This window comes from Pseudophryne corroboree, chromosome 2 (genome assembly GCF_028390025.1).
Source record: "Pseudophryne corroboree isolate aPseCor3 chromosome 2, aPseCor3.hap2, whole genome shotgun sequence".
Taxonomy (NCBI): Eukaryota; Metazoa; Chordata; class Amphibia; order Anura; family Myobatrachidae; genus Pseudophryne; species Pseudophryne corroboree.
Window position 1 is genome coordinate 922701796 of NC_086445.1, and position 121896 is coordinate 922823691.

Sequence of the window (121896 nt, forward strand, 5' to 3'; positions counted from 1 at the left end):
GGGCGCCCTGCTACCCCGGGTTTAGTGAGGTGAAATGGTGATACCACTCCCCAGTCAGCAGAAACAGAATTGGTGTGGAAGGGAGAGTAAAGAATGAATACCGCCCTTTGTGTTAATATATACATTTTATTCCTTGTCAATTTCTATGGAAAATGTCACCAATTCTAAAATAATGATTAAAATAAGAATTTACTTACCGATAATTCTATTTCTCGGAGTCCGTAGTGGATGCTGGGGTTCCTGAAAGGACCATGGGGGATAGCGGCTCCGCAGGAGACAGGGCACAAAAAAGTAAAGCTTTTACCAGATCAGGTGGTGTGCACTGGCTCCTCCCCCTATGACCCTCCTCCAGACTCCAGTTAGGTACTGTGCCCGGACGAGCGTACACAATAAGGGAGGCAATTTGAATCCCGGGTAAGACTCATACCAGCCACACCAATCACACCGTACAACTTGTGATCTAAACCCAGTTAACAGTATGATAACAGAAAGAGCCTCTTAAAGATGGCTCCTTAACAATATAACCCGAATTTGTTAACAATAACTATGTACAGTATTGCAGATAATCCGCACTTGGGATGGGCGCCCAGCATCCACTACGGACTCCGAGAAATAGAATTATCGGTAAGTAAATTCTTATTTTCTCTATCGTCCTAAGTGGATGCTGGGGTTCCTGAAAGGACCATGGGGATTATACCAAAGCTCCCAAACGGGCGGGAGAGTGCGGATGACTCTGCAGCACCGAATGAGAGAATTCCAAGTCCTCTTTTGCCAGGGTATCAAATTTGTAGAATTTTACAAACGTGTTTTCCCCCGACCACGTAGCTGCTCGACAGAATTGTAATGCCGAGACCCCTCGGGCAGCCGCCCAAGATGAGCCCACCTTCCTTGTGGAATGGGCCTTAACAGATTTAGGCTGTGGCAGGCCTGCCACAGAATGAGCAAGTTGAATTGTGTTACAAATCCAACGAGCAATCGTCTGCTTAGAAGCAGGGGCACCCAACTTGTTGGGTGCATATAGTATCAACAGCGAGTCAGATTTTCTGACTTCAGCCGTCCTTGAAATGTATATTTTTAAGGCTCTGACAACGTCCAACAACTTGGAGTCCTCCAAGTCGCCAGTGGCCGCAGGCACCACAATAGGTTGGCTCAGGTGAAACGCTGATACCACCTTAGGGAGAAAATGCGGACGAGTCCTCAGTTCTGCCCTATCCGAATGGAAGATTAGATAAGGGCTTTTATAAGATAAAGCCGCCAATTCAGATACTCTCCTGGCGGAAGCCAGGGCCAGTAACATAGTCACTTTCCATGTGAGATATTTAAAATCCACCTTTTTCAATGGTTCAAACCAATGGGATTTGAGGAAATCTAAAACTACATTTAGATCCCACGGTGCCACCGGAGGCACCACAGGAGGCTGTATATGCAGTACTCCTTTAACAAAAGTCTGTACCTCAGGAACTGAGGCCAATTCTTTTTGGAAGAATATTGACAGGGCCGAAATTTGAACCTTAATAGATCTCAATTTGAGACCCATAGACAATCCTGATTGTAGGAAATGTAGGAAACGACCCAGTTGAAATTCCTCCGTCGGAACACTCCGATCCTCGCACCACGCGACATATTTTCGCCAAATGCGGTGATAATGTTTCGCGGTGACTTCCTTCCTTGCCTTAATCAAGGTAGGAATGACTTCTTCTGGAATGCCTTTCCCTTTTAGGATCTGGCGTTCAACCGCCATGCCGTCAAACGCAGCCGCGGTAAGTCTTGAAAGAGACAGGGACCCTGTTGTAGCAGGTCCCTTCTCAGAAGTAGAGGGCACGGGTCGTCCGTGACCAACTCTTGAAGTTCCGGGTACCAAGTCCTTCTTGGCCAATCCGGAGCCACTAGTATTGTTCTTACTCCTCCTCACCGTATAATCTTCAATACCTTTGGTATGAGAGGCAGAGGAGGAAACACATATACTGATTTGTACACCCAAGGTGTTACCAGTGCGTCCACAGCTATTGCCTGTGGATCTCTTGACCTGGCGCAATACTTGTCCAGTTTCTTGTTGAGGCGAGACGCCATCATGTCTACCATTGGTCTTTCCCAACAGTTTATTAGCATGTGGAAGACTTCTGGATGAAGACCCCCCTCTCCCGGGTGAATATCGTGTCTGCTGAGGAAGTCTGCTTCCCAGTTGTCCACGCCCGGGAAGAACACTGCTGACAGTGCTATTACGTGATTCTCCGCCCAGCGAAGAATCTTGGCAGCTTCTGCCATTGCACTCCTGCTTCTTGTGCCGCCCTGTCTGTTTACATGGGCGACCGCCGTGATGTTGTCCGACTGAATCAACACCGGTTTTCCTTGCAGGAGTGGTTCCGCCTGGCTTAGAGCATTTTGGATTGCTCTTAGTACCAGAATGTTTATGTGAAGAGACTTTTCCAGGTTCGTCCATACCCCCTGGAAGTTTCTTCCTTGTGTGACTGCTCCCCAACCTCTCAGGCTGGCGTCCGTGGTCACCAGGATCAAATCCTGTATGCCGAATCTGCGGCCCTCCAATAGATGAGCCTTTTGCAACCACCACAGAAGATATACCCTTGTCCTTGGCGACAGGGTTATTCGCAGGTGCATCTGAGGATGCGACCCTGACCATTTGTCCAACAGATCCCTTTGGAAAATTCTTGCATGGAATCTGCCGAATGGAATTGCTTCGTAAAAAGCCACCATTTTTCCCAGGACTCTTGTGCATTGATGTACAGACACCTTTCCTGGTTTTAGGAGGTTCCTGACAGGTCGGATAACTCCTTGGCTTTTTCCTCGGGAAGAAAAACCTTTTTCTGAACCGTGTCCAGAATCATCCCTAGGAACAGCAGACGTATCGTCGGAAAACAGCTGCGATTCTTGGAATATTTAGAATCCAGTCGTGCCGTCGAAGAACTACTTTAGATAGTGCTCTTCCGACCTCCAACTGTTCTCTGGAACTTGCCCTTTTTAGGTCGTGCAAGTAAGGGATAATTTAGATGCCTTTTTTCTTTGAAGAAACATCTTTTCGGCCATTACCTTGGTAAAAAGGCCCGGGGTGCCGTGGATAATTCAAACGGCATCGTCTGAAACTGATATTGACAGTTCTGTACCACGAACCAGAGGTACCCTTGATGAGAAGGACAAAATTTGGACATGGAGGTAATCCTTGATGTCCAGGGACACCATATAGTCCCCTTTTTTCCGGTTCGCTATCACTGCTCTGAGTGACTTTATCTCGATTTGAACCTTTTATGTAAGTGTTCAAAACATTTTAGATTTAGACTATGTGTCACCAAGCCGTCTGGCTTCAGTACCACAATATAGTGTGGAAAAATAATACCCTTTTCCTTGTCGTAGGAGGGGTACTTTGATTATCACCTGCTGGATATACAGCTTGTGAATTGTTTCCAATGCTGCCTCCCTGTCGGAGGGAGCCGTTGGTAAAGCAGACTTCAGGAACCTGCGAGGAGAAGATGTCTCGACTCTCCAATCTTTACCCCTGGGATAATACTCGTACGATCTAGGGGTCAACTTGCGAGTGATCCCACTGCGCCCTGAGACTCTTGAGACTACCCCCCCACCTTGAGTCCGCTTGCACGGCCCCAGCGTCATGCTGAGGACTTGGCAGACGCGGTGGAGGGCTTCTTTTCCTGGGAAAGGGCTGCCTGCTGCAGTCTACTTCCCTTACCTCTATGTCTGGGCAGATATGACTGGCCTTTTGCCTGCATGCCCTCATGGGAAAGGAAAGATTGAGGCTGAAAAGACGGTGTCTTTTTTAGCTGAGATGTAACTTGGGGTAAAAAAGGTTGGATTTCCCAGCTGTTGCTGTGGTCCCCAGGTCCGATGGACCGACCCCCAAATAACTCCTTCCCTTTATACAGCAATACTTCCATCTGCCGTATGGGATCTGTATCACCTGACCACTGTCGTGTCCCTGACATCTTCTGGGAGATATGGACAACGCACTTATCTTGATGCCAGAGAGCAAATATCCCTCTGTGCATCTCACATACATATATATAGAATGCATCCTATTAAATGCTCTACATGAATAAAATATTTTCAGTCAGGGAATCCGACCAAGCCAACCCAGCACTGCATCTCCAGGCTGATGGCGATCGCTGGTCGCAGTATAACCACCGTATGTGTGTATATACTTTTTAGGATATTTTTCCAGCTTCCTATCAGCTGGCTCCTTGAGGGCGGCCGTATCTGGAGACGGTAACGCCACTTGATAAGCGTGTGAGCGCCTTATCACCCTAAGGGGTGTTTCCCAACGTACCCTAATTTCTGGCGGGAAAGGGTATAACGCCAATATTTGCTATCGGGGTAACCCTACGCATCATCACACACTTCATTTTATTTTATCTGATTCAGGAAAAACTACAGGTAGTTTTTTCCACTCCCACATAATACCCTTTCTTGTGGTACTTGTAGTATCAGAAACACGTAACACCTCCTTCATTGCCCTTAACGTGTGGCCCTAATGAGAAATACGTTTGTTTATTCACCGTCGACACTGTATTCAGTGTCCGTGTCTGTGTCTGTGTCGACCGACTGAGGTAAATGGGCGTTTTTTAAAACCCCTGACGGTGTTTCTGAGACGCCTGGACCGGTCCTAATAGATTGTCGGCCGTCTCATGTCGTCAACCGACCTTGCAGCGTGTTGACATTCTCACGTAATTCTCTAAATAAGCCATCCATTCCGGTGTCGACTCCCTAGAGAGTGACATCACCATTACAGGCAATTTCTCCGCCTCCTCACCAACATCGTCCTCATACATGTCGACACACACGTACCGACACACAGCACACACACCGGGAATGCTCTGACAGAGGACAGGACCCACTAGCCCTTTGGGGAGACAGAGGGAGAGTCTGCCAGCACACACCAAAAACGCTATAATTATATAGGGACAACCTTATATAAGTGTTTCTCCCTTATAGCATCTTTTATATATATACAATATCGCCAAAATCAGTGCCCCCCCTCTCTGTTTTAACCCTGTTTCTGTAGTGCAGTGCAGGGGAGAGCCTGGGAGCCTTCTCTCCAGCTTTTCTGTGAGAGAAAATGGCGCTGTGTGCTGAGGAGATAGGCCCCGCCCCTTTTACGGCGGGCTCGTCTCCCGCTATTTTTGAAGTTAGGCAGGGGTTAAATATCTCCATATAGCCTCTGTGGGCTATATGTGAGGTATTTTTTGCCTCTAATAAGGTTTTTATTTGCCTCTCAGAGCGCCCCCCCCAGCGCTCTGCACCCTCAGTGACTGTTGTGTGAAGTGTGCTGAGAGGAAAATGGCGCACAGCTGCAGTGCTGTGCGCTACCTTTATGAAGACTCAGGAGTCTTCAGCCGCCGATTTTGGACCTCTTCTCTCTTCAGCGTCTGCAAGGGGGCCGGCGGCGCGGCTCCGGTGACCATCCAGGCTGTACCTGTGATCGTCCCTCTGGAGCTAGTGTCCAGTAGCCAAGCAGCAAATCCACTCTGCACGCAGGTGAGTTCACTACTTCTCCCCTAAGTCCCTCGTTGCAGTGATCCTGTTGCCAGCAGGACTCACTGTAAAGTAAAAAACCTAAGCTAAACTTTCTCTAAGCAGCTCTTTAGGAGAGCCACCTAGATTGCACCCTTCTCGTTCGGGCACAAAATCTAACTGGAGTCTGGAGGAGGGTCATAGGGGGAGGAGCCAGTGCACACCACCTGATCTGGTAAAAGCTTTACTTTTTTGTGCCCTGTCTCCTGCGGAGCCGCTATCCCCCATGGTCCTTTCAGGAACCCCAGCATCCACTTAGGACGATAGAGAAATAAATTTAAATAAAATGAAAATAGTATAATTTGTCTTTTATTTGGTGCAGTGCAAAGCAAAATAATGCATCCACTCAGAGGTGGTATAGCACTAGTCAGAGCCATATCAAGGGGCTCTTTACAGGCATGGGGATTTCCAGTTGCTCAGAAACCTACCCACATGATCGCCAATACCCTTTTTAACTCCACTTTCAAGATAATTTATTTTCTGCCTGGTAGAGGAGATGGGGGTTGTCAGGCCTGGACTTATCAAAGCTGACTAGGTCCATCCATTAACAGCTGGCAGATTCACAGCAACCAATGAAATAAAGTCTGCATTGTGACCTTGATCTTATGGGCCTATGTGCATCTATGGGAATTGATGATGGGCTTGCCATCCTGGTGCTGTGGCTGCGGTGATTGGCCAAGACAGCCACCCTGACATTTTCTTTAAAACTGCAGAGAGATCAAAATCAGGCAAAAGTGGGAAAAATGACAGCAAGGAGATTAAAGAAGAACTACAGTAGGTGGGTGAAGAAGAGAAAGAAAACCACAATGGGCAGAAAAAAGTGAAAGTTGTTACAGAATAGAAAGCTAATAAAAAGAGAAATAATACTTTTTGTGACCGTCTGTACCAAGACCATCCCGGCACATGCACAGTGTGACTTAGTCACATGCACTCACCAGATAATTGCTCAACTGCAAAGAAATCAGTATTGCTTACATCTCTGAATCAGGCCCAGGGTTCAGCCCAGGGCAAAAAGAGAGCCCTATTGTCTCCCGTCAGCTCCCATACCTTATTAATGTTTATTTATATAGTGTACTATTCTGTTGTGCTATGTGGGTGGTCGCACAACACCATTTAGGTGGACGCACTGCACTGGAGATGATACAGGAATTTAATTAATGAGCCTGTCACTTTCTTTTGGAAGTGCCCCTGGCTCTCCAGCATGATGGAGCTACAAAGCACTACTGCTAGAACCTGTAGTTTGAAAATAGCTGAAGAGCTACAGGTTACACTGACAAATAGCCATGCATGTACTTAAAATGGAAATGACATAATATTCCTGGCAGGGCCATCTTAACGTATAGACACACTGTGCAGCTGCCCATGGCCCCACAATTCTACAGACCTTTGAGCAGGGACAGGTGGTGGTCACACAATCAGAGCAGCAAAGCAGCATTCTCTACCTTCTTCCAAGCCAGCAGCAAGACGGTGACTGGATGTCAGCATGCTGATTGGTGGATGGCTGGAACTATCCACCAATCAGAGTGCTGACAGCCATGCACTGTATGGAAGCATGTGGAGATATTGCGCATGACTCAGGAGGAGCATGTTATGATTTCTCTTTTCTGAAGGGGCCCCAGTCCATTACTTTGCCCAGGGCCTACAGTGCTGTTAAGACGGCCGGATTCCTGGTACCTAAGATCATCTTAAGAGAGATGTCCACTGCTACAAATTGGAAGCTAGCTAGTCCCTGCCTGTTGGTCAGTCTGCCGGTCTGCTTGATGATCCTGCATGTCTGCCACGTTCATATACAGGTGAAACTCAGAAAATTAGAATATCGCGCAAAAGTTTATTTATTTCAGTAATTCAACTTAAAAGGTGAAACTAATATATTATATAGACTCATTACATGCAAAGTGAGATATTTCAAGCCTTTATTTGTTATAATTTTGATAAATGTGGCTTATAGTTTAAGAAAAACCCAAATCCAAAATCTCAGAAAATTAGAATATTACATAAAATCAATAAAAAAAGGATTTTAAATACAGAAATGTCAGCCCTCTGAAAAGTATAATCATACATATGTACTCAGTACTTGGTTTGGGCCTCTTTTGCATGAAGTACTGCCTCAATGCGGCGTGGCATGGACTCTAGCAGCCTGTGGCACTGCTGAGGTGTTATGGAAGACCAGAATGCTTTAATAGTGGCCTTCAGCTCTTCTGCATTGTTCGGTCTCATGTCTCTCATCTTTCTCTTGGCAATTGCTCAGTGGTCCAAAGTCCTCTTTTCTGATGAGAGCAAATTTTGCATCTCATTTGGAAACCAAGGTCCCAGATTATGGAGGAAGAATGGAGAGGCACACAATCCAAGATGCTTGAAGTCTAGTGTGAAGTTTCCACAGTCTGTGTTGATTTGAGGAGCCATGTCATCTGCTGGTGTTGGTCCACTGTGCTTTATTAAGTCCAGAGTCAACGCAGCCGTCTACCAGGACATTTTAGGGCACTTCATGCTTCCTTCAGCAGACAAGCTTTATGGAGATGCTGACTTCATTTTCCAGCAGGACTTGGCACCTGCCCACACTCTCAAAAGTACCAAAACCTGGTTCAATGACCGTGAGATTACTGTACTGGATTGGCCAGCAAACTCGCCTGACCTGAACCCCATAGAGAATCTATGGGGCATTGCCAAGAGTAAAATGAGCGACATGAGACCGAACAATGCAGAAAAGCTGACGGCCGCTATTGAAGCATCCTGGTCTTCCATAACACCTCAGCAGTGCCACAGGCTGATAGAATCCATGCCACGCCGCATGGCGGCAGTAATTCATGCAAAAGGGGCCCAAACCAAGTACTGAGTACATATGCATGATTATACATTTCAGAGGGCCGACATTTCAGTATCTGTTTTAATCCTTTACCAAGCCTGTCCGAGTGACGCTGAACTTCTGCAACTTATCATTTGGGTCACGCTGATGGACCTATTGAGGGCACCACAGCAATTTACTTCAGTACGCACCTAGGAGTGCCGGGCCATTGTACTCTCTCTCTCTCTCTCTCTCTCTCTCTCTCTCTCTATTCTCTCTCTCTCTCTCTCTCTCTCTCTCTCTCTCTATATATATATATACATATATATATATATATATATATATATATATATATACACTGCTCAAAAAAATAAAGGGAACACTAAAATAACACATCCTAGATCTGAATGAATGAAATATTCTTATTAAATACTTTGTTCTTTACATAGTTGAATGTGCTGACAACAAAATCACACAAAAATTATCAATGGAAATCAAATTTATTAACCCATGGAGGTCTGGATTTGGAGTCACCCTCAAGATTAAAGTGGAAAAACACACTACAGGCTGATCCAACTTTGATGTAATGTCCTTAAAACAAGTCAAAATGAGGCTCAGTAGTGTCTGTGGCCTCCTCGTGCCTGTATGACCTTCCTACAACGCCTGGGCATGCTCCTGATGGTCTCCTGATGGATCTCCTCCCAGACCTGGACTAAAGCATCCGCCAACTCCTGGACAGTCTGTGGTGAAACGTGGCATTGGTGGATGGAGCGAGACATGATGTCCCAGATGTGCTCAATTGGATTCAGGTCTGGGGAACGGGAGGGCCAGTCCATAGCATCAATGCCTTCGTCTTGCAGGAACTGCTGACACACTCTAGCCACATGAGGTCTAGCATTGTCTTGCATTAGGAGGAACCCAGGGCCAACCGCACCAGCATATGGTCTCACAAGGGATCTGAGGATCTCATCTCGGTACCTAATGGCAGTCAGGCTACTTCTGGCGAGCACATGGAGGGCTGTGCGGCCCCCCAAAGAAATGCCACCCCACACCATTGCTGACCCACTGCCAAACCGGTCATGCTGGAGGATGTTGCAGGCAGCTGAACGTTCTCCTTGGCGTCTCCAGACTCTGTCACGTGTGTCACATGTGCTCAGTGAGAACCTGCTTTCATCTGTGAAGAGCACAGGGCGCCAGTGGCGAATTTGCCAATCTTGGTGTTCTCTGGCAAATGCCAAACGTCCTGCACAATGTTGGGCTGTAAGCACAACCCCCACCTGTGGGCGTCGGGCCCTCATACCACCCTCATGGAGTCTGTTTCTGATCGTTTAAGTAGACACATGCACATTTGTGGCTTGCTGGAGGTCATTTTGCAGGGCTCTGGCAGTGCTCCTCCTGTTCCTCCTTGCACAAAGGCGGAGGTAGCGGTCCTGCTGCTGGGTTGTTGCCCTCCTACGGCCTCCTCCACGTCTCCTGATGTACTGGCCTGTCTCCTAGTAGTGCCTCCATGCTCTGGACACTATGCTGACAGACACAGCAAACCTTCTTGCCACAGCTCGTATTGATGTGCCATCCTGGATGAGCTGCACTACCTGAGCCACTTGTGTGGGTTGTAGGGAGGTCATACAGGCACGTGGAGGCCACACACACAACTGAGCCTCATTTTGACTTGTTTTAAGGACATCACATCAAAGTTGGATCAGCCTGTAGTGTGTTTTTCCACTTTAATTTTGAGACCTCCATGGCTTAATAAATTTGATTTCCATTGATAATTTTTGTGTGATTTTGTTGTCAGCACATTCAACTATGTAAAGAACAAAGTATTTAATAAGAATATTTCATTCATTCAGATCTAGGATGTGTTATTTTAGTGTTCCCTTTATTTTTTTGAGCAGTGTATATAGATATACTATAAACACACTTTCATGAATGAAAAAAGGAACCAGCACTCACGTTTATGCAGCTTTTATTTTAAAAAACTCATATGGAGTTCATGAAAAGTACAGGGATCAGCGGCAACAGCATACCCTTCAACTGTAACGTTTTAGCCAGCCCAGTACACAGGGCTGTTTGTAGACAATTTGGCTCCCAGTGCAAGCATTAAAAATGCTTAGTATATAGTGATGTTTTCAAAGTGCCATCAATGCAGGTAATCAGTACATCCAAACAGTGTATCTGATGGCAATCCATCTGATGAGTAAACTTTACTACACTGTCCAATGCATTGTGTGTCTCCAATAGTGTGCGCAAAGTATCCCGTGGCCCTTGCCAAAACAGTAGGAGGTCGTCTATGTATCATCTATAGAATATCAATGACAATTTGATCGATGCATCAACATATAAAAAGAGACCTCCCAATATAGTACATAAAGGCATTCGCATACGAAGGGGCCACTGGAGACCCCATCGCAGACCCAGCCTTTTGTAGAAACATACGACCATTGAACAAAAAATAATTTCTAGTTAAAACTAGAGATGAGCGGGTTAGGTTCTCAGAGAAACGAACACTACTGAACTTTGCCTTCCGAGCCCGGATCCGAGTCCGACTCGGGTTTTCCCGCCTGACTCGGAAACCCGAATGCGGCAAAACGTCATCATCCCGCTGTCGGATTCTCGCGGGATTTGGATTCCATATAAGGAGCCGCGCGTCGCGGCCATTTTCACTCCAGTCTCGGAGAGTGTATAGAGAGGATGTGTCCTCAGTGTTCATTGTCTGTGTGTTAGGGTGGGAAAGTGGGGTGGCAAATGTTGTCCAGTCCAGTGTAGTCACTCAGTGTATTGTGCTGCATCAGTCCAGCCATTCACAGTGTTGGTGTTCTCTGCTGCCATATATCCAGTGTAGTTGTATAAAGTGGTGCTGTGTTGTGCAGACCAGTGGTAGTGTACTGTTTCATCAGTAATTCCAGTGACGATATATGCTGCTGCTATATGTCCACTGCTGCAGTATAATAATTATAACAACAATGTGTTGTGCTGCATCAGACCAGTGGTACTGTCCTGTGTCATCAGTAATTCCAGTGATGATATACGCTGCTGCTATATGTCCATGGCTAGTGGTTCAGCTTCACATGACGATGGAAGCCCTCATCCTCCCGCTAGAAAAATTAAAAGAGTTAAGCTAGAAAGAGCACAGAAAAGAACTGTGCGCTCTGAGATGGTATCACAAATCCCCAAGGAGAGTCCAAGTGTGTCGGCAGTTGAGATGCCTGACCTTCCCAACACTGGATGGGAAGAGGTGGCTCCTTCCACCATTTGCACGCCCCCTGCAAGTGCTGGAAGGAGCACCCACAGTCCAGTTCCTGATATTCAAATTGAAGATGTCGATGTTGAAGTACACCAGGATGAGGACATGGGTGTTGCTGGCGCTGAGGAGGAAGTTGACGATGTGGATTCTGATGGTGATGTGGTTTGTTTAAGTCAGGCACCGAGGGAGACACCTGTTGTCCTTGGGACGGAGAAACCCATTGTGATGCCTGGGCAAACTACCAAAAAAGCCACCTCTTCGGTGTGGAATTATTTCTCCACAAATCCGGACAACAGGTGTCAAGCCATCTGTTGCCTCTGTCAATCTGTAATAAGTAGGGGTAAGGATGTTAACCACTTAGGAACATCCTCCCTTATACGTCACCTGCTGCGCATTCATCAGAAGTCACTGTCAAGTTCAGAAACTTTGGGTACTGACACCTAAATCCCTTCTTCCTCCTGTACCCAAGCTCCTGCAAGCCACACCACCACATGTTGGTATGGCTGGGCGGCTTCAGGTCGGCACACCCTAACACTTTATTAACATCTTATGATTTTCCCTATCACTTTGTATATATTTTTGTATTATTTTAATCACACCACTTACATAGCACTTCTGTGCTTCTTATTAACCCTTATTAATTTTCACCTGTGTGCTGACCTGGGGTAGCCGACCTGTGCCGACATGATGGGGTCCTGCACCCCGGACCTAGAATTAGGGACCCCCAGTGATGGAGACGCCTTGGCGATCAGCCTGGGGGCTTAACCCTATATCTGCAGATATACGCAACTAAGATCTCCGTATTATATGATTATTATGTAGTAGTATTTTTCACTCAGTGTGCATTAGGGAACACAAATAGTTTTTTCTTACACAGAATTACCCCTATCTTTTAGCACATGAGTGACATCACAATCTGATTGAGCAGCTTGCCAATATATGTGCATCGTTCCTAGGCAGGCTACGCTATGTATCACCGCTTTCCATAAGAGGCACACAGCTGACAACCTCTTACGGAAACTGAGGAACATCATCGCAGAATGGCTTACCCCAATTGGACTCTCCTGAGGATTTTTGATATCGGACAACGCCACCAATATTGTGCATGCATTACATCTGCGCAAATTCCAGCATGTCCCATGTTTTGCACATAAACTTAATTTGGTGGTGCAGAATTTTTTGAAAAATGAGAGGGTTGTGCAGGAGATGCTGTCGGTCAACCGAAAAATTGTGGGCCACTTTTGGCATTCTGCCACTGCGTACCGAAGACTGGAGCGCCAGCAAACACTCCTGAACCTGCCCCGCCATCAACTGAAGCAAGAGGTGGTAACGAAGTGGAATTCAACACTCTATATGCTTCAGAGGGTGGAGGAGCAGCAAAAGGCCATTCAAGCCTATACATCCACCTACGATATAGGCAAAGAAGGGGTAATGCAGCGGACTCAAGCGCAGTGGAGAATGATTTCCGTCTTCTGCAAGGTTCTCCAACCCTTCAAACTTGCCACACGTGAAGTCAGTTCAGACACTGCCAGCTTGAGTCAGGTCATTCACCTCATCAGGCTTTTGCAGAAGCAGCTGGAGAAATTGAAGGAGGAGCTAAGACGGAGCGATTCCGCAAAGTATGTGGGACTTGTGGATGGAGCCCTTCATTCACTTTGCCAGGATTCAAGGGTGGTCAATCTGTTGAAATGAGAGCACTATATTTTGGCCACTGTGCTCGATCCTAGGTTTAAAGCCTACGTTGTATCTCTCTTTCCAGAAGACACAAGTGTGCAGAGGTGCAAAGACCTGCTGTTAGTAAATTGTCAACTCAAGCGGAACGTGACCTGTCAACAGCTCCTCCTTCAATTTCTCCCATCACTGGGGCTGCAAAGAAAAGGATAACATTTCCTAGCCCACCCGCTGGCGGTGATGCAGGGCAGTCAGGAGCGAAAGCTGACATCTGGTCCGGACTGAAGGACCTGCCAACGATTACTGACATGTCTACTGTCATTGCATATGATTCTGTCACCATTGAAAGAATGGTGGAGGATTATATGTGTGACAGCATCCAAGTAGGCATGTCAGACAGTCCATACGTATACTGGCAGAAAAAAGAGGCAATTTGGAGGCCCTTGCAGAAACTGGCTTTATTTTACCTAAGTTTCCGCCCCTCCAGTGTGTACTCCAAAAGAGTGTTTAGTGCAGCCGGTAACCTTGTCAGCGATCGGTGTAGGAGGTTACTTCAACTAAATGTGGAGAAGATGATGTTCATCAAAATGAATTATGAAGTCCTCCAGGAAGACCTTTACCAGCAATTGCCTACAGAAAGTACACAGGGACCTGTGATGGTGGATTCCAATGGGGACGAATTAATACTCAGTGAGGAGGATGTACAAAGGGGTGAGGAATCGGAGGATGATGATGAGGTGGACATCTTGCTCCTGTAGAGCCAGTTTGTGCAAGGAGACATTGATTGCTTCTTTTTTGGTGGGGGCCCAAACAAACCAATCATTTCAGCCACAGTCGTGTGGCAGACCCTGTCGCTGAAATGATTGGTTTGTTAAAGTGTGCATGTCCTATTTATACAACATAAGGATGGGTGGAAGGGTGGGTGGGAGGGCCCAAGGACAATTCCATCTTGCACCTCTTTTTCTTCTATGCATCATGTGCTGTTTGGGGACTAGTTTTTTTAAGTGCCATCCTGTCTGTAACTGCAGTGCCACTCCTAGATGGGCCAGGTGTTTGTGCCGCACACTTTTGTCGCTTAGCTTGGCCATCCAGCTACCTCATTGCACCTCTTTTTCTTCTTTGCATCATGTGCTGTTTGGGGACTAGTTTTTGAATAGTGCCATCTTGTCTGCAACTGCAGTGCCACTCCTAGATGGGCCAGGTGTTTGTGCCGCACACTTCTGTCGCTTAGCTTAGTCATACAGCCACCTCGGTGCAACTTTTAGGCCTAAAAACAATATTGTGAGGTGGGAGGTGTTCAGAATAGACTGGAAATGAGTGGAAATGATTGTTATTGAGGTTAATAATACTGTAGGAGCAAAATTACCCCCCACATTCTGTGATTTAAGCTGTTTTTATTGGGGTGGGTTCAAAAATCATCCAGATCCAAAACCAAAACACGAAAGGGTGGTTTTGACAAAACCAAGCCAAAACCAAAACATGAAAATGGAATTACAGCCAAAACATAAAACATGAAAAGTGCCCGCCGCACATCTCTATATTAAACAGCAAGTTAAATGAAATCCTCACTGTACCACTATATTATAGTGGCATCAGTACCAAATTCATTTAATAATCCATATAACAAATTTGTAAAGAATGGAACCTCATGTCCCTCCATAGTGAAACAGTGAGTGCATGTCATAATGCTAGAATAGCTAAATAAAGGGGCCTGGTAGGGACCAATCACAAAACACCAAAGGTGTAAAACCATGACAATACATATCACACATAATATAAGATATATATGTATAAGATACCCAAAATCAAGAAAAATAAGAAATATTAGAAAGACCTGCACATGGCACACATCATTTGTTGTGTGAGCATGACACAATAATGATTATAGTGACACCGCCGTTTGATAATCCGCGGTGGAACGCATACCCTTATACGCACTTCCGGTATTACTGGGAGTAAGGTAAACAGCTGATTCGGATGATGTTTGTTTATGAACTTATGCTGCTACATGTATGTATGTTTCTTGTGTCCTAAGTCCTATGGTAGTCAGTTATGAGTTCATGTCATGTATGTTAAGTGATTTGTGTATAGTTGATAGTACAATATAATATGTGACTTCCGGTAATTATGTAATTAACTAATTACTAGTGATGAGCGGGTTCGGATCCTCGGGATCCGAACCCGCCCGAACTTCACCTTTATTTACACGGGTCCGAGCGACTCGGATCCTCCCGCCTTGCTCGGTTAACCCGAGCGCGCCCGAACGTCATCATCCCGCTGTCGGATTCTCGCGAGATTCGGATTCTATATAAGGAGCCGCGCGTCGCCGCCATTTTCGCACGTGCATTGAGATTGATAGGGAGAGGACGTGGCTGGCGTCCTCTCCGTTATATTAGAAAAGAAAAGAGTAAACTGAGTGACTTACTTATAATTGTGGGGAGGATTGGGGACGGGGAGCAGCTGTTAGGGAGTACAGTGCAGGGTTTACCACCAGTGAGTTTAATCCTTTGTTTCTCTACATGAAAAAAACGCTCAACCATATCTGTACTCAGTGTGCTGCACTGCTGCATGATATATCTGTGGTGAGTGCACTGCTCAATCTGCCTAATTGTGGGGACTGGGGAGCAGTTATAGCAGGAGTACAGTGCACAGTTTTGCTGACAGTGACCACCAGTCCAGTATACGTTTGTCTGCCTGAAAAACACTCCTGTGGTGGTTTTTTTTTTCTTCATACTAGTTTAGCAGTCTGCTGACAGTGTCCACCAGGTCCATTATATACAGTATATTATTATATATATAAGCAGTACGGTAGGCCACGGCTGTACCTACCTCTGTGTCGTCAGTGCACTCGTCGTCCATAAGTAATATAATACTATACTATCCATCCATCTACATTGTATACCTGTGGTGGTTTTTTTTTCTTCATACTAGTTTAGCAGTCTGCTGACAGTGTCCACCAGGTCCGTTATATACAGTATATTATATATATAAGCAGTACGGTAGGCCACGGCTGTACCTACCTCTGTGTCGTCAGTGCACTCGTCGTCCATAAGTAATATAATACTATACTATCCATCCATCTACATTGTATACCTGTGGTGGTTTTTTTTTTTCTTCATACTAGTTTAGCAGTCTGCTGACAGTGTCCACCAGGTCCGTTATATACAGTATATTATATATATAAGCAGTACAGTAGGCCACGGCTGTACCTACCTCTGTGTCGTCAGTGCACTCGTCGTCCATAAGTAATATAATACTATACTATCCATCCATCTACATTGTATACCTGTGGTGGGTTTTTTTTTCTTCATACTAGTTTAGCAGTCTGCTGACAGTGTCCACCAGGTCCGTTATATACAGTATATTATATATATATAAGCAGTACGGTAGGCCACGGCTGTACCTACCTCTGTGTCGTCAGTGCACTCGTCGTCCATAAGTAATATAATACTATACTATCCATCCATCTACATTGTATACCTGTGGTGGTTTTTTTTTCCTTCATACTAGTTTAGCAGTCTGCTGACAGTGTCCACCAGGTCCGTTATATACAGTATATTATATATATATAAGCAGTACGGTAGGCCACGGCTGTACCTACCTCTGTGTCGTCAGTGCACTCGTCGTCCATAAGTAATATAATACTATACTATCCATCCATCTACATTGTATACCTGTGGTGTTTTTTTTTTTCTTCATACTAGTTTAGCAGTCTGCTGACAGTGTCCACCAGGTCCGTTATATACAGTATATTATATATATAAGCAGTACGGTAGGCCACGGCTGTACCTACCTCTGTGTCGTCAGTGCACTCGTCGTCCATAAGTAATATAATACTATACTATCCATCCATCTACATTGTATACCTGTGGTGGGTTTTTTTTTCTTCATACTAGTTTAGCAGTCTGCTGACAGTGTCCACCAGGTCCGTTATATACAGTATATTATATATATAAGCAGTTCGGTAGGCCACGGCTGTACCTACCTCTGTGTCGTCAGTGCACTCGTCGTCCATAAGTAATATAATACTATACTATCCATCCATCTACATTGTATACCTGTGGTGGGGTTTTTTTTTCTTCATACTAGTTTAGCAGTCTGCTGACAGTGTCCACCAGGTCCGTTATATACAGTATATTATATATATAAGCAGTACGGTAGGCCACGGCTGTACCTACCTCTGTGTCGTCAGTGCACTCGTCGTCCATAAGTAATAAAATACTATACTATCCATCCATCTACATTGTATACCTGTGGTGGTTTTTTTTTCCTTCATACTAGTTTAGCAGTCTGCTGACAGTGTCCACCAGGTCCGTTATATACAGTATATTATATATAAGCAGTACGGTAGGCCACGGCTGTACCTACCTCTGTGTCGTCAGTGCACTCGTCGTCCAAAGTAATATAATACTATACTATCCATCCATCTACATTGTATACCTGTGGTGGGTTTTTTTTCCTTCATACTAGTTTAGCAGTCTGCTGACAGTGTCCACCTGGTCCGTTATATACAGTATATTATATATAAGCAGTACGGTAGGCCACGGCTGTACCTACCTCTGTGTCGTCAGTGCACTCGTCGTCCATAAGTAATATAATACTATACTATCCATCCATCTACATTGTATACCTGTGGTGGTTTTTTTTTTTCTTTATACTAGTTTAGCAGTCTGCTGACAGTGTCCACCAGGTCCGCTATATACAGTATATTATATATATAAGCAGTACGGTAGGCCACGGCTCTACCTACCTCTGTGTCGTCAGTGCACTCGTCGTCCATAAGTAATATAATACTATACTATCCATCCATCTACATTGTATACCTGTGGTGGCTTTTAGTTGTGCGCAAAATATGGAGAACAAAAATGTGGAGGTTAAAAAAATAGGGAAAGATCAAGATCCACTTCCGCCTCGTGCTGAAGCTGCTGCCACTAGTCATGGCCGAGACGATGAAATGCCATCAACGTCGTCTGCCAAGGCCGATGCCCAATGTCATAGTACAGAGCATGTAAAATCCAAAACACAAAAGATCAGTAAAAAAATGACCCAAAAATCAAAATTAAAAGCGTCTGAGGAGAAGCGTAAACTTGCCAATATGCCATTTACGACACGGAGTGGCAAGGAACGGCTGAGGCCCTGGCCTATGTTCATGGCTAGTGGTTCAGCTTCACATGAGGATGGAAGCACTCATCCTCTCGCTAGAAAAAAGAAAAGACTTGCGGCAAAAGCACAGCAAAGAACTGTGCGTTCTTCGAAATCCCAAATCCCAAGGAGAGTCCAATTGTGTTGGTTGCGATGCCTGACCTTCCCAACACTGGACGGGAAGAGCTTGCGCCTTCCACCATTTGCACGCCCCCTGCAAGTGCTGGAAGGAGCACCCGCAGTCCAGTTCCTGATAGTAAAATTGAAGATGTCAGTGTTGAAGTACACCAGGATGAGGATATGGGTGTTGCTGGCGCTGGGGAGGAAATTGACAAGGAGGATTCTGATGGTGAGGTGGTTTGTTTAAGTCAGGCACCCGGGGAGACACCTGTTGTCCGTGGGAGGAATATGGCCATTGACATGCCTGGTCAAAATACAAAAAAAATCAGCTCTTCAGTGTGGAATTATTTCAACAGAAATGCGGACAACTGGTGTCAAGCCGTTTGTTGCCTTTGTCAAGCTGTAATAAGTAGGGGTAAGAACGTTAACCACCTCGGAACATCCTCCCTTATACGTCACCTGCAGCGCATTCATAATAAGTCAGTGACAAGTTCAAAAACTTTGGGCGACAGCGGAAGCAGTCCACTGACCAGTAAATCCCTTCCTCTTGTAACCAAGCTCGCGCAAACCACACCACCAACTCCCTCAGTGTCAATTTCCTCCTTACCCAGGAAAGCCAATAGTCCTGCAGGCCATGTCACTGGCAAGTCTGACGAGTCCTCTCCTGCCTGGGATTCCTCCGATGCATCCTTGAGTGTAACGCCTACTGCTGCTGGCGCTGCTGTTGTTGCTGCTGGGAGTCGATCGGCATCCCAAAGGGGAAGTCGGAAGACCACTTGCACTACTTCCAGTAAGCAATTGACTGTCCAACAGTCCTTTGCGAGGAAGATGAAATATCACAGCAGTCATTCTGTTGCAAAGCGGATAACTGAGGCCTTGACAACTATGTTGGTATTAGACGTGCGTCCAGTATCCGCCGTTAGTTCACAGGGAACTAGACAATTGCTTGAGGTAGTGTGCCCCCGTTACCAAATACCATCTAGGTTCCACTTCTCTAGGCAGGCGATACCGAGAATGTACACGGACGTCAGAAAAAGACTCACCAGTGTCCTAAAAAATGCAGTTGTACCCAATGTCCACTTAACCACGGACATGTGGACAAGTGGAGCAGGCAGTTGTACCCAATGTCCACTTAACCACGGACATGTGGACAAGTGGAGCAGGGTAGACTCAGGACTACATGACTGTGACAGCCCACTGGGTAGATGTATTGCCTCCCACTGCAAGAACAGCAGCGGCGGCACCAGTAGCAGCATCTCGCAAATGCCAACTCGTTCCTAGGCAGGCTACGCTTTGTATCACCGCTTTCCAGAATACGCACACAGCTGAAAACCTCTTACGGCAACTGAGGAAGATCATCGCAGAATGGCTTACCCCAATTGGACTCTCCTGGGGATTTGTGGCATCGGACAACAACAGCAATATTGTGCGTGCATTACATCTGGGCAAATTCCAGCACGTCCCATGTTTTGCACATACCTTGAATTTGATGGTGCAGAATTATTTAAAAAACGACAGGGGCGTGCAAGAGATGCTGTCGGTGGCCAGAAGAATTGCGGGCCACTTTCGGCGTACAGGCACCGCATACAGAAGACTGGAGCACCACCAAAAACACCTGAACCTGCCCTGCCATAATCTGAAGCAAGAGGTGGTAACGAGGTGGAATTCAACCCTCTATATGCTTCAGAGGATGGAGGAGCAGCAAAAGGCCATTCAAGCCTATACATCTGGCCACGATATAGGCAAAGGAGGTGGAATGCACCTGTCTCAAACGCAGTGGAGAATGATTTCAACGGTGTGCAAGGTTCTGCAACCTTTTGAACTTGCCACACGTGAAGTCAGTTCAAACACTGCCAGCCTGAGTCAGGTCATTCCCCTCATCAGGCTTTTGCAGAAGAAGCTGGATGAATTGAAGGAGGAGCTAAAACAGAGCGATTCCGGTAGGCATGTGGGACTTGTGGATGGAGCCCTTCATTCGCTTAACCAGGATTCACGTGTGGTCAATCTGTTGAAATCAGAGCACTACATTTTGGCCACCATGCTCGATCCTAAATTTAAAACCTACGTTGGATCTCTCTTTCCGGCAGACACAAGTCTGCAGAGGTTCAAAGAACTGCTGGTGAGAAAATTGTCAAGTCAAGCGGAACGCGACCCGTCAACATCTCCTCCTTCACATTCTCCCGCAACTGGGGGTGCGAGGAAAAGGCTACGAATTCCGAGCCCACCCGCTGGCGGTGATGCAGGGCAGTCTGGAGCGACTGCTGATGCTGACATCTGGTCCGGACTGAAGGACCTGCCAACGATTACTGACATGTCGTCTACTGTCACTGCATATGATTCTCTCACCATTGAAAGAATGGTGGAGGATTATATGAGTGACCGCATCCAAGTAGGCACGTCAGACAGTCCGTACGTATACTGGCAGGAAAAAGAGGCAATTTGGAGGCCCTTGCACAAACTGGCTTTATTCTACCTAAGTTGCTCTCCCTCCAGTGTGTACTCCGAAAGAGTGTTTAGTGCCGCCGCTCACCTTGTCAGCAATCGGCGTACGAGGTTACTTCCAGAAAATGTGGAGAAGATGATGTTCATTAAAATTAATTATAATCAATTCCTCCATGGAGACATTCACCAGCAGCAATTGCCTCCAGAAAGTACACGGGGACCTGAGATGGTGGATTCCAGTGGGGACGAATTAATAATCTGTGAGGAGGGGGATGTACACAGTGAAAGGGGTGATGAATCGGACGATGATGATGAGGTGGACATCTTGCCTCTGTAGAGCCAGTTTGTGCAAGGAGAGATTGATTGCTTCTTTTTTGGTTGGGGCCCAAACCAACCAGTCATTTCAGTCACAGTCGTGTGGCAGACCCTGTCGCTGAAATGATGGGTTCGTTATAGTGTGCATGTCCTGTTTTTACAACATAAGGGTTTTTGGGAGGGCCCAAGGACAATTCCATCTTGCACCTCTTTTTTCTTTCATTTTTCTTTGCGTCATGTGCTGTTTGGGGAGTATTTTTTTGAAGGGCCATCCTGCGTGACACTGCAGTGCCACTCCTAGATGGGCCAGGTGTTTGTGTCGGCCACTAGGGTCGCTTAGCTTAGTCGTCACACAGCTACCTCATTGCGCCTCTTTTTTTCTTTGCGGTCACACAGCTACCTCATTGCGCCTCTTTTTTTCTTTGCGTCATGTGCTGTTTGGGGAGTATTTTTTGGAAGGGCCATCCTGCCTGACACTGCAGTGCCACTCCTAGATGGGCCAGGTGTTTGTGTCGGCCACTAGGGTCGCTTAGCTTAGTCGTCACACAGCTACCTCATTGCGCCTCTTTTTTTCTATGCGTCATGTGCTGTTTGGGGAGTATTTTTTGGAAGGGCCATCCTGCCTGACACTGCAGTGCCACTCCTAGATGGGCCAGGTGTTTGTGTCGGCCACTAGGGTCGCTTAGCTTAGTCGTCACACAGCTACCTCATTGCGCCTCTTTTTTTCTATGCGTCATGTGCTGTTTGGGGAGTATTTTTTGGAAGGGCCATCCTGCCTGACACTGCAGTGCCACTCCTAGATGGGCCAGGTGTTTGTGTCGGCCACTAGGGTCGCTTAGCTTAGTCGTCACACAGCTACCTCATTGCGCCTCTTTTTTTCTTTGCGTCATGTGCTGTTTGGGGAGTATTTTTTGGAAGGGCCATCCTGCCTGACACTGCAGTGCCACTCCTAGATGGGCCAGGTGTTTGTGTCGGCCACTGGGGTCGCTTAGCTTAGTCGTCACACAGCTACCTCATTGCGCCTCTTTTTTTCTTTGCATCATATGCTGTTTGGGGAGTATTTTTTGGAAGGGCCATCCTGCCTGACACTGCAGTGCCACTCCTAGATGGGCCAGGTGTTTGTGTCGGCCACTAGGGTCGCTTAGCTTAGTCGTCACACAGCTACCTCATTGCGCCTCTTTTTTTCTATGCGTCATGTGCTGTTTGGGGAGTATTTTTTGGAAGGGCCATCCTGCGTGACACTGCAGTGCCACTCCTAGATGGGCCAGGTGTTTGTGTCGGCCACTAGGGTCGCTTAGCTTAGTCGTCACACAGCTACCTCATTGCGCCTCTTTTTTTCTTTGCGTCGTGTGCTGTTTGGGGAGTATTTTTTGGAAGGGCCATCCTGCCTGACACTGCAGTGCCACTCCTAGATGGGCCAGGTGTTTGTGTCGGCCACTAGGGTCGCTTAGCTTAGTCGTCACACAGCTACCTCATTGCGCCTCTTTTTTTCTTTGCGTCGTGTGCTGTTTGGGGAGTATTTTTTGGAAGGGCCATCCTGCTTGACACTGCAGTGCCACTCCTAGATGGGCCAGGTGTTTGTGTCGGCCACTAGGGTCGCTTAGCTTAGTCGTCACACAGCTACCTCATTGCGCCTCTTTTTTTCTTTGCGTCATGTGCTGTTTGGGGAGTATTTTTTGGAAGGGCCATCCTGCCTGACACTGCAGTGCCACTCCTAGATGGGCCAGGTGTTTGTGTCGGCCACTAGGGTCGCTTAGCTTAGTCGTCACACAGCTACCTCATTGCGCCTCTTTTTTTCTTTGCATCATGTGCTGTTTGGGGAGTATTTTTTGGAAGGGCCATCCTGCCTGACACTGCAGTGCCACTCCTAGATGGGCCAGGTGTTTGTGTCGGCCACTAGGGTCGCTTAGCTTAGTCGTCACACAGCTACCTCATTGCGCCTCTTTTTTTCTATGCGTCATGTGCTGTTTGGGGAGTATTTTTTGGAAGGGCCATCCTGCCTGACACTGCAGTGCCACTCCTAGATGGGCCAGGTGTTTGTGTCGGCCACTAGGGTCGCTTAGCTTAGTCGTCACACAGCTACCTCATTGCGCCTCTTTTTTTCTTTGCGTCATGTGCTATTTGGGGAGTATTTTTTGGAAGGGCCATCCTGCGTGACACTGCAGTGCCACTCCTAGATGGGCCAGGTGTTTGTGTCGGCCACTTGTGTCGCTTAGCTTAGCCATCCAGCGACCTCAGTGCAAATTTTAGGACTAAAAATAATATTGTGAGGTGTGAGGTGTTCAGAATAGACTGGAAATGAGTGTAAATTATGGTTATTGAGGTTAATAATACTATGGGATCAAAATGACCCCCATATTCTATGATTTAAGCTGTTTTTTAGGGTTTTTTGAAAAAAACACCCGAATCCAAAACACAACCGAATCCGACAAAAAAAATTCGGTGAGGTTTTGCCAAAACGCGTTCGAACCCAAAACACGGCCGCGGAACCGAACCCAAAACCAAAACACAAAACCCGAAAAATTTCCGGTGCACATCACTACTAATTACTGAGTGCTATTTAAGTGGGCCTGGTAGGCAGTGTCAGTATGCTTGCATCTGGCATGCTGACTGGATGTCTTTTATGGCTGTCTTGAGAAAGGCCCGACACTATGTTGGTGATTTTGATGTGACAATAAAAACTGCTTTTTGGACTGGTGAGTGCCCTCTGTTAGGATCGTAGGATCTTACACAAACCTGATATATGTGAAGCCTTTTGGTCATCTTGAGGAGCACCCCACCGTTGACAAATTATTCAGATGGTCAGATGGGAGTGCGGACATTTTATCTGGAATATATATATATCAGTGATGTGCGGTGAGGTGAGGCAGGTGAGGCAGAGCCTTTCCTGCCACACTAACGTTTGTGCCAGAGTTTTTACTTATAAAGTGTAAGCATTATTCTAATCATTTTTATAGCCAAAACTCTGGAGTAAAAAGTCTATGGCAGGTGAGGCAGTGCCTCACCTGGCTAACTTTTCTGCACATCTCTGATCAAGACTCACCAAATTTCAAGGAGTTTATACTGCTGCACCTGTGTATAATGCCCAGATGCACGCTTTGGATCATATATTGCATGTAAATCTGGCTCAGGTGCTAGCCAGTGCCTCCTGAGCTATTTAGCTCACCGCACGTCCCTGAATATGATTGATCTGCCTCACAAAGCAAAGCTTATGCTTATGCTCATCCGGAACAAAGTCCTTAGTATCCACCCAGGTAACGTGATATCTGTTGCTGTTTTACAAAAGTATCCATCACAGTCCATAGTTATGGTGCCTTTAGTTTTGTACACCAAGTGGTGTGTGTGTCGGTCGACTTTGGCTGCCATCCGCGCCGTTCAAGACAAAACACCTGTTCAACCTGACCACTGGCGTGCGTTCCACACCACTGCGCATGTCTGCACCTACTTTGTAGGTGTTTAAAACGCGTTCCTGTGCAGTTAAAGTCACAGCCCAGCATCTGTAGTACACTGTGAGTGGTGTTTCTCAATGAATATAAGATGCAACATTTAAAGAAAAGAATGATACAGTATGTTACATTTCCTGGAGCTGTACAGCCATGCCGGACATCTCATGCTGTATATATAAAGGTGACCAGGGTCACAGCTAGGGGGTTAAGGTGTTGTATGAGCAAGGGAATTAAGTGGCCAGGAGGGAGCTGCATCTGTGTGATCATTATTATTATTATTATTATTTATGATTTATTACCAGTTATTTATATAGTGCATACATACTCCACAGTGCTTCACAGAGAATATTCAGAGTCACATCAGTCCCTACCCCAGTGGAGCTTACAATCTATATTCCCTAGCACACACATACAGTCTAGAGTTCATGTTTGTTGAGAGACAAGTAATCATTTTGGAGTGTGGGAAGAACACAGAGTACCGGGAGGAAGCCCACACAAGCACAGGGAGAATATACAAACTCCACACAGTTAGGGCCTTCGTGAGAATCAAAACAAAGACCTCAATGCTGTGAGGCAGTAATGTTAACCATTACACCAACTGTGCTGCCCACCCTTATGGTGCTGTGGACCCTGGCTTGGTCTTCCTTGTACCTCAGCTCTGCTTCACTACAGTGCAGCTGCAGGCTCGGTGTATTGGCAAACTGGCTGTGGTGTGCAGAGTATAAGGGGAGCCAGGTAGACAAAGTGAAGGACGGAGGTGGGTTAATGAGACCGTACCTGTCATATATTGCCCCCATGATAGAAACGCCAATGGCCGTGTTCATGAAACGCTAAAGTCACTAAGATGCATATGGTCAGGATTAGCGGTCAGGGTTAGTTGCTGACATTCTGTGGAAATAGAAATACAGTAGTAGTGTTCTGCATAGTTCCTACTCTAACACTCTGACATATCCGTAACGCATCAAGAACTGATATCAACCCTTGTGTGGAGGCAACTTGGTCTCAGCATCTATTCATTGCATGAATACAGACTTATATAACTGAAGGGTTGCTGTCTAAAGGGGGGTACTCACGGAGCGATATTCTAAGCAATCTGACTAGATTGCTTAGAATATCGGCAGGATCGCTCCGTGTGTAGCCCCCTCGGCGATAGCGATGCGCGGCCCCGCACATCGCTATCGCCGCTGCTAGATTGGCCTGCATGCAGGCCAATCTAGCGGGTCGCTCACTTCACCCGCTGGGTGAAGTGAGCGCCCCCCCCGTCTCCCCCCGCACGCTCAGCACAGATCGCGCTGTGCTGAGCGGCAGGAGAGATGTGTGCTGAGCGGTTCGCTCAGCACGCATCTCTCCTTGATCGGCCCGTGAGTACTGGGCTTAAGTGACGTTAGTTTCTAACCTGTTTATGCCTTAGGCTTTGGGATATTCCCAGGTAGTATGAAAAGGTGCTGATCACACCCATCTGCGGGTCAGTAGGGAGCTCAGACAGCTCTGTGAGGAGCTGATTAGAGGGTAGTGAGCAAAAGCCATACCTGCCGAGATTGCAAGCAATGTACAGATCACATAAATGTGGATTCAAGTAAAAAGGATAGTAAAGTAACCAAAGGACCACTGTCAGGAAGGAACATGGCAGAATGTGTGACTCTACAATCACTCATGTTTAATACATACAGTATGTCAAGGGGAGGAAAATAGATAGAAATTGTAAATGAGATAGAAAACTCCATTTTCAGTGGATCCTGATAAACTCTCATACTCCCAGCCTCATTCTAATGTCGGTTACACTAAATTACATGATTTCCCTTGAACTACCTGGAACTCCAAGATAAACGATATTTGGGGTAATTCAGACCCGATTGTAGCAGCAAATTTGGTAGCAGTTGGGCAAAACCATGTGCACTGCAGGGTGGGCAGATATAACATGTGCAGAGAGAGTTAGATTTGGATGGGGTATGTGCAAACTGAAATCTAAATTGCAGTGTAAAAATGAAGCAGCCAGTATTTACCCTGCACAGAAACTATATAACCCACCCAACTCTAACTCTCTCTGCACATGTTAATTTCTCCCCCCCCCTGCACAGAACATGGCTTTGCCCAACTTGCTAACAAATTTGCTGCTACGATCAGGTCTGAATTACCCCCCATTGTGTATACACACTGAGCGATTTTACAAATGACCAAACAATGTATGTGAATTGTTCGACAACAGCAAATTGTTGGGTTTCAGCCTAATTTAACATATTGTTCGTCATTGGTAGTGTACACACTGAATGATTTGCTCCTAGTCATTAGCAACATTTTCAAAATTGAGTTGCATGTACAGAGGACGGAGGATGTCGCTAACGACCCGCAGGAGCATGCACCACTAGCGATATAGTGCGCACACACTGAGCGATTTTGTCATAATGAATGTTTGTTATCGCCAAATTCCTTTAAAATGTTGTCTAGTGTGTACCCGGCTTAAGGGGCATTGCCAAGAGCCAGATCCGTGAGCCCTTCCCTAAACGCTCCATTCTACTCATTTCATATCCAAGGCCAGATCTATTCTCCTGGAGAATAAATGTCCAAACTCCACAGCAGTTATCCAAGAAAATCCAGGTTATGTGAATAACCACTCAGCTGTGCCACCCTGTGCGTATTGAATGGTATGATGCACATGTGACCGTTCTACCAGTGAACGTTCTACCACTGACACTTTCACATGCCAGCCCTCTAACTGAGCTTGCCAGACTGACCTCCTATTGTACAGTAGCTGCATATAAATTCATGATATAAAATCATATTAATTCCTTCTACAGGGTATTAGCCATCACAGGGAGAGGCAGGAAACTATGCAGGATTGCCTTATGCTGACCCTACGTATTCATAACATTATACACATTCTTTGCGGTGCCATTGAGTAGGTGCAGAAACATTCCCTTATCTGATCCCTTTCCTTCAGTCTTCTACATCTGTCCCCTAGCCATCTCTTTGCAATGTATGTTATGTTAAACTAAGAAGCTGTGCTGACCTGCTATCCCTGCCTCCAGATAAAGTTGCATCTGATCCATAGTCCAAGGCCCCTGTTAGTGCTCAGCTTCCCTCAGATGCTGACTAATGTCTCTGAACAGTATCTCCTCCACTCTGTAACACTTGACATCCACCCTACAGGCCTGAAGTGCACTCGTTTGCAGAGGAAAGGAAGCTGTGCACAGCCGGTCCACTGTCTTAACACGAAGCCCCTGCACTATTGGCCATCATTTAATAAATGGAATGGTGCACCTCATGGTTATAGTTCAACATGTTACCTCAAACAAAACTTTTTACTATTTCCTTCACTTGTTCTGATCCAGAAGGCATTGTTACCTTCCCATTGCAGAGGCCACAGGTGATTGCTGGATTAATTATAGACCTTCTAATGAGTACCCGCAAGGGATTGTGAGAGGATGAGGAGCTTCTCCTGTGACCTTGGCCACATAGCACTGTATGTGTTGAGAGTCCCAACCAGAGTCCTGTCCATTTCTCTATGTTCAGAACCCAAAAATCAATCTGACGTCACTTTCAACCTCTTACTACAGCAGTAGTCAGAAATTGTGCTAATACTTACTTGCTATCAGACATGCTTAGAGCAGTAGAATATGTACATGCTAACCCTTTGCACAAACACTGTCTGAGAACATTCCTTCCCTTACAGTTATACATAGTCCCACTATGAACCTATTCTCTCGCTCCCCAGTTTCATCAACCAATCCCGACTGGAACCTCAATGGTGCAGTAACTTTGCTTGTTTCAGTTGTCATCATACTTGGCAGAACTTAAAGCTACTGATATATTGTTTACATGCACAACGTCAATCTAAAAAGTGGAATCTTGTCAGAAAAGCCTCTTATGTTAGAACTCACCGGTTCCACTCTGATTTTTATCAGCAGCATAGATTCCCTTCCCAATTGATACAGTAGGTGTACCATGACAGTACTTTCATCACTCAGTAGTTGGTGACACTTGTTGATACCTGGGACATATTGCAGACACTGGGTAACGGTTCAATCGTGTCCACTATATGTATTCCAATGTAGTATTTAGTCCCAAACTGTCAGTGACTGAGAAGGGATCAGTACAGGTCTTTAGTACTTCCTGAGGGGTACAGACCCCAGTTTGGACCCAAGTTTAGAACCAGGGCTGCTTTAAGAGTCTAAGGGTTCTGTGTGCAGTGGGCCCTTCACCGTACAGTGTAACCCATGTTGTTATCATCACCATCTTTCCAGAGAGGTCTTCGAAAAAGATCACTCATGCAAGAAGATAATAAAGACTCTTTTCTTTCTCTTCTCCTTGTGCCATCTTTACCACAACAACTGAAAGTTGGTGCCTTTGGCAGTGAGTATGGTGGGTGGGGTCGATGCACGGTATACTGGTGAATCTGTTTCTGTTTCTGTGTGGCACCCCCTTGACCCATGTGGCCGCATACCTACACCCATTATAGATAACCAATATTTGTAACCTTTATAGATCTATTTCTAGACAAGGGAGTAGAATTGTGCAAATGTAGATTGTAGGCAAAGTTGTTCATTAACCTACCAGTAAGGGTCAAGTCCCATAGGCAGATGACATCATTTATATATTAAAACAATCAGAGAGGCTGTGAAGGATGAAAAAGTTTAATATCACCAGGGATTAGCAGTGTCTGCTTGGCTGTTTGTTCAGTTCCTCAGTTGAAGCAAAAGTGTATTCACAGGCGATGGAGAAATAACACATGCAGGAATAGTCAGCATATAACGTAAGGAAGAAGGCAATCGATTTAAGGCGCTACTGAAGGTATAATGTGACTTTTCAAAGATGGTTACTATAATATGTCTCCTTCACCTGAGCCTAAGCTTATATGCTACACATGTTCATCACTATCATCAAAGAAATACCTCCAACATTTTATTTTAGTTATATTTATAATTTATAGGGTGCCATTTATTTTATCATTAAGTAGTTCTGTAACAGATGGCCAAAAGGCTGTGTGTTCTAAGGAAAGTACATCACAAAGTTGTGTACTTAAACTGTTTAAGATGACAAAAATAGTATTAATAGGTTGACGTGGGTTAATGCTTTATGTAGTTATTTATTTGTGGTTTGTCTAGAAGTGCCTGCTAAATGTGTATTTGTTGTACTTTCCCTTTTACATGGTTTCCTGTTGTTCATGCTGTAGTAAATAAAATACAGTCAATTAAGAAGGTGAAACGTAAGCTTCAACATAGCAGGCACCCTGTCCGGTAGACTAAGGTAATGTGGGAGACCAGCCAGTGCTGTTTGAAGGGTGGCATTGTGCATTGTAATGAAGCCTTTGCTCATTAATGGGATCTTAAGGGATACAATTTTGAATAATATCTTAGAACACGTACAACTCACAGTACAGTCTATGCTGTTAAATATACCTGACCTCACCACATCAATATGATAGATAGGAAAAAAAGGTCATTTTGTTTACAGAAATGCCTTCCATTCACTATAGTTATTAAACAGACTCTGAATATAATTCCAAATCTGAAAGAGATGTATGTTTTGGATGTGGCAACCCCTTTAAACCCCGGCATAATTATAAAGATGCGTTAAAGAAAATAAATCATTACTCAATTACTTTGCTGTCCTCTTTCTAGCCCAACCCCCACATTTACTCCCCAGACCTACAGTAATACAGCTTCATGTTCCTCTAGTACCTGCACTTGTCTATGTTCTAGCTGCGGCATTCATCTAAAGGGAAGACTGTGGGAAATGTGAGGTATTATGATAAGAGATTGGAAGTGGCACAGCAAAGGTTTAATGGGAGTCTTTCATCTGCCGCTGCATCTTCTGAAGCACCTCCTGCATTCTCCGCAACTGCAAAACATAATAGAGATTACATAGACAGCAAGAAACATTTGTCATGTTTTAGTCAGTACAGTATTACAATGGGAAATGTACAAATACAATTATATATTAGTATATATATATATATTTACTGGACATAGTAGTTTGTAGAATTTTATTACACCCCTCCACCCCAACACTTTAAAAACCAAATGGTAACACAACTAGCTCCAGCCATTGGCCCTCATTCCGAGTTGATCGCTCGCTGCCATTTTTTGCAGCGTAGCGATCAGGCTAAAAATCGGCTGTTCTGCGCATGCGTATGGTACGCAGTGCACACGCGCGAAGTACTTTCACACAAAACTATGCAGTTTTACACAAGCTCGAGCGACGCTTTTCAGTCGCTCGAGTGTTCGTAGTGTGATTGACAGGAAGTGGGTGTTTCTGGGCGGCATCTCAGCGTTTTCAGGGAGTGTGCTGAAAAACGCAGGCGTGCCTGATAAAAACGCAGGAGTGGCTGGGGAAAAGGGGGAGTGGCTGGCCGAACGCAGGGCGTGTTTGTGACGTCAAACCAGGAACTAAACATTCTGCAGTCATTGCAAGGTAGGAGTAAGTAACCTTTCGGTCGCACTTCTGCTAAGCTAAGATACACTCCCAGAGGGCGGCGGCCTAGCGTTTGCACTGCTGCTAAAAGCAGCTAGCGAGCGATCAACTCGGAATGAGGGCCATTATCTGTCAAACCACACTCAGATCTGTCTAATCTACATCCAGGTTTACCTAAACCACATCCATTCCACACAAACCACACCCACATTTTCTCAAGGCCATATACATTCCAGATTCTTGAGTCAGGACAATCCTGGCAAAAGAGGGACTGCTTTCGCGTTATGATTTATGTTGATCATACTTGTTTAAGTTTTTATAAACTTAGGAAAAATATAATGATCGTGTGTTAGTACAGACGAATACCTTTGGGGAAATTTACTGAGCTTTTGGTGGGATCGCCTGAAACCCCCCCCCCCCCCCACCCCCCACCCCATACTTCATCGATCAACAGCAGATCCCATTGAATTCCAATCCACACATAAACCACTGTTTACCAAATTGAGCCCCTGTATTACCCCACTAATAGTTACCACCAGTGGCGGCTTCAGTGGTGGGACTGTAGCACCATAGACAAACGCAGGGGGGGTTCCGGTTGCTCAGAAACCCCCCTCCTCTTGACAGCTGGCTCACATTATGACATTAGCAATGGTATATAATATGATTACTAGATCTGCTGCCACATCATGCAGTTTAAGGGACAGAGCAGAGCTGCTGCACATGCCCAGTGGTAGCAGCTTCTTCTACCAAGTTTGCCGTGTGTGGATCTGAGTCCTCAATCAGTGCATTGGGCCAGAGAGTGGCTACCAGGAAGAAGAGACAGTGTGTATTAAAAGGTTAAACATACCATTGTGAATAAATAGAAAAACATAAAAGAACCAGTACTGCACTTTCTAAGCACAAATTCCCTCACCTCATGGTAAGGCCTTACCATGAGGTGGGAGGATGTGTGCTTAGAAAGTGCAGTACTGGTTCTATTATGTTTGTGTATTTATTTACAATGGTATGTTTAACCTTTTAATACACACTTTGTTTGATACATCCTATCTGTAGTGTTAATATTAATACTGTATTCCATACAGTTTCCAGTGTAAAAAAGACCAATGTTTACATTAATGTCCAGGGTCGTTACTAGGTTCTTCTACCGCTCCCCCAGACTCCTGCACTTGCTCCAACGTTCCGCAAAGTGGGAGATCGTGGACTGGCATTTGGAAACCCCCCTCTAGAACTCCTGCGTTTGCCACTGTGTAGCACAGTCCACATTTCAAATAGAGGAGCCACAACTGCCAGTGTGTCCTGGCCAGTGATGTTTGGCAGTGTTTGAGGTGGCAATTACTGTGGCTCCCCTATTTGAATTTTGGCCTGCACTACATCCCAACCTCTGGAGCAGCCACCGGTTACCACTCTACTATATCATATACAGGTACATTTGGAATCACACCTATGGAATCCTATGCGCATCAGCAAAACTTTATTTTGTAGAGGTCATTTTTCTAGTTATTTCAATAGTTTAAGTGTTTCAAACTTTTCTTTCTATTATATAATTGACTACTGTATACTTAACCCTTAATGTACTGTACTTAAAACATACAGTGCATCCGGAAAGTATTTGCAGCGCTTCACTTTTTCAACATTTTGTTATGTTACAGCCTTATTCCAAAACGGAATAAATTAATTTTTTCCCTCACAATTCTTCATACAATACCCCATAATGACAACGTGAAAAAAGTTTTTTTTAGATTTTTGCAAATTTATTAAAAATAAAAAACTAAGAAATCACATGTACATAAGTATTCACAGCCTTTTCTCAATACTCTGTTGATGCACCTTTGGCAGCAATTACAGCCTCAAGTCTTTTTGAATATGATGTAACAAGCTTGGCACACCTATCTTTGGGCAGTTTCGCCCATTCCTCTTTGCAGCACCTCTCAAGCTCCATCAGGTTGGATGGGAAGCGTCGGTGCAAAGCTATTTTCAGATCTCTCCAGAGATGTTCAATCGGACTCAAGTCTGGGCTCTGGCTGGGCCACTCAAGGACATTCACAGAGTTGTCCTGAAGCCACTTCTTTGATATCTTGGCTGTGTGCTTAGAGTTGTTGCCCTGCTAAAAGATGAACCAAGAGCGTTCTGGAGCAGGTTTTCATCCAGGATGTCTCTGTACATTGCTGCATTCATCTTTTTCTCTATCCTGACTAGTCTCCCAGTTCCTGTCGCTGAAATACAATCCCCACAGCATGATGCTGCCACCACCATGGTTCACTGTAGGGATGATATTGGCCTGGTGATGAACGGTGCCTGGTTTCCTCCAAACATGATGCCTAGCATTCACGCCAAAGAGTTCAATCTTTGTCTCATCAGACCAGAGAATTTTGTTTCTCATGGTCTGAGAGTCATTCAGGTGCATTTTGGCAAACTCCAGGTGGGCTGCCATGTGCTTTTTACTAAGAAGTGGCTTCCATCTGGCCACTCTACAATACAGGCCTGATTGGTGGATTGCTGCAGAGATGGTTGTCCTTCTGGATGGTTCTCCTCTCTCCACAGAGGAATGCTGTAGCTCTTACAGAGTGACCATCTGGTTCTTGGTCACCTCCCTGACTAGGGCCCTTCTCTCCCGATCACTCAGTTTAGACGACCAGCCAGCTCTAGGAAGAGTCCTGGTAGTTCCGAACTTCTTTCATTTACAGATGATAGAGGCCACTGTGCTCATTGGGACCTTCAAAGCAGCAGATATTTTTCTGTACCCTTCCCCAGATTAGTGCCTCGAGACAATCCTGTCTCGGATGTCCACAGGCAATTCCTTTGACTTCATGCTTGGTTTGTGCTCAGAAATGCACTGTCAAGTGTGGGACCTTATATAGACAAGTGTGTTCCTTTCTAAATCATGTCCAATCAACTTAATTTACCACAGATGGACTCCAATTAAGCTGTAGGAACATCTCAAATATGACCAGTGGAAACAGGATGCACGCTCAATTTTGAGCTTCATGGCAAAGGATGTGAATACTTATGTACATGTGATTTCTTAGTTTTCTATTTTTAATAAATTTGCAAAAACCTCAAAAAAACTTTTTTCACGTTGTCTTTATGGGGTATTGTGTGTAGAATTTTGAGGGAAAAATTAATTTATTCCAGTTTTGAATCAGGCTATATCATAACAAAATGTGGAAAAAGTGAATAGCTGCAAATACTTTCCAGATGCACTGCTGTGCTGTGTGCAAAATAGTGCTGTGTGAAAATGTCACCCGACTCACCTCTTCATCTTTCTCCCGGATGAGTCTCAAGGTGTCATGGTCTGGTGATGGAGGCACGCTGGGGATTGGAAAGTCTGTACCACTCTCACGAGTTAGTTTACTGTCAGGACAGAACAGCAAATACAGGATATCATATAAAGAATTCATTTTGTTTTTACTGTATCCATTATGATACATCAGGTTATAAACCTTATCTATCCTTATCTATTCTCAACATCCCACCAAGAATTTGTGCATTGGAATCCACAGATGTTTTTTGCAGCTTTCTAATGTTAATAGGAGAACATCTGAATCTGCATTCCAAAAACTGGGTAGACACTATACAATTATCAGGCTGATCAGCCAATTGTGTAATCTGTGTAGTGTGTAGGCATGATGGTTTTGCGGAGACGCTAATAAATGGGCCACAAACACTCGGGTCCGATTATCTAAAGGTGTACAATTTCTGACTTACATGTATGTTGGCCATTATGTAACAATATAGTTTAGTGTGTGGGCATTCCCGATAATTTCACCCTATTTCCGTCCATAAAAACTGTCTGTTGAAGGAGATACACAATTTTTCACAAATAATCGGCAAGTGTTAACATAAAAAGGCTTAGTGTCAAGCGCCGTTATTAGGAGTTTCACTGTGAAAAATAATCAACCCGTTTATATGATTGTTTGGAAAATCGCTGTAGTGTGTGTCCAACTAAATGCTATCCACACAATATTGATGAATCATTACAATATCCAATGCTGTGATACAATAAGTTATAACAACATATCAGTTTTTAAACCGTCTCATGCAGAGGCGGATTGGCCATAGGGCTTACAGGGAAGATACCCGGTGGGCCGACGCACCTGCGGGCCTGTTTTGTTTGAGGATATGTAGTCCTATTTATAGACATAATGAATAAGATGCAAAATAATTTGCATATATGAAAATGTCTTTGTCACTTAGCCTGTGATTGCAGATTATCTAGTGTATGCTCTGTCTGCCTGCTTGGCTGACATATAATATTGAGTGATAGTGATTGGGATACGCGGTTGGAGTAATAAGCAAGAAAATATATCTTTCTAAAGAATGATATAGTTTCCTAAATTCTGAAGGTGTATCATATAATGTGCTCATAATATTTAATTTTATTTCCTTTTAACTTCCCCCTTGATGCTGGACATGCCCACTATCTGGAAAGTCTTGGGGGGAGGGTGCTGCTGCCATGGCCCATGGCTAGACCTTACACCTCTGGTGCTGCCCATGTGGGGCCACTAGTACAAATTTTTCCAGGGTCGCTTTTTGTTCCCAATCCGCCTGGTCTCATGATATGAGCAAGAAGTTAATGGTTCCCTTTTAATTAATCCAATAGGGATCGTACAGATGTATGAAATCCATGAGGGGGTGTGGGGATCCCAAATGAAAAAAAATCTGTTTTGGGGGTCTCCTGATTATCAGATATACAGTATAATCTCTGTAACTTGCGTTTTCACACACCATCCGCGGTGCTGGAATTCGGCTTATACTTTCATAATGGGACTTGTGCACTAACCAGGAATACTGTACAGTTTCTGTGTGCATATATACCAGAGTAATAAAAATTAAATAGTACAAATGTCAGTCAGGACCTCTTGCCCTTTGCTCTCTAGGCTTATTTACAACATAAGCATTTTAGGATAAAAATGAAACTTTTTAACTAATTAAGTGGGTGCTCCAAAAATTAGGCAGGGCCTTAACATTTAATTTTTACTTTCACTAATTCGGCCCATAGTCACCCAATGGTCTCAGTTCCCAAAGCAAAAAGAGGGCGAGATCCCAGTATTGCAACTTCCTACATGATCCCTGACATCTTGCTACTTAAATCATGTAAATAGTAGACTCATTGGATAACACTGAGCTATGTTTTCCTTCCAGCCATTGGAGTTATTTGTCTGCTACCACTCTGACCATGTGTACATACTTTCGGTTCCGTTCTCTGACCACCCGCTGTGTCAGGTTCTGGATGCACTGGGCCCGGTAGTTCTCGTAGTGGGTCTCTCGGGTCACATCTTTAAGGTCTTGCATGTGAGTGCGGATCAGCATCGTGCGTAGCTTGACAAAGTCACAGTGCTGCTCGTTCTCCACTAGGGAAGATGGAACGCTGTTAGAACAGGCAGCAGGTTGAGCTTATTGTAACGTACATATTCATCCATAACTGACATGTATCCAGAACTCTATTAACCTGTTTTATTTTCTATTATGTTGCTCAAAGCCGTCATGTTTAATAATGAGCTAATTCCCCGCCTTGGAAGAGAATGTGAAAGTCATTCATGAAGTTGTGGCAATGCAGTGCGATGGGCATTTGTAACATGCTGTTGTGCCTATATTGCATGAAAGGGCAGAGTTATAAAGGGGAGGTCATGGGTCAGCATCATCTGATGGGAGGAGCTTGTTGGATCAGACCAATCCTTGCTGTGTTCAGGCTACATTCTGTCTCAGGCAGCAAGTTTAGTTGCGCTCTTCAGACCCCCAAACTTATTGGCTTCTCTGAAAGCTTTAATAGGATTTAAATAGTTACATCCCACAACTTGACATCTCTTTTTTACCGGACATGTTGCATAAAACAGGTAAATGATGCCACCCACTGGTATTTGCACATTGGGTCTGATTAACGACACTTTATGTAACAACCATTTATGATATAATTCAAGAGAATTAAAACATATAGAGAAACTACTGTATCGATTGCTTTTGTCTGATTTATTAATACAGGTTGAGTATCCCTTATCCAAAATGCTTGGGAACAGAGGTATTTTGGATATCGGATTTTTCTGTATTTTGGAATAATTGCATACCATAATGAGATATCATAGTGATGGGACCTAAAACTAAGCACAGAATGCATTTATGTTTCATGTACACCTTATACACACAGCCACAGGTAATTTTAGCCAATATTTTTTATAACTTTGTACATTAAACAAAGTGTGTGTACATTCACACAAATTATTTATGTTTCATATACACCTTATACACACACCCTGAATGTCATTTAATACAATATTTTGGTCCCAAGCGTTTTGGATAAGGGATACTCAACCTGTATATGTGGTGATGTGTTTTGGTATTGCACTAATGTACGGTAGTTTCTCCACTCCACTACCACCTGCAATATGACCTACATACAGTAAAAGCATGAGACTCCTATCCCATGACGCAGGTGCTACATCAGTGTAATAAATGTACACCCTGAAAATTATAACTATGGGGAACAGGAATCCCAATTATCATTATGATGGTTCCACATGGTCAAGAATGGTTGTGTAGTGAGGCACCAAGGAGGCAGGAAGGAAGCATGGTGTTGAATTACTTTAAATACAGAATGTATAACGATAGGGCACTAGAGAGAATAAAATTAAATTTGCTGGGAAATATCCTGCAGATTGTGAAAAAAAACCCTTTAGGACAGAACCCTGATTAAATTAACCTAACTCTATTTTCTAGATTTCTCATGTTAGAGTTAATATTAGCACATCATAGTCTAATAATAATAATAATAATAATAATAATAATAATAAGTTACAAATGTCCTATACCTGTCCTGTATGCAAATACCTTTTATACAACCACAGACAAGGAAATATGTAAATCTTGCCCTCAAGCTACAATTTACAATGACAAAGTGTAAAAGTGTATAACAATAATCCTAAAATATGCAAATTATTCCAGGACATAGTTGACGTTAAATACATAGCACAGCAATAACTTTCCCAATGGCTACATATTACTGCTCGGGGCTAGCTGTACCACTATGGGGTAGATTTACTAAAGCTTCTAAAACTGAAAAAATGGTGGTATTGCCCATAGCATCCAAACAGATTCTACTTACCACTTCTCTATTGTATTCTAGAAAATGATTAACAGAATCTAATTGGTTGCTAAGGACAACATTTCCACTTGTCTGTTTTAGAAGCTTTAGTAAATCTCCCCCATAGTGGTGCAACACATCATGTTTCCTCTTTGACCCTTATTCTTAGATACAGAAACACTACTGATATGCTGTGTGCTGCACGGGACATTTATTTTATACTTATCTGTGTACTGATCTGATTTGTGTATTTATAGTTAATAGCTTATACATATATAGAAGCCAGCTCTGTGGATACTTGCCACCCCCAATATTTGTGCTGCCTCAGCCACTGGCCATAACTATATGAGATACATATGTTTGTCGATGTCTACAGTCAATATGCTGACATCATTATATCGATCGGAGAGAATTGTTGTAATGTTATTTCAGGCATTGTAATGGTGACTGCATTATAACTTTAAATATGATGCTTTATTAGAATATTTAAAGTAATAATGCCAATGCTTTAAATAGTATTACAACAGTTTCTGCAATCTTCTGTCAATATAATGCTGTCGACAGCATCCACATGGACATAACGTATCTATACCGCATAAGTATGGTCAGTGATTGCTGGCAGCATCCATATGGACATAACATAACTTTTTCCATTAAAATGTGTCTTATTCGCAGAGCGATGCAAATAGGATGCACAAGCAGACTCTGCTGATTAAAAAGACACACGGCATGCTTATAGTCTGTGTGCGGCCGCAACTGCATCTGCACATGAAATGCTGCGCTACAGTGTTTTCCTGGACACAGTGTAGCTACAGTGCAGATACAGGTACCATCGTATGCAGATACAGGTGCGGTCGCACACAGAATATAGGCATGCCGCATATCATTTTAATCTGCATGAGCTGCTTGTGCATTTTATTCACATAGCGATGCAAAAAAACCCACATCCAACTCTAATAAAGTTGCACAGGACCTGTCATCTCCCTCACGCGAGGCATCTCCTGCTGCATTGCATATTGAGGCAAAATGTATGAGGACACATCTGTATCTATTCCATATAGATGTGGTCAGTGACTGCTGGCAGCATCCACATCATCAAACTAAGTACTACCCCTCTATGCATGGTATTTCTCACTCATAGAGGTAATTTGAGGAAAAAAATATAGCTACATGGGGTACATTCATCAAGTCAACACTCATAATGTTGAGTCACAATGTGAGCATGCCTGACATTCATCATGTCGACACTGATAAAATGTCATCATGATTAGAATGTTGTCAAAATGTCCCTGGTGGTTAGTGTGATGTCCTGATGACTTCTGGCAAGTCCTGCACAATTTACGGTAAGTATTGCTAATCCATACCCCTAAACCTCCCTCTAGTGATTAGCCTAACCTCCCTCTGGTAGCCTAACCCTAACTCTTCCCCTAGTGCCTAACCCTAACTTCCCTTCCTGCAGCCTAACCCTAGCCATCCACTGCCAGTCTGTGCTGAATGTCAATGTTAAATGTCTTCATCATATCTGCCGACATTATGGTGTTGGCATTATGACTACATCCCATCTACATGTATTCGTATGTGATAGTGAACTCACATTACTAGTGGAAATAACCATGTGAATTAGTCTTACCTTCTACAACCCCCCAGGGGTACAGTCGACCCCTGACACGCTTCCCATTAATCTCCACAATGGTGTTGGAGCCAATCACAGCAAAGGGAATGCTTTTCTGGAAAGAGACAGGCAGTTAGGAAAATGTCTTGTACCCACATGCAGTATGAAACACAGCCTACACATTTCCAAATCCATGACATAATTACTATAATAATTACTGGGCCTTGTAGTTAAAAGTTGGAGTGCACCCAGTGGCGGATTTTACCTATGGGCTGCAGGACTGCAACCCCCCAGGAAAATCCGCTACCTCAACTCAGTGTCAGTGAAGTCAGATGCTGTCCGTGACTGCATTGGTTTCACTGTGACTGGCAGTGACTTCCTATTGGAAGTCTGTCCTACCTGTCAGTCACAGACACTACAGACAGTCCCATTTGGAGGTGTTTCCTCCATATGGGACTGTCAGACCGCGATGCGATTGGCAGAGAACTGGATTCCTGTAGGAAGCTACTCCCTGCCTGATTGGCGGCGGCATACACACTTGTTGAGAAAATGAGCGTCTTCACTCAGGAAGGGTGAAAATGAGCGACGTCGCTCATTTTCTCGGCAAGTGTGTATGCACCTTAACACCAGCTATGTGTCTATAAATATTGACTTCCTGTAGAACTTCAGTCACGGGATATTCATTCTGAGATTCTCCAGCTCATAAGCCTAATGGTAGCAAATGACAACTGGAGACCAACAGGTCTTATTGTAACTATACAGATGGCGTTACCTTTAATTCCATATCCTGAGTCTTAAAGTCTTCATCTTGATCAGAGTCACATTCTGGAAACTGATAGATTTGAATTCCAAAATGTTCCAACTCCTCCCGGATCTGTGAGAAATCAGATTGTATTGAAATCATATGCCAGTAGTTCCCAACTTTGAGTCACGGCGCCCTAGAGTATCAGAATTTTTGTCATGGCGCCCATAAGTCAAAAGTTATGTGATGAGGGACAGGGTTGTGCTTCTGTTTCTCCACATAGTTTATGACTGGAAGTCACAAGCACTGGTTTTGGCTATTACATTGACCATAAATAATTTGAATTGGGAACTTTGCGGTCTGCGGTAGACCGCAAGGTTAAGTGGAGCCAACCACAAGAGTGACCCCACTTAACCTCGCGGTCTACCGCAGACCGCAAAGTTCCCACCATTGGATAAAATGGAGCGGCACTGCGCTACATTGTATCTACAGTGCGCCGCCTGACTGACAGTTCAGGAACGCACAGCCAATCAGGAGAGTGCCATGACGTGGAGCTCCCTGATTGGCTGAAGGGACCCTCTTTGACTGCAGTCACAGGGGGGCCCGCCAGTTGGGTAAAGGGGATCCATGTGTAAACATGGATCCCCTTTCAGTGCGTGGTCCGGGTATTCCGTTTTTTTATTTTACCAAGTCCCTGGATTATAACTGTTAAGAAGAGGACAGATCTACACCAGATTCTTTGTAAGTATAATTTAATTTACAGGTACCCCTGGACTCTACTGGACAAGGGGACCGACTGATTCGTGTCAACATAGGTAAGTATATGTATGTAAGTGTGCATGTATGTTTAATGAACTTTTACTATCACGGTGTGTGTGTTTTGTTTTTATTTGGGTATTTTTTTGTAGTAGAACTACAGGTACCAGTGGGCCCGTTATTCCCCCGCATGCTGGTACTTGTGGTTCTCCAAGTACCAGCTTGCGGGGGAGGCTTGCTGGAACTTGTAGTTCTGCTACAAAAAAAACATATTTTTTTTACACAAAAGGCTATCAGCCTCCCATCCGCCGCCCTTGGATGGGGGGGACAGCCTCGGGCTTCACCCCTGGCCCTTGGGTGGCTGGAGGGGGGGACCCCTTGATTTATGGGGTCCCCACTCCTCCAGGGTACCCCGGCCAGTGGTGACTAGTTGGTGATTTAATGCCAAGGCAGCAGGGACCAATATAAAAGTGTCCCCCAGCTGTGGCATTATCTCTCTGACTAGTGGAGCTGGTGTAAAAAACACGGGGGACCCCTACGTCTTTTGTCCCCCGTATTTTTTGCACCAGGACCAGGCGCAGAGCCCTGTATTTTTACAACCAGGACTGGCTCAAAGAGCCCGAGGCTGGTTATGCTTAGGAGGGGGGGACCCCACGCAAATTTTTTACCAGATTTTTAACTCTTTCACACCCCTTCCCACTGATAAACATGCACGGATCTCACGGATCCGTGCATGCCTATCAGAACACGGTAAAAAAAAAGCAGGTCTATTTGAAAACTGCATTTTTTTACGATTTGTATTTTTTCACGGCAGTGTTTGGCTATTGCCGGCAGTGATTGTGAATTTGAATTTTTAGTAAATTACCGAGTTGTATAAAATAACAGGCGTATTTGACCGATGGTGTATTCATTCGTATTTTTTTTCTTTGACTTCCAAAAAAAATACTGCCGAGATTTGAGTTTAATAAATTCCAAAGATGAAAAAACACCAAATCGGTCAAAATCGTGAGCTTAGTAAATATACCCCATAGTGTGCCAAAGAAATATGAATTGTGTGGTGTCCGCCAGTAGCTGCACTGACTGGTGACACCCTTATCTCTATCATTTCTCATTTTGTTCTGTCTCCGTGTAACCTTGTTGTAGAGCAATGTGCAAAATGCTCTTTATAAATAAGTGATAGTAACTCCATTAACTGATGTCTTGTTAGACACATGCAGCGAATGATAATCTTGTGGCTTTATCTGAGATAATGAGATATAAATGCCATTGCAGCTAGCCCCTACTGAGTATTAGTGATGTGTTATTGCTACTGCAGGAACTGGAACATGGGGTGCCAAAGGAGGGGGTGACTTGCAAAGATTTATATTCCCTTTATATCATAGCACAGGGAAATCTTGTTTATTTGTTGTGGCTGCTTTTTTGTTAGCATGAACCGATCAGAGAGTTTCATGCCTTTAAAGTAATAGGGTGTTTGTGTTGTGTACAAAAAAATTATGTTAAAAGAAAATTCTCCAAATCCCCAAATGTATTAATTATCAGGTAGTAGACCAGAAAATTATAATTTCTTATTGCGGCAATAGGAAATTGTGGGTCCTGTTACAGTATTTATTGAAAAATCTATTCGGGGACAGGGGCTGTCCCTGCGATGTGCTAGAGGTACGATGGGCCTAATTCAGATCTGATCGCAGCAGCAAATTTGTTAACTAATGGGCAAAACTATGTGCACTGCAGGGGGGGCAGATATAACATGTGCAGAGGGGATCGGTATGAAATACCTCCAATCAAAATCCCGACGGTCGAAATCCCGACAGCAATTGACCGACGGTCAAAATCCCGATAAGGTCAAAATCCCGACATGGACAAAATACCGACATTTAAAATACAGACAAGGTTAAAATATCGACATGTAAAATGTCGACCGGTCAAAATACCGACATGCATTTTTCATTGGGTTTTTTGTGTGTGCATGTCGATATAGGTCGTCATGGAGACCATATTAGTGTACCGCGTCCCCTCGCATGGCTCGCTGCGCTCATCATGCTTCGGGCACAGTGCCTCGCTGCGCTCGGCACACTATTATATTCCCCCTCCAGGTCCACTGGGATGGTAATGTATGAACAAGTCGGTTTCAATGAAAAAATCATGAAAAACTCATGTCGGCATTTTGACCTTGTCGGTATTTTAAATGTTGGTATTTTGTCCATGTCGGGATTTTGACCTTGTCGGGATTTTGACTGTCGGTCAATTGCTTTCGGGATTTCGACTGTCGGGATTTTGATTGGAGGTAAATTGACTGCATCCCGTGCAGAGAGTTAGATTTGGGTGGGCTATATTGTTTCTGTGCATGGTAAATACTGGCTGTTTTATTTTTACACTGCAATTTCGATTTCAGTTTGAACATACCCCACCCAAATCTAACTCTCTCTGCACATGTTATATCTGCCCACCCCCCCTGCACTACACATTGTTTTTTTCCATTAGCTAACAAATTTGCTGCTGCGATCAGATCTGAATTAGGCCCAGCGCTCGCTGATGCAATCATTTTACTTCTTGGTGCGGGAGCCGGCGGAACCATTGTGCATTCCGGAGCTTGATAAAGTCGACATTTTAGCAGCCATATGTGAACTGCTTCTGGGATGGGAAACAGGGGACTGCAGTAGATATTTCCAATATCTGCTGTAGTCCTCCCTAATATTTGCGGGTAGCTGCAAATACAGATAGGTCGCTATATATTTGGACACTGACACATTTTTTGCTATTTTAGCCGCTTGCCAAAACATATTCAGATTACAGTTATATAATGAATACGGTTTTAAAGTGCAGACTCTTAGCTTTAATTTGAGGGTATTCACATCTAAATTTTAGACAGGGTTTATGAATTACGACTGTTTAATACGTAGCCCCCTTTTTTTCAAGGGACCAAAAGTAATTGGACATTGGACTACAAAAGCTGTTCCATGGACAGGTCTGAGCTATTCCTTTGTTATTTATTTACAGTATATATCAATTGAGCAGGCAAAAGGTCTGGAGTTGATTCCAAGTGTGGCATTTGCAAGATGTTGCTGTGAACCCAAAACAGGTTGTCAAAGAAGCTTTCAGTGCAAGTGGAAGAAAACAGCCTTAGGCTGCAAAAACAACAAAAAATCCATCACAGAGAGATAGTGGGAACGTTATGAGTGGCCAACTTGTCAGTTTGGTACATTCTGAGTAAACAATAGAGCTTGGCAACACAAACAGTCCTGGACATCCACGGAAGACAGTGGTAAAGAAAAACCTCTTTTTTGGTAAAGAAAAAACTCTTCACAATATCCAGCCAAGTGAAGAACACTCAGCAAGAGGTGGGCCTATCATCATTATCCAAGTCTACCATAAAGAAAAGACTTCACAAGAGCAAATACAGAGGGTTCGCCACAAGCTGCAAATAATTCATAGGCCTCAAGAATAGAAAGTCCAGATTAGACTTTGGCAAAAAAATAAAATAAAAAAAATTCTAAAAAAAAGCCAGCCCAGTACTGGAGCAGCATTCGTTGGACAGATGAAATTAAGATCAACCTGTACCAGAATGACGGGAAGAAAAAAATTCTGTTGAAGGCTTGGAAATGGCTCATGATCCGAAGCATAGCACATCGTCTGTAAAACACGGTTAAAGAAGTATGATGGCATGGGCATTTAATGGAACTGGATCACTAGTGTTTATTGATGATGTTACAGAAAACAGAAGCAGCTAAATTAAGTGTACAGGGATATACTGTCTGCTCAGATTCAGCCATATTTAGCAATACAGATGGACAGTGATGTACTGCAAAAGCAACCCAGGAGTTTTTTAAGGCAAAGAAGTGAAATATTCTACAATTATCGAGTCAGTCACCTGATCTCAACATGATCGAACATACATTTCACTGGCTGAAGACAAAACTAAAGGCAGAAAGACCCATGAACAAACAACAACTGAAGACATCTGTAGTAAAGGCCTTGCAAAACATAAAAAAGGAAACCCAGAAGTTTGTGATGTCCATGGGTTACAGACTTCAGCTGCAAAGGATTCTCAACAAAGTATTAACAATGTAAATTTTATTTATGAGTATGCTAACTTGTTGAATGACATTTGGGCCCCTGAAAACAGGGGACTGTGTATAAAAATGGTTGCAATTCCTAAATGCTTCCTATGATATTTTTGTTCAAGAACTTGAATTAAAGCTGAAAGTCTGGACTTCAATCATATCTCCACTGTTTAATTTCAAATCCATTGCGGTGGCATACAGAGACAAAATTCTGAAATTTGTGTCAGCGTCCAAATATATATGGACCTGACTGTATAGTTTGATACATAATTCCCTCTGAGGTCACTGCTCAAAGCATAGCATTCCACACCAGGAAAGAGGGGGTGATGTATCAAAGCTTCTAAAGTTGAAAAGTGGAGAGTTTGCCAGTATTAACTAATCAACTTCTAGCTGTCATTTATCAAGTGCATTTTATAAAATAAGTAGAAGCTGATTGGTTGATACATCTCCTGAGTGTGCCAGCTATAGCACTGGAGAGGCACAGCGATTTTCACATGTTAAGTATCTCAGTTGCTATTGGGCAGCGCAGTACCAGTTCAGCACTGTCTTCCTCTGAACATTATTTTTTAAGTATAGGAGAGGAAAGCACTTGAAGAGAGCAATTAGCATACTGGACAGTCGCTTTGGAACTCTCTCTGGCTAGGTCGGTGGGAGTTGTGTGGAGAATATATATATATGTTTTTTATATGTTTCAGTGAACATCCTATACTTTAAAATCAATACATACAACTCCTTTCAGTCTCCCCAGTGACAGGTCCGCCTTAAAGAGAGATCCTCTTAGGGATATTTGCTCACTCACCCTCTGTTTCTTTTGAATCAGCTCTTTAGGTGTCAGACTGTCAGCTTTTCCCAAGATTGGGACAATATTCACTTTGTCCTGCACTGCTCGCAGGAACTCTATGTCCAGAGGCCGCATTCTGCAAAACACAGTCATATGCTACATTATAAATGCTGAGCGAGAAATCATTCAGTGACATCCGTATTCCCCATAAGGCTAAGATGATTACTGGGTGCCAGGTCTACCATTTAAAACAGGCACATGTATGTGTATGACTGTATACACTCTGTATGTGTATGACTGTATACAGTCCGCATGACCACTATAACCAGTATAGAAGCTTGCAGCATATGATGAGTATTGTACTTATGAAGAGTGTATCTGAACTCTCTGTATATATATTAACCATATACTGAAACTTGGCCATAGAAGGAATGTTAGTTCTAAGCTGCCTACCAGGCTTCTGTATGTCATTTAGCCTAACACACTTAGCACTTGTTGCGCACTCTCAATGGAGACAGTCATCTGGTGGGGTGAAGTATTGAGAATGAAGCCTAGTAGTTCACTAGTAACCTGGGACATCAGGCTTCAACCTTGGCTTATCCATCAAAATCGCTCCTCCATCACACACAGCTATAAACACCCCAAGCATAAAAAATTTCAACTCAATGTAAAACTTTAGAGAGTGATGGATTTATTCATATACAGTCCAATAGGAAAAAACAGAAACGATTTTGTAAAAGTCAACAAACTAATGGATGGCTAACAGGAGCGGTTTAGTAGAGGAGGGGGCCCATGTGTGGGTGTGGCCAGTGTTATGTAGGAATGTACACCCCTTATACTGTCAACCCCAATTCTTCCTAAATATGCCGGTGGCTGTCATTGCATAGTGATCGCCTCTGCCTGAATGATAGGCAGAGGCGGTCGCTGGGTGGGAGGGGGCGGCACGGCGGCATTTGTCTGCCGTTTTGTGGGCTCGGCCCGGCCAATGCAGGCGTGGCTGGACCATGCGGGAGACGTGCCACAGTGGCTGTGTGACATCACACGCAGCCGCTGCGACCCGGGCAGCGATGAGTAGCTCCCGGCCAGCACGCAAAAGCTGCGCAGGCCGGGAGCTACTCCTGAAGTGCAAAAGCATCGCCGCTGTGCGATGCTTTTGCACTTCTGCGATGAGGCAGGGACTGACATGCAGGGCGGGCTAGCCCTGTGCTGGGCGTCCCCCCGCATGTCAGTGTTCCTGATCGTAAATTTAGCACAGCTACGATCAAGTCGGAATGACCCCCATAGTCTCTTGTACAGCGCAGCATATTCCGTTGTTAACACATACACAAACACACATAATTCATTTGGGAATTAGGTGGGCTGGCACATTGAATGTTGACTTTGAAACACTAATCAAATAAGTTATTATCCCAATAAATGCAGTTCACATACCCATGTCCCAGAGGTGACAGGAAGTACAGACAGCAGTGTACACGCGTGTCTTGGAGATTCTTGCGATTTAGGCCACTCTCATCTCTGAAGTATTGCTCAAATTGCTGGTCAATGTAATCAGCCACTAGTTTCCAGCTGGAGGGAACACAAACAGAGTTTAGAGCCAATATCACACCTGTGCAGTGGCGTCGAGAGGGGAGGAGTGGTTACTAATTACCCAAGCCTGATTGGGAAGCCTGCAATGCTGCAAATACAGGTATTTCTATGTTTTTGTAGAGTTATGTCCACACCTCCTTACATTAGGCCATGCCCCTGTAGCCCACCCAACCCCACTTTCTACGCATCTAGATCTGTGTTCTGCAGGGAGACTGACAAGCCACAACAGCAAAGGCTGTAAATTGTATAAATATTATATGAAACACACCACGGTATAACAGGTTCATCATTAATGAAAATAACTTTATTTAAAAATACAATAACTTTTCAAGCTAATTTTGAACAAAAGCAATCACAAGATTTTAGAAGGGGGTTACCAAACATGTTGGGCCGGATGTAATGGCTTGCGAGACGGCCGGAGTGCCGAGACTCTGGCAGAACTCGTATGTTTTTTTAAAGCAGCTAATTTTTACAAGGCAAAACCAACCAGGATTTGCCTTGTAAACGTTTGCAGCTTTAAAAATTTTTTATCGAGTTCGTCCCGAGTCTCGGAGCTTCGGCCGTCTCGCAAGCCATTGCATCCAGCACAAAATCTAAGGTAGGTTGGTTACCTAGCATTGAGACAAACACAGATTTTTTTTTCTGTTGGACTGATGCAGAGTGGGGCATATGCTTATTTGCGCATTGTTAAATACACAAATTTGCACTATGCATGCTCACACAATGAGCACAATGCTGTATGTTATTGATGCTAAGCTGCTCACATCCTGCTATAAGTATGTTTCTGTCATGAGCCACCGTTATATCTCATTCCTGTTTGCATTCTGTTTATGTTTTTATGTTCTCATTCCAGGTTTTCTCATGTACCTGTTTAGGCCATTATGTGGTGAGTCTGTGTAACTGCAACCTGTCTCCTGTTTGTGTGGCCTGTGCAGTCTCACTTGTCAGATAATTAGGCCATTATGTGGTGAGTCTGTGTAATTGCAGCCTGTCTCCTGTATGTGTGGCCTGTGCAGTTTCACCTGTCAGATAATTAGGCCATTACCTTGTGTCTGGCTTCCAGCCATCCTGATTGGGGCTTGCTTCCTTTATTACCCAGCCTGCCCTTCACCTGACGCCGGTGATAGATACATGTTCCTGTTTGTACTAGTGTCCAGGCCTTGTTCTATGGTGAATCTTTAACCTGTGCAATCGGTGCTGTAAAACTATTTGTTATATCCTATTCAGTTGGAATCCTGTGTACCCTGTCCTGACAGAATCCTAAGATCATTACCCGAACCTGAATTCCTGCTTCAATGAGAACCAGTCAGCTCGTATGAGATCCTGTCTGCCTGTGTTGAACCCGTGACCTGGAGACCTCGTCAGATTGGTACCTGACCAGAATCAGCTGGCCTTGTATTCAGGTTTTTGTGGAGTTTCCACACAGACACTGCTTGCCTGCAGTTCTGTATTATAACATCTTTGAGCATTGTTGCTTTCACAGTCTATTTAGTAGCTTATAACACCTTTGAGCATTGTTGCTTTCCCAGTTTATAAAGTTGCTTATAACATCTTTGAGCATTGTTGCATTCACAGTCTTAGTCAGGTTTCCTCTTGTTCACTCTGAATCTCGGTTGGTGCCTTGTTATCTCGTAAGACCTGGGGGCATTGGAGTCTGGGCGGACCTAATTTGCCCATTCAAACGCGGCTGCTATAGGAGAAGACTAGCTTCACAGGTGCCAACCGACCACTGGGGGGAATAACAGAGTCAGTGGATAGAGTAGATATGGCTGCAATCACTCTTTCCCAGTTGCAGCTCCACACAGGAGTACTGGAACTCCCCAGTTGCCACCCAGTCCCCAGAGTTCCAGATCTCAGTTAATAACCGTTTTAATCTCAGCATCAGGCTATGGGGTATATGTAATAGGGTGCAAGTTCTAAGAACTACTGCAAACTTGGAGATAAAGGCCTTCAGGTTTGTTAGCAAACCAAAAAAATTAGTAGCTGGACAAAACAATGTTGCACTGCAGGTGGGGCAGATGTAACATGTGCAGAGAGAGTTAGATATGGGTGGGTTATATTATTTCTGTGCAGGGTAAGTACTGGTTGCTTAATTTCTACACTGAAATTTAGATTTCAGTTTGAACACACCCCACCCAAAAAGGCAAAAGCATGTTGATTTGCCTTTTTAAATTATTGGTGCTTTAAATCTGCATCTTAATTGCTGAGATCACCCTCTTACATATATTTATAACAGACATCAAAAGGATTCATATACAGGGCCGAAAGGGACTGTTACCTCGTACATGCATGGGATTAGCAATCTCTGGAAAAATATGTAAATAAAATCAATAAAAGTTTAATTAGTTACTAAATGGAATGTATTTATTTTTTCTTCTTAGTGAAGTCAGTAGCACAAAAATGTATATAAATAAGTTGATCTTGAAACGCCCTCTATTCATGAAAGGGTTACATAATTGTAAAGTACAGTAGAATATGCTGGCACTACACAAGTAACTTAAGAAAATATAATAATGGTTCTTGACATGATGACAAATTGACAAATTACCTTCAGGCTGTGTGTATAAGGTGTATATGAGCATATATATATATATATATATATCAAAGAAAAAAAGACAGCGGCACTCGGAGACTTATACATCTAAGCAGATGTATTAAACATGTGTCAAAATGTGTGTTTACTTCACCTGGACAAAGGGGCGTTGTGGCCCCGAAAATGTTGGTGCCCTTTTTGACACATGTTTACTACATCTGCTTAGACGTATAAGTCTCAGAGTGCCGCTGTCTTTTATCTTTGGTGTGACTAATTACTTCAGAGGGCACTGGAGCAGCATATTCTATACAAGGAAGTGCCGGCCCGACCATTCTTTGTATGTATGTATATATATATATCTATATATATACATATATCTATATCTATCTATCTATCTATCTATCTATCTATCTATCTCTCTCTATATATATATATATATATATATATATAATATCCCAAAATAGATGACGCTCCACCTTTGAAAAAGTCACGTGGAGCGTGATGAAACGCGTCAGGACCCGCCTTCACACACACCTTGCTCAGGTGTAACTTCTAGGTGCACATCGACTTAGATCCACACCGGACCTTCCCGTTGTTATCTCCCATCACCAGCGGCATCAACACGCACGCCGCCACAGTCAGCTTGTGAGTAGACAGCTTTCTCCCCTCCGCTGCACAGCTTATGTGGGCAATACAGGATTCATATGCCGAGGACGCTCGGCTCTGACCAGCCCACCGGAGAGGTACTGAGATCTGCTTCAATTCAGTGATATACAACTAATTTAATTGGGAAAACATCTGTGCACCCTGTTCACCATCTGTCTGTACAGCAGTAATTGACGTTATTCTGTGGAACACGGACTTTTACCATCTATAACACGTCTGCTATTTTAGCATCAACTATAAGAAATTACAGACATCATGAGACAATTGTAGTGTGATTTACCCCTTTAATCATCACATATATATTACCGGTATACATGTTTGCAACTATTTTTTATATTTATATTTTTTATTAATAAATATTGCAATTTCTATACGTTGTCTCTCTTCTCATATATACACTTTTCCTGACATTCAGCGCAGCCGTTTGTTCTTTTTCTGTTTCTGTTCCAATACTACACATAGTATTCCGGCAAGCGCAGTCTCTCAGGAATCGTGGTTTTAATAAATATATCTTAATTGGTTATTTTTATTTTTATTTATACTTTCTAATTTACTCTAATGTTGAGGCGCTTTTTCCAGCAGCTTTTTTTTTTGTTTCTCTGGATGGAGATCGTGTCTGCTGAGGAAGTCTGCTTCCCAGTTGTCCACTCCCAGAATGAAAATCGCCGACAGAGCCCTTACATGTCTTTCTGCCCAGAGGAGAATTTTTGTCACCTCTGCCATTGCAGCTCTGCTTTTCGTTCCTCCCTGCCTGTTTATGTACGTGACTGCTGTTACATTGTCCGACTGGATCTGCACGGGATGATCTTGAAGAAGATGTACCGCTTGTAGAAGGCCATTGTAAATGGCTCTCAGTTCCAGAATGTTTATGTGAAGAAGTGTTTCTCGACTTGACCATTTTCCTTGGAAGCTTTCCCCCTGAGTGACAGCTCCCCAGCCTCGGAGACTTGCATCCGTGGTTACCAGAACCCAGTCCTGAATCCCGAACCTGCGTCCCTCTAGTAGGTGAGAACTGTGTAGCCACCACAGGAGCGAAATTCTGGCTTTTGACGACAGGATTATCTTCCGGTACATGGGTAGGTGGGATCCGGACCACTTGTCCAACAGGTCCCACTGGAATACTCTGGCATGGAACCTGCCAAACTGTATGGCCTCGTAGGCCGCCACCATTTTCCCCAACAACCGAATGCACTGATGGATCGACACCCTTGTTGGTTTCAATATCTGTTTGACCATTCTCTGGATTTCCAGAGCCTTTTCCACTGGAAAAAAAACTCTCTGAACTTCTGTGTCCAGTATCATCCCGAGAAAGGACAATCTTGTCGTCGGTTCCAACTGTGACTTTGGAAAATTTATGATCCAACCGTGTTGTTGGAGTATGGACAGGGAGAGTGTGATGTTCTGCAGCAACTGCTCCCTGGATCTCGCCTTTATCAGGAGATCGTCCAGATAAGGATTTATATTGTGCATTTGTACTCTGTAATCGGGCGCTGCGGAACCCTTGTGGCGCCATATAAATAAAGGATAATAATAATAATAATAATAATAATAATATTGACTCCTTTTTGACGAAGGAGGACCATCATTTCCACCATCACCTTGCTGAATACTCTCGGAGCCGTGGAGAGACCGAAAGGCAACGTCTGGAATTGGTAATGGCAATCCTGAACCGGGAATCTCAGATATGCCTGGTGAGGAGGATAAATGGGAACATGCGGGTAAGCATCCTTTATGTCTACTGACACCATGAACTCCCCCTCCTCCAGACTGGAAATCACTGCCCTCAGTGATTCCATTTTGAACTTGAACCTTTTCAAGTAGAGATTCAGATTTTTTAGGTTTAAATTTGGTCTGACCGAGCCGTCCGGCTTCGGATCTACAAGGAGGCTTGAATAAAACCCCTCCCCTTGTTGTGACAAAGGTACCAGGACTATGACCTGATCCTGACATAATTTTTGAATTGCCGTTGTTACTGCCTCTCTTTCTGGAAGAGAAGCTGGCAAGGTCGATTTGAAAAATCGGCATGGGGGGACGTCTTGAAACTCCAGTTTGTACCCCTGGGACACTATTTGTAAAACCCATGGGTCCAGGCCAGATTGAATCCAACCATGACTGAACAGTTTCAGACGTGCCCCCACCCGACCAGCCTCCCGCAAGGGAGCCCCAGCGTCATGCTGTAGATTTGGCAGAAGTAGACTTCTGCTCCTTGGATTCTGGAGCCGCTGCGGACTTCTTTCCTTTTCCCCTTCCCCTACCTGCAAAGAAGGGGGAACCTTTGTCCGTTTTGTCTTTGTAGGGCCGAAAGGACTGCATGTGAGAGTGATGTGTCTTTTTTGCCGGTGCAGGAGCATAAGGCAAAAATGTCGACTTACCTGCGGTAGCCGCCGAGACTAACGCATCTAGCCCATCACCAAATAAGGCCTCACCTTTGTATGGGAGAGCCTCCATATTCTTTTTGGAATCTGCATCCGCGTTCCACTGGCGAATCCACAACACCCGCCGAGCCGATTTCGCCATGGTAGCGGCTGTTGAACCCAAGGGTCCAATATCCTTCATTGCTTCTAGCATGTATGCGGCAGCGTCTTTGATATTACCTAACTTTAGGAGTATCTCATCTTAATCAATCGTGTCAATTTCTGATGACAAGTTGTCTGACCCTTTTTTCAATAGCCTGACTCACCCACACGCAAGCAATTGTGGGCCTGAGCAGCGTACCATTGGCAACATAAATGGATTTTAAGGTAGTCTCCATTCTGCGGTCTGCTGGCTCCTTTAGTGAAGCCGTCCCAGGTGCAGGGAGAATCACCTTCTTTGTCAACCTGGACAGTGCACTATCTAACACCGGGGGTGACTCCCATTTTTTCCTGTCCTCTAAAGGAAAAGGATAAGCCATCTGAATCCTTTTGGGAATACGAAATTTCTTTTCAGGATTCACCCACACCCCTTCAAAAAGAGCATTTAGCTTGTGGGAAGGAGGGAAAGTAACCTTAGATTTCTTTTCTTTATAGAAATAGGCCTTCTCCTGAGGTACAGGAGGGGATTCTGTAACTACCAAAGCTTCCCTTATATCCACAATCATATTAGGGATGAGCGGGTTCGGTTCCTCGGAATCCGAACCCGCCCGAACTTCATGTTTTTTTTACACGGGTCCGAGCGACTCGGATCTTCCCGCCTTGCTCGGATAACCCGAGCGCGCCCGAACGTCATCATCCCGCTGTCGGATTCTCGCGAGGCTCGGATTCTATCGCGAGACTCGGATTCTATATAAGGAGCCGCGCGTCGCCGCCATTTTCACACGTGCATTGAGATTCATAGGGAGAGGACGTGGCTGGCGTCCTCTCCGTTTATAGAGAAGAGAGTGAGACAGTAGAGAGAGACACAGTAGTAATTTTGGGGAGCATTAGGAGGAGTACTAGTTACTTGCTGAAGTGATAGATAGTGTGACTGTATATTATCTGACTTGTGGGGGAGACACTGACAGTGGGGAGCAGTTAGAGTCTGAGAGCAGGACTCAGGAGTACATATAACGTACAGTGCACACTTTTGCTGCCAGAGTGCCACACTGCCATTGTGACCACACTGACCACCAGTATAATATATATTGTGATTGTCTGCTTAGGAGTACTACTTGCAAGTTGCTGATAGTGTGACCAGTGACCTGACCACCAGTCACCACCAGTTTAATATATATATATATATATATATATAATTGTATATAATATATATATAATATTGTATACCACCTACCCGTGGTTTTTTTTCTTTTTCTTTCTTCTTTATACATACTACTATAGTAGCTTACTGTAGCAGTCTGCGGTGCTGCTGAGCTGACTGTGTCCAGCAGGTCCGTCATCAGTCATTACATAATAAATATATATACCTGTCCGGCTGCAGTACTAGTGATATTATATATATATATATTGATTTCATCTCATTATCATCCAGTCTATATTAGCAGCAGACACAGTACGGTAGTCCACGGCTGTAGCTACCTCTGTGTCGGCAGTCGCTCGTCCATCCATAATTGTATACCACCTACCCGTGGTTTTTTTTTTTTCTTTCTTCTTTATACATACTACTATAGTAGCTTACTGTAGCAGTCTGCGGTGCTGCTGAGCTGACAGTGTCCAGCAGGTCCGTCATCAGTCATTACATAATAAATATATATACCTGTCCGGCTGCAGTACTAGTGATATTATATATATATATATATTGATTTCATCTCATTATCATCCAGTCTATATTAGCAGCAGACACAGTACGGTAGTCCACGGCTGTAGCTACCTCTGTGTCGGCAGTCGCTCGTCCATCCATAATTGTATACCACCTACCCGTGGTTTTTTTTTTTCTTTCTTCTTTATACATACTACTATAGTAGCTTACTGTAGCAGTCTGCGGTGCTGCTGAGCTGACAGTGTCCAGCAGGTCCGTCATCAGTCATTACATAATAAATATATATACCTGTCCGGCTGCAGTACTAGTGATATTATATATATATATATATTGATTTCATCTCATTATCATCCAGTCTATATTAGCAGCAGACACAGTACGGTAGTCCACGGCTGTAGCTACCTCTGTGTCGGCAGTCGCTCGTCCATCCATAATTGTATACCACCTACCCGTGTTTTTTTTTTTTCTTTCTTCTTTATACATACTACTATAGTAGCTTACTGTAGCAGTCTGCGGTGCTGCTGAGCTGACAGTGTCCAGCAGGTCCGTCATCAGTCATTACATAATAAATATATATACCTGTCCGGCTGCAGTACTAGTGATATTATATATATATATATTGATTTCATCTCATTATCATCCAGTCTATATTAGCAGCAGACACAGTACGGTAGTCCACGGCTGTAGCTACCTCTGTGTCGGCAGTCGCTCGTCCATCCATAATTGTATACCACCTACCCGTGTTTTTTTTTTTTCTTTCTTCTTTATACATACTACTATAGTAGCTTACTGTAGCAGTCTGCGGTGCTGCTGAGCTGACTGTGTCCAGCAGGTCCGTCATCAGTCATTACATAATAAATATATCTACCTGTCCGGCTGCAGTACTAGTGTGATATAATATATATTGATTTCATCTCATTATCATCCAGTCTATATTAGCAGCAGACACAGTACGGTAGTCCACGGCTGTAGCTACCTCTGTGTCGGCAGTCGCTCGTCCATCCATAATTGTATACCACCTACCCGTGTTTTTTTTTTTTTTTTTTTCTTCTTTATACATACTACTATAGTAGCTTACTGTAGCAGTCTGCGGTGCTGCTGAGCTGACAGTGTCCAGCAGGTCCGTCATCAGTCATTACATAATAAATATATCTACCTGTCCGGCTGCAGTACTAGTGTGATATAATATATATTGATTTCATCTCATTATCATCCAGTCTATATTAGCAGCAGACACAGTACGGTAGTCCACGGCTGTAGCTACCTCTGTGTCGGCAGTCGCTCGTCCATCCATAATTGTATACCACCTACCCGTGTTTTTTTTTTTTTCTTTCTTCTTTATACATACTACTATAGTAGCTTACTGTAGCAGTCTGCGGTGCTGCTGAGCTGACAGTGTCCAGCAGGTCCGTCATCAGTCATTACATAATAAATATATCTACCTGTCCGGCTGCAGTACTAGTGTGATATAATATATATTGATTTCATCTCATTATCATCCAGTCTATAATAGCAGCAGACACAGTACGGTAGACCACGGCTGTAGCTACCTCTGTGTCGGCAGTCGCTCGTCCATCCATAATTGTATACCACCTACCCGTGGTTTTTTTTTTCTTTCTTCTTTATACATACTACTATAGTAGCTTACTGTAGCAGTCTGCGGTGCTGCTGAGCTGACAGTGTCCAGCAGGTCCGTCATCAGTCATTACATAATAAATATATCTACCTGTCCGGCTGCAGTACTAGTGTGATATAATATATATTGATTTCATCTCATTATCATCCAGTCTATATTAGCAGCAGACACAGTACGGTAGTCCACGGCTGTAGCTACCTCTGTGTCGGCAGTCGCTCGTCCATCCATAAGTATACTAGTATCCATCCATCTCCATTGTTTACCTGAGGTGCCTTTTAGTTGTGCCTATTAAAATATGGAGAACAAAAATGTTGAGGTTCCAAAAATAGGGAAAGATCAAGATCGACTTCCACCTCGTGCTGAAGCTGCTGCCACTAGTCATGGCCGAGACGATGAAATGCCATCAACGTCGTCTGCCAAGGCCGATGCCCAATGTCATAGTACAGAGCATGTAAAATCCAAAACACCAAATATCAGTAAAAAAAGGACTCCAAAATCTAAAATAAAATTGTCGGAGGAGAAGCGTAAACTTGCCAATATGCCATTTACCACACGGAGTGGCAAGGAACGGCTGAGGCCCTGGCCTATGTTCAAGGCTAGTGGTTCAGCTTCACATGAGGATGGAAGCACTCAGCCTCTCGCTAGAAAAATGAAAAGACTCAAGCTGGCAAAAGCACCGCAAAGAACTGTGCGTTCTTCGAAATCCCAAATCCACAAGGAGAGTCCAATTGTGTCGGTTGCGATGCCTGACCTTCCCAACACTGGACGTGAAGAGCATGCGCCTTCCACCATTTGCACGCCCCCTGCAAGTGCTGGAAGGAGCACCCGCAGTCCAGTTCCTGATAGTCAGATTGAAGATGTCAGTGTTGAAGTACACCAGGATGAGGAGGATATGGGTGTTGCTGGCGCTGGGGAGGAAATTGACAAGGAGGATTCTGATGGTGAGGTGGTTTGTTTAAGTCAGGCACCCGGGGAGACACCTGTTGTCCGTGGGAGGAATATGGCCGTTGACATGCCTGGTGAAAATACCAAAAAAATCAGCTCTTCGGTGTGGAAGTATTTCAACAGAAATGCGGACAACATTTGTCAAGCCGTGTGTTGCCTTTGTCAAGCTGTAATAAGTAGGGGTAAGGATGTTAACCACCTCGGAACATCCTCCCTTATACGTCACCTGCAGCGCATTCATAATAAGTCAGTGACAAGTTCAAAAACTTTGGGCGACAGCGGAAGCAGTCCACTGACCAGTAAATCCCTTCCTCTTGTAACCAAGCTCACGCAAACCACCCCACCAACTCCCTCAGTGTCAATTTCCTCCTTCCCCAGGAATGCCAATAGTCCTGCAGGCCATGTCACTGGCAATTCTGACGATTCCTCTCCTGCCTGGGATTCCTCCGATGCATCCTTGCGTGTAACGCCTACTGCTGCTGGCGCTGCTGTTGTTGCTGCTGGGAGTCGATGGTCATCCCAGAGGGGAAATCGTAAGACCACTTTTACTACTTCCACCAAGCAATTGACTGTCCAACAGTCCTTTGCAAGGAAGATGAAATATCACAGCAGTCATCCTGCTGCAAAGCGGATAACTGAGGCCTTGGCATCCTGGGTGGTGAGAAACGTGGTTCCGGTATCCATCATTACTGCAGAGCCAACTAGAGACTTGTTGGAGGTACTGTGTCCCCGGTACCAAATACCATCTAGGTTCCATTTCTCTAGGCAGGCGATACCGAAAATGTACACAGACCTCAGAAAAAGAGTCACCAGTGTCCTAAAAAATGCAGCTGTACCCAATGTCCACTTAACCACGGACATGTGGACAAGTGGAGCAGGGCAGGGTCAGGACTATATGACTGTGACAGCCCACTGGGTAGATGTATGGACTCCCGCCGCAAGAACAGCAGCGGCGGCACCAGTAGCAGCATCTCGCAAACGCCAACTCTTTCCTAGGCAGGCTACGCTTTGTATCACCGGTTTCCAGAATACGCGCACAGCTGAAAACCTCTTACGGCAACTGAGGAAGATCATCGCGGAATGGCTTACCCCAATTGGACTCTCCTGTGGATTTGTGGCATCGGACAACGCCAGCAATATTGTGTGTGCATTAAATCTGGGCAAATTCCAGCACGTCCCATGTTTTGCACATACCTTGAATTTGGTGGTGCAGAATTTTAAAAAAAACGACAGGGGCGTGCAAGAGATGCTGTCGGTGGCCAGAAGAATTGCGGGACACTTTCGGCGTACAGGCACCACGTACAGAAGACTGGAGCAACACCAAAAACGCCTGAGCCTGCCCTGCCATCATCTGAAGCAAGAAGTGGTAACGAGGTGGAATTCAACCCTATATATGCTTCAGAGGTTGGAGGAGCAGCAAAAGGCCATTCAAGCCTATACAATTCAGCACGATATAGGAGGTGGAATGCACCTGTCTCAAGCGCAGTGGAGAATGATTTCAACGTTGTGCAAGGTTCTGCTGCCCTTTGAACTTGCCACACGTGAAGTCAGTTCAGACACTGCCAGCCTGAGTCAGGTCATTCCCCTCATCAGGCTTTTGCAGAAGAAGCTGGAGACATTGAAGGAGGAGCTAACACGGAGCGATTCCGCTAGGCATGTGGGACTTGTGGATGGAGCCCTTAATTCGCTTAACAAGGATTCACGGGTGGTCAATCTGTTGAAATCAGAGCACTACAATTTGGCCACCGTGCTCGATCCTAGATTTAAAACCTACCTTGGATCTCTCTTTCCGGCAGACACAAGTCTGCTGGGGTTCAAAGACCTGCTGGTGAGAAAATTGTCAAGTCAAGCGGAACGCGACCCGTCAACATCTCCTCCTTCACATTCTCCCGCAACTGGGGGTGCGAGGAAAAGGCTCAGAATTCCGAGCCCACCCGCTGGCGGTGATGCAGGGCAGTCTGGAGTGACTGCTGATGCTGACATCTGGTCTGGACTGAAGGACCTGTCAACGATTACGGACATGTCGTCTACTGTCACTGCATATGATTCTCTCCCCATTGAAAGAATGGTGGAGGATTATATGAGTGACCGCATCCAAGTAGGCACGTCACACAGTCCGTACTTATACTGGCAGGAAAAAGAGGCAATTTGGAGGCCCTTGCACAAACTGGCTTTATTCTACCTAAGTTGCCCTCCCACAAGTGTGTACTCCGAAAGAGTGTTTAGTGCCGCCGCTCACCTTGTCAGCAATCGGCGTACGAGGTTACTTCCAGAAAATGTGGAGAAGATGATGTTCATTAAAATGAATTATAATCAATTCCTCCGTGGAGACATTGACCAGTAGCAATTGCCTCCACAAAGTACACAGGGAGCTGAGATGGTGGATTCCAGTGGGGACGAATTGATAATCTGTGAGGAGGGGGATGTACACGGTGATATATCGGAGGATGATGATGAGGTGGACATCTTGCCTCTGTAGAGCCAGTTTGTGCAAGGAGAGATTAATTGCTTCTTTTTTGGTGGGGGTCCAAACCAACCCGTCATTTCAGTCACAGTCGTGTGGCAGACCCTGTCACTGAAATGATGGGTTGGTTAAAGTGTGCATGTCCTGTTTATACAACATAAGGGTGGGTGGGAGGGCCCAAGGACAATTCCATCTTGCACCTCTTTTTTCTTTAATTTTTCTTTGCGTCATGTGCTGTTTGGGGAGTGTTTTTTGGAAGGGCCATCCTGCGTGACACTGCAGTGACACTCCTAGATGGGCCAGGTGTTTGTGTCGGCCACTAGGGTCGCTTATCTTACTCACACAGCTACCTCATTGCGCCTCTTTTTTTCTTTGCGTCATGTGCTGTTTGGGGAGTGTTTTTTGGAAGGGCCATCCTGCGTGACACTGCAGTGCCACTCCTAGATGGGCCCGGTGTTTGTGTCGGCCACTAGGGTCGCTTATCTTACTCACACAGCTACCTCATTGCGCCTCTTTTTTTCTTTGCGTCATGTGCTGTTTGGGGAGTGTTTTTTGGAAGGGCCATCCTGCGTGACACTGCAGTGCCACTCCAAGATGGGCCCGGTGTTTGTATCGGCCACTAGGGTCGCTTATCTTACTCACACAGCTACCTCATTGCGCCTCTTTTTTTCTTTGCGTCATGTGCTGTTTGGGGAGTGTTTTTTGGAAGGGCCATCCTGCGTGACACTGCAGTGACACTCCTAGATGGGCCCGGTGTTTGTGTCGGCCACTAGGGTCGCTTAGCTTACTCACACAGCTACCTCATTGCGCCTCTTTTTTTCTTTGCGTCATGTGCTGTTTGGGGAGTGTTTTTTGGAAGGGCCATCCTGCGTGACACTGCAGTGCCACTCCTAGATGGGCCAGGTGTTTGTGTCGGCCACTAGGGTCGCTTATCTTACTCACACAGCTACCTCATTGCGCCTCTTTTTTTCTTTGCGTCATGTGCTGTTTGGGGAGTGTTTTTTGGAAGGGCCATCCTGCATGACACTGCAGTGCCACTCCTAGATGGGCCCGGTGTTTGTGTCGGCCACTAGGGTCGCTTATCTTACTCACACAGCTACCTCATTGCGCCTCTTTTTTTCTTTGCGTCATGTGCTGTTTGGGGAGTGTTTTTTGGAAGGGCCATCCTGCGTGACACTGCAGTGCCACTCCTAGATGGGCCCGGTGTTTGTGTCGGCCACTAGGGTCGCTTAGCTTACTCACACAGCTACCTCATTGCGCCTCTTTTTTTCTTTGCGTCATGTGCTGTTTGGGGAGTGTTTTTTGGAAGGGCCATCCTGCGTGACACTGCAGTGCCACTCCTAGATGGGCCAGGTGTTTGTGTCGGCCACTAGGGTCGCTTATCTTACTCACACAGCTACCTCATTGCGCCTCTTTTTTTCTTTGCGTCATGTGCTGTTTGGGGAGTGTTTTTTGGAAGGGCCATCCTGCATGACACTGCAGTGCCACTCCTAGATGGGCCCGGTGTTTGTGTCGGCCACTAGGGTCGCTTATCTTACTCACACAGCTACCTCGGTGCAAATTTTAGGACTAAAAATAATATTGTGAGGTGTGAGGTATTCAGAATAGACTGAAAATGAGTGGAAATTATGGTTTTTGAGGTTAATAATACTTTGGGATCAAAATGACCCCCAAATTCTATGATTTAAGCTGTTTTTTAGGGTTTTTTGAAAAAAACACCCGAATCCAAAACACACCCGAATCCGACAAAAAAAATTCGGTGAGGTTTTGCCAAAACGCGGTCGAAACCCAAAACACGGCCGCGGAACCGAACCCAAAACCAAAACACAAAACCCGAAAAATTTCAAGTGCACATCTCTAAATCATATATTGTATATTTTTCGCCAATTTATGATCTATTTCCCTGGAGTCACTATCGTCGACACAGGAATCAGAGTCCGTGTTGGTATCAGTATTTACAATATTTGCAAACGGTCTCTTATGTGACCCAGAGGGGTCACCTGCTGATGGGAGCACAGAACCCTGAAAAATCACATCTTCCACAGATTTTCTCCAGCATTCTGCCTGAGATTCAGACTTATCTAATCTCCTATTGATATGATGCACACGATCACGTATTTCTTTCACCCATGCAGGCTCTAGGTGTGCCGGCAGCACCACCACATTACAACTCTGTGTCCCTAAAATGGCTTCCTCAGAGGAAGAACTCCCTGCCTCAGACATGTCACACTCGTGCACAACACACACACAGACACTCCGGGACTTATAGGGGACAGACCCACAGTAAAATCTGTCAGAAGGACACAGTTAGGAGCAGCCAGTTCACAATCCCAGCGCCAGTACACAATGTCTGTGAAACACAAAAATGCCCACTGACACAAGCGCTTTTTATAATGTAAATACACCCTCTAAAGCACCAAATTCACTGTACCCCCCCTTTTTGCACCCTGATACTTGTAGTCAGTAGTGGAGGAGGACCAGCGTTGTCTCTGCAGCCTGAGGAGAGAGAGAAAATGGCGCTGAGCAGTGTGCTGGCTGACTGAGGAGGAAGCTCCGCCCCCGCAATGGCGCGTTTCTCCTCAGAGATTTTTTCTATAATATTTATACTGGCGGGGTAGAGCTGTGCCTGGGCATCTTATGCACCCTTTTAGCCAGTTTATCAGGTTTTATGCTGCCCAGGGTGCCCCCCCCCCGCACCCTGCCGTGCCTGTGTATGTGGGCAGCAATGGCACGCTGCACTTCCGCCAGCTGCGCGGTACCTTTAGCCGTCACTATCTTGAAGATCTATCTTCTAACACTCACCTGTCTTCTGGCTCTGTGAGGGGGGTGACGGCGTGCTGTGGGAGTGAGCATCTAGACACGGCTAGCGTTCAGTACCCTTCAGGAGCTAATGGTGTCCTGTCAGCCAGAAGCAGAGCCATGAAACTCTTTAGGAAGTTGGTTCCTACTTCTGCCCCCTCAGTCCCACGAAGCAGGGAGACTGTTGCCAGCAGTTCTCCCTGAAAATAAAAAACCTAACATAAAGTCTTTTCAGAGAAACTCAGTAAAGCTCCCCTGGAGTGCATCCAGTCTGCCTGGGCACATTTCTAATACTGAGGTCTGCAGGAGGGGCATAGGGGGAGGAGCCAGTTCACACCCTTGAAAAGTCTTAAAAGTGCCCATGGCTCCTGCGGAACTGTCTATACCCCATGGTACTGAAGTGGATCCCCAGCATCCTCTAGGACGTATGAGAAATATATGTATATATATATATATATATATATATACACACACATATATATATATATATATATATATATTGATTTATTTACATATATCTGCACCAGGCCAGTTGCATCAGATTAGACAAATTCAGCACAAAGATCACATAAATGAGCCATAGTTACCAGTCTTCATTATTTATTGCATCCCCATAGCCCGGCGTGTCCACTATTGTTAGGCGCAGTCGAACACCCTTCTCCTGAATGTCCACCGTCTGCTTCACTATGTCCACAGTCTGTGTCACACAATCTGCGAATGAAGCAGGTAATGAATAATCTTATAACGATAAAAGACAGGCCCCACTTGTGCATAAAATAAAAGTCATTTTGTAAGTCTCCATTTTTACCCTCAAGATGTAAGTGTCCCCTGGATATATTACAGAGGTTCTGTAGCAGTAATTGTGGGATTTACCAAGAATACTGGAGCGTGGCCTTATTAGATAATGCCATTGTAGGTTACTGTACACATCACAGGATGGGCTCCTTTTTGTGCCCATGTCTCTGGATGTGATCTGTAATATATCCAGGCAGTACAGAATTTCACAAATAGTGATGATAAGAAATTTGAATTATCAGGTCTTAAACACGATAATTAGAGAAATGGGCCTCTGAGGATCTGATTCTGAGATGGGAGTAAAGCAAAACAGAGCAAGTAACTGTGCATATGGCAGACCATACTGCTGTGCAAGGGGTGCAAATTCATTTATTATTTTTCATGCAGGGCAGACACTGGCTGCTTCTGCATGTAGACAATGTAGACCACAAATGCTGGACAGCTTTAGTTGTACACAGGAAGTAAAGGGCCCATACACTACTGCGGCAGCCTCCCAGGCGGCAGGATCACCCAAGATACATTGTATGCTGTTCTTTTGCATATGATATATCTTGGGCGATCCCAGTCATGCCTGCGGGAACCGACATATCACGAATGCAGCACTAACGATCTAGGGGAGCCGATCCGACCCTCACGGGAACGCGCATCGGATCAGATCGGATCGGAAACACATCCAAAATGCCCGATTTCACCCGATATATCGGCCCAAATGCCCGGAATTGGATGAAATCGGGAATTATCGTTCTACTGTATGGGGGCCTTTAGATTTGAGTTTGCAACATGGTTTACCAAAGTTGCTTTTTTTTCACTGCCAACTCAGAATCAGGCACAAAATGTCCCCTTATTAAAGAATTATGTAAATATTGTTTTTTGTTTAATAAATAAATGTGATAGATCTATAGAAAGTATGTCTCTGTCTAATGCTTATTTATATACAAAATATCCAGCAGACTGTATCTAGCAGTACTTGGATCTACCGGATCTGCTGAAAACAGCATCTTGTCTCTCTCCAGAAGAAGGGCATTGTACATATATATTCGCATCCTCACTGCTGTGCCATTGGCTGATTCAAGCAAATTAGTGGTGTTTTTCTTTGATTCATTAACTTTGCCAAAAGTGTATCTTATCAACAGGTAATTGAGAAAGGGAGGTATATTTGCAAGAAAGGTCTTATGGGAATACAGTATTTAATCTATTTATTAAGAAAACAGTTGTTATATCTGACACAGACTTGCTTGTCACAATGTATCTTTTTTTGTCTCTTTATTTCCACCTAAAGCACCTTAATATTTTGCTGTGCCAACAGATTACCCCACATTTACTGAAGGATGCAAGGGCTGATGCCGACTGGCTAATACTAAGCACATCCTTCATTCATCTCATAAACTTAGCCATAAATATGTGCAAACCCGGGAATTGCAATTTTCCATTGGTCATCTCACACAGCCACCTTTTCACAGCAGTGAATGGTAAATAATGAGACCTGGTTCCCCATGACAGCAACAGTGGGGTAGGGTGATTTTTTTCTTCACTGTAACTGCGAAGTCTGATTTAATTGATTTGTGGATTGGTTTTATTGATGATATTTTACTCTCAGATACATTGATGACATTTTACAACTGAGGAATGAAATGATAAGACCTGCCTAGCAGTCAACAACAATAAGTTGAGATTCAAGACTTACATTTAACAATAACTGGTACGTAAACAGTGCACCTTCTATGCAAAATGTGCTGAAAGAAGCAAGTTTAAATAAACATACTGTATGGCCTTATATTAGCCAAAACTGACTCTGAACAAAGTTGTTACAATTTACAGAAATTACATCTGTCGCTAATGCAAGATATTATACTTTAGATACAGTAAAAATGTTTTTCATTTTGCTTAATACCTTCTGGGCTTGGTATCTGGCGGTCGCTATATAGATCCGTAAGGAAGAGACTATTTATAAGAGTGGACTTTCCAAGACCAGACTCACCTGGAACAAAAGATAGAAAGATAATCAGTGGCTGTCACTTCCAATATTATAATAATTTAGATGTGTCTGGACCAAATTGCATGTAGCAATATGTATATATTTGGTGTGATTTTCTGATTAACTCCCAGATTTAAGTCCATCGTTCTTTACAAGTATACATTTGTTTTTGGTGTATCATATCACTTTTGGTGATTACCTGCGACCATGAGAGTGAATTCAAAGCCTTTCTTCACATACTTTCTATGCACCTGGTTTGGAAGTGTGGCAAATCCAACGTATTCTCTGTCCTCCTATATGCAGAAGTAATAAAGACTAAATTGAACATGAATTTGGGTGAAATATTCATGCACTGAAGTACTAGAATTGCAACTAATTGCAGCACTTTAACTTTGCAAAGATCAGGAACTGTTTGGGTACATTTAATATTCTGAAAAATAGTGGGACAAAACTGGTCAGTTAATGAATTCTGATGAGTGAGCTACAGTAAATTGTATCCACTTCATTTAAGATATTGATTTATCTAACATGTACTGTACTGTAAATATACTGTACTGTAATAATGATCACAACAAGTCACTGGATACATTTTATAACATTATCATTGATACAACAAACTTCATCCTTTATTACAGATGGAAAATGAATTATTGGTGTAAAAAAGAGTGAGCAGGTCACATTGCATGTTGGTCAGTTTACATTTTAACAACACAGCATTGCAACATGTAATGTAAATCCAGTACATCTTCTGCAACTCACAGGTGACAGCTTGCAACTTTTAGCATCATGTGACTTTATGTTTGTTCTATTTTACTTTATATTGATGCTTTCATTAAACTGTTCTCTGTTGAAGTGTATCACATTTATTATACAGCATTTTGTTTGATAACAAACTTTTTATTTTCACCTGACTAAACTTTTCTTCTTGAATAACCTAAAAAATTTTAACTATAGGTCAGCTCAAGGTACATATTGTTCTGGTTCTAATTTTGCTCACAGGGGAAGATGTATCAAACCTTGGAGAGAGATAAAGTACCAATCAATCAGCTTTTAACTGCCATGTTACAGGCTTGAAAAATGACAGAAGTTGATTGGTTGGTACTTTATCTCTGTCCACTTTACCTCTCTCTGATGTATGATACATCTCCCAGTCAGGTAAGCTGTTAATGGGAATTAGTATACTGTAAGTTGAATTCAATATGGGATATACTACTTTCAATATTAGGGGCCCTTGTGCAGTTGCAGTGTCAGTTATATAGTATGTTCAGGGGTCTATGTACTAATCCTGGGAGACAGACAAAGTGGGCAGAGATAAAGTACCAACCAACCAGTTCCTAGCTGTCAATTTTTCGAACACAGCCTGTAACATGGCATTTGGGAGCTGATTGGTTGGTATATTATCTCTGTCCACTTTATCACTCTCCAAGGCTTCGTACATAGACCCCTCAGTCTTTGGATCTCTGTGCAGTTGCAGTTTTATAATATGTTCAGTCTTGGGAACCCTATGCTTTTGCAGTGTCAGTTCTATAGCATGTTCAGCCTTGGGAACCCTGTGCAGTTGCAGTGGTAGTTCTATAGTATGTTCAGTCTTGGGAACCCTGTGCAGTTGCAGTGGTAGTTCTATAGTATGTTCAGTCTTGGGAACCCTGTGCAGTTGCAGTGGTACAGTAGTTCTATAGCATGTTCAGTCTTGGGAACCCTGTGCAGTTGCAGTGGTAGTTCTATAGGTACAGTAATTCAATCATTTTTAGAAGTTTAAAAAGTGTCATCTATTTTTGAGCCCAGACAAAAAAAATTCTAATAAAGATTTTTTTTTTTATTATTATGTATCATATGTACCTCAATGGAGTCATAGGGGTCCAGCTTTCCCCATGGGCTCTTAGGTCTAGAAGGACTTGGAGGTGGTGGTGGTACTAAAGGTGGACAGCCCCATCTTGTCGGCAGGACTGGAAGGGTATTGCTGAAGTACTCCCCCTCAATATTGTCCTGCTTAACGTGCCCGATAGATATCAGCTCTGCCTCTGGCAGCATAGCATCACTGTAAAAGGCCTTTTCCTGCTCTGTGGGAGAATTCTCCTCATATTGCATTATGTGGTAATTCTGCTGATCCCTCCTATGGCTTTCAGCTTCCTGCTCCCCCCAGAACGTCTCTCCGTGCTGTTCTTTCTGCACTTTCTCTTCCTGCTGCTCCCAGCGTAGTCTTATATCCTTTTGGCGCTCTCTGCGCAGCCTGTCTTCTTCCTGCTGCTCTCTTCTGAGAGTTTCTTCCTGATGTTGCCTGAGAAGTCTCTCCTCCACTTGATGCTGCTGCTCCCTGCAGAGATTTTCATCCTCTCCATACTGCTCTCGATGTAGCTTTTCTACTTGATACTCTCTTCGGAGTCTCTCTTCTTCTTCTTCTTGATGCTGATTGGCCAGCCTATCTTTTTCCTGCTGCTGGTCCCTGTGCAGAAAGCCTTCTCCTTGCTGGCTTTCCGTGAGGAACCTTTCCTCCTCCTCTTGTTGCTCTCTATGGTCCTTTGTCTCTTGCTGTTGGTCTATGCAGAGTCTTTCTTTTTGCTCTTGGGCTCTTTTGTTGGTCTCCCGAGGAATTGTACGAATAATCCCTGTCAGCTCTTCCTCTTCCGAATCATTGCATATGAAATTTCGGATCTGACAGGAAAGAAAAGTATAGAACACAGTAAGCTTTTGTATTTTATCAGATACAGGGTTGGACTGGCACACAGGAGTACAGGGGAAATACCCAGTGGGCCCCACTGCCTTCAGGCCCTCCCCATCCTCTAAGGATCAGGTTCCAGACTGTGCGCTTGAATTATAAATTATACATATGTTACATTTTACTGCCCAGGACTATAATGTCTTTTTAACAGGGTATTGCTGTTATTAATCCAGAAAGAGAATTGATGCCACCCCCTTCATATTTAAAATAGGGACAGTGCGCACCTAAGGCGCACGCTAAACATATAGGGGAGTGGCTTTACAGGGAAGGGGCGTGGCCACATAATAGTACCAATTCACATGACATCGCACAGTATTGTGTGTTATTCAAATTACACTGCACAGAAAGAGACCCTTATATACGTTACAGCACAATAAGAACCCTCATACACGTTACAGCACAGTAAGAGCCCCTTATACATGTTGTAGCACAATAAGAGCCCCTTATACACGTTGCAGCACAGTAAGAGCCCCTTATCCACGTTACAGCACAGTAAGAGCCTCTTATACATGTTGCAGCACAATAAGAACCCTTATACATGCTGCAGCACAGTAAGAGCCCCTTAAACACATTACAGCACAATAAGAGCCCCTTATACAAGTTGCAGCACAATAAGAGCTGGTTATACACGTTGCAGCACAGTAAGAGCTGGTTATACATGTTGCAGCACAGTAAGAGCCCCTTATACACGTTATAGCACAGTAAGAGCCTCTTATACATTATGCCAGGTATGGCCCCTACACAGTGTGTGTGTGTGTGTGTGTGTGTGTGTGTGTGTGTGTGTGTGTGTGTGTGTGTGTGTGTGTGTGTGTGTGTGTGTCCTGCCCCCACTAAATGTACTCATGTTATTTTTTAAGTTGTCTCCTATGGGCAGCTTTATTTTAACACTGTAATTTACAATTCAGCTAGGAGTCACCTTGCTACAAGCTCATAGTGGTTTTCTGAAGTGTAAAACCTAACTCTATAGCTGGATGTATAGCGAATGCATAGCATACTGTGTATATACTTTTTCTGAGGACCCAGAGAGGTCCAAGGGGCAATTGCTGTAGACATAGTGATGCAATTCAAGCACCCACACCCCCTGCTGGGGGATGTGGTATGTAGAGTCGACCAGGCTTAGGTCGGCAGTGTCTAGGTCGACCACTATTGGTCAACAGTAAGTAGGTCGACATGGTTTCTAGGTCGACGGGGTCTCTAGGTCGAAATGTACTAGGTCGACATGACAGAAGGTCGACATGAGTTTTGTCACTTTTTTTGTGTCGTTTTCTCCGTGCAGTGACTGGCAACCCCAATTAGTGCATCGTGTCCCCTCGCATGGCTCGCTTCACTCACCATGCTTCGGGCAAGGCGCCTCGCTCGGCTACCGCTGCGCTCAGCACAAGTCCACGTGGATCGTAAAGTATGAAAAGTTCAAAAAAAAGGGGGGGGGAAGTGAAAAACTCATGTCGACCATTTGTCATGTCGACCTAGAAGTCATGTCGACCTACTTACTGTCGACCTATAGAGGTTGACCTAGACAGTTTCGACCTAAGTGTGGTCGACCTAGAGACTGTATACCCTTCTGGGTGGCCTACCCTTTTCCGGGAGTCACAGAGAACTCAAACATTTGGTAGTCTCCCAAACATTCTACAAGCATATGCCTCTATGTCCCAAGCTGGAAAGTGGACATGTAAGCTTTACTGTATACTGTATGCATGAGATTTATCCATGCCAGTATACAGGCCCGTACAACACTGCACTTAATGTCCCTTATTCTGTGGTTAGTAATTAACTTTAAAGGCTGTCGACACAAAATAACTTACTAATTGTAAAATGTAAATTCTTGCAACGCGTTCAATCTGCTATGTTTGCAGACACATGTCATACACAAATATCAAACATACGGCACACAAAGTACATCTGACAACTTGGAAAAAAAATGGTACAAACATACATAGCATTTAATATTAATTTATTCAGAAGTACATATAAATATTCATTTCTAGCTGTGCAGCTGCAGTCTGTTGGCTAACAACTATCTATGTATTGTATCAAAATGCATGAGAAAGGAAACTGACATTCTGAGACTGAGTCATCCATTAGCAAATGGGAGCTGGTAGTGAAAGTCTGACACCACTGCGCCCTCTAGCTTCCTCTGCATACCTCAGTGTGGACCAGGGATGTGCAGTCAGGGGAGGCAGTGCCTCCCCTGTCATAATCATTAAAATAATATAAAGAAAATACTTATGACACATATTCTGTGTCATAAGTATGTGCGTTAGGCTTTATATTATTTTAATGATTCCTAGTGTGTAAAATACTTGTTTAAATGAGGTTAGGAGGCACCGCTGTCGGTGCCTCCCGCTGTCAGTGCAGAGGGCAGGAAGCGGGGAGGCGGGACCAAGAATTGGGCAGTGAAAGCCCATTAGAAAATGAAGCTGAAGCGGCACTTAGTGGAAGTGCCGCTTTGACAGGGGAGTGACAGGGGCGTACTTTAAACCCATAGCACGCCCCTGTCGCTAAGACTGACCGCAACAGCAGCAGCAGCAGCGGTGCAGCGGGAACTTGCCGGCTGCCTCTGTCAGGCCGGGATCCGCAGAGCAGGAGGGGAGCTGCGAGTCCCGGTCGCTGCCCAAGTCTCTGTCCCGCCGCCGTTACGACTGTGCGGCGCGCCTTCCCCTTGCCTTGTCCCGCTACCGTACCTGAGTCCCGCCGCCGCCGTCCTTAGCACCTGAGACCTGCTTCCTGCTGCCCCCGGCTTTCTGGTCCGGAGCGTCGCCGCAGCTGCCAGGACACGAGTAGAGTGTCTGTGGATGGTGGATCGTGACCCCCCCCCCCCCCTCCCCCAAGGCGAGTACCAACAACACACTCACACACTCACACTCACTGTCACTCACTCACTCTCTCTTTCTCTCTCGTCTGCTGATGTAATGTGTAAAAAAAATAATAAAAAGGGGGACGCTGTCTGCCGTAACGTGTAACAAAGGGGACGCTGTCTGCTGTAATGTGTAACAAAGGGGGACGCTGTCTGCCATAATGTGTAAAAAGGGGGACGCTGTCTGCCGTAATGTGTAAAAAAGGGGGTCGCTCTCTGCCGTAATGTGTAAAAAAGGGGGACTGTCTGCCGTAATGTGTAAAAAGGGGACGCTGTCTGCCGTAATGTGTAAAAAAGGGGGACGGTCTGCCGTAATGTGTAACAAAGGGGGACGCTGTCTGCTGTAATGTGTAAAAAAGGGGACGCTGTCGGCCGTAATGTGTAAAAAAGGGACGCTGTCTGCCGTAATGTGTAAAAAGGGGTGCTGTCTGCCGTAATGTGTAAAAGAGGGGACACTGTCTGCCGTAATATGTAAAAAAGGGGTACCTCTGATCCCAATGCCCCAACTATTTCAACTCAAGGGCTACCTAAAACACATATTTTCAAAAAATAAATAAATGTTTAAATAAAAAAATAGAAGTAGGCAGGCACTGTCAGCCTACTTCCATGACATCACAAGTGGCGGTAAGGTTCATCGCTGGACTTTGCAGATCATTATGGCTGCAGTGCCTCACCAGCCAATGACCTCACCGCACGCCACTGGTGTGGATATACTTTACTGTAGCTTGCACAAGACTAATGGAAGCTACTGTACCTTCTTATTGGTTGACACAGTTTACAGCATGTTAAGACCAACAGATGGAGCACATTTGATTGCATACACTGCAAGACATTACCTTCAACACTAATAAGGGCAGAAATATCAAACCTTCTAAATAGGACAAGTGGAGAAGTTGCACAAATGAGCCAATCAGCTTTTAGCTCTAGTTTATCTAGTGCATTGCATAAAATGATAGCTAGAAGCTGATTGGTTACTAACAGCTACTTCTCCATCAACCCTCTTTAGAGGGTTTGATACACATCTTCCCCTAATTCTTCATATAACATGGAACTGGAGAGGCAGGATGAGGCTTTATCATATCTAACATACTCATACTTGCTGAAGAATATATGCATCTGCAAATCTATTGGTCACATCTATATTATACAAATCTACTGGTGTTTGTGTTTGTATGTTTTTAATGGTTTGAAGACATTGTTATCAGTTATATTAATGGAAAAGCCTGAACAGTGTCAGCAGAACAAAGGATGTGTACAACCACAAAGACAGCAATCAATATACCTCTAATTACAGCAGAACAATTACATGCCAATGATATTCGCTGCCACTAAAATAAGCAATACATTTAGGGGCCCATTTATTAACATTATTTTTACTAAAATAATGTTAAAAATTGTATTTTCACACCCTTTTCGCATTATTTTAGTATCACTTAAATGTATTAAAGGGCTTTGGAGCAGTTTTCATGAAAAACTGCTCCAAACTCTTTAATTGTTATTTTTTTAGTAACCCAGATCGCATTCCCCATACTTGTAATGAGAAATGCGATCTAGTCAAAATTTCCCCCTAAGAAAAAAAATTAGTAATTTCGCCAGCTCTGCGATGTGCACCCTTTTGCCCAGCTTTCTCTGCCCGCTGGCAGAGAAAGCTGTGGGGGGACCGTGCTCCAGTGATCAGCTATGTGTGTCCGATGGACACAGAAGCTGATCACAGTGTAAAAACAAAACAAAAAACCCATACTTACCAGTCCAGGGAGCCGGTATCTGCTGCTCCAATGAGCGCTGCCGGGCTCCAGGTCCCCCATATGCTGCACAGTGACCCCTGTGCAGTACAGTGACACTGCAAAGCGGCAGCTCACTTTACAGCACCAGGGGCAGCGGCACAGAGGATGGACCCGGCACCCGGCAGCCTCCTGGAGCAGCGGACACCGGCTCCTGGACTGATAAGTATAAAATCCGGGGTTGGGGGACTCTTTTGTGCATGGGGGTAGTTGTAATGGGGGGGGATCCCGGTGGTGGTGGTGGTAATGACGGGCGGTGGCACATGCGCAGCAGGACATCGGGGTATTTTTTTACCACAAATTCCCCGATGATGCTGCAGAAAGACATAGCAGGGACAGAGCTTGCTCTGCCCCTACATGCGATAATTGATACATCCATGTCATGTACTCAATTATCGCCGTGCGAGTTGGGTCGAGTTTATCATCTGTCATCCACATCATCAGATGCTGATGGTGATAAATAGGCCCCTTAGTGTTTCTGCACATACCGCAACACTGTATATCAGGTACGAATCACATTACACACTGCACACTAGAGCCAGTGCACAAACAACACGGTTTTCTAGGAGCAGGCGCACAAATATTGTACACGGCTCATTATTTAGGATCCAGTCCTGATGGATTGTATCAGACTTGCCTACTCTCCCGGAATGGCCGGGAGGCTCCCGAAAATCGGGTGACCCTCCCGGCCCCCCGGAAGAGCAGGCAAGTCTCCCAATTACAGGGGTCCCCCCCTTCCCGGCCACCCACTTAGCAAGTAAAGTGGGCGGTCCGGGCAGGCGATGACGCGATTCTTGTTGAATCGCGTCATCATAGCCACGACCCCTGCTGTATAATGCCAGTAATAGCGGCATTACACAGCGGGGCGGGGGCTTACACGGCACAATCCTGTGGTCACGCCCCCGGCCCGGCCCCCTCTGCCCTCACTTCGCAGCCCGCCCCCCTGCCGAGCCGACCTGGCTGCTCTCTCCCAGAGAGAGCAGCCAAAAAGTCGCTAAGTATGGATTGTATACAGGATAAAAAACTGATTCTGCAAACCTTTGACTTACTATGATGTCACTGGCTCTGATCCTGTGCATGAATAAACTACAGTAATACACACAACATTTCCTGCAAAGCAAGACAGCCTTGCTGTCAGTCACTCTCACCTGCTTACACCCCTTTCACATCGCACTAAAAACCCGGTATCGACACGGCATATTGCCGTGTCGAAACGGGTCAGTGTGCGATGTGAAAGGTCCTTTTCAGAATTAGCGGGTCGCCTGACCCGGTAATTCAACCTGGTAAAAAAGAAGGGTTATTACCGGGTCAGGCGCAGTGTGAATGGGAGCCGTTCCGATGCGACACGGCTCCCATTCACAGCATAGGTAGAGGCGGCGCAGGAGATGAGCTCATCTCCCAGCCCCGCCTCCACCCCCGCCCCTGCTGCTGCTGCGCCCTCCGCTGCTATGGCAACCGACCCGGTATATTGCCGGGTCGGAAAGCCAGCAACGGAGCGCAAATGTCGGATCCCACCCGGTAAGTACACGTTTCTCTTACCGGGTAGGATCCGGCATTTGCGATCTGAATGCAGCATTAGTTATACTTATACCCCTTTCACACTAGCACAAAAGTCCGGGTTTTTACATGTGAACACGAATGCAAACTACCCAGGACTGAGTCTCGGTCCCCAACACTACTCTTTACCAGGGAGAGGGTTGAGACTCGGTCATTTGCCGGCTGCTAGAACTTGGAATTTGCAGCTAGCCCCGGCAAATTGCCTGCTCCGATGGCTGAAAGAGGTATTAGTGACGCACTTCTCTTCTACCTTGGTAATCTGCTGCAGAACACTGAGGGCATATGCAGGTAAGTATAAACATAAACACTCTAGTCCTTTACATAGATTATTCAGTGCAGTAATACTATTAATATTTTGCTGTAGTGGCTTCATTAGATTTTGTTAAGCAAACTCTGTAAACTCTTTAGAATTACATGTTCACTTAGTTTTACAATTGTTACATCTCCCACCCCATGTGTATAAATGTATAGAGAAAATGTCATATTACACACCGTAAGTCCTGTCTCTGTGATTTATAAAAGCAAAGTGACCATTAATGCAACTTTCCTTGGTGGTTTAGGGACTGGTGCTGCTACTGCTCGTGCAGCAATGGCCACTTACACGTTTGGTCTAATGGGCGTCATCAGGCAACGCATGTGCGAGCGGCCATTGCTGGAGAGGGAACTTTAAAGGCGCGCAGTATCTACCGAAGCCAAGCTCTGGAATGCCTGGTAAATCTCCCAACACTCCAATCCTCATAGAAATCTATGGGAGCTGCTCTTGCGATTGGAAATGTGGAAACTGCTGAGGGGTCCCCCTACAACATACATCCTGGGATACTTACATTATATGGTTATCCCCCCCCCTTCCCCAATTATGTCCATTCTCTGGGAATGTTCTTCTGTAATATCATCTCCTTAAGTTCTGATTTGGAACAAAGAAGAGCACAACAAGTAACTTGCACCTGGAGAAAACTGTGTTGCAATGTAAGGGGTGCAAATACATTTAGGTATTATTTTAGGCTGCTTTTGCTAATAGCCCACAAATGCTGGACAGTTTATTTTTATACTTCAATTTAGATTCCAATTTAAACACTCCCCCCTCACATCTAAATCTCTGCCCTTGTTACATCTGCCCCACCTGCAGTGCAGCATGCTACAGTATACTCTAGTGCACAGTTACTGGCTTTTTTCTTTTTCTACCAACTCAGAATCAGCCACTAGATGTTGATCAAGTTACGAAAACTAGTTCTAACCCAATTCATAATTAATGAATCACGTTTAATATAATCACTAAATATTATTGCTCTCTTAATTAAATTAAATGCTCATTTTCCCACTAACGTGTAAATTATTAATGGCATTCAATACGTACTGATTGCTTTCCAAGTGTCCTGTATTGGAGATTCCTTTCCTTGTGAATGGCCAGATAACTTGGACAGTGTGCTTTTTCAGCTATATACTGTACACCTCAATTTTTTCAGCTGTTTTGGCAGTGGTTTTCTGGCAATTAATATATTTGCTGTTTTTTATCCTATTCTATTCTTCACATGTAAAAAAAAACAACATACTGGTTTTATAGCGGTTTACGGTGGCTGACTTTAGCAAATCTGGGCTTTGCAAAACCACTTGGGAAACCATCACAAACCATCAGATTTGCAAAATATACCCCCATAGGCTCAAGATTACTGTTGAAATGTCCCTCATATAACCTGTCACTGCTCCCTTGTATTCACACCAATGCAGTTTTACATATGTGACATTGGAATATACAGTATGAAGACAATACAGAATGGTAAAATCTGCAAATACTGAAATGAGATGTAAAGCAGTAAATCAATAACAGTGAGCCTGACTTTTAAATAATAAACCAGCCCAAGAGATAATTCTTAGTGCTCAATCTGTCCTTTCATAACTCCCATCAGCCAGACAGTTGGGTACCGCGCACCACCCACATTACCCAGCAGCTACAATTGATGTATTGATTGATGCAATGTCCTCCGGCTCTGACCTTCACACTGTCTAATCTAATGAGCTTTATTCCAATCCTGCTCTCTAACGTATTCCTGTTGTTACAGGGCAACATCACTAAAACAATACAGAAACAAAATTCCTTCAAATCTAATACAAACATTGAAACATGTATTAATGAAAATAGCATTCACAATTATCTACTTAAAATATACTATAATGTATCTTTAAAATAGTGACACAGTATTGACAACGTCCATAAAACTAGTGTGAAAGATGCATAAACAGTAACAAAAAGAACACATAAAAAAAACTAAAAACAAAACACAGAAAGAACAAAACCAAACCAAAAACAAAGCAAAACAGACTACCTGGGCCAGTATGTATTTAAGGGTCATATTTATCAAATTAATTTTGTGGGAAATACTCTAAAAATATCAGTTTCTCCATGATATAATAATGAGTAACAGAAGCAGATATCGGTGAGGTCCCTACATTTTTATTTGCAAAAGCAGCTGCTATAGGTGGCTATGGTGGCTGCTATACTATGAAATGTAGCAAGCTCCGGAAAGGGTAGCTTTCCGGAACTCAGCCCTGAGACCTAACACCATCTGTAGATGGCATTGGCCATTGTAACCTATGGGCTACACTTTGCAAACTTTTTCTCTGCCAATCTCTGCATTCTAATCCGCAGTCCAGTTACTGCGCATGCACAGTAGTGTGGCCGGAGTCTGAGCCCTGAAATATAGCATTTGCGTTAGCAATCACCTTACTCTTTACACATCTCATTGACAGGCTCCCATTGGATGCCTCTGACCCTTCATGTGATTATTGTTAAATTCTTGCAATTCATCATTTCTTATTTCCACACCATGCAGCTATAAAAAATTATAATTACTGATACCAACTGCCAAATATAGAAAAATATACACATTTATGGGCCTGATTCAGAGCCACATGCCGAGCTTCATGTAGTTCAGTGATTATTTATGGAGCATGCACTGCAATTTCTGAAAACCGCATACCATGCATGCAATACACAGAGTGCACACAAAGGGGACGTATCAGAAATGTGGCGGAAAAGTGATGGCCGTTGCTGGGTGGTGACTGAGCGGTGACTACTATTATGGGTGTGCTGCGGCTGTGTCAATGCAATGACCTGCATTCCCAGGCACATTAGAGCAAGCATAGGAGGCAGTGGTCAGATGGAGAAACTGTACTATCCATAGGGCAGGTGCCAGTTTCCATGGTGCAGCCAAGGAGGCCACCACATAAATGGACATTACAATTATTATCACCATTTATTTATATGGTGCCACAAGGGTTCCACGGCACCTAACAAACTACATAAACAAATGAGCAAAACAAGTAAACAGCGACTTACAGTATGAGTTAATGTAGGACAAGTACATGGTATATAAACACTGTAGCATCAAGGGACATGACACTGAAATAAGCATCAGGTTGGCAGAAACCGAGGGTTTGGTGCTGTTGTAGGGAGTATGGTGTATCCGTAGACGGTAATGTTAGTAAGAGAAGGAAAAGCACACGAGGGGAGAGGGCCCTGCTCGTGAGAGCTTACATTCTGAAGGGGAAGGACATTAGAGTTAGACATTAGCATTATATGAAGCTGACATCCAGTGCCGGATTATGGGAGGGGCGACAGAGTCGGTCGTCCCGGGGCCGCACATATCAGCGGTCCCCACATACTGCCCCAGATTCACAAATGCTACCCACATAAAAATGGAGTACAGGATTTAGCTGTCTCCAGTTTATTACTCTTCGGCGGCTCAGCTGTTTCCTAACAACGGCCGCCGAGGAGCTTTAGTGAAGACAATGAAGAGCCGCTGAGCTGGGCATTATTTTTACTTTCTGTAGTAGAAAAGATCCAGGTACACTTTATATAAGAACGTGCATCATTCCCACTAATGTAATAAAAATATAAAAATGTACAATAGTAATGTGATACCCCACGGGTATCTGGTATGCCAATCTGCATGGCACTGAGTATAGTGCATCACCCTTACCTTGCCCCGGCTGGTCATGGGTTCAGGCACAGCTGGCACCTGTAGTGCCACAGTTGATTTGGGCTGCAGTTTCAGGGTATCACAGTAACCGATAACAAAGCACAACATTCCATCTCATGATAAACTTAAAGTCAATTGTGCAGAAATGTAGGAGAGAAAATAATAATAATAATAATAATAATAATAATAATAATAATAATAATAATTTATATAGTACAGAAAATAATGAAGTACAGAACAGATTTTCATAAAATACAGAAGCATGGAGATACTAAAGGGACAATTATGGGAATGCTTGAGTAAAAAGGAAAGCCTTGAGTCTACTTTTGAAGGATTCTATAGTTGGGGCCTCTCGCACTGTGCGGGGAAGTGAGTTCAATAGAGTCGGAGCCGCATGACTAAAAGCTCGACCCCCAGATGAATTACGGGAGATTCTAGGTACTGCTAAAAGTCCTTCATCTACAGATCGCAGTAGTCGAGTGGGGCAGTATGGGGTCAGTAGCTGCTTCAGGTACCTTGGGCCCTGGTTATGTAGTGCTTTGAAACTCAGTAAGCCAATCTTGAAGATGATTCGCCATCTTACAGGCAGCCAGTGAAGGGAGTAGAGTATGGGTGTTATGTGGCTAAAACGGGGCTGGTGGGTTAATAGCCTGGCAGCTGTGTTTTGCACCAGCTGTAAGCGGTGCAGTTCTTTTGCTGGGAGACCAAGGTAGAGGGCATTACAGTAGTCTAATCGAGAGGATACAAATGCGTGGATGACTTTTGGCAGATCATCTGAGGGAATTAAGTGCTTGATTCTGGATATGTTTTTCAGGTGAAAGAATGAGGATTTGATTGTGGCTGATATCTGATGTTTAAGTGTCAAGCCACCATCCAGGACAACGCCAAGATTCCGCACACGATCACTGGTTTGTAATTCCGAATCCCCGAGTGTAAGTCCAGTTGGTTGGCTATGCTGCAGTCTTGTCCTTTGATGTTGCGGTCCTATCATAAGGACCTCTGTTTTATCCGGGTTCAGTCGCAGCCAACTAGCACTCATCCACTCCTGGAGTTCAGCTAGACAGCCATTTAGGGTTGCTATTGGGTTATCAGTGCCCGAAGCAAAGGACAAGTACAGTTGTGTATCATCTGCATAGCAGTGGTAGACTAGCCCATGGCGCCTGATTATTTCACCCAGCGGGAGCATGTATACTGCAAAAAGCATGGGGGATAGTATAGAACCTTGTGGGACACCACATGGCAATGGTACTGGTGGTGATGAGTATAATCCAGACGATACTCTCTGTGACCTGCCTGTGAGAAATGATTTGAACCAATTTAGGACTGTGCCATCCAGTCCACAAAAATGTATCAGACGCTCAATCAGAAGCCCATGGTCCACGGTATCAAATGCAGCAGAGAGATCCAGAAGGATTAATATTGAACAGTCGCCTCTGTCTCTTGCCGTCAGAAGATCATTTAACACACATACCAGGGCTGTTTCAGTGCTATGTCTTCTGCTGAATCCTGATTGGAATGGATCATAGATATCATGGGTTGTCAGGCGGGTTTCCATATGATTTACAACCACTTTCTCAATAACCATTCCTAGAAAAGGAAGGTTTGATACCGGTCTATAGTTGGTCATGCAGTCGGGATCTAAATTAGGTTTTTTAAGAAGAGGTCTAACAATTGCTTCCTTTAGGGGTCCAGGAAATATGCCTGTCTGCAAAGAGCATTGAGCAATTTTTGCAAAGACAGGACCAATTATATCCATACAACCTATTAGAAGCTTGGTTGAGGCTGGGTCCAGATCACAGGTGGTGGGACGCAAAATCCGAGCAATTTCAGCAATGTCCTTTACATCCACTGGGTGAAAGCTGGTCCATGAAGGCAGGTGGCTTATATTGGCAGGATTTGTAGTTTGACACTCCTTTGATGGCACTGTGGAGATTCCAGCCCGAATGGTGGATATTTTATCTGCAAAGAAGTTTGCAAACTCGTTGCATCTTGCCTGGGAGAGGGTTTCATCAGTCTGCAGACATGCTGGCTTGCAAAGCATCTCCACTGTGCGGAAAAGTTGAGCTGGCCTATTGTTTACTGCCGTGATCTCATTTGACAGAAACTGTGATTTCTTACGGGTGATTGTCGATTGATATTCTTCATTATGCTTTATTAGTTTTATTTTGTCATCCACTAGATTAGTCTTCCTCCATCGTCTTTCCAGTCTACGCCCCCACTACGTTTGATATAAACGTAGTGTAGGACCTATAATGTGTCCACCATGTACTATGATTTTTAAATGCGGAATATGCTAGGCGGGCAAATACATGCATTTGTGTAGGGGCACATTCTTTCAGTCTGCAAATAGTAAATTCCACGTTAGATAAAAATTTTCTAATGGATACGCCTACAATGAGGAAATCTGGGTGGTCATTCCGAGTTGTTCGCTCGTTGACGATTTTCGCTATGCTGCGATTTGTTACTAAATGCGCATGCACGTGGGGGTAATTCTGAGTTGATCGCAGCAGCAATTTTGTTAGCAATTGGGCAAAACCATGTGCACTGCAGGGGAGGCAGATATAACATGTGCAGAGAGAGTCAGATTTGGGTGTGGTGTGTTCAATCTGCAATCTAATTTGCAGTGTAAAAATAAAGCAGCCAGTATTTACCCTGCACAGAAATAAAATAACCCACCCAAATCTAACTCTCTCTGCAAATGTTATATCTGCCCCCCCTGCAGTGCACATGGTTTTGCCCAACTGCTAAAAAATTTCCTGCTGCGATCAACTTGGAATTACCCCCATGGTACGCAGTGCGCTTAGTTATTTTACTAAAAACTTAGCAGTTTTGCTGTTGTTCGTGCGGCGCTTTTCAGTCGCACTGCTGATCGGTGAGTGATTGACAGGAAAGGGGCGTTTCTGGGTGGTAACTGAGCGTTTTCCGGGAGTGTGCTAAAAAACGCAGGCGTGTCAGGCAAAAACGCAGGAGTGTATGGAGAAACGGGGGTGTGGCTGACCGAACGCAGGGCGTGTTTGTGACGTCATACCAGGAACTAAATGGACTGAGGTGATCGCAATCTAGGAGTAGGTCTGGAGCTACTCAGAAACTGCTTGAAAATTTTTAGTAGCAATTCTGCTAATCTTTCGTTCGCTATTCTGCTAAGCTAAGATACACTCCCAGAGGGCGGCGGTCTAGCGTGTGCAATGCTGCTAAAAGCAGCTAGCGAGCGAACAACTCGGAATGAGGGCCCTGATACGCTGAGGCATTAGGCTTTCAGGCAGTAAAATATATTGTTTTCATTTAAAAGATGCAAATATTTTATAATTGATATCTATATTAGTTGCTTCTAATAAATGTTACTCATTTTTTTATCTATTCTAATATGTTTATGGGTGTCCTACCCCTACCACCCTTTGTCTTGGCAGCACTTCTAGAATGCCAGTTCTCCACCTATCCCGTGGCTGTGGTGGCCAGCTGCTGGGTGCAGGAGTGATTGTGGTGTGTAAGAGAGTGTGAGGAGCAGGAAAGTAGAGGAAGAATATTGGCAATACTTCTTTTGTCCCAGCTCCTCGCATGTGGTTCTGCAGTAAGTGGCTGGTGACCGGTGCATAAGTGGAGGTGGGAAGAGGCATGCTTGGGGCAGAGGTGAGGTGGGTAAGGTGGCATATCCCAGGGCCGGATTAAGCCTTGGTGGTCACTTCAGACAGGGGTGCCTGGGGTGTATATTAAGTTGTGCATACCTCCCCCATTCCAGGAGGGACAAAATGCTCTTTACCTGGACTTCCCTCCTAATATATGATGGGTGTCACCTATGTTTTACTATTTATTTGATAAGAAAGATATTTCACAGAGGTAATTGCAATTATAAATCAAGATGGAAGTCAAGGTAGAGAGCATTTTATCCCTAATGAAATGGGTCATGTTTGGAGGTATGGATTGTGTATATTAAATTTAAACCAATGGTGTATTTTAGATTTAAACTAATAGTGTAATAATGCCTAGGTACTGTTTATAGCTCCACCTTATTGAGAGGCAGCTATTTTATTTAAGCTTTAGTAGAAAAAAGACAACTTAACTTTAAAATACACATAGAAAAATAAAATCTATAATTTATCATGTCACATGCAAGAATAGCAGCAACCTCTGTACTACTTACACTCTGGGACAGAACTCAGGAGGTGTGTGTGTGTGTGTGTGTGTGTGTGTGTGTGTGTGTGTGTGTGTGTGTGTGTGTGTGTCTCTCTCTTTCTATACCCAAATGCTTTATTAGATAACAGGTTACATAGGACCCAAATACCCAGACAGGGAGAAGGAGAAGCTGAGATCCCTGGGTCACTTACAGCTTTCTCCCCCTGCTATCTCTCTTCTGGTCGGGAAGCTCTGTCAGTAGCTCATGAAACCTGATACTCTCTTCCTGCACTGCATACTGTTCTGCTCGCATTTTGGCTGCCTGGTTCTACTGCTGCACAAGAGGGAGACCTGTTGCTGTCCGTGTACTCCCCCTTCTTTAATCTGGCTATGGCACAACCTGAAACGAGGTTCTCACCACACTGCATGGGAAGAATGGTCCTGTCTGAAACCTAGACATAAAATAAAGTTTGTGGCTGGTCTGCATAAGTAATGAAGGGGTAGGAAGGGTAGCATTTCAGCATTTCATTTGCTCTCTGGTAGATGATGAGATAAATAAAGGAAAATACTTTTCCACACTGAAATCTGCAAAGTAAATTCTAGGAACATACTCAAAAAATAAAGCTAAAGTATTGTCACATGTACTTACACATATATAGTCAAAGGATGGTCAAGATACACTAGACAGCTGCTAATGGAAGTAGGTTTTAAGTTTAACTACAGTAAATTGTTGGGATATACAAATTAAATAGTACATACTTTATCAAAATATATAATAGAACATTATACAAAAAGCTACCTCTCAAAATACCAAAAGTCCAAAGAAAGACACTTATACCTAATATAACAGGGGTACGTTTCATGTGTACATAGAAACAAGCATGCACCCTTCCAGACAACGCTAATATAACAGGAGTACGTTTCATGTGTACATAGAAACAAGCATGCACCCTTCCAGACAACGCTAATATAACAGGAGTACGTTTCATGTGTACATGGTAACAAGCATACATCCTTCCATACAACGCCAATATAACAGGAGTACGTTTTATGTGTACATAGTAAGAAGCATGTATCCTTCCAGACAACGCCAATATAACAGGAGTACGTTTCATGTGTACATGGTAACAAGCATACATCCTTCCATACAACGCCAATATAACAGGAGTACGTTTTATGTGTACATAGTAAGAAGCATGTATCCTTCCAGACAACGCCAATATAACAGGAGTACGTTTCATGTGTACATGGTAACAAGCATACATCCTTCCATACAACGCCAATATAACAGGAGTACGTTTTATGTGTACATAGTAAGAAGCATGTATCCTTCCAGACAACGCCAATATAACAGGAGTACGTTTTATGTGTACATAGTAAGAAGCATGTATACTTCCAGACAACGCCAATATAACAGGAGTACGTTTCGAGTGTGCATAGTAACAAGCATGCATCCTTCCAGACACAATATAACAGGAGTATGTTTCATGTGTACAAAGTAACAAGCATGTATCCTTCCAGGCAACGCTAATATAACAGGGGTACGTTTCAGGTGTACATAGTAACAATCATACATCCTTCCAGACAACGCTAATATAACAGGGGAACATTTCATGTTTACATAGTAACAAGCATGCATCCTTCCAGACAACGCTAATATAACAGGGGAACGTTTCATGTGTACATAGTAACAATCATACATCCTTCCAGACAACGCTAATATAACAGGGGAACGTTTCATGTGTACATAGTAACAATCATGTATCCTTCCAGACAACGCTAATATAACAGGGGTACGTTTTATGTGTACATAGTAACAAGCATGCATCCTTCCAGACAACGCCAATATAACAGGGGTACGTTTCATGTGTACATAGTAAGAAGCATGCATCCTTCCAGACAACACCAATATAACAGGGGTACGTTTCATGTGTACATAGTAAGAAGCATGCATCCTTCCAGACAACACCAATATAACAGGCGTACGTTTCATGTGTACATAGTAAGAAGCATGCATCCTTCCAGACAACACCAATATAACAGGGGTACGTTTCATGTGCACATAGTAAGAAGCATGTATCCTTCCAGACAACGCCAATATAACAGGAGTACGTTTTATGTGTACATAGTAAGAAGCATGTATCCTTCCAGACAACGCTAATATAACAGGGGTACGTTTTATGTGTACATAGTAAGAAGCATGTACCCTTCCAGACAACGCCAATATAACAGGGGTACGTTTTATGTGTACATAGTAAGAAGCATGTATCCTTCCAGACAACGCCAATATAACAGGAGTACGTTTTATGTGTACATAGTAACAAGCATGTATCCTTCCAGACAACGCCAATATAACAGGAGTACGTTTTATGTGTACATAGTAACAAGCATGTATCCTTCCAGACAACGCCAATATAACAGGAGTACGTTTCATGTGTACATAGTAACAAGCATGTATCCTTCCAGACAACGCCAATATAACAGGGGTACGTTTTATGTGTACATAGTAACAAGCATGCATCCTTCCATACAACGCTAATATAACAGGAGTACGTTTCATGTGTACATAGTAACAATCATACATCCTTCCAGACAATACTAATATAACAGGAGTACGTTTTGAGTGTGCATAGAAACAAACATTCTTCTAGACAACGCCAATATAACAGGGGAACGTTTCATGTGTGCATACTAACAAGCATGTATCCTTCCAGACAACGCTAATATAACAGGAGTACGTTTTGAGTGTGCATAGAAACAAACATTCTTCTAGACAACGCAGAAACTCTACAAATCTATAGAACATAATAATAGAGAGATAGAAGATGCTACTATCTATATAATCAACAATACTTTTGGAAGTTATTGGATGAATTTATCTGTAATGTAGATACCAGGCACAAACAAATGGTGCTTTGGAAGATAAGATGGACAGGGACTTCACACAACTGCTTGGCATGATGTACAGTGTGAGGATATATAATTGGTTCTTATGCCCCATCACAATCTGCTTATACTGCACTAAATACAGAAGTAAGCCTAGAGTGCCAAGGGCAGCAGTGAATGAGATACTTACCTGGCTCTCCTCCTCCCCATCACTCCCTGTCTCCTCACTACTGCTGTCCATATCCATGCACTGCTTTCCAGGGGATCATTACTGTTTATAAATAGAGCAGCACAACCACTGCCTGCCCCGAGACACACACACGTTATTCACTAACCCTCCCACATCATTCATCTATAGCAGCACTCACAGTCTCACACATACAGACCTGCTTGGTTTTTGGTGAGTTTAATGTATGTTTACCAAGTGCCATAATCTTCTATACTAACAAGTACAAGTACTGAAAGCATAATGGGGTCTATGTACTGTACTAAGCTTTGGAGAGAGATAAATTGCACGGTGATAAAGTACCTGCCATGTTACAGGCTGTGCTTGAAAAATGTCAGCTAGGAGCTGATTGGTTGGTTATCTCCTTCCACTTTATCTCTCTCCAAAACTTAGCATAGACCCCAATGTTTATGATTCACATTGCACTGAACATCTGGCAAATTTGCAATATAATGATTGGCACACACCAGCACAGAGGTACTGTAGCATTACCACTTCTTGTATTTTGCACGCACACATACTGGTTAGCTGTACTTTAACACTATATGTAAGAACTGACCTAGGCAGCCCGCTCCCAATCCTAAATCAGGGTGTACAGTATACATTTTTACTCTCTGCAGGACAAAATGTTTTTTGTTTTTTTTCCTTCAGGTACAAATTTTGTACCCAGTAACTGAATTGGTACCTAATTCGGGGCCTAATTCAGACCTGATCACAGCAGCAAATTTGTTCTCTTATGGGCAAAACCATGTGCTCTGCAGGGAAGGGGGGGCAGATGTAACATGTGCAGAGATATTTAGATTTGGGTGGGTTTTATTGTGTCTGTGCAGGGTAAATAGTGGCTGCTTTATTTTTACACTGGAATTTAGATTTCAGTTTGAATACACCCCATCGAAATCTAACTCTCTCTGCACGTTATATCTGCCCCACCTGCACTGCACATGGTTTTGTCCATTAGAGAACAAATTTGCTGCTGCGATCAGGTCTGAATTAGGCCCTCAGTATCATCCTGAGAATGCCCATACACATTGCATCGCGTTCCACGCTCAAAAGTGTATAGTCTTAATGTATTCATAATTCAAGATTATATCAATCATATGACCACACCACAGTATCATTAAAGTAACTATTCACTTATCCAATTGGCCTTGATAATTTTTCTTTAGCACCGTACATGAAATTGCAGTCATCCACCAGGTTTTTTCTATCCATTTGACTGCAGGAATTTTAGCCACAGTAATTTCAGTAGGAATTAAGAATAATCGGTTAAAAGATGTGGGACAGGTAGGCTGACCATAGTATCCCTTTAACCTGGGACACTAATGAATTACACAGGTTCTGTGGCTGGCTGACTACAAGCCTGCATTTCACCTGGTTTTAAGCAGCAAGAAAACTTGTGTAATTCATGAGTGTCCCAGGTTAAAGGGATAATATGGTCAGCCTAGGGACAGGTATATGAGGGTGCTGCATGGATGGGACAGGTGTTTTTAAGATTGCAGGTAAGAGTTATAGGTGTGTTTTTTAAAAACAAAATTAAAATTGTCTTCAAATAACTAGAGATGAGCGGATTCGGTTAGTTGAGATCCGAACCCCCCCGAACTTCACCTATTTTACACAGGTCCGAGGCAGCCTCGGATCTTCCCGCCTTGCTCGGTTAACCCGAACGAGGCCAAACGTCATCATCCCGCTGTCGGATTCTCGCGAGATTCATATTCTATATAAAGAGCCGCGCGTCACCGCCATTTTCACTCGTGCATTGGAGATTGAGCGGAGATGACGTGGCTACGTTCTCTGCCTGAAAAGCTCCATATCTGTGCTCAGTGTGCTGCAAATATCTGTGCTCAGTGTGCTGCAAATATCTACGTTCTCTGCCTGAAAAGCTCCATATCTGTGCTCAGTGTGCTGCAAATTTCTGTGCTCAGTGTGCTACATTTTGGTGACCAACAGTATATAGCTGTACAGTACAGTAGGCCATTGCTGTATCTTGCAGCTCCGTGTCACTGCAAGTATCCATTCCATATCTGTGCTGCATTTTTGTGAGCAGTGTATATAGTAGTACAGTGCAGCATTTTGGTGACCACCAGTATATAGTAGTACAGTACAGTAGGCCATAGTGTTATCTTGCTGCACCGTGTCACTTCTAGTATCCTGATCAGTGCTTAATATCTGTGCTCAGTGTCAGTGCTGCATTGTGGTGACCAGTATACTACATTACAATAGTCCAGTGCTTTCTCGCTGCTCAGTGTCAGTTCTCTGTAGTATCATCAGTGATCAGTATAATCAGTTCTCAGTAAAATCAGTGATCAGTATAATCAGTGCTCAGTAAAATCAGTGATCAGTAAAATCAGTGCTCAGTATAATCAGTGCTCAGTATAATCAGTGCTCAGTAAAATCAGTGATCAGTATAATCAGTGCTCAGTAAAATCAGTGATCAGTATAATCAGTGCTCAGTAAAATCAGTGCTCAGTATAATCAGTGCTCAGTAAAATCAGTGCTCAGTAAAATCAGTGCTCAGTATAATCAGTGATCAGTATAATCAGTTCTCAGTATAATCAGTGCGCTGTTAGACGTGCGCCCGTTTTCCGCCACTAGGGCATTGAGATTTAGACAATTGATGAAGTTATTGTGTCCCCGGTACAAAATCCAATCTAGATTCCACTTCACTAGGCAGGCGATAGCGAGATTTTACCAATAATATCAGTGATTTATAATTATTAATTACAGTGATCTTGCCAAATAATTCCAGTGATTTTGTCATTTTCTTCCAGTGATTTGGACCAATAATACCATTGATTGGAACAAATAATTCCTGTGATATTGAGGTGTTTGTGTCGCTTAGCTTAGCCATCCAGCGACTACAGTGCACCTCTTTTTATCTTTTCTTTGCATCATGTGCTGTTTGGGGACTATTTTTTAAGTGCCATCCTGTCTGACACTTCCGTATATGTCCAGTGGTACTACCATTTGATATAATTCCCGACATTACTGCCATTTAATTCCAGTGATTTTGTCATTTTCTTCCGGTGATTTGAACCAATAATACCATTGGTTAGAACAAATAATTCCAGTGATTTTGTCATTTTCTTCCAGTGATTTGGACCAATAATACCATTGATTAGAACAAATAATTCCTGTGAAATTATGGTTTTTGAGGTTAATAATACTATAGGATCAAAATTACCCCCAAATTCTATGATTTAAGCTGTTTTTGAGAGGTTTTTGAAAAAAAAAAAACGAATCCAAAACACATCCGAATCCGACAAAAAAATTTCACGGAGGTTTTGCCAAAACACGGCCACAGAACCAAATCCAAAACCAAAACACAAAACCTGAAAATTTTCCGGTGCTCATCTCTACAAATAACACAAAAATTTAATTCTAGGCATTTTTATTCACCCCAAAATTTAACAAGAGCATTCACTTTGTTGAAAAACACTTCAGTTTTATCTTTTTTTTTTTACTGTTCTTAAATATTGCAAAAATCAGCTATTTCAAAATATTTCTCTTATGGACATCTATACTGTTATTCAATATTTGTTTGTAGTTTTGTAGGGTACAGGCTGTTTTCAGCATTTTTAAACATTTAACGTGGCTTTTACCAGAAAAAAATTATTATGCCAATTGTTTTTAAATTACAGTAGATGCTGTGAGAATCGAAAGTATGGATAGCCGGGTTATTAGGAAAATTAACACTATAGATACCTTAATTTCTGCCACAAATATTTTGAGGTTTATTGGATATGCCCCTTATGGGAGAAACATCAGTTTTTCGCACTTCTTCCCAATGTTTCAACTATATTTTTAACAGGCTATCCAATTAGATCGCCTCTAAAATAAATAAATTTTCTCATGAAAACACACAGGTTCAGTGTTTTTTTTTAACTAAGAAACAGCCCCATTTTTGCATGAAAACGGAGCTGTTTCCAGGATTTGGTTTCGCCTGCCTGATGCAGGTGAAAAAAAATCCCAGATAAGCTGTGTCTCGCACCGTCTTATCGGGGCTAATAGGATAGCCCCCGACGAGACAATTACCTGCGGTTAATGACTGCAGGTAATTGGATATCCCCCTTAGACTCCATTGCTTAACACAACAGCCCCAAACTGTGCAGACTTGGAGCTCTAGGGGGCGATTCAGCATGACAATTGCTGCCGAGCGATGCCTGTGCGCACATGTGCAAGGTCTTAAACTTGCGTTCTCGTGATGACGGGGCGTCAACGTCACGTTTTATGGGAATCTATGCACCATTTGGGGGGCGCGGTCTGGATAACAGAGGCGTGTCTGGGCCATTTGCATGACGGGCCGCGGCAGCTGCGTTACGTCACACACAGCTGCTGCGACCCAAAAGATGGACGCCCCACAACGACTGCTTTTGCAGCTAGGCAAGGGGCAACCCTAATCATGTGAGCGCATCGCTGTATAGCAATGCGCTCACATGTTACCGGGGGTGTGTAGGACCTGGCATGCGGGGTGTCCCCGCGCATGTTAGAGAAAAGGGTTGTAGTTGTGCGTTTTCTCGCACAACTACAACCCATGCTGAATCGTGCCCTAAGTCAGGCGGCACATCTGGTAGACAGCATCTCAAAAAGTTTATTATTGACATAGAAGGTTATTCAAAGGGGGTCATGTGACCGGCGCTTCAGATCTTGGCGGTCACCATGCCGAAGCCAGGATCCCGAGCAATCAAACGCCCGACAGTCGGCATGCCGACTAACAGGGACTATTCCCACTCGTGGGTGCCCACGATACCCACAGAGAGGGAATAAAACCTGTGGCGAGCGCAGTGAGCCACCCAGCCCGCTGCGTGGTGAGCACAACGAGCCCGCAAGGGGCTTTGTTGCTCTCGCTCACCGCTGGCATTCTGCTGCCGGGATCCCGGGGTCGGTATGCAGACTGCTGGGATCCCCAAAGCCGGTCTCCCAGCCCCAACTCATTCAGAGTTGTTAGCAAACCAAAAAAGTTAGAAATTGGGCAAAACCATGTGCACTGCAGGTGGGGCAGATATAACATGTGCAGAGAGAGTTAGATTTGGGTTATTTTGTTTCTGTGCAGGGTAAATACTGGCTGCTTTATTTTTACACTGTAATTTAGATTTCAGTTTGAACACACCCCACCCAAACCTAACTCTCTCTACACGTTACATCTGCCCCAGCTGCAACATGGTTTTGCCCAATTTCTAACTTTTTTGGTTTGCTAACAACTCTGAATAATCCGCATAGTCTTATCTAGTGAGGTTAATGTTATATTAAAAGGGCTTTTAAGTGCTTTTTATTCACACTATAAACACCATTCTGCTTGCAGTGAAATTAGCTGCATAATAGGGGTGATTTGTTTTCTGGCCAAATTCGCACGACACCTGCCACTTTACGGCGGTGGGATCTCACTCAAAAGTGTTTGCTACCCTATAGGATAGCGAGTACTTTTAAGCGAAAGGGGTGCAAATCAGGATGGGCAAAGGGTGCGAATTGGGCTGGTGTACTGCCGTTAAGTGCCGCGGCAATGGAAATTCGCCCCCTTCGCCCACTGCTGAATTCCCCTCATAGTGTTTGTTGCAGGTACATTCAGGACTCCAGCAAGAAACATTTATCATTGAGACTGTAGTAGTTGATGCCACTGACTGGACTGCAACTATTGTTTTATGTTTTCATGATTACTTAATGTGTTTCAATCCACAGAACAAATAATGTATACTTATGAATATATACAACATAGTCAATATATTACACATACTCCCAGGGGCGTGTTAACAGAGGAGGGCGCTCATGTGCAGACTCCAGGTGGGACCCCTTCTCTCCAGAAATTACTCTGCATGCGCAGGTCTCTGGAAACATGGTGCCCGCCATGTTACGAAGACTAATTTTGCTACTTCGCATGCGCGTCGGACATTTTGGCTGTGATTTTTGCAGCAGCTGCAGCAGTTGATGCGGGACTCTGGACAGGTAAGTAATAAAACATGGGTGCAGTGTATGTGGTGTGGGTTCCCCTAGACACATTGCATCCATTATAGTTACGCCAATGCATAGTCTTGCTTGGTGGTTGTCTGTCCTTCTGCATCTTACAGGCAACTAAGCTTTTGTAGGAGCTACTAACTAAACTGGAATCCGAGTGGCACTTCTAGTCCCCTGAGGAAAGTGGGCAGGCCTCCCAGAGCTGCCCGCATCCCATCTCCCACTTACCAAGTAAAGTGGGCAGACTGGGTGGCTGATGACATGAATTACGCTGAATTACATCATCGTTGGCATGCCCCCCTCCCCCTGCTGCACAATGGCAGTAATCTCAGCACTGTATAGCGGGGCGTGGCTACGAAGATGTGTTCGCACAGCCTCCCCCCACAGCCCCTTGCTGCGCGTTAAGCCTATCCTTGACCCCATGCCAAGCCACTTCCCCCACTGCTGTGCTGACATGGCTGAGGGGGCAGCCAGAAAGTCGGCAACTACGGATGACACACTGACAGGACACACAAGCTCACAGTTCAGTGAGACAGACACACTTACAGCACAGAGACAAAAGCATTACTGAGAGGCCGTCATATTGTCAGTGCTAGTAGACAGACTCACAGGCTAGATAGTAACAAAGTATCTGAGGTTGAAAAAAGACAATTGTCCATCAAGTTCAACCTATTTGTGGTCTCCTATGCACAAGATTTGTCTAAAATTTCAACTGATGCTGATGTCAGCCGTTGCATTTTATCCCTTTTTATAGTGACTATAGTGCATGACTATGCTCCATAACCCTGGATATCCTTATCCATTAGGAATTTATCTAACCCATTCTTAAAGGTGTTGACAGAGTCCGCCATTACAACTCCCTCAGGCAGGGAATTCCAAACACGTATTGTCCAAACCGTGAAAAAGCCTTTACGACGTATTGTGCGGAATCTCCTCTCCTCTAACCTGAGCGAGTGTCCACGAGTCCTTTGTGTTGATCTGGCCAAAAACAGGTCTAGCGCAAGCTCTGCATATTGTCCCCTTATATATTTGTAGATGCTGATCATATCCCCTCTTAGTCTACTCTTTTCCTATGTAAACATGCCTAGTCTTTCAAGCCTTTCCTTGTATTCCATCGTCTCCATGCCCTTAATTAGTTTGGTCGCCCTCCTCTGAACCTTTTCTAGCTCCAGGATAGCCTTTTTGTAGTACGGTGCCCAGAATTGTACACAGTATTCAAGGTGGGGCCTCACTAGTGATTTATATAACAGGAATATAACACCCTCGTCCCTTGCATCAATTCCCCGTTTTATGCATGCTAGTATCTTATTAGCCTTCTTTGCTGCCATCCTACTTTGGGAACTGCTGCTTAGCTTGTTATCTATGAGAACACCTAAGTCTTTTTCCAGTACAGTATCCCCTAATTTTACCCCATTCAGTATGTAGGTGTTATTTTTGTTCTTGCTACCACAGTGCATTACCTTACACTTGTCTGTGTTGAAATGCATTCTCCATTTGGTTGCCCATGCTTCTAATTTAACTAAGTCGTTCTGAAGAGACTCAGCATCCTCCTCTGTATTTATAGCCTTACACAATTTGGTATCATCTGCAAAAATTGACACCATGCTCTCTAGACCTTCTGTTAGGTCGTTAATGAAAATGTTGAACAATAGCGGTCCTAATACCGAGCCTTGTGGCACACCACTTAACACTTCAGACCAATTTGAAAGAGATCCATTAACCACAACGCGCTGCTCTCTATTATCTAACCAATTCTTGATCCAAGTGCATATAGAGCTTGCTAACCCTATTTCTTGTAGCTTGTAGATAAGTCGCATGTGTGGTACTGTGTTGAAAGTACAGATAGACTGACAGGTCAGACAGACACACTGAAAATGATTACCATCTATCCCCTGAGGATCAGTCTTCTATAGACTCCTCTCCTTCCTAAGCTGTGTGTTGGGTGCCTCCTGATGACATACTGTAGGGGCATATAGGTGCATATGTATCAGAGCTTGGAGACAGATAAAGTGCCACTGCCAACCAATCAGCTCCTGTCACTTTACAGGCTGTGTTTGAAAAGGAACTGACTGCTTGGTACTTTATCTTTCTCCACTTTATCACTTGCCAAGCTTTGATACATATACCCCATATACAGAGGCTCTTTAAGAGAGGAGGGGGATCATATGCAGGGTCCAATCAGGCCCCCTTCTCGCCAGCGGTGCAGTAGACTCTGGCATACCTCCCAACATTTAGAAGAGAGTAAGAGGGACACTTGCGCCCGTTTTTTTTAAAGGGAGAGTGGCCTGTGCGAAAATAGGATTTTAATTAACTACCGGTAAATCCTATTCTCGTAGTCCGTAGAGGATGCTGGGGTCCACATTAGTACCATGGGGTATAGACGGGTCCACTAGGAGCCACTGGCACTTTAAGAGTTTGAGAGTGTGGGCTGGTTCCTCCCTCTATGCCCCTCCTACCAGACTCAGTCTAGAAACTGTGCCCGAGGAGATGGACAACTTCGAGAGAAGGATTTTACACAGATAGTGGCGAGATTCACACCAGCTCACACACAAGGCAAACCAAGCTAACCAGCTTGAAACATCAGGAACGGTTGAGTAATATTACTTACCAAGTAACAAAAACAGTACTTAACCAAGAACTAAGCAGTACTGAACTAAGTAACCACTGCAGGATCACGAAGCGTTGGGCGGGCGCCCAGCATCCTCTACGGACTACGAGAAAAGAATTTACTGGTAGGTAATTAAAATCCTATTTTCTCTTACGTCCTAGAGGATGACGGGGTCTACATTAGTACCATGGGGATGTACCAAAGCTCCCAGAATGGGAGGGAGAGCGCGGTGGCTCCTGCAGAACTGACTGACCAAACATAAGGTCCTCAGAGGCCAAAGTATCGAACTTTTAGAACTTAGCAAACATGTTCGACCCTGACCAAGTAGCCACTCTGCAAAGCTGTAAAGCCGAGACACCCCAGGCAGCCACCCAGGAAGAACCCACCTTACGAGTAGAGTGGGCCTTAACAGACGTAGGACACAGCAATCCTGCCATAGAATACGCATGCTGGATAGTGAACCTGGTCCAGCGAGGGATCATCTGCTTAGAAGCAGGACACCCAATTTTCTTGGGATCATACAGGACAAACAGAGAGTCTGATTTTCTGTGACGAGCAGTCCTCTTCACATAGATTTTCAGAGCCCTTACAACATCCAAGGACTTTGATGAAATTGAGGAGTCAGTAGCAACTGGCACCACAATAGGTTTGTTGATATGAAATGCCGACACAACCTTCGGAAGGAACTTCTGATGTGTCCGGAGCTCAGCCCTATCTTCATGGAAGATCAAGTAGGGGCTCTTACAAGATAAAGCCCCCAACTCCGACACACATCTAGCAGAAGCTAAGGCCAACAAAGTGACAGCCTTCCACGTGAGAAACTTGACCTCAACCTCCGGTAGAGGCTGAAACCAATCCAATTGGAGGAACTGTAACACTACGTTAAGATCCCAGGGTGCCATAGACGGCACAATGGGAGTCTGAACCTCAGGGAGGGAAGCCAACCGTTTCTGGAAGAAAATGGATAGGGCCGAAATCTGGACCTTTACGGATCCCAACCTCAGGCCTATATCCACACCTGCTTGCAGGAAGAGGAGAAACCGTCCCAGTTGAAACTCCACTGTAGGAAACTTCTTGGATTCACACCAAGATACATTTTTTTTCCAAATACGATGGTAATGTTTAGACGTTACTCCTTTCCTAGCCTGTATCAGGGTAGGAATAACCTTGTTTGGAATGCCTTTCCGAGTTAATATCTGGCGTTCAACCTCCATGCCGTCAAACGTAGCCGTGGTAAGTCTTGATAAGCGAACGGCCCCTGCTGTAGCGGGTCCTCCCGAAGAGGGAGAAGCCTCGGCTCTTTTAGCAGTAGATCCAGAAGATCCGCGTACCAAGCCCTTCTTGGCCAGTCCGGAGCAATGAGGATTGCCTGAACTCTTGTTCTCCTTATGAGTTTTAGAACTCTTGGAATGAGTGGAAGTGGAGGAAACATGTACACCGACTGGAACCATCCATGGAGTCACTAGGGCGTCCACTGCCATGGTTTGTGGGTCCCTCGACCTGGAACAATACGGCAGAAGCTTCTTGTTGAGACGAGAGGCCATCATGTCTATTTGAGGTACTCCCCAAAGGTCTGTTACCTCCGTGAACACCTCTGGATGGAGATCATGTCTGCTGAGGAAGTCCGCTTCCCAGTTTTCTACTCCCGGAATGAAGATCGCTGACAACGCCAATGCGTGTTTTTCTGTCCAGAGGATGATTCTTGTTACCTCTGACATTGCAGCTCTGCTCTTCGTTCCGCCCTGTCGGTTTATGTAAGCTACTGTCGTTACATTGTGTGACTGCACTTGAATGGCCCGATCTCGCAGAAGATGGGCCGCTTGGAGAAGACCGTTGTAGACGGCTCTTAGTTTAAGAATGTTTATTGGTAGGCTGGCTTCCAGACTTGACCACCTTCCTTGGAAGGTTTCCCCTTGAGTGACTGCTCCCAGCCCCGGAGACATGCATCCGTGGTTAGAAGAATCCAGTCCTGAATCCCAAACCTGCGGCCCTCCAGAAGGTGAGGTAATTATATACACCAGAGGAGTGAAATCCTGGCATTTGGCGACAGACATATTCTCTGGTGCATGTGTAGATGAGATCCCGACCACTTGTCCAGGAGATACAGTTGGAAGGGCTGAGCATGAAACCTCCCGCACTGCAGAGCCTCGTAAGAGGGCACCATCTTCCCCAGAAGACGAATACACTGATGAATCGACACCCGGGCTGGCTTCAGGACATCCCGGACCATTGTTTGTATCACCAACGCTTTCTCCTCCGGAAGAAACACCCTCTGCACTTCCATGTCGAGGATCATTCCCGGAAAGGGCAACCTCCTGGTCGGTCCCAAATGTGATTTTGTAAGATTCAGGATCCAACCGTGTTCCCTGAGTAGATGGGTCGTGAGAACAATGGACTGCAACAATTTCTCCTTGGACGATGCCTTTATCAGCAGATCGTCCAGATACGGAATTATGTTTACCCAGTCTGCAGAGGAGAACCATCATTTCCGCCATCACCTTGGTGAATACCCTCGGTGCTGTGGAGAGGCCGAATGGCAGGGCCTGGAACTGAAAATGACTGTCTAACAGTGCGAATCGGAGAAAAGCTTGATGCGGCGGCCAAATCGGAATGTGGAGGTACGCATCCTTGATATCCAGGGATACCAGGAATTCCCCTTCCTCCAGACCTGATATCACCACCCTCAGAGACTCCATTTTGAACTTGAACTCCCTCAGAAAGGGGTGTAGTGACTTTAAGTTCAAAATGGGCCTGACCAAACCAACCAGTTTCGGTACCAAGAAAAGGTTCGAAAAGTAACCTTTGTTTTGCAAATGGGGTGGAACTGGTACAATGACCTGAGACTCCACCAACTTCTGGATGGCTTCCTGTAGGATTGCCCTGTCCGCCAGCAAAGCTGGCAAGCCTGATTTGAAGAATCGGTGAGGAGGGAGATCTTGAAACTCCAGCCTGTACCCCTGGGACACAATATCTTGCACCCAGGGAACCAGGCTGGACGACACCCAGACATGGCTGAAATGCCTAAATTTCGCCCCCACCTACAAGACGCGCAGTCCACTGTCATGCTGAGGACTTAGGCATACCTGAAGCAGGCTTCTGTTCCTGGGTACCTGCGGCAGCAGGTTTCTTGGATTTTGGCCGACCTCCCCTAAAGAAGGTGTTAGACGGCTTGGCCTTTCTTGCTTTAGTAGCCCAAAAGGACTGTGATGCAGGAGAAGTGAAAGGTTTCTTCGTAGCCGGTGCAGCTGAGGGAAGAAAAGGTGACTTACCTGCGGTAGCTGTGGAAATCCACGCATCCAGCGCTTCCCCAAATAGAGCCTGACCTGTGTAGGGTAGGGTCTCCACACCTCTCCGGGATTCCGCGTCGGCAGACCACTGGCGCAGCCAAAGTCCTATGCGAGCTGAGACAGACATGGAAGATATTCCTGCAGCCATCGAACCCAGGTCCTTCATGGATTCCACCATAAATCCTGCAGAATCCTGAATGTTACATAAAAATAATTCAACATCACCTTTATCCATTGTATCCAAATCTCCAAGTAACATGCCTGACCACTTTACTATAGCCTTGGAAATCCATGCACAGGCAATAGCAGGATGTAGTATCGCCCCTGAATCCGTGTACATGGATTTGAGCGTAGCGTCAATTTTGAGTTCAGACGGTTCTTTTAACGTGGTAGATCCTGGTAAAACCACCTTTTTTGAGAGTCTGGATACAGACGCGTCAACTATGGGTGGATTTTCCCATTTTTTCCTATCTTCCTCAGGGAAAGGAAAAGCAACCAGAACCCTTCTAGGTATCTGAAATTTTTTCTCCAGGTTTTCCCAGGCTTTCTCAAAAATAGCAATTAATTCTTTAGACGCAGGGAAGGTTAGTGGGCTTACTTATTGTCTGTAAAGTAAGCTTCCTGAACCTGCTCAGGTATTGTATCAGCAATATTCAATACATCTCTAATGGCCTCTATCATCAACTGCACCCCTTTTGCAAGAGATGCCGCCCCCCGCAGTACATCCCCATCACCGTCTGCCGTGTCAGAGTCGGCATCCGTGTCATCCTGCATAATTAGGGCAAGAGCACGTTTTTGGGAGCGTACGTCAAGGGGCCCGCAGGCAACAGAACGGGACCAAACAGCCATAGAGTTCTGTAAAACCTGAGTTGCAGACTCATTTTGTGCAACTCTAGTATAAAGTGATAAATCATGCTCTTAAGAGAGGCTAACCACTCAGGCTCCCTTGCTGGGATCTGTGCTAACACAGTGCAATCCTGATTACATAGAATGGGATCATCCTGAGAGGACATATCCTCTGCAGCGTATGACACAGAGTCTCTGAACAGAGCTTAATGGAGACCACAAACACTCCACACACACACACAGGGAAAGGCAGACAGAGTTTCCCCCCAAGAATGCCAAGAGAGACACAGAGATTGGAGACAACCCACACACAGCGCTTCTTGGATAGAGAACAGCCACTACCCAGCGCTGACTGTGTACCTTAATAGGTTACACAGTCTGTACACAGCCTCCCCCCCCCCCCCCCTTCTACAACCCCCTGGTACCGTTTTAAGATAGCTGGAGATGATGAGGAAGGACAGCTCGCCCTTTCAGCGTCTCTGTAGGCAGGGAAAATGGTGCTGAACGCTGTCGGTCCGCTCTGAGGAGAAGCTCCGCCCCCTTTCATGGCGCTGCTTCCCACTCTCTGTTTGAATTATACTGGCCTGAGGTATGTGCTGGCAGTGATCCGGGGTCCCTACAGGCTTGCCGACCAGTGTAGGGTGTAGGCGCTGGCTCAGGGCGCCCCTCACAGCGCTGCACTATGTACCGCTGAGCCCTGGAGCGCAGTCAGTACTGTGCTCCATACCCTGTTGCCACCATCTTCACACTGCTCCCCGCTTGCTAGGGGGGCCGGTGACTATCTGCCGGGGTGAGCGATCCCCTGTGGCAGCGATCGATCAATCCCCTCAGGAGCTCAGTGTCCCGTCAGCGGAGATAGTGGCTCAGACCCCTTGGGGCGGACACTACTCCTCCCCTTAGTCCCACGAAGCAGGGAGGCTGTTGCCAGCAGCCTCCCTGTAAAATAATAAACTCTAAAAAAAATCTTTTACTAGAGAAGCTCTGGAGAGATCCCCTAGCTGTGACCGGCTCCTCCGGGCACATTTTCTAAACTGAGTCTGGTAGGAGGGGCATAGAGGGAGGAGCCAGCCCACACTCTCAAACTCTTAAAGTGCCAGTGGCACCTAGTGGACCGGTCTATACCCCATGGTACTAATATGGACCCCAGCATCCTCTAGGATGTAAGAGAAAGGGGCGTGGCTTCATGGGAGTGCCAGCAGCGATTGTGAGCCACACCCTGTTTTCGTCACTGAGGGGGCATGCCCAGTGCTCTGTGAGTTGCTGGCATGCCCCCTCTCCCTCTGTCTACACTGAATAGATGCTGTGAGCAGTACCTATTCTCCGCTGCTCTGCTAAGCAGAGCAGCAAGTGCAGGAGCCTCCCAACTGACCCTCCCCCCCCCCCCGGGACACTGTGGGACAGTCCCCCCCAAAACGGGACTGTCCCACAAAAAACGGGACAGTTGGGAGGTATGGACTCTGGTAACAAGCCGAACATGCTGCGCTCCCGGGTAAATCTCTATTGCGCTTGCACAAATCACCGTAAAATGGCTGCATCGGCCATTTTCCCAGTGATATTCGCAGCTCTGCAGCCAGCTCTGGGCCGAAAGGAGCGGTGAGTATAATTAAATGTGTGCATGGTGGGACCCAGCGGCACCGCACACCTTGCACCCGTTATAGATATGCCAGTGTCCATACACTGGTTTGATCAGCTGCTCCCTGAACTAGTCCACTATCTTCCCCCTGCCTTCTGGAGTACAAGTACAAGATATATTATAATTTTTAGCACCCATATGGGCAGTGGCGCACGCAGGGGGGTGGGGGGGGGGGGGGTTCCGAGCACCCAGAAACCCCCCTCCCACAAAAAAAAATATATATTTATTTTTTTGCTGCATTTTGCAAGCCGAGTATTATGAATGGCTGTCTAGTGTCCTCTGCAGCCTGCTGTCTTCCTGGTGGCACTTGTAAGTGCTTAATAATAGTTTACCTTATTTTAATTATAGTACATTTAGATCCATGTGCATACATATATACACATGTATATACATACATATAAACACACACACATATGATAGATATATATATATATACACATGTTTATATATACGTTATACTGTATGTATATATATATATATATATATATATATATGTATGCATGTTTAATATGCTACGTGTATATATATGTGTATATGTATATATATATTTTTATATATACATATTGTCGAAGTCAAAAATATTACATAAAGAGAACATACAAACATAACATACATCCCTCCCCCAGAAACTATCACACAGGATCACACAGGAGCTTAGTGGCTTTTTGGGACCAGAGGATGAAGGAGTTGCTGGCAGATCAGTTCCTGTATTTATTTATTTACAGAGAGAGAGAGAGACATAAGATGCATTGGAGGGAATGGTAATTGTATCGCTGGCCTGTAACTGAAACTGTATGTAATGGCATGTAACTGTATGTAACTATATGTATTAGCTGCTTACTGTGTGAGTTGTAATCATGTAACTATAGGTATACTGTACTTTGTAATATATATTGAATCCATATCCTTTTAATAACAAATATATACATCAATGAGCTTTGGAACTCAGATAATGTGTGGGTGTATTGTTTTCTCTTATGGGATGCAGTGTTTTGCGATGTGTAGCGCACATTCATGGGATATGGTAATAAGATGTGCAGGCGTTTACAATATATATTAGAGCGGGCATCTTAAATATTTGTGAGAAAGCAATTTGGCATTCTTAATATATATATATATATATATAGGTGTATATACGGGATATATATGTGTAGATATGTATATGTGTGTGTATACACACACACACACACACACACACACACACACACACACACACACACAGACAGACACACTAGTTTTACAGACCCAGCATATACTGGGTCACCTCAGTCCCCACCCCCGTGCTTGGCTCTACCCAGTTCTGGACCCCCCCCCCCAATGCAAATCCTGTGTTTGCCACTGATGGGTGGGGGCTTCTGGGAAACAGGAGTCCCCCCCAAGGGTGCCTCTGCTTTTGTAGAACTTCATAGCACAGGGGATTACAAATGCAATTCTATTAAGCTATTAGATGGTATCTCAAGAGGGTACAGGATATGGGAAACTTTTACTTTTCTTAGCACTATTTAAACATTTCTTATATTTTAGAATGTTTGGAGGCGCCCAGTTACATTTACAGGACTCCCTAGTGTTTATTGTTTTATGGGTGGGAGAACACATAATAAGATACATTATTTCTGGAACAGAACTGATCCCTGTGGAAGAGGGCTCCAGACTTGCTCCTTGTCAAAACAATCAGTGAAGTAGTGCCCGGATATGCAGCCCACAAACAAGATCAATGGATTATGCTGACCTGCATTCTGACTCCTGGGAAGGTTAGCCCTGACAGAGATAACGCCTGCAGATTTTTCCACCTCAAAATCCATATGCCAGACCCAGTCCTTTTATTGGCTTCAAAATCAGGGACTGGACAGCTGGGAGAGGCTTTTTGCCATTGAACCCCCCCCCCCCCCAGAATATTAAAACAATGCATTCCCATAGCTGAAAAGACAATCACACTACAGCAGGCCAGACTACGTAATTCTGCTGGTAATTTCAACAGCAACTCAGCAGATGAATATAGTGGAATACTAGGCCTGGAATTCCCCTGTGTTTGTGTAATGTGTATAAAAAAAATTCTAAATTAAATTACCATATTTTTCTGACAAGATGAAGCTTCTTTTTCCTATTCATAATGGCTCAGAGTGTTTATGATGAAGAAATACTGTACAAGCCAGAGCTACTAACAGCACAACTGAGGGAAATCCCATAATCCTCTTTGTGTACTAGGAGGCTTCAGTTGCCATAGCTGCCAGTCCCAATAACTCAGCAGCGTTTGGTGACTTTGGTCATGTGTTGCTTCCAGTCCCTCCTGGTACGCTCTCATTCATCTTCTTCTTTTTAATTAAGTGCTATTTATGTTAATGAGCTAGTTAGCTTCCATACCAAATAGGTAGATATGCTTAAATATAAATATTTTTTGTAACCTTACATACATGTGCACAGATATGTTGCAACAATAAATTCACTGTAATGGGACTGTGGAGCTGAGGGCGCCGTTGTCTACAGTACTTCCCCTGCTTCATGTAGCCAGTGCATGGCATTAGACTGTAATATTGGCAGCTATGATGGCTCACTGGTCACATTTCATAAGGCCATGTAGTGAAATGATAGTATATCAAGCTATTGGTGGTCATTCCGAGTTGATCGCAGCCAGCAACTTTTTGCTGCTGCTGCGATCAACTAGCCCACGCCTATGGGGGAGTGTATTTTAGCTTAGCATGGCTGCGATCGCTTGTGCAGTCCTGCTAAGCTAAAAAATGTTCAAGCAGAACAAGATCAGCCCTATACCTACTTACCCTGTGCGACGATCTCTGCGATGCTGGAGCCGGCTTTGAAGTCAGACATCCGCCCTCCGTTCTGCTGGACACGCCTGCGTTTTCCTTACCACTCCCCGAAAATGGTCTCCAACGGTTCGGATCCGCCCAGGTACGCCTTCTTTCTGTCAGTCTTCTTTGCGGTCGGCTCTGCGACCGCTTCCTTCATATGACGCGACGTAACCGCCTGGCAACGTCGCACACGTGCATTATGGCCGCAGCGCATGCCGGACCCGTTCGCACTGCAGCGATAAACCGCTGCGTGTGAACGGGTCAGAATGACCCCCTTTATGTCAAAGGTATATTAAGCTGAATTGGCAGAACAAACTAACATTGTGCTTCTACGCTAAGCTGCATGGCGGGGGCAATTCCTCATTAGAGGGCGCCCTGGTGCATTCGCCATGTGCACCTCGTCTACTGCGCTTGCGCATATATCTAGGGAATTGGTGCTTACACAATTATTGCAGTAATTTATTCACTAAATATGGTGTATTTTGCAAAGTAAGTGAATTTAACATATGTGTGATGTGAGGTGTGGGCCCCTATCTGGAGCGGTTCTTGGTGCGGCCAAGCAGTGCCTGCGCCCGGGGCGCTACGGCCTGGGGGACCCCGCAGGCACCGCCGCCTACCCGCACCCCGGCTACAGCAGACGCCGTGGGCTGTGTGGGCGTCCGCTGCAGCCGGCTCCTGTGACAGACACTAGAGGTCATTATTGACCTCTAGTGTCTGTGCGGTGCTGCTATGGGAGAGACGCAGGAGGCCAGACGGAGCAGCAGCAGCAGCAGTCGGGAAGCAGGAGCGGGCAGTGGTAAGTATTGTTTTTTTATTTTTGTGTGTGTTTGTAAGCGGCTACTAAGGGGCACAGCGACAAGGGGCACAACTACAGGGGGCAAAGCAACAGGGGGGCACAGCAACAGAGGGAACAACTACTGGGGGCAAAGCAACAGGGGGCACTACTACTGGGGCAAATCTACTGGGGGCATAGCTACAGGGGGCACAACTACTGGGGGCAAAGCAACAGAGGGCACAACTACTGGGGGCAAAGCAACAGGGGGCACAACTACTGGGGCAAATCTACTGGGGGCATAGCTACAGGGGGCACAGCTACAGGGGGCAAATCTACTGGGGGCAAATCAGCAGGGGGGCACAACTAATTGGGGGCAAATCTGGGGCACAGCTACTGGGGGCATAACTGTGACTACGCCCCTCCCCTATGAAGCCACGCCCCTATTTAACTCAGGGGCCAGTGTGCACTACTCAGCCTGCACCCATTATAGCAGATATGCCACTGCTGCATGCCCTATTAAAATCATATCATCACATACATACATTGCAGTGATGCCAAGAGTGGGGAAGCAGGTACTATTTATCTGGGCCCAGGCTTATTGGAGGAGCCAGGCGGGGCCTTGGGTCAGCTGTCCCCCTGCAAAGCTGCGGGCGCCCCCCTTGTACAGTGGCAGGGAGGAGCAGGGCCGGTGCAAGGTTTCTCGGCACCCTAGGCAAAATTTCTGCCTACAGCCCCCCCCCCCCCCCCCCCCCCCCGTCCTCCCGACCCTCCCCTTCCCCTGTTGCTTGGACAGTGGAGTGATCACGTTATCTAGAGGCTGTGTTAACGGTATGTTGATCCTCCTGAAGCAGCCAAATAACAGCAAAAGAAAACCTGACAAAAATATTATATTAAATGCACACAAGTTAAAAAGCATCCAGCCCCACATCCATATATAGTATAATACCACAGTCTGTAGTTTTATACAGTATTATAGATAGGCATCAGGGTTGTAACTAGAACTTTGTGGCAGTGACGTGCGGTGAGGTCATTGGCTATATATATATATATATATATATATATATATATATATATATATATATAGTGTTCATTCTAGCACCCTGCACCTTTCAAATACTGTGCAGTTCCTCTTTCCTGCCCGGGGTGTCGCTCTCTGCTGTGGTGCTTCTCCGCACACTCTGATCTGTTACTCAGTGCTGTGATACAGACCTGTGTGTGCTGAGAAACACCAGAGCAGAGAGTGACACCCCAGGCAGGAAAGGGGAACTGCATGGATTTTGAAAGGTGCAGGGTGCTAGAATGAATACTATATATATATATATATATATATATATATATATATACACACACACATACATATACAGTGGTCGAAGTAGACATTTTGAAGTGGGGGTATGGAAAAGTGAAGGTTGCAATTATGCGCGCGCCTCCGGGAGAGGGGGTGTGGCCACTCAAATGGGGGCGTGTCCTTCAGTGTATTAGGACCCCTTATACTATCTAGAAATTCTTATACTATCTAGAAATTCACATTACAGCACACGGAATGAGCCAAAATTCACACTACAGCACATGGTATGAGCCAAAATTCATATTTTACCACACAGTATGAGCCGAAATTCACATTACAGCACACAGTATGAGCCAAAATTCATATTTTACTACACAGTATGAGCCGAAATTCACATTACAGCACACGGTATGAGCCGAAATTCACGTTACAGAACACGCTATGACCCAAAATTTCAGATTTTACCACACTGTATGAGCCGAAATTCACATTATAGCACACGGTATGACCCGAAATTCACATTACAGCATACTGTATGAGCCAAAATTCTGATTTTACCATATGGTATGAGACGAAATTCACATTATAGCAAATGGTATGACCCACAATTCAGGGACAGGGAGAGAGAGTGACAGCAAGGACTGAGAGAGTGACAGCAGGGACTGAGAGCGTGACAGCAGGGACATAGGGTAACATTACCTGATATGTGCAGCGGAGGTGCGGAAGGGACTGTGGTTGTTGGTGGCGTATGAGCCCATGGTCTGCGGGGGATGCGGCGGTACTAAGCTGTCCTTCTTCGCTGCGGCGTTGATGTCCCTCTGACCACCGCCAGTGGAGGGAGGGGATAGGGAGACGTGGGGTGGGAGGGAGGGGATAGGGAGACGCGGGGTGGAAGGGAGGGGATAGGGAGATGCGGGGTGGGAGGGAGGAGATAGGGAGGCGCAGGGCGGCAGGGAGGGAGGGGATAGCGAGACGCGGGGCGGCAGTGAGGGGATAGTGAGACGCGGGGTGGGAGGGAGGGGATAGGGAGACGTGGGGTGGAAGGGAGGGGATAGTGAGACGCGGGTGGGAGGGAGAGGATAGGGAGACGCGGGGCGGCAGGGAGGGAGGGGATAGGGAGACGTGGGGTGGGAGGGAGGGGATAGGGAGACGCGGGGTGGAAGGGAGGGGATAGGGAGATGCGGGGTGGGAGGGAGGAGATAGGGAGGCGCGGGGCGGCAGGGAGGGAGGGGATAGCGAGACGCGGGGCGGCAGTTAGGGGATAGTGAGACGCTGGGTGGGAGAGAGAGGATAGGGAGACGCGGGGCGGCAGGGAGGGGATAGGGAGGCGCGGGGCGGCGGGGAGGGAGGGGATAGAGAGACTTCTCTTGTCTTTCAGATGTTCCAATTAAATATATTTTACACAAAAAAATATATATTTTGATAAGTATGCCCAGACCAGGGGCGGCCGCGGCGAGGGTCTAGCCTGCCACAGCCGTCAGTCACCTGACCTACGCCAGTGTGATTTCCCTGCGGCTGCTCCATGTCTCTAACAGAAATAGACGGAGCCGCGCGTATGAGAGAGCAGGTCAGGAGACGGGCGCCACACAAGCGCTGACGTTCGTGCTGACGGCGCCTAGCAGGATGCGTGTTAGGCTGTCAGTGTGGGCGGCGCCCGTCTCCTGACCTGCTCTCTCATACGCGCGGCTCCGTCTATTTCTGTTTAGACATGGAGCAGCCGCAGGCCCGCAGGGAAAGCAATACACTGGGCTGGTGAGGTGACTGACGGCTGTGGCAGGCTAGACCCTCGCCGCGGCCGCCCCTGGTCTGGGCTTACTTATCAAAATATATATTTTTTTTGGTAAAATATATTTAATTGGAGCCTGCCGCCCTCCAGTGGCCAGCGCCCATAGGCAGCTGCCTAAAGCTGCCTAATGGTAGCGCCGGCCCTGGGGAGGAGGGTACCATACCCTCCAACATTTTACACATAAAAACTTAAAACAGCCTCATATTAGGAAATGGGGCGTGGCCACAAGTAAACGGGGGGTGGCCATGACCCCCTTTCCTATACTTTCAATGGAAGTTTTGAGAGTCAAAAATCGGTACAAAGACCTTTTTGGTAGCAACAGACCATAGAAAAAAGGTACTGTACCTGCCAAAAAGGTACAGTTGAAGGGTATGGGGTACGTGAGGGTGGGAAGATTGTGTGCTCAGGAGGAAGCCTCTCCCCATAGGTGCCAGGTGCTGTGGGTGGGGCTACAGTACTGTATGTGACCTATATGAGACAGATAGATTAAGGCAGTACTGACAGTGGGATAGTGTTTGCCCAAAGAATTGGGAAAATATGAAGAACCATGATCCTGAGGTTTGTGTGATGTTAGTGTATTAGAATGCTTAATATTTGTAGACACTCCCTTACTAATATGTGTAAGCCTGAATCTTCAGTGATGGTCCCTGGGACCAGGGGAATGCTGGGAAGTGGGTGGTCCAGTGTGCAGGGTGCCTGGAGTTGGTGATGAAATAAAACAGCACAGCAGTGAACTCGCATGTCTCTGTGTCCTTATGACTAGATTTACAAACATATGAACAAAACATGGTGTCAGAAGAAGTTTAACTTGGACTGCTAGTGCTCTCAGAGTGTGAAAGAATCTTGAGGAAGTCTGTAAGGCTGTGATACTCAGTGTCTGCAAAGCCTGCCGTGTGCTCCTCTTTTCAAACAGTGAGTAACCATGGATAAACTGGCTCCTCTAACCGGCATGCTGATGTCTGGTAACTTGTCTGAAAACTGGAAAAGATTTAAGCAAAGGTTTAATATATATCTTGCTGCATGTGGAGATGATACAGAGGCTGAAAAAACTAAGGCATCCATTTTCCTCCATGTGATAGGAGAGGATGTGCTGGACATTTATAATAGTTTTCAGTTTGCTGAGGGGCAGAATATGGTGCTATCTTCTATAATGCAAAAGTTTGAAGATTACTTTGTGCCAAGGAAAAATGTGACATATGAAAGATATAAGTTTTTCACATGTGATCAGAAGTCTGTAGATGGATTTGATCAGTATGTTACAGAACTGCAATCACTCAGTAAAACCTGTGAGTTTGGTGATTTAAAGGATTCACTGATTAGAGATCGTATTGTCTGTGGAATACCTGATAATGGACTCAGAGAGAGACTGCTGAGAGAGCAAGACCTAACACTAGACAAGGCAGTGACTATGTGCAGATCTGCAGAAATAACTAGATTTCAAGCCAAACCGTTACACAAGGAAGTTGATGCTGCTGTCCATGTAGTGCAGAAAACAGAGCCAAGCAAACCTCCATTCTCAAGAATGAAGCAGTCTAAGCCACAGTCTAATAAGGAAATTTGTAGTAGATGTGGAAATGCTCACAATCCTAAAATGTGCCCGGCTTATGGTAAAACCTGCATGAAATGTGGTAGACTTAATCACTTTGCTAAATGCTGTAAAATGAAAAGTAAAACAACCAATGTGCATGCTGTTAATCAAACAGAGGAATTCTTTGTGGATTGCATTGAACTTTGCAGTGCAGATAAGAAAGAATGGATTGTCCCTTTAACTGTGAACGAGATTGTCATTCCCTTTAAGCTTGATACTGGCGCGCAGGTGAATTTAATATCGTCAAGACTATAAGACTTTTAGAGTAAAACCTAAAATTCATCCAGCCAAAGTGAAAGTTACAGGGTACACTGGGGAGGAAATTCCTGTGAAAGGTACATGCTTAGTGACACTGAAATATAAGGGACAACAGTTTAAAACATCTCTACTGATTGTGGATAAAAATGTGCAACCAATTCTAGGATTAAGTTCCTGTGAGAAACTAAGCTTGCTAAAGAAAGTTTTTATGGTGACATCACAAGTAGAAGATGACTGCAAATCAATGTTTACAGAATACAGAGACTTGTTTGAAGGTCTAGGTTGTTTGCCTGGAGAGCATAAAATAAATATAGACACGCAAGTTTCTTCAGTGATACACCCCTGTAGAAAAGTGCCGTTTGCACTGAGAGAAAAACTGAAACAACAGTTAAATCGCATGGAAGCCTTGGGTGTGATACAGAAAGTTGATGAGCCTACTGAATGGGTAAGCTCCTTAGTAATTGTTGAAAAGAAAAATGGACAACTCAGAATATGTCTAGACCCCAGAGATTTAAACAAAGCTATTAAACGAGAACATTTCAAACTACCAACCAGAGATGAAATCATGTCGCAATTTGCGGGAGCAAAATTGTTCAGTAAATTGGACGCATCTTCAGGATTCTGGCAAATGAAGCTAGATGAGGCCAGCTCAAAGCTTTGTACATTTAATACACCAGAAGGTCGATACAGATTTCTTCGACTACCATATAGAATTGTCTGCTCCAGAAGTATATCACAAAAAGATACACATGATTTTTGAACATATTCCAGGTGTTGAAACAATGACGGATTACATTATTGTCTGGGAATCTACAAAGGAAGAACATGATTCTAGATTGAGACAAGTAATGGAACTTGCCAAGAAAGTGAATCTAAAGCTGAACAAGGACAAATGTGAATTTGGCGTGAATACACTTACCTTTATGGGCGACGTGGTCTCGGACCAAGGTGTAAAACCAGACCCAAGGAAAATATCAGCCATAGTGAACATGGAACGGCCTAACAACAAAGATGACGTCAGAAGATTCCTAGGAATGATTACTTACTTAGGAAAGTTTATTTCTCAACTCTCTGAACGAACAGCCTCTCTTAGATGGTTGTTGGACAAAGATAACGAGTGGATGTGGTCACATGAACAAGAAGAAAGTTGGCAAAACTTGAAACAGATCATTACAGAGCAACCAGTGCTAAAATTCTTTGATCCTGCTAAAAGAATAAGAATTTCAGCAGATGCTTCGCAATTTGGCCTAGGCTCAGTGCTGTTACAAGAACATGAGTATACATGGCAACCAGTAATCTATGCATCAAGAGCACTGACAAGTGCTGAAACAAGGTATGCTCAGATAGAAAAAGAACTTCTAGCGATCACATATGCATGTGAGCGATTTCATCAGTTTGTGTATGGTCAAACATTTACAGTGGAAACTGACCACAAGCCAATGGTAGCTATCATGACTAAATCATTACATGACTGTCCCATGAGAATTCAACGAATGCTTATCAGACTACAGAAATATGATGTACACTTGCTGTACTGTCCCTGCAAATACATGTACATTGCTGATACACTTTCTCGTGCTGTGGACAAAAGTGAAGGTTCCAAAAGTCTGATGTATGAAGAGATAGAAGCCCATGTTAATTTGATCGTAGCTTCTCTACCAGTGTCTCTTGCAAGACAAGAACAGATTAGGAAAAAACTGAGACAGATGACACAATGAAAGTGTTGAAAGATATCAATCTAAAAGGTTGACCAGCAGAAAAACATGCGTGCCCGCTGTCTATCCATGATTATTGGATGTACCACAGTGACCTTACAGTTGTCGATGGTATTATTTACAAAGGCAATAGGTTTGTCATACCTGCATGACTAAGAAAAACAGTAAACTCTGCTGTGCAAGATACATGAAGGCCACTTAGGAGAAGAAAAATGTAAGCGGAGAGCGCGTGAAGTTATGTATTGGCCAAGAATGAACCAAGACATAGCACAGACTACAGCTACATGTGAATCATGTCTTACGTATAGACCGAAACAACTGGTCGAGCCACTGAGTCCTCATGCAGTGCCAGAGAGACCGTACCAGAAAGTTGGCGCAGATTTGTTTGATTGTAATGGGAAAACGTACATTGTCGTGACTATTACTCTAACTATCCTGAGGTGAAGACACTACATACAACTACTAGTAAAACCGTAATCAATTGCATGAAGTCAATCTTTGCAAGGCATGGTGTTCCTATGGAAGTGTTCACTGACAATGGTCCTCAGTTTTCCAGTGCTGAATTTAGACAATTTGCTGATGAGTGGGAATTTGTCCATACTACGTCAAGTCCTCACTATCCACGCTCAAATGGGTTGGTGGAAAGTTCAGTAAAAACTGTAAAGAGTCTCATGAAAAAAGCTCAAGAAGGTAAAGAAGATTTCTACAAAAGTCTTTTAATCTACCGCAGTACACCTTTACAGAATGGACTTTCTCCTGCACAAATGCTGATGGGAAGGAGGATTAGAGCAAATCTCCTGATACATGATGAACTGCTTAATACACATAACTCAGCGTTGGTCAGACTGAGTAAGGAACGTCAACAGGCGAAACAGAAACTGTTCCATGACAGGCGAGCAAAACGCTTATCTGATCTAAAATCGGGTGACCAAGTCCGTCTCAGAGATCACGAGAAAGGTATTTGGGTGCAGAAAGGTATTGTGCAAGCACAAGTAGCACCAAGATCTTATACTATATGTACAGAGCGTGGAACGGAAGTAAGAAGAAATCAGGTGGATTTAAGATCTCAACCTAACCATAATGAAGACAACATGACTGAAGAATACCCTTCATCTGACATGTATGATGATCCTGATAATGGTGAACAAACCACGATTCTAGAAAGGTCCAACATGGTTGATGAAATACAGACTGTGTATGAAAGACCCAAAAGGGAAATACGCAGACCTGAGAGACTCATTGAAACGTGTTAGATGATGTTCTATATGACGTTGTTAATTGTTGCATTGAAGCGTACAGGGCTTATCTTTAAAGAAAAGAGGATGTGATGTTAGTGTATTAGAATGCTTAATATTTGTAGACACTCCCTTACTAATATGTGTAAGCCTGAATCTTCAGTGATGGTCCCTGGGACCAGGGGGATGCTGGGAAGTGGGTGGTCCAGTGTACACTGTGCCTGGAGTTGGTGATGAAATAAAACAGCACAGCAGTGAACTCACATGTCTCTGTGTCCTTATGACTGGATTTACAAACATATGAACAAAACAGTTTGTAATAAACTGACTGTGGCATACATCCTGTTCTTTTTATTGTGGCAGGGTGTAGTAAAACAGTTATGATGTTGACATTGTTAAAATGTCGGCAGGCAGCATATCAATATTCTCAGAATGTCTACATGTAAAATGTTGAAATTGTCAGAATGTTGACATTAGGGCTAGGCTACTGGGGGAGGGTTAGGCACTAGGAGTACAATAGGATTATTCTGCAGAGGGGGAGGGGTGTTAGGGATTGACACTAGAGGGATGGTTATGTTTAACTATTAGGGTTAAGGATAGGGGAATAATACTTACCGAAATGCTGGAGGATCGGTAGTCTGACCAGGAAGTGGCGGTCACATGGCACCAGGAGCAGATGTGTCACTGCTGGGCCACCAGGGATGACATGTCGACATTTCATCCTTGTCTAGATTATGGATGTCAACATGGTCAATGTCGACATTATGACTGTGGACATATACCAGTCCATACTTGCCTACTCTCTTGGAATGGCCGGGAGGTTCCCGAAAATCGCGTGGAGCTGTTAGCCCGCACCCCCTTCCCCCTCCGCGTTGCCCAGCAACCCCTTACGCTGCTGTCCGAAGTGGGCGGTCTGGAGGTGTCATCATGCCCCTGCCTCTCAATTTCCGGTAACTTGCCATTGAGTTGCAGGGGGCGGGGCTACAATAATGCAATCACATGGGCATGCCCTGATTACGCCCCTGTCATGTCATTGCCCCCTGATGCCGCACCACACCCCTCCAGCATGGGGCAGCCAGAATTTTGGCAAGCATGTACCACTCTGTGGCATGCAACCTCTATAATGGCATGCAACCTGCAGCCAAGGATTATGGCATGTGCCCCATTTTGTTATACAGACTGGATTGTTTGGAAGTATCCGAGGATGCAAAGAAACAAACTCATTTCAGTGCAACTAAGGATACTTGTCCTACTCTCTGGGGGTTATTCAGTAAAGATTGCAGATTCTGCAAAAAAGTAGAATCTGCAATTCTTTCTATCACATGCTGGGGACCGCCCATCGCAGGGCAAGGCCGCCCAGCATGCTGAGTGGCCTGACCAGTGGCTGCGACCACAATTTAATTGTGATTGCAGCAACAGTGGACGACCCCCTGCAGCTAGGCTGCGTATGCAGGCGGTTTGCCGCCATTTTCTTGATGGGAGCGGCTGCGTGTGACGTCATGCAGCCGCCCTGAAACCGCCACCACCCCACCCCCCGCTTTGCTTAGTGATGCGACTGCAATAATCCCCTCTGTCCCTACTAATCCTGCCTATTATTATGTGTGTATAAGTGGTGGTGGTTTATTTAGTAGCATCGTGAAGGTACAGCCCTGTTCACAGTTATACATACACAGACTTGTTGCATGGAGTGGAGGGAAACATACAGGCCACCAGCCAGTGACTGTATATGGGTAGTGGTGCAGGCCGCAAGCAGTACCAGGCTCTGTAGCGATAAACAGCATCTCTGTAACAGTGCGGAATACAATGTATTGTAGGTCTATCTGGAGCTAAGTGGAAGGCGTCTGTCTGGTACACAGTGGTAAGATGGGGCAGCGCATATGCAGTAGTAGGATCAGTAGCCATCTTGGTTAGTGATTTGAAGCCTCCATGTAGAAACCTAGTTATGGCTTCTGCGCAGTAGTGCTATTCAACTCTAACATTATCACCATGTAACCCAGAGAATGGTAGCATTGTCTGAATGTATGGCTGAAAGTAGATTTTTTTTGTCACACATTCACTAATTAATATTTGTACTGTATGCAGAGGAATAGCCAGGTGCCGTGGTGCCTGGAGCAAGGGTATGTCTTAGCGCCTCCCTCTCCTAACCAACATATGGTGGCATGTTACATTTATAAAGGAAAAATATCAAATAAATCCTAAATGGGTGTCAGGACCAGTTCTAGACCTCGTGGTGCTCAGAGTGCATAGAAAATATAGGGGTCTGGTTTCATCAGGAAGGGGTGTGGCACAGAATAGTACCAATTCATATTACACAACACAGTAGTGTCTGTTATTCACATTCCACTACACAGTAGAACCCCTTATACATGTTATACTACACAGTAGAGCCCCTTATACACAGGGCCGTCTTAACAGCAGTGTAGGCCCCTGGGCAAAGCAATGTACTGGGGCCCCTACCCGTCCTCCTGTGGTAGGGACAGGGGGTGCTATCAGCAGCAGCTTTGATGTCCCGCAGGCGGCCGGGGTGTTCTAGCCACCGCTTAGCATGTAGGACCTGAAGCAGTAATTTCTAATTACTCCTTTACTGTACAGATGGTGGGAGATGGAGTGGGAGGGAGAATACTAAACTGTAGAAGGGGGCATAGGACTGAATGAAGGGCCCCCGGTACATGACTGCCAGGGTGCTAGGGGGTGTTTAATACGCAGGCGAGGGGTGGATAGTGGAGTGGGCTCAATATTCATCATTTTCCGGTGATACGGCATCTTGATTGACTGCAGATATCTCCAGCTCCTGGAAATAGATTTCTTAGCTTTCAATGGGATAAAAAAAAAACTAGAGAGTCAAACATTCAGGAGGTGCTGGGGACTTGGGGATCAGAGCAATCCACCAACGAAAATATGAAACTGCATTATCAGGCATGTGGAGTTGGAGCAGGGACCAGCTGCTTGAAGGCTGATATCTCTGGTTCTGGGCATAGTAGATATAAGCTTTCCATGTCCAACGAAAGGGGAGAGTCACATCTTTTGGAGTATACCTTTGGAAAAACTCTAAAGGGGGATACACACGGAGAGATCCGTACTTAAATTCTAAGCAATCTGACTAGATTGCTTAGAAATTAAGGGAGTCATTCCGAGTTGTTCGCTCGCAAGCTGCTTTTAGCAGCTTTGCACACACTAAGCCGCCGCCTACTGGGAGTGAATCTTAGCTTATCAAAATTGAGAACGAAAGATTAGCAAAATAGCGAATAGACACCTCTTAGCAGTTTCTGAGTAGCTCCAGACTTACTTGGCATCTGCGATCAGTTCAGTGCTTGTCGTTCCTGGTTTGACGTCACAAACACACCCAGCGTTCGCCCAGACACTCCTCCGTTTCTCCAGCCACTCCCGCGTTTTTCCCAGAAACTGTAGCGTTTTTTCGCACACACCCATAAAACGGCCTGTTTCCGCCCAGAAACACCCACTTCCTGTCAATCACATTACGATCACCAGAACGAAGAAAAAAATCGTAATGCCGTGAGTAAAATACCTAACTGCATAGCAAATTTACTTGGCGCAGTCGCACTGCGGACATTGCGCATGCGCATTAGCGACTAATCGCTCCGTTGTGAGAAAAAAATACAGAGCGAACAACTCGGAATGACCCCCTAAGTACGGATCTCTCCGTGTGTATGCCCATAGTGATATCGATGCGATGCGATTGATGCATGCATGCCAAATCTAGTGAGATCGCTCATTTCACCACAGGGTGCAGTGTGCAGCCCACCCATCCCACCCCCCTCGCTAGTGTTGAGAGAGATGTGTGCTGAGCGGCCTGTGCTAGATCGCTCAGCACACATCTCCCCCATGTGTACGGGGCTTAAGTCAGGCAGAACTCGAGATATCTGGCTGAGAAAAGCAATTAACAGGCTCGGATGGGGAACATTGCTTTGAAGTCTGATATCTACGGTTCCCCAGGGCCAATTTTCAAAAATCTGGTACCACTGGAAAAAGGGGACGCTCCGCTATCATGCTGGGACCCTTACTATCCTAGGGCCCTTGGGCAACTGCCCATTGAGCCAATATGAAAAGATGGCCCAAGTACAAAAGCACTGCACAGTGGTGATGCTTTTGTACTGGAAGAGTAGCTCCCAGCCAGCGCAGCTCCTGCTCGATGGCAGGGAGCTACTCGTTGCAGCCCGGGTGACGTCACGCAGCTGCTGCAGCCCGCCCCCCCAATGGTCCGGTCACGCCTGCGTTGGTCGGACGCACCCCCTAAACGGCGGCTAAACGCCGCCGGACCGCCTCCTCCTGCCCAGCGGCGCCTCTCCCTGTCAATCAGGCAGAGACGATCGCAGGGCTATGACAACCGTTGGCTGTCTGCCATGCGCTGGCACATGCACAGTTCAGGCCTGACTTAGCCCCAATATTGCTTCCACTGTGAAACGCCGGAAGCTTTCAGATAATACAACATCCCCACCATCACATAGGCTCTTTTTAACTGGGTTTTTTTTCCAGCTCTCGACTGTATCTTTTCATGTTACCCTTTATCAACCATCAATAAGTAATCTTCCTGATGCCTTTATTAATTGCTGCATTCCTTTAAGGAAGAATCCCAATTGTGTGTGTATTCATTCAGCAAAGGATACAGCTCTATAAAATGTGGGGCAAATAAAAATACTTGTGTCTACGATAAGACATTTATCATTAATGGAAAAGTAGAATCGCCTTCACTTCTTCTCAAACTACAGTATAAGTTCACCAGTTAATTTTCCTGTGTAACAACTATTTTTTTTACATTGTGGATATTAACTTGAGTATTGCAGATAGACATGTGTGATTGTTCTGGTTCCTCTGGTTTCCGAGGAATCTAGCTGAGCCAGGGCAGTGATGTCCTACTGTTTCATGTAGAACAGATTCTATGTCATTGTTAATTATGGCTTCTATAGACCACTTCTCTAATACTGTAATTTAATCCAATAAAGAGTCCATCATTTTATAATTCAAGCAGTTCTGGGAACATATTTTGCCATGATTATCATTATTCATTCAGACAGTGTAGCCTACACAGGAAAAGCATTTATCCTCACACTTTGGGCTTTACTGCTTCCTCAGCATTCTCTCAATATGGCGCCATCACTCCTTAGCCCTCCTGCAATGATGCCTCTCTTTATGGCTACTGCTTTTGTGTTTGGGGACTCACTCCCTCTGTAGTAATAATTTGGGGCTCTTACCCTTTTGTTACTCAAGGGCCTTTGGATGGCAAAGGGCTCTTCCTCCTCTATATCTTTGGGTGTTATTTTCCCCTTCTCTACAGCACTTTTTTGTGCAGTCAGTTTTATTGGGGTTTAAAGGACAATGGGGCAGATGTATTAACCTGGAGAAGGGATAAAGAAGTGATAAAGCAGTGATAAGTGCAAGGTGATAAACGCACCAACCAATCATTACGGATTTGAAAAATGACAGGAGCTGACTGGTTGGTGTGTTATCACCTTGCACTTATAATTGCTTTATCACTTCTTTATCCCTTCTCCAGGTTAATACATCTGCCCCAATGATGTGAGTGAATAAAGTGTAGCACATAGACGTTGTACACATTGTGAGCACAAACTTAACAAACTGAACTGATCCCTCCTTTTTGTAATTATGGAAGCTTCATCACTGGTGGCATCTTGGCAGTCCCCACCCATACACTCCCCAAAGATGCCATGAAGACCCAGGACGCCCTCTAACCGAGGAAACACAAAGTAAGAACAACTTCCTGCTGTACAACAATGGGAAATATAACAGTACTGTGTGGATTGAAGTATTTTGAATGAATTTTTATATGAATTACATTTTTATGAGGGCCAAACCAGTCATGGGTAAAGCCAGCTACATCCCTAAGAGGGACCAGGGCTGGGAACCTGGGCATGGCTGCAATTTGTGGTGACTGGACCCACTGCCGGAATAGCCAACCTGATTTTTTCATCTCTCCTTTCTCAATCTTCTTCTATCTTCTTTCACAAGGGGTCAGTTATCCCTTTTCTCTCAGTGTGTGATGGAACTTCACTACTGCATCATTCCTGAAACATTCTACGTTATATAAAGTAGCTTGGTTATAGAGATATGGTGTGGAGGATTAATGTAATATGGGGACTAGTGTGGGTGGGACTGCTATACTAGATGGAGATGCATATTATGAAAGAACTTATGTGTGAGGTTAAATATTATGGACTGGTTTAGAGGGCTTGATGTTTTTGGGGATTGGTGTGTATGGTGTGTGTGAGGTTAAGGTGTTGGGACAGGTGTGGTAGTTTTAACCTCAAACCAACTTTTCAACCAGGACATGGATACAAACAAGGAGCCCCATTAAACTGGTCACATTTAGGATATCTTAGGACTCAGGCTTAAGGGAATGGCCACCTTAGAAAAATATGTTCCTATAAGGTAATGCAGTTTCATTGTTGGAGCTGGTTGGGTGGAAATAGATCAGATTATTAGAAATGGGTGATTTTAATTTAAGTTTGGGTCTGGCTGAAGTGAAGATTTTTAAAGACTCTTACAGTTTTCACTCATTGCTTAGTTTCCAGGAAGGAAATAGTTCTTATTCTATTTTCAAATAGGGTCTTAACATGCCAGGTACAGTATGTGCTCATTCATCTGAATCCAGGTAACGTATAGGATCCACCCTATACGTCATCTTGATCCCAATGTATTACCAGTGTAAGTGACTTTCATTGTTTGATGTATTTTGAGATCTATTTTCCTTCAGTGTACCTTCTTAATAGTGCCTTTGATCTTATATCTACATTTTAATTTCTATTCCTCATGTACAGATGTGTCCCCATACATTGTTGTTGCAAACAGCCCTTCTCAGCGCACCAGGTTCTGTGATACTCTGCTTGCGCCAAGCATCTTTTATGCATCTCTTTCTCCTGAAAATGTCTTAGTCGCAATGCAGTATTACTAGGACGCACATGGAAACTGTGCTGATTAATTTCATATGTTATACTTGCATATCTGTGTGCAACTGAACTGCGGCCAGGAGTTACTCCTCAAATACGAAGGCATCGCCTCTGTGCGATGATTTTGTATTTGTGCGGGGGAGCTGGCACTGACATGCGGGGCAGACTAGCCCTGTGCTGGGCGTCCCCCAGCATGTCTGAGTTTACGATCGTAGCTGTGCTAAATTTAGCACAGCTACGATCAACTCGGAATGACCCCCTGTATACATAGTGCTATGATGCAGCGGCCGTGGTTTTTTTCCATGCCGACTTCCATTGTGCTACATGTACATACTCAGTCGCACACAGATATACAAGTGCTGCATATAAAAGTAATCAGCACAGTCTCCTTGTGCATCCTAGTAGCATAACCTTGCTACTTAGACAGATTTTCAAGCAAAAAGATGCTTGGTGTAAGCAGAGTTGCATGGGGCCTTTTGGCGAGGCATCTCACCATGTATTGCATATTGAAGACACAGCTGTAGACAGGGATGAAATGTTGACATATTAGAATGTTGACATATCGTCCCTCCCTGGTGCCCAGCAATAACTTACATGCTCCTGGTGGCTCCAGTGTCATCTTCCTGGTCCTGACGGACATGTGACTGTCACTTCAAGGTCAGACCTCAAATCCTCTGATGGTCCAGTGAGTATTTCTCTGCTATCCCTAACCACCAACTCTCCCTCTAGTGACTAACCCTTGCCTCCATCATGCAGCCTAACCCTAACCTTTCCCCTCCCTAACCCTCCCACCCGCAGACTAACCCTTCTGACAAGAACAACATTTCACATGTTGACAATCCCATAAAAAATAATTTATCCTCCCCTGTGAGCTTGCACAGCCTGACTGACTGTTGACAGCCATTTTTGTTTGCCCTGCAGAGATATTTTGAAAGGAGATAATGATTTATAGGAGGATAGCTAAGCAAAAATAGATCGGATGCATGCTTTAAAGGTACTGTACTTAACTTCCTTGTTAAGAAAAAAAAATCTGCATGGGAATGCTGCTTTAAGTTGTAAAGTAATATTGGCCCATATGTTTTTGGGGGGTTTGCTTCCATGAAAGCAAAAAAAGAAAGCATTGAATAATCCCTATAATGACAAGATTGTGGTCTGGAAAGATATATGGTTTTTTTTTTCAAATATTACCTGTCATTAAATATTATTCTATAACTTATACTTTACACAGAAAGCATCTAAGGCTAGGTATACACTATGTGTTATATATCGTCCCGGCCGTCAGTTTGTGTGTACACCTGATATGTCTGTGAACAACGTCATTCACAGACATATCACTTTGGCTGTGCAGCACAGCTGATGGCTATATAGCTTGCAGATATATTGTTACATCTGTCTGTGTGTACGGGCTACTTATTGCCCCATATGCCGGCCACAGGAACCACCGACAATGGCATCACTATCGTTCACTGTGGCCAGGCATGTCGGGCGCGGTGGATTAGTAAGTGTGTATGCACATTTCATTTGTGCAGAACACTTACCAAATTGTTAAATTAGTTGGCCCGTCGTCCGATTCATAGGTCAGGTATGTATCTAGTATAACACTATAAATTGTATCCAATATTCTGTAATTGCTGCTAAATAACAGCGTGACTGACTAGGAGCACAATTTTCAGATTCAAATCTTTAAAAAAATTACTTGCCTTTCTGATTACAATATTAATGGAATCTCTACTGCCCCTTACATTTATGCATATCTGCCAGCTATGAGAATATACAAATATATATGATAAGTGCAATATGTTATGTCAATAATAGTATACTGTATCTGCAGAGGAACAGATATTCTAAGAGGCTACCCTGTCAATCACAGGTATTGTATTCTTTGAAGCTGCACTGCATTAAAGAGTATGACTTCTTAAAGCAAATAAAAAGATGATTGACCGTTCTGCTTTCCAAGAGGCAGTGCTGAGGTAGGGGAACCACTGCTGCACTGGCATCTGTTTCACTGGTGACAAGTTTTCAAAACCTGCCAGTGGCCATACATTATTTGACATCAACCTGAATTATCCTGATACACAGCATCTATGAATCCCCTAATTACACCATACATTTATTTTCCAGATAATTACATTTCTAGTTTCCCATGACTGCACATATAATCCCTGTATCTGAGCGCAGCACTGATATGCAGGACTCTGCAGTATACTCTATCTGGATGCAGACACTGCATATAGGCTCAAACTTTACGAGTTTCAGCATTTGCTGAGTATTTGTAAGTATAGATTTTTAATATGGTCTATGAATATTACTAACAGGGCCACAAATTGCAAATGACTAGTCTCATGTACTCTATGTCAATCATTGAAATAACTTCTATACTGAAATCTCAAAAACCATTCATGCAATCATTTCTCAGTTTAAGGTCATGTAGTGAAGTCTTGATCCTTTTTGTGTATGCACAACGTCTGTAAATCTCTCACATAACCTGTCACTTCCCTGGCCTGTAGCCTCCATAAATCTCATTATAATCCTGTCTGACTCTCATAGTAATCCCCCCTTCCAGCTCTAGTAAGTGTAGAAGTGTCATCCTTACCATTTGCTGCAGTGTAGGGGCTCTCCCCTCTCTGGTGTGTTTTCCTGCACCTCTCTCCTCTCCTGTCTGTAAGCCTCTGGATTCCTACATCAGCCTACGTCACTATTTCAAGTCTGTTACTCTACCTCCTTGCCTCCTGATTCCTCTTCCTTGTACATGACACAGAGAAGGGAACCGAGATCTCAGTGTCTCCAAGTACAAGATGCTGTAGATTTATGTTTACAGGCTCTATACCTAATTCTATCACCCTACAGTATGCACACATAATAGTCATTGCCTTTCACATGTACATTATATATATAGTATATACGCACTTGTGCTGAGTAGCTGGGACCCAGGAAAGGCTATCACTATAGCTGCTCAGACTGCTGAGTCTGTTGCTTGGCTCCAGGTCACTCACTGCCAGATACTCCCTTTCCTGCCTTTTTCAATCTCTCTCTCAGTAATGTAGATCCTCCAGCTTCCAGCATAGTGCATGATGGAAACCCTGTACTAGATAACACTAGCCGACATGGCCTGCGGACATTACAGTCATACTATATGGCAGTATTCTGGAAATGAAAGAGCGTATTAGGACTATAGGGGAAAATGCATCCTGTAAACAATAAACAGCCCTCGCTGCGGGAGTTTTACATACAATAGTGAATGTTTGAAGAATAATGTACACATGGGTAAACAGTATTTTACATTAAAAATGCAAAATTAACATGCGACCATAAACAATACACGAGGAAAGTCAGGTCTGCAATGGGCACCTATGCAACAACTTAAACTGGGCATACACTATACAATT

At 44.5% G+C, this 121896-nt stretch overlaps 1 protein-coding gene across 3 annotated transcripts; it reads right to left on the reverse strand.

Moving 5' to 3' along the window:
- Positions 1-29312: 29312 nt before the first annotated feature.
- On the reverse strand, positions 29313-121185 carry LOC135050059 (septin-4-like). Of its 3 annotated transcripts, none has more exons than XM_063956169.1 (12): positions 121104-121185; positions 67548-68360; positions 65908-66001; positions 65625-65711; positions 63526-63649; positions 47567-47701; positions 46154-46271; positions 40568-40669; positions 39814-39910; positions 36297-36459; positions 34360-34459; positions 29313-30535 (listed from the first exon to the last, which is right to left on the reverse strand). In XM_063956169.1, exons 1-12 carry the CDS (start codon positions 121104-121106, stop codon positions 30476-30478), a joined length of 1896 nt encoding a protein of 631 aa, XP_063812239.1. In that variant the 5' UTR covers positions 121107-121185; the 3' UTR covers positions 29313-30475. The 3 variants fall into 3 exon arrangements, with proteins under 3 accessions (XP_063812239.1, XP_063812240.1, XP_063812241.1); XM_063956170.1 differs by lacking the exon at positions 121104-121185 and adding an exon at positions 102207-102345; XM_063956171.1 differs by lacking the exon at positions 65625-65711.
- Positions 121186-121896: the final 711 nt, after the last annotated feature.

What these genes read in the sequence shown, in the direction of transcription:
- LOC135050059 (XM_063956169.1), bottom strand. An exon ending in ACCCCTATGACTCCATTGAG is followed by an intron (nt 66,002 to 67,547) that starts GTACATATGATA and finishes TTCTGCATATAG; the next exon opens with GAGGACAGAGAATACGTTGG. An exon ending in GCAATAAATAATGAAGACTG is followed by an intron (nt 47,702 to 63,525) that starts GTAACTATGGCT and finishes TGTTCCCTCCAG; the next exon opens with CTGGAAACTAGTGGCTGATT.